The sequence below is a fragment of the Mustela lutreola genome, chromosome 15 (assembly GCF_030435805.1).
Source record: "Mustela lutreola isolate mMusLut2 chromosome 15, mMusLut2.pri, whole genome shotgun sequence".
NCBI classification, from domain to species: domain Eukaryota; kingdom Metazoa; phylum Chordata; class Mammalia; order Carnivora; family Mustelidae; genus Mustela; species Mustela lutreola.
The window spans coordinates 45,009,015-45,110,071 of record NC_081304.1 but is presented as its reverse complement, the minus strand read 5'-3'; the positions used below and the strand labels follow the sequence as shown (position 1 = coordinate 45,110,071).

At 51.5% G+C, this 101,057-nt stretch overlaps 3 protein-coding genes, 2 long non-coding RNA genes and 1 other non-coding gene across 17 annotated transcripts; 3 read left to right on the top strand and 3 right to left on the bottom strand.

Annotated features, from left to right (window-relative positions):
* The first annotated feature begins 10,462 nt into the window (after positions 1 to 10,462).
* PITPNA (phosphatidylinositol transfer protein alpha) lies at positions 10,463 to 49,871 on the top strand. Of its 3 annotated transcripts, XM_059148399.1 has the most exons (12): positions 10,466 to 10,731; positions 14,632 to 14,662; positions 20,148 to 20,293; positions 23,081 to 23,172; positions 27,952 to 27,983; positions 29,223 to 29,297; positions 30,963 to 31,046; positions 33,810 to 33,887; positions 34,024 to 34,134; positions 34,977 to 35,099; positions 46,132 to 46,200; positions 47,229 to 49,871. In XM_059148399.1, exons 1-11 carry the CDS (start codon positions 10,712 to 10,714, stop codon positions 46,174 to 46,176), a joined length of 837 nt encoding a protein of 278 aa, XP_059004382.1. In that variant the 5' UTR covers positions 10,466 to 10,711; the 3' UTR covers positions 46,177 to 46,200; positions 47,229 to 49,871. The 3 variants fall into 3 exon arrangements, with proteins under 3 accessions (XP_059004381.1, XP_059004380.1, XP_059004382.1); XM_059148398.1 differs by lacking the exons at positions 46,132 to 46,200; positions 47,229 to 49,871 and adding an exon at positions 42,811 to 42,926 and having other exon boundaries at positions 10,463 to 10,731; positions 27,952 to 27,959; XM_059148397.1 differs by lacking the exons at positions 46,132 to 46,200; positions 47,229 to 49,871 and adding an exon at positions 42,811 to 42,926 and having other exon boundaries at positions 10,463 to 10,731.
* LOC131816065 (uncharacterized) lies at positions 49,562 to 50,750 on the bottom strand. Its single transcript, XR_009347937.1, has 2 exons — positions 50,572 to 50,750; positions 49,562 to 50,013 (listed from the first exon to the last, which is right to left on the bottom strand). It is a non-coding gene; the product is annotated as an uncharacterized LOC131816065 (long non-coding RNA).
* Positions 50,751 to 50,928: 178 nt separating this feature from the next.
* Positions 50,929 to 70,554, top strand: INPP5K (inositol polyphosphate-5-phosphatase K). 6 transcript variants are annotated; one of them, XR_009347927.1, is made up of 12 exons: positions 50,929 to 51,197; positions 53,203 to 53,310; positions 53,640 to 53,748; positions 57,978 to 58,094; positions 58,418 to 58,593; positions 59,161 to 59,272; positions 59,930 to 60,039; positions 67,283 to 67,469; positions 68,340 to 68,477; positions 68,748 to 68,856; positions 69,003 to 69,107; positions 69,286 to 70,554. XR_009347927.1 is itself a non-coding variant. In XM_059148382.1 (12 exons), the coding sequence occupies exons 1-12, from the start codon at positions 51,145 to 51,147 to the stop codon at positions 69,343 to 69,345; spliced, it is 1,359 nt and encodes a 452-aa protein (XP_059004365.1). In that variant the 5' UTR covers positions 50,929 to 51,144; the 3' UTR covers positions 69,346 to 70,554. The 6 variants fall into 6 exon arrangements, 5 of the variants coding, with proteins under 5 accessions (XP_059004365.1, XP_059004366.1, XP_059004369.1 ...); XM_059148382.1 differs by having other exon boundaries at positions 68,748 to 68,831; XM_059148383.1 differs by lacking the exon at positions 57,978 to 58,094 and having other exon boundaries at positions 68,748 to 68,831.
* LOC131816062 (uncharacterized) lies at positions 57,512 to 72,225 on the bottom strand. Of its 3 annotated transcripts, XR_009347934.1 has the most exons (7): positions 71,333 to 72,220; positions 71,051 to 71,252; positions 66,677 to 66,827; positions 65,543 to 65,662; positions 62,814 to 63,086; positions 59,122 to 59,578; positions 57,512 to 57,934 (listed from the first exon to the last, which is right to left on the bottom strand). It is a non-coding gene; the product is annotated as an uncharacterized LOC131816062 (long non-coding RNA). The 3 variants fall into 3 exon arrangements; XR_009347933.1 differs by having other exon boundaries at positions 65,543 to 66,827; positions 71,333 to 72,225; XR_009347935.1 differs by having other exon boundaries at positions 62,814 to 63,048; positions 65,543 to 66,827; positions 71,333 to 72,225.
* TRNAE-CUC (transfer RNA glutamic acid (anticodon CUC)) lies at positions 63,611 to 63,683 on the bottom strand. The gene has a single exon. It is a non-coding gene; the product is annotated as a tRNA-Glu (tRNA).
* A 378-nt stretch (positions 72,226 to 72,603) lies between the features above and the next one.
* On the top strand, positions 72,604 to 96,136 carry MYO1C (myosin IC). Of its 3 annotated transcripts, none has more exons than XM_059148379.1 (32): positions 72,604 to 72,839; positions 79,913 to 80,068; positions 80,202 to 80,317; positions 80,902 to 81,100; positions 81,177 to 81,257; positions 82,926 to 83,105; positions 83,193 to 83,291; positions 83,468 to 83,581; positions 83,669 to 83,740; positions 84,015 to 84,134; positions 84,226 to 84,308; positions 84,478 to 84,583; positions 84,701 to 84,781; positions 85,069 to 85,160; positions 87,112 to 87,206; positions 87,287 to 87,333; positions 87,454 to 87,534; positions 90,168 to 90,273; positions 90,379 to 90,496; positions 91,248 to 91,361; positions 91,440 to 91,516; positions 91,831 to 91,899; positions 92,001 to 92,085; positions 92,185 to 92,344; positions 92,639 to 92,722; positions 93,439 to 93,532; positions 93,630 to 93,685; positions 93,819 to 93,954; positions 94,039 to 94,109; positions 94,201 to 94,298; positions 94,373 to 94,472; positions 94,921 to 96,136. In XM_059148379.1, exons 1-32 carry the CDS (start codon positions 72,765 to 72,767, stop codon positions 94,945 to 94,947), a joined length of 3,192 nt encoding a protein of 1,063 aa, XP_059004362.1. In that variant the 5' UTR covers positions 72,604 to 72,764; the 3' UTR covers positions 94,948 to 96,136. The 3 variants fall into 3 exon arrangements, with proteins under 3 accessions (XP_059004362.1, XP_059004364.1, XP_059004363.1); XM_059148381.1 differs by lacking the exon at positions 72,604 to 72,839 and adding an exon at positions 73,706 to 73,855; XM_059148380.1 differs by lacking the exon at positions 72,604 to 72,839 and adding an exon at positions 78,400 to 78,547.
* Positions 96,137 to 101,057: the final 4,921 nt, after the last annotated feature.

The following is a 101,057-nucleotide window of genomic DNA, read 5'->3' as shown; positions in this document are numbered from 1 at the left end:
CTCTCTTCCAGGCTGGCCTGGCTCTCCAGCCACCCGCCTGACTGCCCCCAGAAATGGGTCTGAGACTTCCTGGGAGTGCTCAGCAGGGTGGGTTGATTTTTAGGTTTATACGTTTGGGTCTTTTAAGTTTTACCAGACTCCTTTTTATAAAGCAATAAATCCCATTTTTCCTCCTGGGAAGGGATGACCCTGCTAGCATTTTCAGTTAATGGCTACACGTGCCTGTTTTGAGCTTGAGAAGAAAAGGCAAGACAAAATTTTCTGCCGCTGACCAGCCCCAGTCCTACCCAGTCACTGCCCATCTGTGATGGGTGACTGCCATCTTAAGAGCTGCACTAGTCAAGAAAAGACCTCACTGCCCCACCTCACCCCCAAACTGGCCTTGTGCAGAGATCTTAAAAGTGGGGACCACCCCTCCTCTGCTGTCCAGCCCAGCCACACCACGAATCCTGACCCCTTGTATCCCCTACTCAGGTTTCCCACCCCTGGCTCAACCACCCTGAGGGTTCCTCCTGAGCTCAGGTCACAGGGTGACACCAAGAAAATCTCAGGTTCAAAGAGACAGAGGCAGAACGCAGTGAGGGGAACTTGTGGAGAACAGGAAGGGGCAGACCCAGGGCCAAGTCTGAGCTCTGCCTGAACCGTGGAGCACCTCCTGCACACTTCCATTTTCCTGGGCTTCCGTCCAGTCCACTCAAACACTAAAAAGCAAAAGAACATATGTTTAAAATAAATATTTTTTAAAAAGAGGGAACTAGATCAACATTTCCCAAACCATTCCTCAGAACACTAGCTCTGTAAGATGCTAATTATTCTAATTTAAGAAATCACGGTCAGGGGCACCTGGCTGGGTCAGTCAGTAGAACATGTGACTCTGGATCTTGGAGTTGTGAGTTCAAGCCCACATTGGGCACAGGACTTGAGAGAAAAAGAAAATGGTCAAATTCGGGAAAGGCAGAGTTAAAGTCAAGCACGTTTTCTTAGCAACAGGCACTTGTTGCCCTTCTGTCATGTTCATGGACATGTTGCTCCCCGGGACCAGGTGCGGCGTGCTGCAGAGGGAGCACTGGTTTTAGCAGTCAGAGCCGTCCTCCACGTGCAGCCCAGTGACCACTTGTTAGAGATGTGAACTCTAGGTGTTGCCTCTGCCCTAGATGGAACGGGCAGTCCACGTTTGGCTGAGCCCCACCTGGTGATTCTGGTGCCCCCCAAACGTTTGAGACCTCATTCTGCCCTGACCGTAGGGATTTGGTGGGTTACATATTTCCCTACCATCATCCTTGAATCATGATAACAACCCAGGAACCAGATACTATCCCTATTTTATAACTGGAAAATTTGAGGCCCAGGGGCTGTTTGCGGAGATGCTAACTAGCAAGAATTAGCAAAGGCCCTTTCCACTGAGAAAACGAAGGAAGGTTGTACAGTCAGGGCTTGTGCTGTCCCCAGGTGCGCCCAGGCCCAGCCAAAGGGAGCTGCTGCCTGTCTCTCCCACCCACCCGCTTGCAGCACATGAGCACTCTGTGGGAAGAAACAGGCCTTGAGAAACTAAAGTCCAGTGGGGGAGATATTCTAGGGCCAACAGCATGTGGAGCCATGCTGATGGGCCAGGTACCTGTTCCCTCACTTCGTTGTCAGGGGCCAGTCATTCTGCTCTGCCCGTAGGGAGTTAGTGGGTTACATATTTTTCTATCATCATCCTTGAATCATGATAACAACCCAACGAGTTAGATACTATCCCTTTTTTGTAGCTGGAAAACTCGAGGCCCAGAGGGTATAGTCACTTGCTCAGGGTTAGACCTGGTACTTTTATGCTCCTAAAGTCATCAGAGAATCCAAGGCCCTCCAGACCAGGACATTCCATTCGGAGCTTCAGCTCCAGGGCCCACTGGGCCTCCGGAGCAGGGCAGCAACCGCCTGGGGAAGGGAAGTAAAAAGCCAGGCATGGTCTCCATTTTCCAGAGCCAAGAGCTTCCTCAGAGAGGGAGTTGAGCTCTACTTAATAAGAGTCATGTTGGCTGATGGGTACTTGACCAAGGGAGCAAATCTCCGGTCACCCCGACCCTGAGAGGAGTGCCGTGGGAGGGGAAGGGACCATGAGCTATTCAGAGGCAATGGGCATCAAGGAGCCACAGACCTCTGTCTCCACCTCCCCTCTCCCCATTCTTCAGGCTCCTGGCGGGAAGGAACAGGAAGTGATACCTGGCCATGCGCTTTTGGTCAGAGTGAGGATGGGGACTGATTCTCCCTCAGGAACATTGCCGGGGGTCCCTTTGTTTCTAGTCTTCCTGGACTCTTGCCTAGGAATCTAGTCATTCCTTGGTGGTTGCCTCCCTCCAAACCCTTCTGGGGAAAGGCTCCTACCCTCCTAAAGGCCATGGGTATGGTTGCAGGCCCCTGTGGTTTCCCCTCCATTTTGTTCTTTCTCCTTTCCCACTTGTACCTGGAATCGGCCTGGTGAAAAGAATGTCTGCTCCAGCCTTCCTTGTCCTGGCCGTGGGCTCTGTAGTCTGGGCGGGAGTCATACTGCCCCGGGGCCCAAGGATGCTGAGATGGGGACCCACCTGGTATTGGGGGTACATAGGCAGCAGCACGAATACGTCCAGCCCAGTGGAGTTTCTGATGAGCTTGCATGTCAGCCTACATGAGTTTGAATACGTAACGGGGCGGAGGGGATGCTGGTGCAGACAAACAGTGGGCACTCTAGGGTGAGGTGCTCCTGTCACAGAACTCTGAGAGGTCCTCTCCACAGGATTGGGCTTCGGGGGCCATTTAAGCACTGGCTCCCCTCCCTCTGAAGGAGTATATAATGGCTTCTCACGGGCTCTTGCGGTGGTGAGATGCTTTATCTGTACCAATTACCAGGGCCCAACCCAAGGGACATAGCCCGTTTTCCCCAATACGGATGGTGACATTGTGAGGATTTGGAACCCAGGACCCCCAAAGTGAAGGAGTTGGCTTTCCCCAGGGTTGGGGGTTGGTCAGGGTGAATAGGTGAGCTCTGTGAGCCTGTTTCCACCCGTGCCCTAACTCCCTGGGATGAGGGTCCTGGGGTAGGGGTACAGCCTCGTCCACGGCCGGCCTGCCACGGGGAGGAGCTCTGTCAACAGGGAGCCACTACCTATGCCCCTGAGTCTCCGCAGATAGCACGCCCACCTTCGAAGTTAGTCATCCTCTGCCTCTTGGAGCGGATCTGAGACCGACCAGGGTCCCTGGCAGCTCCCAGCCTCATCCCAGCATGAGGCTCCATCTCCCCGTGTGCCAAGGAGGCAGTGAGAGAAGCAGAGCTTAGAGGCCCCACCACGAATACCATCTCAGTGCTGTTAGGCACATCTTGAGCCTCAGTTTCCTTATCCGTAAAATGGAGGTCATACCTTCACTGTGAGGTAGGGGAACACGGACACAAAGCCCCCACACAGTGGTCTACTTGGCACTTAGAAGGTACTTACCAAGCGACAGCATTATGTTTATGATTCAGGAGGCGTCCAGAGAGCCCAGGGAACAAAGACTACCCCACCCCCCAAAACCCCATCCTATAATCGACATCTATTCTGGGCACCTCGGACCAGAACAGGCCTGTGTTCACCTCTCTCTCTCTCTCTCCGAAACCCTCTCTATGCAAAAACCTTAAGAAGTTGTCCCCTTGTCCGTTTTTCTTTTATGGCCCACATTTTAGTAAAGGATTTGGCCCCAAAGCCCCTCAAGGTAAGTGTTGAGATGCCCTGACAGCTTATGCAAAGCAGGGTGACAGGTCACGGTGTGTAGGCAGCACCGCTGTACTTCCTCCTATACAAGCACTTGGCTGTGCACAATGTGTTCACATGTTTGGGGCCCATCAGGTGTGAACACGTTTTGAGGAGTGTGTAGGAGCTCGTCCGTGTGCTGCTTCCCCAGCTGGAGAAGAGGGAGGGGATCTTGCCTCTCTGAATCCCCACCCATTGCTGGAAAGTCCTGGGTCCCGGGTGGTACCTGAAGGGTTCATCAGTTTCCTGTGTTAACCAGGGTCAGTGGTGTCACCAGAGCTCAGTAACAGACCCTGCCTTCCTGCTTCATTGCTGTCTCTGGCCCCCAACGTACTTCCTGGCCCACAAGTAAGCACTCAATAAATGTACGCAGAGAATGACTAAGAACCTCTTCTTCCTCCTCTGCTTCCGGTGTCTCTTCTTAAGTCACACATATTTCTGCCCCTTGCCTTTTGCTCAGATTCTCTGTCACTTGTCTGACCCATGCTCCCTGACCCCTGCCACTCCCTCCTGCAGCACTCGCTATCCCCCAGCTTTACTGGCTTAGCCTTCACCTCTGCCATTTGAAGAAGTGGGCAAGGGACAGAGTGAGGGGCATCTTGTGTGGAAAGACCAAGGCTCCTGGTGAATTCTGGTTCTAAAGGGAGCTCACTCTTGTCCCTTTTCTTTTTCCTAACATGGTGGTCATGGACATGACCTGTAGATTGCCCAGCAAGCCAGCCATCCTCCTCCCGAGCCCTGGGCAGTGGCAGCGACAGTGAGAGAGAGAGAGAGAGCGAGCAAGAGCGCCACTGGGTGTCTCCAGAGAATCCCCAAGGGGATCCCTACCCCAGGGAAGGCAGGGGCAGCCTGGCTCCTGACCCTGCCAGGGTGGAGAGGGCTTGAGGCCCAGGGGAGAGATGTGGATGGCCTTGGGGGCCAGGGGCGGGTTGAGCAGGAAGGAGAGAGAATACTACATGGAATGTGACAGAGCTCCTGCTTGTCAGGATTGCAAACTCAAAACTGCCACATTCCTGCCACATTTCCTTTTCCATGGCCATGTGGGATTGAGCCTAGTGTTGTCAGATCTTCTGAGATTTTCCAAGAGAAGCTGAAAATCCAGGGTGCCTGGGTGCCTAGGCAGATGCCTAATGGACTGGCTCAGTCTGTTAGGCATCTGTTTTCAGCTCAGGTCATGGTCTTGGGGTCCTGGGATTGAGTCCCACATCGGGCTCCCTTTTCAGCAGGGAGTCTGCTTCTCCCTCTGCTGCTCACACGCCACTCGTGCCTGCGTGCACGTGTGCACGCTCTCTCCCAAATAAATAAATAAAATCTTTGTTTAAAAAGTTAAAAATGGGGCACCTGGGTGGCTCAGGTGGGTTAAGCCTCTGCCTTCGGCTCAGGTCATGGTCTCAGAATCCTCGGATCGAGCCTCACATCGGGCTCTCTGCTCAGCGGGGAGCCTGTTCACCCCACCTCTCTGCCTGCCTCTCTGCCTACTTGTGATCTCTGTCGAATAAATAAATTAAATCTTTAAAAAAAAATAAAAAGTTAAAAAAGAGAGAGAAGCTGAAAATCCTAAATTTTATTATTTTTTAAAAATCCCCATTTTCAGGGGCACCTGGGTGGCTCAGTTGATTAAGTTTCTCCCTTCGGCTCAGCTCATGATCCCCAGATCCTGGGATCCAGCCCTGCATCAGGCTCCTTGCTCAGCGGGGAGCCTGCTTCTCTCTCTCTCTCTTCTTCTCAGTCTTGCTCTCTCTCCCTCTCTGTCACTGTCTCCCTCTCTCTCTCTCTCTCTCTCACAAATAAATAAATAAAATCTTTTAAACAACAACAACAACAACAACAACAAACCTTCCATGCCTGCTCAAATAGCTTTCAACTGTGTGCAGGGCAAACACCGTCAGAGGCAGGGTGAGGGAAGAGGACTAAATTGAAGGCCTCACTGCTTCTTTTGAGTGCCCAAAGCAACTCCTTGTCTGTTTCTTTGACTCCAGCAGGTGACACATTCATCTTCCATCAGACTGTGGCCCTACCGACACGGCGACCTTTTTTTCTTTACCGTTGTTACCCCCCGAGCCTGGGACCTAATGAATGCTGTTGAGTAAGCAAGTGGGCTAAACACTCCAGTTTGGTTTCTAGACTGGCCTGGAGTCTCTATTTAGGGTCAGGTAATTGTCAGGCAAGGTGCCCGGTGGAAGCAGCAATGCACAGGGGCACTTACTGGCAGAGAGCCTGCCCTTGGCCTTGACCTGCAGACAAGCTCCTGGGCCCCACGGCCCCTCCCAGCAGCCAGGGTCACAGGTTTGTCTGTTTGTTTGTTTGTTTGTTTGTTTTTGGGTCTGGTGTCTGTCTCTCCACCAGAATGAATGTTCCCTGAAAGCTGGCACATTCTTTGCTTTGGTCACTATGATGCTTCCAGTGCCTGGCAAGGAACAGCTGCTCAATCAATATTTGGAACATGAAACTTGAAAAGGGAGAGAGAGAGAGACAAAAATAAACAGAAAAGAGGCTGAACCTCGCTGAGAAGCTGGGGGAAGAGCATGCTCTTGCCCGCCAGAAGGGACAGAGCAGAAGATGGAAACAGTGAAACACAGTCTCCCCGAGATACCCAGAGATGGGTTACAGGTGCGGCTGTGGCTGAGGCAGCAACAGGGCCTGCCAGCCAGGAGAACTTCGAGATGCATAGACATGAAGATGAAGGCAAGAGGAAGACCGAGACAGAGCTAAGAGTGCACAGAGTGGGGAAGGAGACCGGTTTGAAGAGAAGAAGAAGAAACACTGGGCTGGAAGTCATCGCCCAGACAGAGCAGTGGGACAGAGACAGAGACTACAGGGACGGGCAGAGAGGCAGGGAGGGGTCCGGAGAGAATAGGAGGGAGGAGAGATGAACAGAGACTGAGAGAGGAAAGACAGAGACAGAGAGAACAGAAATACAGCTAGAGAGGGAGACAAAGGCACAGAGAGGTATGGAGGAGAGATGGAGAAAGAGTTGGAGAGGGAACTAGGCATGGAGAGAAGACAGAAAGGTGCAGCTAGAGATGGAGAGAGGGCAAGAAACAAAGAAAGAGACAGGAGAGGCAGAAGGTCACTGGGACACTCGAGATTTTAAGCCTGGAGCATGGAGAAGTGGTTTTGAGGGGGCAGCGGTGTCCGTCCCTCCTTCGTCACAGCACCCCTTCCCCAGGAACAGGGATGTGAAGACATCTGCCCCTCCCTCTGCTCATCCCCCAACCCCAGCTTGTGTGCTCTCTCTCAAATAAATAAAATAGATATTTTTTAAAAATTTTATTTATTTATTTGACAGACAGAGATCCCAAGTAGGCAGAGAGAGAAGCGGAGATAGAGAGGGGGAAGCAGGCTTGCCACGGAGCAGAGAGCCTGGGCAGGCGGGGCTCGATCCCAGGATCCTGGGATCACAACCTGAGCTGAAGGCAGAGGCTTTAACCCACTGAGCCACCCAGGCACCCCAAATAAAATATTGAAAAAAAAAAGAAAGAAATTGTTAATCCTGTGAAGTACAATAACGGCATTGTGGGTTTTTGAGAAAATATTCCTATTTCTAGAACGCACGCTGAAACACAGAGTGTGGTGATACGATGTCTGGGATCTTCTTTAAAATGCTTCAGAATGGGATGCCTGGGTGGCTCAGTTGGTTAAGCAGCAGCCTTCGGCTCAGGTCATGATCCCAGCGTCCTGGGATCGAGTCCCACATCAGGCTCCTTGCTCGGCGGGGAGCCTGCTTCTCCCTCTGCCTCTGCCTGCCATTCTGCCTGTGCTCGCTCTCTCCCCTCTCTCTCTCTGATAAATAAATAAAATCTAAAATAAATAAATAAAATAAAATGCTTCAGAAAAGACATGTCACAAGAGTGGCACCATCTTGCCAACAGCTGAATCTGGGTGACGAGGACTAGGCCCTCAGGGGCTGCCCCCTGCCCCTGGAACAGAGGTACAGTTCCCTAGCTTGGCACCAGTCCCACCTGCGTGGCCACACGTGAAGCGCTCGCGTGCTAACCAGAGGCCCTTGTTGAATCCTGCCTCCAGGCCTTTGAGAGTAAGAAAGAGTCCCCCTCTGGAGATGCCAGCTCCTCTTCCAACCTGGCTCAGGTACCATTGTCCTGGCATGCTCCCCACACCGATGCAGCCCAGGAGGTCTCTGCTGGGACCTGCCTCAGCACTGTTTCAGTCCTGTAAAAGTGCAAGGGCTCCTCTCTCTGAGGGACTCGAGAGCAGAGTCTGTTTCCCATCTTTTTACTTTCCCCATTGCCCAGCACAGCCTCCAAGCTCCCTTGTCTCAGCTCTCATTAACTAAGAGTCACTTCAGCAATAATTCCTCTCATCAGGCAGGGCTCAGACAAAACATCACCTCTTTGAAGAGCCTTCCCTGACCACCCAGCTAACGTTGCCCTGTCCTGCCTCTCCATAACGTTTACCACTACTCGAGACCATTTCTGTATTTGTTTATATTCTGCTCCCTGCCCCACCCTGCCACTGAACAAGGGAAAGACCTGGTTTTTCTAGGTCACCCCTGTATCCTGAGTGCCGAGAAAAAGGCCCAGGACGAGGCCAGGAGCTTAATCAATATTTATTGAGTGAATGAGTAAATGTAGTTGTCCCAACTAGACTGCAGGCTCCCAGGGGGCAGGGTTTGGTTACCTTCTGGAGAGAGCCAGCACATGGCAATTGTTAAATAACCGTTCATTGATACTATGTAGGGGTAACAGTTCCAGGGGTAATCATGGACTTTGGATCATAATACCTCTTCTCGGGGCGCTTGGGTGGCTCAGTAGGTTAAGTGTCTGCCGTCAGCTCAGGTCATGATCCCCAGGGTCCTGGGATCGAGCCCCGCGTGGGGTGGGGCTCCCTACTTAAGCCAGGAGCCTGCTTCTCCCTCTTCTCCATGCTCATGTTCTTTTTCTCTTTCAAATAAATAAATAAATAAATAAAATCTTAAGAAAAATACCTCTTCTCTTGGCCTTCCTTCAAGGGACTTGGACTTGGATTTCTGAGGCAATCCATGCACCTACTTTAGGATTTGATAAATGAGAGGCCAACATGTGCAATACTCAGGGTTCCACTGAGGTACCCATCATGTATGGCTTGCCAGCAATATGTCACCTGCTCCATCCTCCCTTCCCAAATCCCCATCTTGGGCAGTCCACTCGCCCTCACCTAGCTGTCCCTCAGATCCAACACTGGAGTCATTATTTTTCTCTGTGTACATCTATCTTTCCAGTATTCTCCTGAAGGCAGGACAGCCCATTTAGGCTCCCAGGTCAGAAATCTGGGTGGTGTTCTCCCTTTCTCCCTCTCAGCCAATTAGTCAACAAACCTTATGGATATTAACCTCTTGAGTTGCTTCCCTCCCCTGCCCTTTCCTATCACTGTCCTAGTCCCTCTTCTCCACACTTCTGCAGAAGCCTCCTAACTGGCTCCCTGCTTCTGGTCTGGCCCCTCCATGCCCTCTCCACCTACCCCTTAGAGTGAGCCTTCATACACCAAACTTGCTTAACCTTCTTTTTAAAAAGATTTATTTATTTGAGAGAGTGCATGCCCATGGGTGGGGGGTGGAGTGGGGGGAAGGGAGAGAATCTTAAGCAAACTCCCTGCTGAGTATGGAGCCCATGCTAGGGGCTTGATGTCAAGACCCATGAGATCAAGACCTGGGCCGAAATGGACTAGGTTTTAAGCACCTGAAGTGCTTAAAAACTTTAAAGGGCCCCAGCCCTCTTAGGATGGACTCCAAACACCTTATCATTGCCAGGAACTATATTATCTGCGTCCAACCCTCTCCCCACTCTATCTAGTTAACTCTGCCCTCCTAGCCCCCTGCAGATCTCAATTTAGAACCTCGTCTTGGGTGGGGTGGAGGATGGCACCTGGCTGGTTCAGTGGGTAGAGTATCATGCACTCGCCATCTCTGATGATGAGTTCAAGCTCCACGTTTGATCTCTGAGACAGGAATCTAAGCCCCATGTTGAGTGTGTAGATTACTTTAAAAAAACAAAAACAAAAACAAAACTTAAGAACAGAAAAGCCCCCCCAAAACCCACAAAAACAAAATAAAAACCTCCCACCCCAAAACCTACCCCTCTTCTTCCAGGAAGCTTTTGCTGACCAGTATAATTCCACCAAGTATAATTCCTCCAGTATAATTCCACCAAGCCTGTGTTCCACCACTCACGGGCCTTTTCTCTAACCTGTCTTGTGTACTCTGTCAACGAAAGCACAGGTTTTGGGGACACGGCGCGTACTTTGCAAATACATATTGGATGAATGACATCACACTAAGACTGCTGGGTGAAAATCTCCAGCACATGCTCATTAAGGACTTGAGCAAGTCTTTTAACTTCTGCCTCCTCCTCACCCGTAAAGGTGCACAGCAATGGTAATTTTTTCTGGTAGAGATGTCTTGAGGAGTCAAGCACTTAAAAGAGCATTTGCACGTAAATTTGGTTATCGTTAATATTTTCTTGGCACAGCCCTTTCCTGGATCTCAACCCACCACACCGAAGGGACCGTGCGTACAGGTACAGAACACTCACACCTAGGTCCCTACCCGACACTTTGCTGTCTGCCCGGCTAACTGGCCGAGTCTCGAGCGTGCCGGAGTCCACCTCGGACCCGCAGGCCGAAGCCACGGCCCATTTAAGGACGAGGAAGGGGCGGGCCCGAGAAGGCTCCTCCTTCGCGCTGAGGTCAGCGCGCAGCGCAGCGTGTGACGCTCTGGTTGCCGCAGAGACGCCCCGCCCCCGCGCGGCGCTGCGGAACCGGAGCTCCGGGCGGCGTCGGCAGCGGCGCGGGAGGCGGCAAGGCCAGGACAGCAGGAGCCGGCGCGGCGACCGCAGCGAGAGCGGCGGGGACGGAGCAGACCACGACGAAGGCGCACAGGCAGCCGGGCCGGGCCGGGCCACGGGGAGAGCGGCCGCCGGGAAGCGGGCAGGAGGCCGGGCGGGCAGCGGGCAGCTGCCGAGCTGCGGAGCGACATGGTGCTGCTCAAGGAGTAGTGAGTGTCCGGCGGGCCGTGCGGAAGCGAGGAGGAAGGGAGAGTCGGGGATGACGACCAGGGAGCTTGATGGCCTGGCGGAGGGGATGCAGTGTCCGTACGGGACGCGAGGGGATGGAGAGCAATGGATGGGCTGTTGGGCGGCCCAGCAGGGGCTGAGGGCACTGCGAGGGCCGGACAGGGCCTGAGGGGATAGAGAGATACGGACAGCTCCTGCGGTGGGGCCTGAGGAACCGTGAAGGCCGAATAGGCCTGAGAGGAGAGGCCAAGGGGACAATGAGGGCTGCACAAGGCCTGAGATGGGGTCAAGGGGACAGTGAGAGCCAATAGGGCATGAAGAGGGGCTGAGGGGATGGAGATGTGGGGCGGCCCTACGGTGGGGCTGAGGGACTGGGGGCCCGCCAGAACTGCTGGAGTGGCTGAGGGGACTGGCGGGAGAAGGAGGAGTAGGCTTCAGGGACCAAGGAGCAGTTAGACAGCTTCAGGAATGGGGCTGAGATGATGGGGAGGAGTGTGAGGGGAACCTGGAGTATGAGGAGTGGCTGCCTTAGGCATCGGGGGAAGGATTGGATTTAGTGCACCTAGGAAAAGGAGCAGGGAGTTAGGGCCAGGATTGGGTGACAGAGGAAGGGTCTAAAAAGATAGCAGAGGGGACTGGTGGCATGACGTGGTGCCCAGGTGGTAGGTGCAGAGGAGGAGGTACTTGGAAAGAAGCTTAGGATGTTTGCTTGGGACTTGGGGACACTTGGGTGAGGAATCCAGAAAATATCGGGGAGGAGCTGATTTGTGGGAGTTAGAGTGATGGAGAGGGCTGGGTTGTTAATAGGGTAGAGAGAATATGTTTGTGAATATATATAATAAATATATATATAGGAATAGGGTGTGGGGGACAAGGGCAGCCTGCCTCTAGAGCATTGTTAGTCTTGGTGCAAAGAGATAGAGAAATTGCTTTGAGAATTGAGAAGGTTCCCATAAAACCATTAATTGACGAAAGACAGTGAAGGGTGAGGGAGTTTTTGAGTAGTGACTGGGCTGGGAAACTAGTGACTTCTGGTAGGTGTTGCAGGGAGATAGGCTTGCTCCTGAAATCTAGGGGATTAGATGACAGGGTGGGATGTTTAAATTGCTAAATCTTTCAAACACTAGCTGACGGATCACTGAAGCTCATGATTCCAATTAAACATTTCAAGACTTTTTTCCCCCCCAAAGAGGAGAGATTGAGTGTGTATGTGCAGAATTTACAGTGAAGCTGCTTTGCTAAAGGGGAGGGCATGTGGGCAGTATTGGGTCAGAAGCCCAGAAGTCCAGAAGTAGGAGATGTCCCGGTAGAGAGCAGCTGGTTGAACTCATTTGGTACCCAGGCAGGTGTGCAGAGGGCACATTGGTGTCCATTTCGTTGCTGAAGGCACTTTGCCCCATTCCATCTGGCTTGCTCCTTGGAGGTGTTTAGGACATTTAGGACACAGTGTGGAACTTTGGATAACAAAGGGAGCAGAGATCCAGGTGTCATCCGAGCTTGAGACGTCATCTGAACAGCATTATTTTGAAGCCCCTCCACTTCTAGTTCTTGACATCCAGGAGGATGTTGATGCAGAGCTTGGAGCTTTATATGGTGAGGAGGAAGAACCTTGGTATCCCAACAGGAGGAGGGAGTGGTACACTTTGGATTTTATTATTTATTTTTAAAGTATTTTTTATAAAAACATATTTATTTATTTGAGAGAGAGAGAGAGAGAAATAGTGGCAGGGGTTGGGGGAGAGAGAGAGAGAGAGAGAGAAAATCTCAAGCAGACTCTGTGCTGAGCACAGAGCCTGATGTGGGGCTCAATCTCAGGACTCCAAGATTATGACCTGAGCCGATATCAAGAGTTGGATGCTCAACTGACTGAGCTACCCAGCTGCCTCAGCACTTTGGGTTTTAGTTTTGACCATCCAGACGACAGGCTTTTCCCATTCTCCTGATCTTTTGTTTCCTGTTCCCAAATGGATCCTAGAGTCTATAGAAACCTGTAGTTCTATGAAGAAAGTCAGTCAGGAAAGGGACCATCAGAAGAGATCTGAGTGAGTCTTGAAGAAAGGTCCTTCCTTCCCATTCTTTGTTCTTCTACCCTTGAAGCCTGCCAGGGAACGGTCCAAGGTGCTGGGGATGCAGAGCCTGCTCGGCATCTGCGTTTCCTTCCTGCCTGACTTGTGCTCTGTGTGTGCATCCTGGGGCAGGGGATGGGGAGGGGGGCATCCAAGCCACTTAGCCATGGCTGCAGCGCTGCAGCTCTGAGAAGGGTGGAAGTGAAGGTCACAGTGCAGTGAGCACAGCTCCAGTCTCAGCCCAGCACTGCCCCTGTGGCCCTATCCTTTGGAATTGCACTCTATTGCTGCTGAAGTGGTTTTGCTCCTAAGGAGCCAGGGACAAATGTCTGGGTGTGCGGCTGTCTTGTAAGCAACCTCAGAGCATCCTCTCAGGAATTGGCTGATGCTTGTCTCTTTGCAGGGGCCTGGGGGGGGGGGGGGGACTTGGTGCCCACCAAGGGCCTAAAGTTTTCCCTGTTGGTTTTTCTGACACTTCCTCTAACAGGATTCTCCTTGATTTGATTTCTGCAAATTCTTGGATGTGATCCTTACTGCTATTCTTGAAGATAAAAGGCGTATTGTTTTCTAGGAAGTTTCTTCTGAGGGTGCAGAAATGGTGGCCTCCCAGTTGAAAGTGTTTTTCTGCACTGTTGGCTTTTTCTAATGGGAGGAGGGCCTTCGTGGCAGCATCCAATAACCTGCAGGATTGTGTTATTGGAATCATTCTGGTGGGGGGCGGTTAGCAGGCAGTAAGGACTCAAAGCCCATTTTGTTTTCCCTGTTACTTTTCTGCTCTGTGCCTTGCCTTTAGTGCGGTATTTTTCTCAGACCCCTGTGTGCTTCTTGCTACCTGGGGGAGCTTCGTGGATTTAGAAAATACTGAGCGGAGTGTTTACCAGCCTGGAACATGGATCCGAGTTGTCGGAACCACTGCATGGGAAGGACAACATAGCAGCTCATGCTTCACCAAGCGTGCAAGGTGCAGAAGGCTCCAGTGGGGCTAAGGTTTGGAAACTGAGAAGCTAAGCTCGGGAGCTGGCATGATGTGTATGAATATGACCAAGTGGTTTTGACTCAACTTGGACTTCATGGCTTTGAACTGGGGCTTGACTTGCTCTGCCACCAGCCCTCATATGTCTGTGGAATTCCAGCTGGTGTGGGACCTTGCTGGCCATGGCTTTTCTGTTGGGTTCCTGGTGGTACCTCCACCAATGGGTGTTCATTGAAGTGGAGAAGAAAAAGAAAGCAGTCAATTGGGGAGCCTTTGGACAGCCTCTGGAGGTCAGGACACAAGTTGAGTGTCCGCTCTTTGTGGCTTTGTCACAATAGCTTGTATTGCAATGCACTGGCCCAGAGCAGAGACAGTTGGTGCATGCTCTTAGTGTGATTAAGCTTCGAAGGAGCATGACCCTGTCCTAGCCTTCCACCTCGAGGGCTATTGTTAGGAGATGGGGCCCATAGAGATGAAATCCCCAGGGCCTGATTCTTCAGGTCTCTCTGACTCCTCATTGTGGCTTCAGAGTTTGCAGGGACAGGCCCTTGTTTTGCTGGGAAGGATTTTAGTGGGGGAGAGGGAGAAAAGGACAGCTCCAAATGTGAGTCAGAGGCCCAGGAAGTAGCTGGTAGAGGGACAGGTTTGCACTGAATCATAGGGACCTGAAGGGCATAGATGATCCTGCCTCAGAGCACTCAGGGGGCCATTCTCTGCTGGGTTTTTGACAGTGAGTGTATGTCACGTGTAACAAAACATTTAATAGTGTTCTAAGATGATGCTGTAAGAACCTTGGGCTACATACAGAGCCTAAAGTTGATACTGTTTTCCCTCTCTTGTAGTCGAGTCATCCTGCCTGTGTCTGTAGATGAGGTAAGTTCTTTTTCTTCCTTTTTATTCATAGTTGTATGTAATTGTTTGTGACCGTTGGCTAAGTTGGGTTCCAAGTGGCGCACACTCTTCGATTGGTTTTCGTGGTTGTTCTAACTTAAAGATAATCAGTACTTGATGAGAATTTTCCTGGTGCCACTTTCTGTCGAAGGAAGGCACTTATTTATTTATTTTTTTATATCTGCAGCCTACCTTAAGCTGTTGGCCCTTGGGGACTTTGACCAGAGACCAAAGGAGCCCCTTTTACCTGCTAGGACTGTGCCCATTTGGGGACATTTTATTGAGGGCATTGGGTGTGTGAGGGGATTTCTGGGACCTCCATGACACAGCTGGGAAGTGTGCATGGCTCTCTCTGTTGTGCAACAAACTAGTAGGGCAGGAAATCTCCGAGGCCCTCCCTAGCCACATTCTAGGTGACTGCTGGGAAGACCAAGGCCCAGAATCCTTTTACAAAGGGCAGGGAATAGCAAATGGGCTTGGCTTGCCCTCTGTCCTTTTATAGTGTTAGGCCCCATGTTCCTGTGTATGGGGACCTGGCAGCATTTGCCACCAGAAGGTTCATAGGCCACACTGACTCAGAATAGTCTCTTGGACAGCAGAAAACTGTCATAGAGCCTCCCTCATCCCACCCTTTCTTTGAACTTCCTCCACTCTCTTCTCCTGGTGCAGCCTGTTCTTTGCACACACACACACACACACACACACACACCCCAGCTTCCAGCCAGGCTCCAGTTTGGGTGAAGTTTTTCAGCCAGTGTGGTGACCTCAGTCATCCTCTTTCCTGTGGTGTCAGCATGAAGCTCCTGTGATAACTTACACTCTGTTCCAAATATGAATTGGACCTTTGAAAAATGAAATTAGGCCAACAGATCCTGTAGCACACCTTAGATGAGACAAATATTTGAGCTTTCTAACCCCAAAAGGGGTGGGCAGGCACTGGATACCTGGAGGATTGCCTCTTGTGATGGGCTACACATCTGGTAAGAGCTGTGAAGATCTGGGGGAAGGAGCCTGAGGAAGGCCTTGAACACGCTCTGAGAGTTTTGGGTGAGGGTCATAAGGCAAATGAAACTGGGAATCTTGGGAAAGGGCCTGGAAAGGAGAGGTGTTGCTGTCCCTGGAGACATCTGACATGGACCTGGGCCCTGGGAACCGTGTGCTTAGGCTGACGGGTGTTGGTGGTGGGGGTGGGGTTTCCTGTTAACCCACTTCCTTTGGAGGGGGCCTTGCTCTCTTTGGGAAAAATAAGAAGTGGTGATTTTCCAAACCATAGGAAGTGGTTTGGAAGCAGGAAGGCCCAGCATGGCCCTTGCCCTAAAACTCCCCTCTTGGGGGTCCAATAACTCTCTGTCTGCTGTACGGGGTAATCCCACCCCCCAGGTCAGGTAGATGTCTCCCAAAACTCAGGAGTACCTCAGTGTGCATTTTGGGGTGAAATGGACATTTCACAGGGAGTATCTTGAGAGAACAAGGATGGAAGTGCTTCTGCGATGTGGGGCCAATCCAGGAGAGCCAGCAGTGTTCGGGAGCAGTATTGGCTGCTCTGCAGGAAGCCTGGAGATTACTTATGATGGGGCCAGGCATGGAGGAAAAGAAGAACTCACCTTGAGAGCATCTGCAGTTGGCAGTTTGTTTGCAGTATTGAGGAAGTGATGGGGAGGGGTGAACAGAGCCTACAGGGTAAGCAGAAGCTTGGGAAGTAAGTGCTGGTTAGGATTCATTTTTCTGCCTGGGAATGGTCTACCTGTTCTCAACCAGAAGTCACTGATGAGAAAGCAAGTGCATGTCCTGGGTAGGGGGAAGTAGGGGCTGCTTTTCCAAGACTTTTTTTTTTTTTTAAAGACTTTATTTATTTATTTGACAGAGAGAGATCACAAGTAGGCAGAGAGGCAGGCAGAGAGAGAGAGAGGAGGAAGCAGGCTCCCTGCCGAGCAGAGAGCCCGATGCGGGACTCGATCCCAGGACCCTGAGACCATGACCTGAGCCGAAGGCAGCGGCTTAACCCACTGAGCCACCCAGGTGCCCCAGGACTTTTTATTTTTAAGTAATCTCTACACCCACCTTGGGGCTTGAACTTAAAACCCTGAGATCAAGAATTGCACGCTCCACTGATTGAGCCAGTTGGCACCCCGGAGCTGCTTTTCTGGTGGCTTGAACCTTAGTTCCAGAAGATCAGAAAACCTTGAGTGGGAAATCCAAAGAAGAAACAAGTAATGTTTCTTTTTTTTTCAGTCTTTATCAATAGCCCCTTCCTGACTCGTGGTTCCCATGGGAACAGCCCAGCATCAGTGTCTGTGGGATTCACTTCCTAATCGAAGGCCTTGATTTGAGGCCCTCAGGGCTGGCTTTCTTGCTTGCTTTCCTTCCTTCCTTCCTTCCTTTTAACATCTATCTATTTATTTATTTATTTAACCTCACACCTAATTGTGGGTTTCAAAATCGTGACCTTGAGATCAAGAGTTGCATGCTTTTCCCACTGAGCCAGCCCAGTTCCCCTCTCAGGGCTTTCTGAGGTAGGCTGGGAAGGAGAAGAAAGAGAAAAGAGAAGGCCATGGCTTTATAACCATCCTGATGGTCTGAGTCAATATTTTGGGGTGGAATTAGTTTCTGTTTGGCAGAAGCCTTTGGCCTAATAGGGCATAGGGCTTCTAGGCATTTGGCTGCAGAGCGAGAAAGTCGGGCTGTTTGTCAAGGGTGTGTCCACCAGTGGTTCCTGGCTTACATAGGCCCACCCTCTTCCATGTGCTCAGAGCTGATTTACTTCCCATTTCCAGAGACGTGTGGTACCATCCCCCTGTGTACCCTGTCCCGACAGGGTCACTTGGGTGGGACCAAGAGCTATGCTGTTTTTCGTGAGGATGGTTTTTTTTTTTTTTTTTTCTCGTGATGATGTTTTTTGCCAGGGTCTCAGGCCCACCTGCTGCATCTTCTGGGCTCCCAATCCTAGTGATAGGGTCTCTTTTTTTCTTAGCTGAGTGTCTTAGTTCTTTGGGCAAGGGCAGGCATCATTGTCCTAGGCCTGAGGAGGGTTCAATCCCCATCTTGTCTCCTTAGGGCTCTTTATCTGATGTAATGATCTGACCCCCAGCCCCATCTCAGTGTGGCTGCTTTCTGCTTTCCCAGGGTATGGAGCCCCAGTGCCAAAAGTGTCCCTCACTTGGAGCTTAGGGAGGCCAGCCTTACTTAACCCCTTTGGATTAACAAAACTGCCTTCACTTGTCTCATTGGGATTAAAGGATCAGAATATCAAGAGAGATTAAAGGGGGAAGATGCCAGCCCAGCAGACTGATCCTCTTAGAGTTTGCCCTCTGATTCCTGCATCTGATGAGGAACCAAATGAAAGGGATTAGTCTCTGCCTGGGCACACACACACACACCCCACCCCACCCCAACTAAACAGCAGCACCAGCCGACAACCCAGTCCCCTCCATTGAGCCCTTTCTTCAGCCTGCCCTCTAGGATTGCTGAGTGAGTGGTTAGATGTTCTTATGACTCTTCTTTAAAACACAACTAACATTCCTTCTTAGGATGCCCTTGCTTATCCAGACCCTGACCCACTTGTTAGGGGTTTTCGTCTCGCCTCAGCGCCAAGGGCTGGACTTGGAAAGGCATTGAAACAGTTTGGTGTTCCCTGGGGATATCAAGGCAGCACTGATGTTGCTTAGAATTAGCAAGGTCAAGGTGACAGGCTCCCGCCCAGATGTTCCTCTCTATGGGATTAAGTGAGCCAGGATCCTTTGCCTGGGCCTTTCCTTGGCATTTTTTTTTTTTTAAAGCTAAGGTCAAGCAAAGCTTTATTCCACGCCAAGCATCAAGAATCAGACCAAACGTTCAGGGGGCCGCACCTCTTACAAGAGAGGGAGACCTTTCCTTGACATTTTGTGCCGGGTGTTTACTTTGGAAGTTAGGGCTCCTTCAGTTTTATGGTGAAGAGTGAATTGTCCTGGCGAGTGCTGCGTCCCATTTTGGACTTTGCCCAGAAACTTCCCTGCAGTGCTTGTGAAGCTGCCCAGGAAAGCAGGCGTCCGAGTTTGAGGTGCAGCAGCCCCGGAAGCCGCCATGCCCTTTGCTCTTGCAGACAGTGGTGTCAGCGGTGCTGCCAGAGATGCAGCCTCTCCGGTTCCATCGCAAAAGGAGAAAAACCCTTGTCTGTCCCTCCCAGGAGTCCCAGGAATTTGGGGAGGGGAATGTGGAGGGTGAGGAAAAACCTTTACACTCCCAATGTCATCCCGTCCCTTTTTTTCTCATACTCTCTAAACTTGTTCCTGGTGGCACTGGCGGTGACAGGGAAAATGCATCTTTTGGTGTAGTTGTAGCTTCCTGCATTAACTGTCGCTGTTCATTCTTTTTGTTTTGTTTTCTCCACCGAACAGCTTCCCTCCAAGAGCAGGGACTAGAAGGACCTGCGCAGAGCTCAGGTCATGGGTCCTAAGGCTGAGTTGTCCTGAGGGGCTTAGAGGAGGCCAGTAATCTTTTTTTTTTTTAAAGATTTTATTTATTTATTTGTCAGAGAGAGAGTGAATGAGAGCGAGCACAGGCAGACAGAGTGGAAGGAAGAGTCAGAGGGAGAAGCAGGCTCCCTGCGGAGCAAGGAGCCCGATGCGGGACTTGATCCCAGGATGCTGGGATCATGACCTGAGCCGAAGGCAGCCGCTTAACCAACTGAGCCACCCAGGCGTCCCGAGGCCAGTAATCTTGACCGGTGACTTGCCAGAGTGGCCTATGACCCAAATAAAAGAAAACTAGATTCTTGCCATCTAGTAAGTGCCAACGCAGAGGGTGTGCTTGTCAAATTGGGATTAAAGGTACATACTGTGGGGTAGGAATCTGTGTTATCCATAATGGGAAATAGGGCACTTGCTTCAGCCCTGCCAGGATTCTGGAAAGCATCTGGAGGTTTGGTTGCCTGCAAGAATGTTTTTGGAGCTGCTGGCAGGGGGATGATCTGCACACACTGGAGAAAGAATAAGTCGATGAGCCAGTTTACAGCAGAGATTGTGGATTTCACAGAGCAACTTTCTTTAACAAGAAGTCATGTGTTAGGATCTGTTTAAATGAATGGGATAAAGAGAATTCTAGCAGGCAACCCAGATCTGGTTTTAGGGTCTTAATACCAGAGGCAGATTCAGGGGAAAAGCTACTTTGGACCCTATAATGTGTTCTCTGGATAGTGGTGTGAGGTTCAATATACTCACCTGCCTCCTTAAGCCTTGATGGAGGATGTAAACATGGGAGGGAGGAAATTAAATGCATCTGATAGCTAAGGAGAGGCCAGGGAGCCGTGTTCATAGTTGCTTTGGGTAGATCTGGGCAAGGTCCCACGTTGGAACTGCAGAACAAGGGGGGCGCGTGGTGGTGGGAGGGTGGATCCCAGAGTGGTCCCATTGAACAGTTACTGGCAACTGGATTGGTGCGCCTGGTGAGAATTCTGCCCTGACAGTAACTCCTGTGTCTCTGTGTCTTTTAGTATCAAGTAGGGCAGCTGTATTCTGTGGCTGAGGCCAGCAAAAATGAAACAGGGGGTGGAGAAGGCGTGGAGGTCCTGGTGAACGAGCCCTATGAGAAGGACGGTGAGAAAGGCCAGTACACACACAAGATCTACCACTTACAGAGGTATGTAGCTGAGCAGCCAAGCCAGAAGGCAGCCAGGTATTGAAGTGGAGATCATGGATAATGGGCGGTGTTTCCGGGTTATTAGCTGATTGCTCAGGTTGCTGTGAGGGTGGGTGTGCATGACACTTCTTTGCTCACTTAAAGGGTTTTTATTTTTTACTTTGTTATTATTATTTTTTAAGATTTTTTTATTTATTTGACAGATAAAGATCACAAGTAGGCAGAGAGGCAGGCAGAGGGAGAGAGAGGGGGAAGCGCCCCCCCCCCACTTTTTTTTTTAACACCATTTTTAAGTTCAGCGACTGTAAGTACATTCACAATGCTGTGAAACGTAAACCAGGATCTTAATTTCTAGTCACTGAACTGACTAGAAATGAAACCAATTTCGTCTTCATTTGGGAAAATCCCTGATTTAGTGTCGTCTAGTGCCCCGGAGCTGTAGAAGTGCTCTGTGTAGAGGTCGCGGATTTTGTGAGAGCTGGAACCAGGGAGAGGGCAGCACCATGAAGTGGGGCATGTCTCACCATGATCCCATTTCCTTGCCATCGTGCTCTTTGCCCTCCGCGTCTCCTCTGCGTCCTCCTCCATTCCTCCTCTGCATTGACTGCCAGCCAGCCAGTCCTTACTGAGCCATTAGCCGCTGATTCGAATAAGGCTCAGGACATGCCTATCCCATAGTGCATTTGGGGTTGTTGTTTTTTTTTTAAAGATTTTATTTATTTATTTGACAGAGAGAAATCACAAGTAGACGGAGAGGCAGGCAGAGAGAGAGAGAGGGAAGTAGGCTCCCCGCTGAGCAGAGAGCCCGATGCGGGACTCGATCCCAGGACCCTGAGATCATGACCTGAGCCGAAGGCAGCGGCTTAACCCACTGAGCCACCCAGGCGCCCCAACATTTGGGGTTTTTTTAAAGAGCACTTTGCAAACAGATAGTGAGGTTGGTAGAAGGGGCCAGTTGGTTCCTTACAAGTCAGGTGGTCCAACCAAAGTGTCCAAGAGGAGGTCTGTACATGTAGAGGGTGGGACTTGTCTTACCCTCTTCCTTTATTTTATTTAATTTCTTAGAAATATTTTATTTATTTGACGGAGAGCACAAGCAGGCAGAGAGGCAGGCAGAGAGAGAGAGGAGAAGCAGACTCTTTGCTGAGCAGGGAGCCTGATGCAGGGCTCGATTCCAGGACCCAAGATCATGACCCGAGCCGAAGGCAGAGGCCCAACCCACTGAGCCACCCAGGCACCCCTACCCTCTTCCTTTAAAGAGCTGCCACCACCTCTCTTTACTTAAACCCAAAACCCTCAACTGCAAAAACCAAATCAAAACCAGCAGTGCCGAATGCCTTGAGCACCTCTCCTCAAGGCATTCGGATCAAGGCCTTCCTGTCAGTCATCTAGCTGCTGCAGTCAGAAACATGGGTTCCCTAGCCCCCCTTCCTCATCCCTCATATCAAGCCCTTTTGACTCCAACTCTTTTGGTACCTCCAGCGCTTCCATTTCCTTCCATCATCTCTTGCATGGATTACTACAGCAGCCTCCTGACTGCTCTCCCTGCTTTTCATTTCTCTGCACAACTTCGAGTGTTCTGTCCAAAGATAGATGTGGATGGTTTTCCTTGGGATCCTTGGGATCAAGTACAGACTCCTTCACTTAACTTACAAGATCGTTTATGACCTAGCCTATTTGTATTCTCTTATATTCCCTGCCTCATAGCTTACACCAACTACTCCAGATTTATCTCCATTTCTCCCAGCTTTTCCCACCCCACTGCCATCCTTTTATTTAGCTCAGTCCTACTCATTCTCTACTCTGTGTGTTCATTTAATTCTTACTCTCCCTAAGGAGCCTCCCCATGTATCATACCGCCCACACCACGTTCTCCCCGTGCTTTGGCCCCCAGAGCCCAGTGCTCACACACTTAAAATGGTGCTGGCCTCTGCCTGGCTGGTTAGACTCCCCACTAGAACGTAAGCTTCAGGAAGTCAGGAGCTATGTCTGTGTGATTTCTGTAGATCTCCTCATGCCTGGCACACAGGAAGACTTATTTTGAATGAGTGCGGCAATGAGTGAATGAATCTCAGAGGGTTGCCCTGAGTCTCTGGATTGGCTCTCTGCGGGGGCTTAGCTCTTTCATCTTAGGCCTCAGGTGCTTAAGCTGATGAGCTTGTTGGAGCCTACTAAAGACTGTATAGATTATCAGTTAAGAACTAAGGAAGAGGAATAAATGCATCTTAAAAAAAAAAAAAAAAAGGCTCATACTGTACGTGCTGTTCTGTAACCCCAGACAAAAAGAACTGAATGGAAGAAATATTTTGTCCTGGGAGGCAGACAGCCCTGAGACCCTCCTGCAGATCAGATCATCTTGGTTCCATATTCTCTGTCCAATAGCCAATCACTGTGGCCCATAAATCTAGCCAGGTCCACTCAAAGATATCCCATCCTTAGTAGCATGTAGTAGAAGGCCCTGGGCCCGGTGAGCTTGGGAAAAATGGGTCATGATAATGTAAGGACTGATAAACCACTGCAGGTAACCAAGGGTCCCAGCTGCTGTCCTGTTCCCAGTGGGGTGGTGAGATGCTGGGGTGAGTTGTGGGTGGATGTTAGTAGGCAGCTGAGCTGGGGTATCAGGCTCCAACAGGTAGCTTCTCACACAGGGGGGTAACCTGCTTATCTCATGGAGACTTGCTTGCCAACCCCGCTGAAGAAGTGGGAGCTATGGCCTGAAGACTGTGATGTACCAGCTCATCGTCTTTGTTTTCCATTTCTCTTTGTAACCGCCTTTTCTTACCACAGCAAAGTGCCCACGTTCGTTCGAATGCTAGCCCCAGAGGGAGCCCTGAATATACATGAAAAGGCGTGGAATGCCTACCCTTACTGCAGAACTGGTAAGTGCAGACCGGGTCGGAAGCTGGAGTAGGGGCTCCAAGCTAGATGGAGGGTGTGGTCAAGTAGGTCAAGTAGGGGTGGACGTGAATTAGGGTTTTGTGTTCCACCTCCATTTTCCAGAGTAAGTCAATGAAAGGATGAGCCTGGGGACACCCTCCCCCACTTCAGGCTGGTGGTGAGTGTCACTGTCGTCCAGTCAAGTGTGGCAGCCATCTGGGGGGGAACCGCCAAGTAGTCACAGCCTGAGATGGCACAGAACTAGCCCCTCTTGGTTGGGTCAGTATAATAATGATGACTGTTTTCACTGTTTACAGAAGCAGTGTTCTCTGTTTAAATTGTGGAAAATACATACAAACAGAAGAAAATAATCACCCAGTGTGCTCCCAGTCAGTGTTGACATTTTGGTGTCTTTTTATCTAATCCTTTTTTTAATGCTTATGCGTTTATCTCCAGGCACATTTTGAAGGCAAATTTTAGATCAAATCATACTAATTCTTCAATTGCTCATTTTTTATTTAGAATCTTTTCCCTGTCACCATAGAGTCTGCTATTTTTTTAAGTTTGTAATGTCTGCATAGTGTTCCACCCTGTGAGAGCACTGTGATCTTTCTAAACCACTTACTTATTGTTAAATATTGAAATTTCCAGTTTAATGTACTATATCCGGGTTTGGCTTAGAAACCAGCTTTGAGACCAAGGAACTCTTTTTTTTTTTTTTTTTTAAAGATTTTATTTATTTATTTGACAGACAGAGATCACAAGTAGGCAGAGAGGCAGGCAGAGAGATAGAGAAGAGGAATCCCTGCGGAGCAGACAGCCCGATGTGGGGCTCGATCCCAGGACCCTGGGATCATGACCTGAGCCGAAGGCAGAGGCTTTAAAACCCACTGAGCCACCCAGGCGCCCCGAGACCAAGGAACTCTTGAAAGAGGCAGTCATAGGAAAGGACCTATAGGGTGATTTTCTTGCCCTGGGAGAGGGCCAGGCCTGACACCAAGAAAACATAGCAACGAAATCCTGATTTTTTTTTTTTTAAGATGTTACTTATTTATTTGACAGACAGAGATCACAAGGAGGCACAGATGCAGCCGGGGGCAGCAGGGGTGCAGGGTGCGTGGGAAGCAGGCTCCCTGCTGAGCAGAGAGCCTGATGCGGGGCTCCATTCCAGGACTTGATCATGACCTGAGCAGAAGGCAGAGGCTTTAACCCACTGAGCCACGCAGGCATCCCCAAAATCTGATTTTGTTGGGAAAAAGTTGGAATAAGCCCAATTTTTTTATTACAAAGGATTTAGAAACAGCTATCCCCTAAATATATAACACACAGAATATACATGCCAGATTTGTGGGGTAGGAGACAAAGAGGAGGAAGTTCACTGCTAAGAGCCCTGAAATGATGGCTTATAAAAACCAGCATATTCTATAATTTAAGGTGGGAGTAGAGGTGGAATTATTGTCTTAATCTTGGCTAGTCTTCTAACTAGAATTTCTGGAAAGGGAAGACTTGAAGGCAGAGAACTTTCTATTCTAGACCTTCTGGGATTCCCTTTGAGTAGTTCAGACTCTTAGCTTTTTAGGATTCCTAGGTCTTGAGGGCTAATACCGATCTATAACCTCAGAGGTCCCCTAGAACTTGACTGTGAGTTGAGTGACCTTTCCCCTAGACAGCCCACATTTGTCGGCATAGACAGTCTGGCACTGAGGCCCTCCTGGCAGCCTCTACCTCCGTGTACTGTTACACTTGCCTTACTTGTCGGACTCCCCAGACTGTACCCGACGAGGGTGCTCCACCCACGTAGTCCTTATCCCGTGGACTTTGGGAACGACTAACGTCTAGAGCAGTAATCTCTCTCTCTAGTCCTCAGTGGCCTGGTGAAGCACCTGGTGTCAGGAGATGTACAATCATGGATGGAACCTGGGATGTGTAACACTTAGAGTTTCACTGACGTAGCTGAAAACGCAAATGTCACTACTTCCTGGACATTGAGCAGGAAGTTGTTAAATTCTTGGAAAAGAGGCACATGCTTTCTTAAGACAGTGTGCACTGTGGCTGGGTGTGTCTTGTCTAGGGCCAAAGGTGAATTTTCTTTATGTCCAGGAGAGTTGCCATGGAACATGCGTCATAAGAACCTTTAGCAACTTGGCATAAGGGAGGCAAACCGACAGCTGGACTCCTCCATGCCTGGATCAGTGTTCTGCATAAAGAGCTTTTGCCGACGGAGAGATGCTGGCACGCCTCTGTCCTCTGTGTAATTCTGGGGAGAGCGTGCTACAGCCAACATGGGCATTTTTCTAGATGCCCAGTATTCCTTCACATATCGTCTTGATCCTTGGCCGAAAGAAAAAAAAGAAAAAGAAAAATATAATTTCTAAATATTCAGTGGAGAGGAGAGGAGGGAGTAGGGGAGGGAAGGTTGGTTTCCTCAAGTGGGTGCTGACCTCGCAGTGAGAACCCTCCATCATACAGAACGAGTATGTTAACTCTTAGATCTGCTTAGTTAGACATCGATCGCTCTTTCAAAGTCAGAGATAGGAATAAGAAGGCTACTTTCCAGTTCCCTCTGGGGATTGGTGGGAGAAAGATCAGTAGTTCCGACCCCTTTGCATGGCAGAAGTAGATTAAAGTTTGAGGTGGGAATGGGTTAAAGAGCATAGGGTAAAAGTCCATGTGCCTTTTAGAAGGCTCTGCCCTCACTCTGAGTAGGACAAAAACAGATTTGTGATACTTTGTGCGCTATCTGCTTTTTCTGTCCTCTTATTTCTTTCTGTTTCTTTCCTCCTGATGCTGATAGGTTAGAACAGGACAGAGGTGGTTAAGAGGAGGCAGGGCCTGTGAATGAAAGTAAGAAGAGGGAAATAAATGTTTCTCCTCCTGCCTCTCCCTCTAACCTTAACCCTGACCTGAGTACAGTCTCACTAAACATGTTTTTTTTTTTTAAATAAAGATTTTTATTTATTTGACAGAGAGAGATCACAAGTAGGCAGAGAGGCAGGCAGAGAGAGAGAAAGGGAAGCAGGCTCCCTACTGAGCAGAGAGCCCGATGCGGGACTCGATCCCAGGACTCTGGGATCATGACCCGAGCCGAAGGCAGAGGCTTAAACCACTGAGCCACCCAGGAGCCCCAACATGGTTTTAAAGTACCTTATTAGTCTTATTTGGAGAGCCCTATTTCCCAACTACAAAGGATTTCCTGAGACACCCCCCACCCCACCCCAGTGTACCTAGGCTTGCAGTTTAAAGAAAAGAAAATGGTCTGAATGGTGAGGTGTTGGGAGGGACAGCAGGCAGGACTAAAGAAGACTGAGGGAGATTGGTCACCCAGGTTGGCATTAAAGGCCAGGGAGGGTCAGCACCCTCATAGGTTCAGAAACCTAGTTCATCAGAACTGAGTGGATCTTTTTCTCAAGGTCCAGGAAAGACTGATGTACAAAAACCCCAAATGCCAATAAGTTAATTTATATTGAAATACAGAATTACCAATGACACTGGGTAATCCTGTTTGACGATTAAGGATTAAGGTGTTCTTCCCTTGTGAGCTCCGGGAAACCGGAGTAGAGTCAGAATGCCAACATGCAGTGGACATGCCTGTTGGCTTAAATGATCAGGCTCTCGTGTCCGTTGATGAGCATATTGCATCCCTACAGAGGCCAGACTAGAAGATTGCTTGGAAACATAGGTTCAGAGTCTGGTGGTTAGTTGGGGGACCCTTAATGGCTCGTGTCATCAAGCCGCATCCAGCTGACCTCACAGTCTTCGTTCTAGAGATGGAGCTATTGCTAGATGAGCCACATAGGCAGCCTGAGGCTCCAGCCATCAGTGCAGCACAGGAGAGTTGCTGCCAACCTGGCCTCTGTGCCCTTCTACTCAATGAATATCATGCCCACCGTTTACTTTTTTTGTTAACTGATTTTCTCCAAGCTGATAATGGGGTGATTACTTGAGTAGGCCATATGGTTATAATCCTAACCCGATGCTTTCTTGCAAGTACCTTCCACTGGATACAGGGAAATGACTAGTAGTTTCTTGGATTGTTTCTCCACAAGGTGGACCTTATCCCTTATATTTCACTCTTCCCTCCTCTTCGTCTCAGAGGTAACCATAGTTTCAGCTTTGGAGTTACAGAGTTTGACCGTTAGCCCCATAAACTGTCCCATATGGCCGTGTGACATCTGTCAGAGACTGAGATAACTCCTAAATTCAGAGGGTACAGAGTGATCTAGGCTGTTGTTAGAGGAGAGCTGAGTTGTTCCCCAGTAACATTAGAGCTGTAGTCATTTTCTCTGATAAATAATTGAACCGTGGTTTCCGAGGGGTCTCATTACAATGAGCTGGAGCACAGAGGGCGCGAGGTTTGGTTACAGTGAGAGGAAGCGTGCAGCAGGCAGACGGATAGTGCCTGGCCGAAAGTGCCCTCTCTGGGCCCCGGGAGGTGGCGGGACCGCAGGTGATCCTCTGATGGCAGAGTTGGGGATCCCAATGCTTCAGCGTGCCAGAGCTGGTCCCCTTTCCTCACCCAGCTGTAGAGAATCTCGGGGACTGATACTGGCATCACTTTAGTGATATTCCAGATTGGGTCTCTTGGCTTCTGTAGGAGGGAAACTTGAGGGTTGGTGCATTTGAGGGACCAAATACCCCCACGGGGCTTGAGGGTGGTTGTGGACAAGCCCTAGGGTGTGGAGAACTCCTTACTGCCATGGTGCCTGGGCTCAAGGGGCAGATACTCATTCAGCCTCATTAATCTTTTTCTTTCTTTTTTCCATATCCTTTCCTTGGAGCAGTTATTACGGTAAGAATTTGGGGGAGCTGGCAGGTGGGTGTCTGTGTGTTGGGGCGGGCATTGTAAATGATCTATAAGAAGAGAAGAAATAAAAATGTCACCACACTGGAGGTTCCTGGGTATTTGTGTCTGTCAGCAGACTGGTGCTGTTGAAGCTTCATCCTCTTGTTCCTACTGAGGAATCTGTTAATTTGCAAAATGGCCTCTTGCCTTAAGCTCCATTAGCATGTGGCTTTGTAGGTCTAGCACTCAGGACTGTGGGGCTCACATGTGCAGGATGATCCGAGACCTTCCTCTGCCCTTCCTGTGCCATACCTTCTCGGGGTTTCTGAAACCAGTTCAGCTGATCCAGTTGTGGCTTCCCCACAGGTACAGTGGTGGACCCCAGGGAGCACTGTCCACTGGCAAAATAGAGAAGTCAGCAAGGTGTCTTTTCTACGTCCACCCCCATGTCATTGCCCCTTCTCTCCACCCTTCTTGGCACCCTCATCCAGGTGCCTGTCCCTGCTGCTAAACAGAGGTGGCTTCTGCCAGCCTGATTCCGGCTGAGGAGTTCGGAGGTTCATGTGTGCCCCTTCGAGGAGCACCACATTTTAAAAAGAACTAAGGGAGGAAGCACTGGGGATTCAGTAACAAGAAGAGAACTTCAGGCCTCGGCCAAATGCTGGCTTGTGGATGGGGTGCTGGTGAACCATTCCTCCTCAGGTTAATCACTAGCTCTCTGGGAGAAAGGCAGGATGGTCGAGTGGTTAAACCCATGGATTTCAAAGTCAGACAAATCTGGTTTTGAGGCCCAGCTCTGTCATTGTCTCTGCGGCCTTGAACAAGTCACCTCCCACTTTTTTTTTTTTTTTTTGAAAGATTTTATTCATTTATTTGACAGAGAGAGATCACAAGCAGGCAGAGAGAGAGAGGAGGAAGCAGGCTCCCCGCTGAGCAGAGAGCCCGATGCGGGGCTCGATCCCAGGACCCTGAGATCATGACCTGAGCCGAAGGCAGCGGCTTAACCCGCTGAGCCACCCAGGCGCCCCCACCTCCTACTTTTGAACTTCCCTTTCCTCATCTGTAAAATGAGGATAATATTACTAGACCTGTCACAGGCTGGGATGAGAATTGAACAAGAGAATGTGCCCCTAGTGTATTGTGGGCTCCTAGTCAAGTTAGATGTTCCTGCAAGGGAGAGCCTGAAGTCTCTCAACCACCTGCCCTCAGTGATGGGAGATGGTTACTCTCCAACTTTGAGGCTGGTGACTGTGTTTTCCCCCCTTGCAGAATGAATACATGAAAGAAGATTTTCTGATTAAAATTGAAACCTGGCACAAACCAGATCTTGGCACCCAGGAGAATGTAAGTAGCGCTTCCAAGAGCCCAGGGACTTCCAGGCTGCGGAGTGGGGTCTTGAGGCTCTGCCCACGGGCTTCTTCTTCCCTATCCCGGGGCCATCTCTGTGGTCCCGTTTTAACAGCCTGTGCTTAGACCCTTCCTACCATCATGGGATTGCTCTGTCTCCAGTTTGCAAAACATGATCCCCAAAGATTGATTCTGGGGCCTTCTCGTAGAGCTAAGATTGGTCTAAAATACAACTCTTGGCACAGAGGAACCGCATTTTTTAAAACGTGAAGATTACAGCCTCTATAGAGCACAGTGAGAACTCCTCAATTCTAACATGCACCTGTCCTTTTGACCTCAGCAATTCCACACCTAGGAATTTGTCATGTAGCTGTCCTTCCACAGGTGTGAAATAACTTAGCCACTAAGAGATTCATTGCAGCATTTTCCATGTAGCCAAAGATGAAAAACCATGTAAGAACCCATCAGTAGAACACAGTTAAACTGTGGCACAGCCATACGGTGGTATAGTATGTAGCCGTTAAAAAGAACCAGTAAAGAACCACTTTATCTTGAGCCTTCAAGATAAAGTGATGCAGAACCATGTGTGTGCTACCATTTGTTCGAAGAGAAAAATCTGTATATGCATGTCTGTGCATAGAATCCAGTAGCAGTGACGTTCCTTGGGAGGGGCCGAAAAGGTTTTTTTTTTTTTTCTTTTAAAGATTTTATTTATTTATTTGACAGAGAGAGGCACAGCAAGAGAAGGAACACAAGCAGGGGGAGTGGGAGACGGAGAAGCAGGCTTCCTGCAGAGCAGGGGTCCTGATGCGGGGCTCGATTCCAGGACCATGACCTGAGCCAAAGGCAGACACTTAACGACTAAACCACCCAGGTGCCCCAAGAAAAAGTTTTTAAAAGCATCAAAGTAGGGGGTGCCTGGGTGGCTCAGTTAGTTTAAGAGTCCAACTCTTTTTTTTTTTTTTTTAAAGATTTTATTTATTTATTTGACAGAGAGAGATTACAAGTAGGCAGAGAGGCAGGCAGAAAGATTGGAAGAAGCAGGCTCCCCACCGAGCAGAGAGCCCGATGCGGGACTCGATCCCAGGACCCTGAGATCATGACCCGAGCCGAAGGCAGCGGCTCAACCCACTGAGCCACCCAGGCGCCCCAAGAGTCCAACTCTTGATTTCAGCTCAGGTCATGATCTCAGGGCCATGGGATCAAGCACTGCATTGGGCTCCAGGCTGAGCACAGAGTCTGCTTGAGATTCTCTTTCCCTCTCCCTCTCCCCCACCCCAGGCTCACATGTATGCATGTGCGCACACCCTCTTTCTGTCTTTCTAAATAAATAATAAATAAAATCTTTTTAAAAAAATCAAAGTAAGCAGTATGTCCATGAGTGCTTGTAGTCAGTCTTTACAAAGGGGGAACACAGAAATAACATAAGTGCTGTAGGCAGCCCTGCATGTTTGGGCCTGCTGAAACCAGAGCAGTAGTTCTCACACATGTATCTACTTAAAACCCTCCTTCCATTCCTTTGGATAACTTTGCATGTAATTCTTTACTGGTGGGAATCTCACGTCTATGGCTACTGGAATAGCTGTTCCTGGGTCTTCATTCTGGATAAAGGGTGCTTTGTAGCTGACAAAAACTACACCATGGTCCTGCTTGTTCCTGCAGGTGCATAAACTGGAGCCTGAGGCGTGGAAACACGTGGAAGTCATATACATAGACATTGCAGATCGAAGCCAAGTACTTAGCAAGGTAGGAACTATTTAATGAGGTTAGCGGCCTTTGAGATGCAAAATGACTTCTAAGTATCAGGGAAACCAGGGAACCATACCCAACTTGACTTAAAGGGAAGTTCTCTCTTGGCTGTTGTTGTTGTTTTTTTTATCTTTTAAATTAGAATTAAGAATTCTCTTACCTTGATTTGGGGATTCCACCAAGAAGATGCTGGCCTGTTTGGCCTCTGGAAATATCACCAGACAGTGTAGGTGCTAAGGATAATTTGCTCAGCCGAAATGACATTTAACCTGAAACTAGTTCTCAAATTCATTTTTTCCAACCCAGTCATTAAAAAAAATTCATTGCCTGCCTGTTATGTTTGGAAGACTGTGTTCTGTGGGTTCCGTTCCAGCAGAATATATGAAAAGTCAGATGCCCTCCCCTCAAAAAGTTGGTGGTGGCTTCTTGAGTAACACACATGGCAGCACACGCTTAGAAAAGGACAGTCTTTGCTAGACCATGAACTTGGAGAGAGCAGGGACCAGGTCTGTCCTGCTCGGGGCTGAATTCCTAGGAAGTATTTCTTTAGGAAAGGAAAAGTTGGGTTCCTGCTCATTTAGTACTTTTCCTATTTGACAGAGGCCTGTTGGGATCAGGGCAGAGGAATTTGGCTCTCTGCCCATTGGTGGGGAGTAAGTGTTTGCTCTCCATGTCCCAGGGGTATGATACCTCTTTCCTGGAGTCACTCTCTCTGTGCTTAAAATATCTTGATTTGTGCATTTCCAAGAAGATATGAAAACTATCTTGTGTTTTCCTTGCCTATATCCTCACTTCCACCCTCAAAAGTGAGTGGGTTTTTCAAAAAACTTTTTATTTGAAGTATAGCAAAGTGAATATATCCCAATTGTGAGGCTGGATGAATTTTCTCAAATAGAACATATCCACATAGTTCTCAAGCAGAAATGCAAATGGAGATTATGACTCTCTGTGTATTTTGTCAACTCTGGTTGTTTTGTGTGAGTAGAGAAAAGCAGAGGTGGGGAAGATCTAATTAATTTATGTTTAATTTGTTTAAGAATAGTCAACACAAAAGTTTTTTTTTTTTAAGTACACATAAATCATCTTTTTATCTTTGGGAAATACTTGATGACTTGTGTTTGTATGTATGTGATTTGTTTTCTTCACTATTTTTTTAAGTAGTTATCATATTAAGTTTACCTTCCCTGAGCCTGTATTAGCCAGTGAAGAAGAAAAACCAACGATTAAACTTTCCTTGAGGCTGATTCACATACAGCATTGGCTACATTGTACTAGGTGAAGTGAGGCTGACAGTAGTACACAAGAGGATAGGTTCTATACGTGGGACATTCCCAGTAATGATTTTATTAAACAAGTCAGTTAACTCTGACTTGTTTTATAGTCAGAGTTACATAAAACACTCTGGCCGTGTTTTATAGTCACCCGCAGAGGTTTAAAAAACAGACTATGCTTACCTGCAGATACTCATTTTTTTTTTAAATGAACATTGAAATTTTTTTTTTTAATGATTTATTTATTTATTTGACAGAGATCACAAGTAGGCAGAGAGGCAGGCAGAGAGAGAGGAAGGGAAGCAGTCTCCCCACTGAGCAGAGAGCCCGATGCGGGGCTCGATCCCAGGACCCTGGGATCATGACCTGAGCTGACGGCAGAGGCTTTACCTCACTGAGCCACCCAGGCGCCCCTGAACACTGAAATTTAATCAAATAATATCTAACACTTTTGACTACTTAAACAATTATGAGATGATTCAGTGCTTTTCAAAAGGATCTGTTGTTTCTGGTTCTCTTAACAGCAGTCTTTGTATTGCTTTTATTTATTTATTTTTTTAAAATTTTTAATAAACATATAATGTATTTTTAGCCCCAGGGGTACAGGTTTGTGAATTGCCAGGTTTACACACTTCACAGCACTCACCATAGCACATACCCTCCTCAATGTCCGTAACCCCACCACCCTCTCTCAACAACCTCCCCTCGCCCCAGCAACTGTCAGTTTGTTTTGTGAGATTAAGAGTTTCTTATGGTTTGTCTCCCTCCTGATCCCATCTTGTTTCATTTATTCTTTAACTACCCCCACAAACTCCCCATGTTGCATCTCCACTTCCTCATATCAGGGAGGTCATATGAGAATTGTCTTTCTCCGATTGACTTATTTCGCTCAGCATAATACCCTCTAGTTCCATCCACGTCATCACAAGTGGCAAGATTTCATTTGTTTTGATGGCTGCATGGTATTCCATTGTATATATGTACCACATCTTCTTTATCCATTCATCTGTTGATGGACATCTAGGTTCTTTCCATAGTTTGGCTATTGTAGACATTGCTACCTGCAGATATTCTTACTTGCTGGATTTTAGGTGGAGTGGCCCAGAAATCTGAATTTTGAAAAACTTTTCCTTAGCAATTTGGGTGCTTATCCCGGTTGGAAATCTCTGTCTTAAACAGTGGAAATATGTGCCTACTCAGGCAGTCCTGTGACATGTTAATATGGGTAACATTGAAAACAAACCTTGGCAGAGAAGATCACAGCGCTTCTCTGAGGCAAATGTAAACCATTATGTATCGTGTTTATAATATTTTCTCTACACCAGCAGCTTCGAGACTGGTATGAAGTATACTTTCATGGAAAAATCTAATCTCTGTCTCCCTCCCTTTCCCTCCCTCCCCCTCCTTTTCCTTCCCTCTCCTTCCTACCCCCTCCTTCTCCTTTCCTCTTTCCCTTCCTCCCCAACTCCAATTTTACAACTTCTCTCAGGATTACAAGGCAGAGGAAGACCCAGCAAAATTTAAATCTGTCAAAACAGGCCGAGGACCCTTGGGCCCAAATTGGAAGGTGCAGTTCACATCCTTACCACCAGGGGGCAGGGCGTTGCATGGGCAGACCTCTCCCCAGGGAGGGTGGACTGGGGGAGAATCGGAGGTCGGCCCTCTTAGTTACCTGACTGCCTGTTTGTGTGTCTCTAATACAGCAAGAACTTGTAAATCAGAAAGACTGCCCGTACATGTGTGCATACAAACTGGTTACTGTCAAGTTCAAGTGGTGGGGCCTGCAGAACAAAGTGGAAAACTTTATACATAAGGTAAATGACCAGGATGAGGCCTCCCCTGTGTGTGTATGTGTGTGTGTGTGTGTGTGTGTATGTTGGTGGGGGTGTATTTTGCCCAACAAGAGAAGATCATACAACCCACATGACTTGTGTCCAATGGTGGCTGACATCAGAATATTTCAGTTTGATTTCCGTGACCTCCACTTCCCCTTTCACGCATCTGTCCTACAGTTTAATGCCATCTATCCAGGGGCACCACATGTGACAGGGAAGGAAGCTGAAGTTAAAAAAAAAAAAAAAAAAAGGAAACAGGAAGGGGCTTGCTATGACTGAACTGCAGATAAAACTCAAGTCTTTCTCTTTTTATGAAGCCAAAAGGCAAGAGGCTCTAGGAGCCAAATTCTCCAGTGCCCTGAATTCTTGAACCAGACAGACCTAAGGCATTTTTATAGATTTTTCTCTGATGTGTTAGAGCCTCATTCTTGGGCCCCCTTTCATAGCTGCTGGCCAGTTTTAACCTGGCCTTGGGCTCTAGAGACAAGAGGGACCATTGGCACAGTTGTTTCTGCGCCTTGGTTGACCCATGAGCTCGTAGGCTGTCTATCTTGGTAGCATTTTGGGCACAGGGCCTAGCTCTGAGGTAGGTACCTGTATCTCCAGGGGGCTTCCTCCTCCTTGAAGCAATACCTGTTGTCACATGAGGACAAAAGTCACTGACCTTTGGGACCTGTGGGCTCATTTGTGTAAGCCAGCCTGGCACCTCTTCTCCTGACCTCTTCAAGAAAGTGGGCTTAGTAACACGGAGATCGTGGGATGGGAGCTGCAGCAGTGGCCTCTACCTTCTGAGTTCTAACTAGGTCCCCTCCTTTTTGTAGCAAGAAAGGCGTCTGTTTACAAACTTCCACAGGCAGCTGTTCTGTTGGCTCGATAAGTGGGTTGACCTGACTATGGACGACATCCGAAGGATGGAAGAAGAGACGAAGAGACAGCTCGATGAGGTAAGTGGGCTCCTGGAGGAGACTGGGCTCCCGGCTCCGTAAATCCATGAAGGAGGCTGCCCTGTGGGGCTGTTCCTGAGGGCACCGCCTGTGGCTCGAGGAACATATTCGTGTCCGCAGGAGTAAGGTCTGGTGCCAGGTAGTTGAGAACCGCGAGGATGAGAACAGCTAGTGCTCTTGAACTGGCAGTCTAGCCGAGGTCTTGGCATATCGAGAGAGACAAATACGGCAGTGTGTGCCGCATGCCAAGTGAGTAACTCTGCAGTGGTTCTTCAGAACTGGGGGGTTGGGGAAGTCCCGCTGGGCTGCAGTATTGGAGGTGACTGTGGGAGGAGGCAGGCTGGCCCGAGGTGTGAGGACCATCCGTGCCCCCCACGGAGGACAGCAACAGCTCAGCCACAAATAACTACTCTGTAAGGTTGTTTTGAGCTCTTTTTAGAGTTTGGACCCTTGGCTCTTTGTGGTGGGGGGGAAGGGAGGGCTTGGCATGGAGCCAAGGAGGAGGGCTGTCTGCTCCATGGGAGCTGAAGGCCTAATGCTCCTGCCTCATTTGGGGATGCGTCTCTGCGAGGCTCACTCTGAGATCGTCAGTAAGGAAGGTTCATGTCCTTCCTGTGTGTGAGGGCACCGTTCTAGGGCTTTTACCCACACCATCTCCTATGATCCTCGCCATGCCTGTGAGGAGACACCACTGTTCTTGCCATCCTCCGATGAGGTTGTTAGAGGCTCTGAGAGTACAGCTCCGTGCCCAAGGTCATACAGCCTGCAGGTGACACAGTCAGGGTAAGAGCCATAGCTCTCAATCACTTGGCTTTTCTTCCTCCCTTAAATGCCATCTGGGGCCCTCCTGCTCTCTTGGGGCTAAAAATAAGGCAGGAAGCTCTGTTTCATAATTGTCATCCATTTCTCCCTTCTTGCCCTGGGTGGGTTGGCCTGTAGCCAGAGGTCAGCAGGCATCGCTCTGCCCAGCCTTGCCCAGCTCCCCAGCATTGCCTTGGACAAGACCCAGGCCTGACTGCCCGCGGCGCCCCCGTTTCATGGGGCTGGACTTGGGTGCAGACTTGGCCCAGCAGTTCTTTCTTTCTTAGCTCCTGTTGAAGGCAGATGTTCTGGTTATTCATCCAGCTACATTTGGCAGGGAAGTGGCAGGATTTGGGACACGAGTCCTGATTCTTCGGCTAAGGATCTTCAGGAAGTGGTAGGTGTTAATATCCAGGATGCTGAGGAGTCTGGCTATGTAAAAGAGGCCTGAGTGCTTTTGGTTACCTGAGTCCTGACCAAAAAAAGGAAAAAAGTTACCAAACAGAGCTGTGTGGAGACTTTGGGGTTTAGCCTGGAGCCTTAGGCAACCACACCTGACAAAGGCCAGCCGAAAGTATGCAGGGGTTCGGGGAAGCATTTACGGATAGCTTTTCATTCTTTGGGTAGAATTTGAATTCCTGGAGCTGGAAGAATTCTCCAGAGGAGCTACTGGATCTGCCTCCCTCAGATCCAAAGTTTGAAAGCCCTCACCATTAGGGAAGTCTTTTTGTGTGTTCCTCCCTTCCCTCTGTGTGTTCCTCCATTCTGTGGAGAATTGTGCAAAAAACCTAGAAGACCACTATCCTCCAGGATAACTGCAAATGCAGGAAACCCATTTTAGAATTGGAATTTTATTTTAATTAATTTATTTAAAGATTTTATTATTTTGAGAGAGAGAGCAAAAACTGGGGAGAGGGACGCCTGGGTGGCTCAGTTGGTTAAGCAGCTGCCTTCGGCTCAGGTCATGATCCCAGCGTCCTGGGATCGAGTCCCACATCGGGCTTCTTGCTCCGCAGGGAGCCTGCTTCTCCCTCTGCCTCTGCCTTCCACTCTGTCTGCCTGTGCTCGCTTTCACTCTCTCTCTCTCTGACAAATAAATAAATAAAAATCTTTAAAAAAAAAAAAAAAAAAAAACTGGGGAGAGTGGCAGAGGGAGAAGCAGACTCCCTGCTGAGCAGGGAGCCCAATACAGGACCTGATCCCAGGACTCTGGGGTCATGACCCGATCCAAAGGCAGACACTTAACCTATGGAGCCTCCCCGGCGCCCCTAGAATTGGAATTTTAAATAGTTTGCAGTGGAAGAGAAAGCAAAACCAAGTCTGTGTCACTGGGGGACATCTTTTGACCCCATTAGCAACTGTACTGGACCTTTGTGTGCTAACATACTTCAGACTTTTTTTTTAATTTTAACAGAGATCACAAGTAGGCAGAGAGGTAGGCTTGGGGGTGGGGAGAGCAGGCTCCCCACCAAGCACAGAGCCTGATGCGGGGCTCGATCCCAGAACCCTGGGATCATGACCTGAGCTGAAGGCAGAGGCTTAACCCACTGAGCCACCCAGGGTCCCCTTAGACTTGGGGTTTTTTTGCTCTTTTTCCCCCCCTTCCTTCTAAAAATATTCTTATCAGCTTTATTTTTAGTTTCATTTCTTAATTTTTAAAAAAATCCCACTTTATTGGGATATGACTGATATACAGAAAACTGCACAGGGGGGCCTGGGTGGCTCAGTCAGTTAAGCGTCTGACTCTTGGTTTCAGCTCAGGTCATGATCTCTCTCTTGGGAGATGGAGCTCTGCGGGGAGTTCAGCAGACAGTTGGCTTCCCCTCTGCCTTCGCCACCCCCTTCTCCACCCTGCTCGTGCTCTCTCTTGCTCTCATAAGTAAATAAAATCTTTTAAAAAAAAAAAGTTACACTTATTTAAAGATTTTATTTATTTATTTGACAGACAGAGATCACAAGTAGGCAGAGAGGCAGTCAGAGAGAGAGGAAGGGAAGCAGGCTCCCCACTGAGCAGAGAGCCTGATTCGAGGCTCGATCCCAGGACCCTGGGATCATGACCTGAGCCGAAGGCAGAGGCTTAACCCACTGAGCCACCCAGGTGCCCCAGTTATACTTATTTAAGAGAAAGTATTTGCATGAGCAGTTCAGGGGGTAGGCAGGAGCCGGAGAGGAAGGATCTTAAGCAGGCTCACGCTCAGTGAGGAACCCGATGCAGGGTTGGATCTAACTACCCTGAGATCATGATCTGAGCCGAAACCAAGAGTTGGATGCTTAACTGATGGAACCACCCAGACGCTCTGTGCACATATTTAATCTATCCATCTTGTTGAGTTTCAGATAAGTATACACCTGGGAAACCACCACGACAACCATTGCCATAAACAAAAACATCACCTCCAGAAGTATTTTCATGATTTTCAAACTCAGACAGTATCCCAGGTATAGAAGGGAGAAGCTGTCCTCCTCTGCCCTGCACCTCAAATCCTGCTGCCGCCCCCACCCACCCCTGCTCAAGAAGCAGGCTCTTGCTGTTCTTTTGGTTGTTTCTCTTGTTAATTACCCATGTATTTCCAAAGAATATACTTAGGCGCTTAATTCTTCATTTCTCAACTTTAGATATTAGTGGTTGCCTTTTCCTATGGAAGATTTAATTCCTATACCCCACCCACCATTCACACCCTCTTTTCCTTCCTCTAGTGTCACAATTTGGAGTGAATTCATTATTCAGGGTTTATATTGTGATAACTTTGTCATTCTTCTCCCCAACTGAACACTTTAGTCTGCTCCTGATATTTGTTCCTTTCTTGGAAAGCTCTTGTTTTTTTGTTTTTAAGAAGTTAGCCTGAAACTAATATTACAATGTATGTTAACTGGAATTAAAATAAAAACCTGAAAAAAGTAAGATAAGAAGTTAGTAATTGCTTCCCTCCCTTTTGCTAGCTTAGTTTTGAGTCCTTACAGGGTTGGTCTGGTCTGATTGGTATGTGATGCACACTGCGTAATAATTTGGATGATGTCAGTCCATCCTTACTGATTTTCCTCCCCCTCAGTTTTCAGTTTTTTTTTTTTTTAAAGATTTTATTTATGAGAGAGAGAATGCATACGTGAGCGCGGAGGGGAGGAACAGAGAGGGAGGGACAAGCAGACTGTGTGCATTGAGCACAGAGCCTAATTCAGAATCCCTGAGATCATGACCTGAGCCAAATCCAGAGCCAGCCACTCAACTGACCGAGCAACCCAGTTGCTCCAAGGTCTCTCCTCAGTTCTAGATGTTTTTATATTGTAATTTCTCTCTCTTTGTATCACAGTTTTCTCCCCTCTGTTTTCTTCCTGGAATGTTTATTGCAAGGTAGAAGTCATGGGGCGCCTGGGTGGCTCAGTGGGTTTAAGCCTCTGCCTTCCGCTCAGGTCATGATCCCAGGGTCCTGGGATGGAGCCCCGCATTGGGCTCTCTGCTCAGCAGGGAGCCTGCTTCTTCCAATCTCTCTCTCTGCCTGCCTCTCTGCCTACTTGTGATCTCTGTCTGTCAAATAAATAAATAAAAATCTTAAAAAAAAAAAAAAAGAAAGAAAAAAGTTAGAAGTCAGACCTCATGAATTGACCTAATTTTCTTACATTTTTCTCTCCCTTTTTGTTTGCTTTCTGGAAGATATTTTCCAATGTTAACGTCTCACCTGTTGAATTTAAAAACATTATATTTTTAAAATAATTTTGTTTTTTGAGTGTGTTTTTTTTTTAAAGATTTCATTTATTTATTTGAGAGAAGGACCATGAGTGGGGGGAAGGGCAGAGGGAGAGGGAGAAGCAGGCTCCCTGCTAAGTGTGGAACCCGACCTAGGGCTCCATCTAGGGACTCCAGGATCATGACCTGAGCCAAAGGCAGATGCTATAACCAATTGAGCCACCCAGGCACCACTTAAAACATTATAAAGCACTTCTTGTGCTGTGTTCTTTTTCTTTCTTTCTTTTTTTTTTTTTCACAATTTTTTTTTTAAGATTTTATTTATTTATTTGACAGAGAGAGAGATCACAGGTAGGCAGAGAGGCAGGCAGAGACAGAAAAGGGGGGAAGCAGGCTCCCTGCTGAGCCAAGAGCCCCATGTGGGTCTCCATCCCAAGACCCTGAGATCATGACCTGAGCCAAAGGCGGAGGCTTTAACCCACTGAGCCACCCAGGTGCCCCATGTGTTTTTTTTCTTAAGTACTTTTTCCGTTTTTCTTTGTGCATTATCTTCCTTTTCTAAAGCAAGTTTTTGTGTTTGGTTTTCAAGGTTTCTCTGTATGTTCCTCCCTGTATGTTCTTTGTTTCCTCTGAGAATTCAGGGAGGGAACACCAGGGCACACCAGAGCCAAATTGTTTGGTTTTTTTTTTTTCCCTCACTTAGAAATAAGTCACCCGTTTTCAGCCCTACTTGCACTCCCACCCTGGAAGGTACTTGTGCTTCCAGTTCCTGAGCCTTTGGAGAACCTGCAGCACAAATAGGTCTGTCCTTCTTAGGCACTTGGGTGTTAGTCGTGCTGCTCTGCGAATTAGTGCTATTCATCCATCCATATTTCATCTTCCAGAATGTTGCTGCCATCTCTTATCTGCTGTTCTTGTTGCCTTCATGGTTTTAAATCTTTCGTTTACTCCTTTACTCTCATTGTAGTAGGGCTTGGGGAAGGAATAGCAATAAATGCATGTTTACAATCTGCCATGATTAAATATAAATTTGCAATAGGATTTATGACCCTTATTCTTTGATTAATACCCAGCAGCCTAGGATGGGTGGATTTTTTTTGTGAATTATGAGAGGTCACTATAAGGCCACAGTCACCATTACTGTGACTCTAGTCCCTGTGGGAGGGTGGACTCACCATTCTTGGATGAAACTCAAGGATTTGAGAAGCAAGGGATGAAGAGATTAGTCCTTTGCCCTAAAAAGAAAAATGTCAGGAAACATGTGCCTATAGGAGAGCAGTGTCTGTCCATCTGTCTGTCTCCCTCCTTTCCTCTTTACCTCCCTTCTTCCCTCTCTTTTTCTCCCTCTCCCTTGCTTTTGCTCTCTTAAGAGACTCATAATCTCAAAATTGGAAGAAGTCACCTTAAAGGTCACTTAGTCCAATTACCTGTCCAGTGCTTGAGTCCTCTCTGCAGCTTCCCCACTGGCCTGAACTTGAGTCCTCTCTGCAGCTTCCCCACTAGCCTTCTATATTGGGGAACTCACTATCTCTTGAACATGGTGGTAATAAAAATATTTTTATTACTAATAGAAGCTAATGTTTTGTTGGGGTCGTACTATATGCCTGTCGTGTGTGATTAGCATTCTCCATGAACGATGTCATCAAGTCATCATGTCAGCCTGTGCCAGAGTATTATTTTCCTTTTAGAGATAAGAGAAACTGAGGCTCAGAGAAGTTGAGGATACCTTCTCATTCAGTGAACAAGTGCCCCCTGGGGCTTTGGCCACTAATTCTGTAGATAATGAACCTGGGAGGAGAGAACTTTGAAAAATTTTAAGAAAACTTATTTCCTGATTGACCTCTATAACATTTGCTTAAAGCTGGCAGAGATACAGTGTGCCAGTTAGAGTGCCTGATTAAGAGTCTGCAGCATTTTCTTTCCCAGCCTTCCGGGTGGGGCTTCCTTCCAAGTCCCTGTAGGCTCCATGATTCCTCTGGTCCCTCCAAAGCACATCTGTTTATGAATCTCGGAGCCTCCTTGTAGTCAGTCTCCCTGTCCACACACTTGCGTGTCAGTGTGCCTGTCCTTTCTAATCTCTTGCATCTTGATATAGAGATCCCTTGTTCTACCCTGTGGCTTTCTGACATGGATGATGGATCACCATCATTTTTAGATTTTAAGTCTTAATCTCTGAACTGGTTACCCAGGGACCGTGTAAGTGTCCCTGTGCAGTGAAATGCGTGGCAGGACACTATACCCCCCGAGTTTCCAGTTTGTGATTGGGGTAGATAGAAGCTTGGAGAGTGAAGCTGATGGAGAGAAACCACTCAGTGCTGGGCCTCGGCTGAGTGGGGAGTGAGATTCCAGTAGCATGTGCACAGGGCAGAGCTAGCTCAGTGTCTTGAGGGTGAACGATCCCTGTATGTGGAGGATGTTACTGTTCTGTGGCTGCTTAATTCTCTCTCACCTGCCCAACAATGATTGACCCCAGAGCAGGCCACCTGGAACACCGGCCAGCATCTTAAAATATGGAAATAGTCTTTTCTTTTTAGGTACAGTCTCATTTTTCAATATTAAACTTTCATTAAACTTTTTTTTGGAAATAGTGAAAAGCAGAAAGAAATCACGTGTACTCTATTTAAAGACAACCTCTAGGGGCACCTGGGTGGCTCAGTCGGTTGAGCATCTACTCTTGGTTTTGGCTCAGGTCATGATGTCAAGGTCATGGGAATGAGGGTCATGGGATTGAGTCCAGCTCCTTGCTCAACACAGAGTCTGCTTGAGATTCTCTCTCCTTCCTTCTGCTGCCCCCTCCCCACTTGCTGGCACGCATGTGCTCTCTTTCTCTCAAAATAAATAAAATCTTTAAAGACAGCCTCTAAAACATTGACAGAGAGAAATTACAAGTACACTGAGAGGCAGGCAGAGAGAGAGAGAAGGAAGCAGGCTCCCTGCTGAGCAGAGAGCCCGATGCGGGACTCGATCCCAGGACCCTGAGATCATGACCTGAGCCGAAGGCAGCGGCTTAACCCACTGAGCCACCCAGGCACCCCAAACATTTTAAGTCTTTCTACACACTTATTTAGGTATGATTCATATTGCATGGGCCAAATGAGTATCCTCTTTTTTTCTGGGAACACTGTAACAAGTATATATCATTATAACGAATACAAAGTTTCCCACTAAAAGAGTCTCTTCACATACATGTTTCTGACTGACCTCTGTTGGATTTTCATTTGTTTCCAGGTTCTCACTGCTACAAATAATGCCGTGATGAAAATTTTTGTGCACTCGGTTATTTGGATTACTGTTTGGATCTGGATTATTTCCTTAGAATAAATCCTACAAATAGAATTAGAGAATTTAAGGCTTTTATTATTTATTACCAAATTTCTTTTCCAAAGGGCTTTCTCAAGAGTTTCTAAAAACAATTCTACATGTGCCTCGCATGCAGAAGGAATGCCTGAAGCATTCCTTCAGGAATGCTTGGTCTGTGGTTGTTTTTCAGTGTCTTAAATGGATTTTTTTTGTTGTTTGCTAGTTTTATTTTTTTATTAAACTTTTTATTTTGAAATGATTATAAGATTCATATGCAGTTATAAGAACTAATACACAGAGATCTCTTTCTCCCAATGGCAACATGTTGCAAAACTATACCACAGGCATCACAACCAGGATATTGACATTGATACTTCTACTAGTTTTTTGTGGGATGGTTTTTGTTTTTTGTTTTTTGTTTTTTGTGGGTTTTTTTGTAATCAAAGGAATATTTCATACTTCATAGTAAAAACAATTTTCAAAAGCTGTAGAAAAATAGAAGCATCTGGCTGGCTTATTCAGAAGAGCATGCAACTCTTTGAGCTCTGGATTCTGAGTTTGAGTTCCATGTTGGGTACAGAGATTTATCTATGTATCTCTCTATTTATTTATTTACTTGATTTTAGTGATTTCCTTTAAAAAAGTAGTAAGATCTTCAAAAAGTAAAATCTTCCCCTAAAATCTAGAAAAATAAAAAATGAAGTCCCTGTAAATGAATAAAATAAATAGGTGAATAAAAGTTCCTTTGTTCCAACCCCTGGCCTTATTCCCTAGAGAAGATCAGTTAAAAACAAGCAAATCAAGATTGGAGTTTCTATTTTCATATTCCCTGACTGTATGTGTATACATAGCCTGCAACAGCTTAGTCTGAGGAACAAACACCAGATAAAATCTCACGGTGTCTTATAGGCCCCAGGAAACAGGAAAGAAGCGTTCTTAGAGCATTTTATTGTAAGAATGAAATAATGTGTTTTTATTTCAGTGGCACCCCGTGAGGTGACCTTATCTCTGAGAGTTAGGGAAGCTATCATGTTCCCTGATAGGAAGTTACATCTTAAGCAGTAGGAAAATCGGACATGGCTTTGCATTAGTAAATTAAAGCAAGGCAGTAAACTTTTAGGGTATACATGGATCTGGTTGAGGCCCAAGGAGCTTTGCTCCTCTATATTAAATCTCAGCTTCTCTGAAATTGAAAATTTCTGTGGTCATTAGTAAGCATTTAATGAGCACATTTTTGTGTTTTTTTTTTTTTTTTAAAGATTTATTTATTTATTTGACAGAGATTACAAGTAGGCAGAGAGGCAGGCAGAGAGAGAGAGAGGAGGAAGCAGGCTCCCTGCTGAGCAGAGAGCCCGATGCGGGACTCGATCCCAGGACCCTGAGATCATGACCTGAGCCGAAGGCAGCGGCTTAACCCACTGAGCCACCCAGGCGCCCATTTTTGTGTTTTTTTTTAAAAATTATTTTGACCTGAGTTATGAAAATAATCTAAGTGTGCATGGATAGATGAATGGATAAAGAAGATGTGGGGGAGGTGTTTATAAATAGAATGGATGGAATATCAGCCCTAAAAAGGAATGAAATCTTGCATTGTGACAGTATAGATAATGTCATACTAAAGAGTATGACATTAGTGAAAAGAGTCAGACAGAAAAAGACAAATACCATATAATCTCACTTAGATGTGGAATCTAAAAAACAAAGCAAATGAACAAACAAGAAACAGAAGACTCATAAATACGAAGAAGAAACTGGTGGCTCCCAGAGGGGAGGGGGGAAACTAGGTGAAGGGGATTACAATGTACAGACTTCCAGTTATAAAACGAGTGAGTCATGGGATGAAAAGTACAGCACAGGGGCGTCTGGGTGGCTCAATGGGTTAAAGCCTCTGCCTTTGGCTCAGGTCATGATCCCAGGTCCTGGGATCAAGTCCCCATAGACTCACAGATGATAATAGAAGCAGGGAGTGTGAACAATGAACAGGAGTCTGAAATGTGGTGGGAAGACTATTTTGAAAACATGTCCTAGTGGAGAACTACTGCTTCTGAGACAGAGTTTCTCCAAAATGCAGCCGTATTAAAGTTCTAGCGAATAAAACAGACCTCTGAGGGGGAAGGTAGTGTAGAAGTCCAAGTTCTTCAGAGCATGTGGATGCACATTCGCTTTACTGCAGCATCCTTGCAGAAATAACATGGCTAACGTGGCCCGAATGCATACCCCTGCTAGGTATTCTCCAAGGATATCTTCATTTAATTCTCAACAACCACCTGATATGGGTGCTTTTATCATCTCTATTTTATTAGAGAGACTGAGTCTTAGAACGCAGTGAAGTTACTCGCTCAGGGTCACTCAGTAGGTCCTGGCGCAGAATACAATCCAGGGAGTTTGATTCCAGAAGTCATTCTCTGAGGTGCTCAAAATTTGTTGAACGAAGAAAGAATGAAAGTCGAGCAGAAAACTCAAGGACAGTGAAGAAATATCTAATGGGAAGTTAAAATATGCATGTGCTATAGGTATTCTGCAAATAGAATGGAACTTTCAAGTTGGAAAGGATTTGAGAGAGATCACCTCCACATTGTCCCCAGGAGAAGTTGTGTCCACTTCTGGGCTGTTCCTTCTGCCTGGACCACTCCCCCAACATGTCCCCTCCAGGGAGCCATAGGACTTTCCCCTAAGTGGACATAGGACTTTCCCCCTCACTTCCTCCAGGTCTCTACTCAATGTCACTTACCAGAGAGGTCTTCCATGGCCCATTTCCCTATAGGCCTTCTCCATCCCAGCAGCTCCCCCAGCCCCAACATATATTAGTTTGTTCATTCTCCCCTACTTTGCCTCAGAATGTAAGCACTGGGAGGAGAGACTTGGTCTGTTTTGGTTCCCTGCCAAATCTTTAGGCCTGGGGCAGTTTTGTGCAGTTCCTAGCACAAAAGAGTTGCTTCATAGATATTGTTGAATGAATGAAGAAAGAGAGGAGCTTAAGAGTTCCAGCACTAGGATGCAGGGAGACGAACAGGAATCATGGATGATGGGACCAGTGACATGGAGCTATAAATGGTGTGGCTTCAGCCGTAGGTATGCAGAATTCTACTCTGTTGATCTGCTTTGTGCACAAAAAAATGCTCCACCCTCTTCACTGGCAGGACTAAAGAGAAGGCGGAACATATTTGTATTGGAGTTTCATCAGCTGCAAGAGCCTTCAGTTTTTCCTGTTGTTGTTGTTGTTTTTGTTTTTGTTTTTTTCTGTTCCAGATGAGACAAAAGGACCCAGTGAAAGGAATGACCGCGGATGACTAAAGGCACCCCTCTCCCTTCTGCACTGTATGTACTGAATCTCTCCCTTTGCATCTCATCCACAGGAAAGTCAGTTTGGGTCCTCAGGGCCTCCTCAGCAGCTCACTAAGGAGGCAGGAGATTTGCTCATTCCTCGTCCTGTCCTCCATTAATAATGATGACTGCCATGCTCAGCAGCTCTCAGCCTTCCATTGACAGATGTTGTAGCTATTAGACCCTTTCAGGGACATGTGATCTTACAACGAACTGCCCACACAGACACATGAACCCACCCGGTAGTGAGAAGTGGGGCTGGGTTGGGGCGGTAGACACAGAACAAAGCTTATCTGCAGCTAATTCCTCTTCCTCTCATAGCAAGAGCCATTTCAAGTTGAAGCCAGCATGCAGGGTGTCCCCGGTACCCCTATGTCAGAGCCGTTCCTGGCTCCCCACTGCCGGCCTTCCCTGCCCCGCCCTTGGAAAATCTGCTGGCCAGACAGCTTTTCCTGGGGCTCATCATTTGTCTGGTACTTCATTTCCTTCCTCTTTAAAGCCTCTGATTGCATACTCAGTAGCTGTTCTCATCAGAGGCAGCCTCTTTCAGACGCTTGGAGAGTCCTAGGAGCAGGGTGAGATGTCCCTGTTTCATGCTGCCCCTCTTTCCCAAGCCCCATCCTTCTCTTAGCTCCCAGTACTTTGCACACCTCCAGATGTGTTGATGTTCCAGCAGCTCTCAGTGGGCTTGATCATGAAATTAAAAACCTGACCCTGCTTCCCATTGGTCTCTGAGAGAAAGGTATTTTATCAAGTAAAATCTGGTTGTCCTCTAAGGCTAAGGAGCTGAGGAGGCCTAGGGGCTCACCAGCAGTAATGCGAACCTTGGCTCCCTCTCCCTGCCCATCGTGCTGGAGAACTTCTGGCAGATAAAACAGTGGGACTAAGTGGATCGTTGCCAGGCCAGCTGCTTGGACCCCCCAACTGGCATATTTGCTCCTTTTGAAATTCTGCCATCCATGATTTACAGTGTATTTCTGTTTTCCTCTGTTGCTTCCTTAACAATTGTATTTCTCTTCTAGTTTTGCAAGACAGTGGTCAACAGGAAGGCCCAGCAGCTCCACCCTCCCGAGGGACAGGCCATCTTCGGACGCAGCCTTTCTGTGCCCATTCTTCAGGCAACTTACGATCCCTTACTGTAGCTAATTCTAGATGCCCTTTAATATTGTGAACAAATAGACCGTCTGGTATTATGAAGCCCATGTGTGCGGGAGCCTGCTCCTCTGAGATACATGGCGTGTAGGTTGCTGAATTTACAGCTCCTCCCTGTCCAGCCATTTTGTTCTCAACCCACTTCTGTGTGTTCCCTGCCCGCCCTGCCCCCCGCCCTTAATTTCCAAGTGACATTTTTAGTCTTTCAAAATAGCTGCCTTTTGTGATGTGGTGATTTAAATGATTTAAGTTTGTTTGTTTCCAATCTTGGGATAAACTGAGGTGTTTTGCTTCCTGGGCAGATCTTGGCAATTTTGAGTGCTCACCTGGGGAGAGATGAGTTAGAAATACAGTTTTTTCCCTCCAGTTCCACAGAACAGCAGTGTGGCTTCATAACTCTGATCTCTGCTCTCAGTAACCCATTGTTAATGTGCTGTAGGCACCAGGGAAGTACCCAGGGCCCAGCCAGTCTCTGTTTTAAAAACGTAACAAATACAGATAGCCCCGACCCCAGAATTGCATCTCTGGTCACTAGTCTTAGAGACACCTGCGGCTTCTTGGCCCTCCTGTCGCTTACTCTGTCTGAACCTTGCAGTGCCCACAACATGCCCGAGTCGGTTCTCCACCTGGAGGGACCTGTCCAGTGTGGCCCTTAGAATTGATTCCGCCCCATATGTACTAATTAGTCTGTCCCCTGCCCCCCCATCCTCACCCCTGAGGAGCTCTGTACGTCCATGCTCCTCTTCCCTTTTGGGCTGGTGCTGCCACTCAGCAATAATCCTCTTTTCTCTGTGCTTTCTTAGATTCCTGTCCTCTGCCTCTGAGGCTGGTCAGGGCACAAGGGTCCTGACCTTTTCATGCTGCACAAAACGAGCATGCAAAAAGCTTTTCCCCAGCAGAACATGTTCCCTCTTGTCTCCAGTTACTGGAAAGGAATTTGGGGATCAGGAACTCAGCTCATCCCGCCCCAATGCTGAGTTCTGTCCTGGACAATCAAACGCAAAAAGCAAGTAGTGATCGTAGTATAGAACTCTACCAAAGGAGGCCGGTGAACAAGTCCAGACTCCAGGGGAGGTAGAAGCCGCCAAGTGCTCCATGATTGTGTACAGCTTGGCGGAACCCAAGTAGGCCTTCCCAGTGGGAGAGTCTGAGATAGCCGTGGTGTCACCCGACATTTCCCAAGCCTCGTGATGTATGTTGGCCAGGTGGGCTGTGATCTAAGCCCATGGTAGTCTGGGTGCAGTGGCTGATTAAGAGACCAAATCTGTGTTGGGGGAGCGAGAAGTAGGATGGGATCATTCAACCTTCTGTTGTTGTCAGTTTGTTTTGCCTTACTGATTTCTAAGTGCAATAAGGGAGTGTTTCACAGGACTGCACCTGGGATATCCTGGTGGCTGCTTCCCTGTGACCCTCTTAGGGCAACAGTGGACAGACTCAGACCCCTCAGTGTGGTTATCTCCCACCTTCATTGAGGCCTCTTTGGGACCAGGAAATGTCCTGTTACACCTTCCTTTCAGGCTCCTCACCTTGCGGGGTCTGTAGTAATGGATCTGGGGGAGTTGAGTTGGTTATGAGGATTCCCAACTGCTGGTAGCATCTATTTGGGAAAGTGAAGCATTCCTACTGGAGAAAAATGTAAATGTTTTCCTATAAGCTCTGTATTAGCTATAATGATATTTGCGCTTAAAGTTTTCTCTTCATTCATCAGCTAAATCCAGATGTGAGTTATCCTAGGAGAAACGAACCATGATATTCTAAGTAGACAGTACCATGGTTTGAGGGTCATCAGTTGTTAGTCTCCTTGCCTCAGCTCTCCTCTGAGATCCACACTACTCCAACTCTGGTGGGCCTTGCTCTGTATCTGGCTTTTCTCTGGCTCTTCCCATCTCCACCTGTTGCCCCAGTTTGAAAGCATCCACATGAACTGAGCTAGAATTTCCTGAGGTCAGCTGGATCTGGGGCTCTAGCCCACAGAAATATAAGGAGGGGTGTCCCTGGTCTATTCTATCCCCACGGATAGTGCTGCTGCTGGGCAACAGTGTTGGCTTTTAAGTGTCCCCCTTACTTTCTCACCCACCTCCTGACTAGCACTGACTAGCACTCAGAGGGGTTTATGACGAAAGGCTCAGCTTCAGGGGTAGTACCTGAGGGTGTGCCGTGCCCCTTCAGACCAGCTGCTTCCATCAGATCTACAGGCTTGGAGTCCAGGTTTAAAGCAGCAGGGCCTCCATAAGGGGGTGGTGCTGGACTCTGGCCTTCTCACAGAGAGAGGTCAGGGACAGGGTCAGTATTGTGGGCATGTGTATATCTCCTCAAGTTCTCTTACAGTCCCTGCTGGGACTCCCTGACTTATTTTGTTTGGTTCCTAGTGCTACTTCTTTTACAAAATACACTTTGTAGAACTGATTAGATTACCTTGTTTATTTAATGTGAGTTTGTGCCTTTTTGTCTCAATCTTCCAAAACAGGTATATTGGGGTGGGGGGAAGCAGTCTAATAAAATCCTAGACAGAGCTTTCTGGAGTCCAGCTTATTGGTGATGTCCTTATGTCCATTTTACAATGTAGATGTCCTCAAACTCTTGCTGTTGTCCTCCATGTTACCAGGACTAGGAAAATGTACAATATAGCTCCAGATTCTTGTTGCAGGTCGATTTCTGTAAATTAGAACATGTCCTTGTCATTTTACCTACATCACTTTACAGACGACACATATCTGAAAGTAATTCAGCCATTTTCTGGCGGGATTTCCTTTTTACGTTTATGTCCCCTCCTCTTCATATCTCCCTCTTTTTTACTATCTTAGGAAGCATGACATTTACTTAAAGTAGGAGTTCTTAACCTGGCTTCCCAGGTCTGTGGACCTCATAAAACTCGTTTGTCAAAGTGTGTCCATTTTTCTGGGGAGAGTCATGGCTCTCATCAGATCCCCAAAGGAATCCCACGCACTGCCCCTCCCACCCACCCCCCAAAAGATGAAGAACCAGTTATTTGAAGAACATCTTAATCTTGGGCAGATTTTTTCATTTTTATCACATAGAGGTAGTGATTTATTTTTCATTTTTAGGCGGCTAATTTTCTAAGAGTCCAGGCACCCCCAACGTCTAATGTGTAACAGGTAACCTAATGAGTGTGAAAAGCGAGAAAACACTTGAAGTGGCAGTGGAGGAGAACTACGGATGGAGGAGCTCCACGACCAATACGAGAGCGATCACCTGTAGATGAGGGGCAAAGACACTGGTTCACAGGCAGGACAGTGGCTGGGCTGCCACCCCACCCTCACCCTTGCCCTTTGGACTTGTGGACGTTGGGGAGGTGGAAGGGCACAGCGCACAGTTGGAGACGTCCTCTCCAAGCCTTGGCGAAGCCCTGCGGGCCGCGGACGCCGCTGCGGCCGGGCGGCGGCTTCAGCCGGAACACCGCCCCTCCCGGCCGGCCTCGCGCGGGGCACTTTGGGAGCCGCGGGTTTGACAGTCGCGCGCGGTGGGGCGGGGCAGTGTTGCGTCGGCTTCTGCTGGCGCCGAGACGCGCCTCTCTTGACGTCCCGGATACCCTGAGCCTCTTTCCTCCCAGCCTTTCACCGTTTCGCGCTCTTTGGCGAGTCCCGCCTGTTCCCCAGGCCGCACCATCCAGAGCCCTCCGTGCCCTCAAGCCCCGCCCCGTACGGAAGCCGAGGCGGAGGGTCAGAATCCGGAAGGAAAACAATCCGGGGAGAGTAAGGTAGCCGGGACCTGCTGCCAGAGGGAGGTGGTTCGGGCCAGGAGCGGCCGGGGCGCGGCGTGGGGACGATGGCCGCCGAGAGCCCACGGAAGACGACTGAACCGAGAAGCAAGACGCTCAGGTGAGGAAGGCGGCTGCGGGCAAGCCGACCTTTTCCGGGCGGAATCACCCTCTCCTACCCTTTCGGGGCTGCTGATCTGAGGTACAGCCAGACTGGGAGAGAAGGGACCGGGCCTGCAGTGCTGATTCTAGTTCAGAGACCCTCCCTGATTCTCCCAAGGCAATATTGAGGGGGTTGCTTTGGGCGGAAGCCCCGCGCTCCTTCCAAACTCCGGCTGCCGAGCTCGTTCCTATTTAGGCTCCCCTCGCAGGTGTCTCGGTTGGCACCTGGCGGAGGCAGCAGTATGGGGCTGTTTGGGGTAAAGACATAACAAGGCATTCTCCTCTCAGCTCTAGAATAGAAATCTTGTTCTTTTGATCAACATATACATCACGGGGTCTGCTGATCCCTTTGTGACCTCCCGAAATCCGAAATCAGGTTTAGGTAAGATCCGTTAGCGCTGTGATAGAGCCCGGTCCCATGTTTGCTCTTTAACGAAGAACAAAGCTAATCACCAACTTAGTGCAAGTCACGATGCAAGGATTTGCGGCTAATCGTCGAATCTGAGATTGAGGGCGAGAAATCCCTACTTCTGCGCTCCATCCACTTAGAGCAGGTCCCTCGGAAAACAAAGAGCCTGGGACTGAAAGGGATGCTTTCCTTAATCCTCTGTTGGACGGCAGGGGGAGATCGTAAACAAACGAAGTGCAGAATCTCTGGCCTAATGCCTGGGAAGGTGGTTTGTGTATTGTTTTGTTGATGTTCGTAGGGAGGGGCAGGAAGTTGTTTTAAGTCGGCCAAGAATTTCAAGTTGTGGTTTTAGAACCTGAACCTCTAAGAACAGGATCTGGTGGAGAAGAGATGTTTTGGGACATCCAGCCCTTTTCTCCCTCCTCTCTCAACCTGGTTTCTGCGCTCATTCTAGTTTTCCTCTGCTGCAGGTCCTCCTCCTCATGGTGTACCTAGGGCTCACCTAAGGCCTGGTGGCTGGACCTTGGTCTCTGCAGGTGTTGTAGCCCCTGACTGCTCTGTACTCAGCTGAGTCTGGGGCTTTCTTGGGAGTGTTGCTGTAACTATTCAGTTGAAGTGTCTCCTTCCCCTGAGCCTCTGATGGGATCCATTGTTATTGAGAGCTGCTGATCTAGTTCTCTTGCTTCCCTAAGGTGAATATGAAGCCAAGGTTGAGGATGTTATCCAGCTGATGAGTTTTCCCAAAAGAGGGTAGACTCTTTAAGATTTTATTTATTTGACAGACAGCAAGAGAGTAAGCACAAGGAGGAGGGGGAGAGGGAGGAGCATACTTCCAACTGAGCAGGGAGCCTGATGCGGGACTCAATCCCAGGACCCCAGGATCCTGACCCGAGCTGAGCTGAAAATTGTCGCCTAATGACTGAGCCACCCAGGCTCCCAAGAGGTTAGACTCTTGAGAGAGATGTTGAGAACTCTGTTATCTTCTGCTTTAGGCTCCCTGAAATGCTTGGCAGAATTGGTTATGCTCCAGGGACCTGCTAGGAAGAAGGAAGGAAGGGAATGTGGTGGTGTTATCTTTGTTATTTTAGAAATGCTCCTATCGTATAGTGCTGAGTCCTCTTACAAGGTAAAAACTGAATCTCCAGACTCTTTCTGGTGGTCTTAGGAGCCCTGAGGTGTGAATGGCTGGTGAAATGATTAAATTCCTAACTACACACCCCATCCCCATCCCTCCCCTCGCCTGACCCTGAAACCTTTGCGCCCACTTTGGCAGCCTTTCTTAATGTCAGCAGCACGAGTGCTGCCAGCTGTGGGCAGCTGTGGGCCTGCATGGAGGAGCCAAAACAGGGTGGAAATTTCCTGCTTCAGGAACAAAGTGAAGATGAAAGGCTTTTGTAGTTCAATGCCCCTGTTACCAGGTACAGAAACTCCGGTTTCCCATTCTGGTTGCAGCAGATTGTGGTGTAGCCATTAGCAGGCCCAGACCCCTGTCCGTCACCTGGAAACAGGTCTTATCCTCCTCCCTCCACGACTTCCCTTTGCATCCCTTCCACAGCATACATGTTGTGACATGGAATGTGGCCTCTGCAGCACCTCCTCTGGACCTCAGTGATCTCTTGCAGCTGAACAAAGACAACCTGAATCTGGACATGTATGTCATTGGGTAGGTGTCTGCAGTGCCCCTTCCCCCATTCCATTGCGGAGACAGATAAGCCCAACCAGCCCAAAGTGGTCCCCACGGGGTACTACTATAATCTGTCCTCCCTCGCTGTGGAGTCTGAAGGCTAGGAGCTTTCAGCCTGCATCAGGACCAGTCAGTGTTTCTTGTCCTGCGTCAGTAATGGCAAGGGGTTGGTAGTCAATGGCCACGGGAGGGCGAGATCATGGTCATGAGTACCCAAGATTTGAAAGTGCCAAGGGCAGTACTGAATGTCTGTGTCAGAAGTACTACCCTCCAGGCCAGGGGGACAGCCTCTGACCTGGGATGGGCAGTTTGCAGGAAATGAACTGTGGGATCATGAGCCTCCTTTCTGACACTGCCTTTGAAGACCCATGGAGCAGTTTCTTCATGGATGTGCTTTCCCCTCTGAGCTTCGTCAAGGTAACTTACAAGTTCATGGGCAGTTGGGAAGTGTGTCTCACCTCCCCTCACTAACCCCCAGTCCTGTGGTCTCCCACATAGGCTTTCATGCTGTTTCCATTTATTTAAAGGCCTAAGCCTCAGCTGCACCTGGCTTTCTGGGATTCCTGCCTGCTTCGTGTCTTTCCAGTATAGGTGGAGCTGAGCTGGGACCCCAGGGGCTGGTTTAAAACCTGGACATTTTTCAGGTCGGGAGAATCCTGGGGGGAAGCTCAGCAGGGCTTATTAACACCTCACTGCCTTTCCACCTGTCAGCCTTCAGTCCCAGCTCACATGCCAGGCCTGAAGTCCCTGAGTATAATAGTAACTGCTAACACTTACCGAATGCTTACTTGGTAGTAAGCATTATAAGTAAACTTTATATATGTTATTGAGAGCTCTTAACTCCCTTGAAATGCGGGTATTTTACAGGTAAAACCAAGACTCAAAGGTCACAGGCTGTCTGGGATTTAAATCTAGATCTTTCAGGGACACCTGGGTGGCTCAGTTGGTTAAGCAGCTGCCTTCGGCTCGGGTCATGATCCCGGCGTCCTGGGATCGAGTCCCACATCTGGCTCCTTGCTCTGCAGGGAGCCTGCTTCTCCCTCTGACTCTGCCTGCCACTCTGCCTGTGCTTGCTCTTGCTCTCTCTCTCTCTCTGACAAATAAATAAAATCTTTAAAAAAAAAAAATAAAAAAAAAAATAAATCTAGATCTTTCAAATTTCATAATCCATGTTCTATTTTTTTTTCTTTATTGTACTTAGCATGGAATTTATTTTTATTTTTTTATATATTTATATATTTATTTATTTATAGAGATTTTCCATTTATTCATTTGAGAGTGATAGAGCAGGGGGAAGGGACAGAAGGAGAGAGAGAAGCAGACTCCTTCCTGAACAGGGCACCTGTGTGGAGCTCAATTCCAGGACCCCGGGACCATGACCTGAGCGGAAGGCAGATGCTTAACTGACTGAGCCACCCAGGAGCCCCATAACCCATGTTCTTTGCTTGATCTTAGTCAAAAGGCCAAGAAGCAATAATAACCCATGTTCTTAACTAGTACATTTTATTGCTGTGCTGGTGATCTGAGGCTGACAGGTATGCCATAGCTAACTGGTATCAGAGGGTGTCCTCTGATCGTGGGAGACATGTACCTCATATTCTCAGGGGCCCAGAGGTTTGGAGAGGGGAGAAAAATGGAGGGAAAATAGTTCTCAGTCTGAAGGGCCAGTATTCTTTGGGGAAAGCAGACCGTAGGAGAATCCACAGGAAGGCTCTAGACTGCTGGGTCTTCACCTTTATGTCCTGCACAGCTGAGGCATGAAGCATAGTCCCATTCAAAGCACCCTATGCAGTGCTTCTTGGAAATATCAGAATTCCTCTAGCCCCTTCCTCGGTGACTAATTTATTCAGAATTCATTCTTTTACCCCAGTTTGCTTAATGGTGCTGAGGCAAGAGCTGTGAGTCCTCTTAAGGGCTGAGCCAGGAGGAGGGAATACAAGCTTTGTCCTGCTGCTGAGGCTGGAAAAGGCCAGTTCCCAAGCCCTTGGCTTTCTCCAGTTGAAGCTCAGACCTCTTACTTTAGATGTACAGTTAGAGCCTCCGAGAAGACAGAAACACCTCTCTCCCCACACACTCTCTTCCCAAGACTGGAGTCTTTCCTGCACCCTGGCTAACTGGCAAGGGATTGGTAGAATGGAATCAAGCCAAAGAAATTAGCTCAGCTTGTAGCAGGGACACAAGCCCCTCTACCCATTTGGCCTCCTGCATTTGGGAGGCCTGCCTGAAGGCCTGGCACCCAAAGCAGATGGGTGACTCTCCTTCCCCTAGCCAAGAACTAGGTGAAGGGGTAAAGGAGTGAGCCCTGCTTTTGCAGCCTCTTCCTCTGATGGGAGTTTGGCATTTAGAGGTTGAGAAGCCTGGACATGACTCCTTCTGTTGGCTCTAGGGCCCCAGCTCCCTCCCTTTAGCCCCTTCCTTAGCTCCTCCTACTTCACTTCCTCCAACAGAACTTCCCCTACAAGCCTCCCGCCTTTCCCCACAGCCCCACCCTTTCTCCCAGTCCCAGCCTTTCCTGCCTCCCACGCTCCTCCCCGTCCTTGCTCCTTCACAAAGCGAATTGGTGCTTTCTTTTGGGGTCCCATTGGTCCAGACCTGCTGTGTGGGTCAGGATTAAGCCTGAAAGCTCTTCCTGGATCTTTATCAGTTCCTTAGGAGTCAGTTGCATGGCGTGAATGGGAAGCCAAGACCGGGGCTAGAGGGTGCTGTTAGGGACACATTTGTAGTAACCTCTCTCCAACACTAGGTTTTCACACCTCCTTCACTCAGTCTTGGGTTTGGGGTTCCCCCTGCTTTGACTCCTCTGCTGTGGCAGATCTCCTGGCCTGCGGGATCAAGTTTCATAATTCCTGGAAGGCCCCAGTACATGTTCCCCACCCGGGGATTTCCTCCTTGGCCTCTGCAACCTCAAACTCCGGAAACAGCTACTCGGGTGGTAGGTGTAGACAGGCTGAGGCTGAGAGAGAGGGTCACTGGTTACGGCCCTGTCCCACCCTGTCTCACAGAGAGCAGGAATTATATGGATCCCGGACCTCTAACATTGTTATCCTAGTAGTCGTCCTGGTTCCTTAATCTCCTTGAGCCTCAGCCTTCCATCTGCAGAACAGGGACAGCTGTTCCTTCCAAGGTTGGGGTGAAGATTAAATGCAGTATGAAGGATCTCTGGAGATGGTGGCTGTTCTTCCCAGCCTGTAAACGCACGTCCACCATGCTTGCTCTCATTGCCCCTGCATCGCCTTCATGGAGATCTAGCTACCCACAGCGTATAATTATTTGGGGGAGCATTTTCTTAATTTTTTTCCCACTGAGCATTATAATGTATACAGAAATTAGGTGTATTTTTGGTAGATTTTTATGTGTCTATGCTTCATTGTTACCGCCAGTCAAGACAAGGTACAGAATCTTTCTTTCTTTTTTTTTTTTTAAAGATTTTATTTATTTATCTGACAGACAGAGATCACAAGTAGGCAGAGAGAGTGGGGGAAGCAGGCTCCCCACTGAGCAGAGAGCATGATGCAGGGCTCGATCCCAGGATCCCAGGATTACAACTTGAGCTGAAGGCAGGGGCTTTAATTCACTGAGCCACCCAGGAGACCCCAGAATATTTCTAGCACCCTAGAAGCCTCTCATATTCTCTTCCTGAATTTACTTTTTTATTTTTTTAAGTAGTCTCCACATCCAACATGGGGCTTGAACTCTTGACCCTGAGATCAAGAATTGCAAGCCAGCCAGGTGCCCCTCCCTGCATTTACTTTTTAAAAATCTTTAAACCAGGGGTGTCTAGCTGGCTCAGAAGAGCATTAGACTCTTGATCTTGGAGTCATGAGTTTGAACCCCACATTGGTAATAGAGATTACTTAAAAAAAAATTTTTTTTAATCCTTAAACCAGCAAAGAATAGCTGCCAGTTAATCCTTCTGGCATCTATGAGATAGATGAGGTAGAGTCCTGGTTTTTTTTTTTTTTTTTTTTTTTTTTTTTTTTTTTTTTAAAGATTTTTTATTTATTATTTATTTGACAGAGAGAGAAATCACAAGTAGGCGGAGAGTCAGGCAGAGAGAGAGAGAAGCAGGCTTCCGCTGAGCAAAGAGCCCGATGCGGGGCTCGATCCCAGGAAACTGAGATCATGACCTGAGCCGAAGGCAGTGGCTTAATCCACTGAGCCACCCAGGCGCCCTGAGTCCTGGTTTTTCAATGAGCAAATAGACTGAGACTGGGCCCAACAGCAAATGCTAGGAGCCCAAGTGGGATCTGAACCCAGATCTGGCTAACTTCCAACAAAGCCAGTGCCCTTAGCCACTATCCTACATCGTGCCATCCCTCTCTGAGCCCCTGGTGCATAGGGATGGCAGCCTGGAGTGCCCTACGAACCCATAGAGCATGGTGAGAGGAGTCCCTAGGCTGCATGGTGCTAGGACTGGAAGGTCGATGCCTTCCTGATAGCAGAGTGCCCTGGCAGCCTTGTCTTCTCGGCCTCCCTTCCGCACCCCAAGCCCAGGAAGAGGCAGTGCGCTCGGTAGAACGCATCACTCGGCAGCTCGGGAGTAAATGCTGAGCCTGGAGCTGAGACACCGTCGACCTCAGGGCTAGGCAGGGACTTCCTTGGCCTGTGCAGGGGAATGAATGACCATTGTCCCCCCTCTGCTGTAGGTTTCCAGTGTCCGCATGCAGGGGCTCCTCTTACTGTTCTTTGCCAAGCATCAGCATTTGCCCTTTGTCCAGATCCTCTCTACTAAATCCACCCCCACTGGCCTCTTCGGGTACTGGGTAAGGATGGAGTTGTTGTCTGAGTCGCGAACTGGGAGGCTTTCACCACTGGGCTGGGGAGGGCTGGATGCTTTAGGGGCGAGCAGACGGAAAAGGGGGTGATGCATATCTGCTCTCCTACTTCTGGGAGCTCAGCACCCTTGAGACCTCAGGCTGGGTGAGCTGGGCTCTTGGATGGGGAGGTCACTCTGGGGAGCTGAGCGTCTGGCCCTTGGGAGATCTGGCAGCAGGCCAGATGATCTCCCCTCAGGCTGGAGATGGGAAAGGGGAGGTGGGTCTTACCCAGAGCCACTTCCCACCCTTGTGCCCACTTATACTGTCAGGGGAACAAAGGGGGCGTCAACATCTGCCTGAAGCTCTATGGCTACTACATCAGCATCGTCAACTGCCACCTGCCCCCTCACATGGCCAACAATGACCAGCGGCTGGAGCACTTTGATCGGATCCTGGAGATGCAAAATTTTGAGGGACAGGATATCCCCAACATCCTGGACCATGAGTGAGTGTGCATTCATGGACTGCTGCCCCCTGTCCTCGCCCCCACACCAGCCCAGGCTAGCATTACCCTCAGGCAGCCTCTGTTCCACTCCAGCCCTTTCCCAGCCTCCTCCCTGATGCCCTGGCTCTCTTGTCCAATTTTACCTGCCTGGGGCCTAGAACCCCTTCCCTTCCCCTGCTACCCTCCCCTCTGTGTCCTGCTTTAGAACTCTGGACACTTCTGAAGATCCCAGATCGATTACCCCAGGGTTCCTGAGTTCACCCATGGGGAATTGGTTCTCAGCCTTGCCTGGTGGCCCATTGAGGGAGGGGGAGGGAGGGCAAGAGCCTGCTCTATTTGCTGCTTGCCCCTGGGTGCTGGTGTCTTTGGCTAAAACAGCTGGGAAGCAGCCACGAGAACAATTAATCGGCTCATGCCAAATCATCCCTGGCATTGGCTCCTCCCAGCTTCCAGTGTCTCACCTGCCCCTCAGGCTTGCCGCTGGAGGAGTGAGCAGACCTGAGGCCTGTTGCTCCTCCCTTCTCTTACCTTGTCACAACCCTAAGCTGCCTTCTTTTCTCTCTGCAGCCTCATTCTGTGGTTTGGAGACATGAACTTCCGGATTGATGACTTTGGGCTACATTTTGTCCGGGAATCCATAAAAAATCGGCGTTACAGTGACCTGTGGGAGAAGGATCAGGTATCAAGTGAGGGAAAGCTCCCGAGGGGTGATCTGAGCCTATTGTGGAAGTCCAGCATCAAAGGTGGGGGGCACCACTCAGGTCCCTCAGCCGCCTGTTCTCCATTTCCAGGCCTCTGAAGTCTTTGTTCCCAGGTGGGGATGAGTTTAACAGGGCTTTGCACCCGGGGCCTGGTCTTCCCCTGGAGGAGCTGCTGGGTGTCCATTAAGATAGGGAGCAAGGCCTTCGACTTACCATGGTCCTGCACTGGGCACCAGCTCTCTTCGATCCCTGTTGTCTTTTCCATCCCCAGGCTTGCTTGCCTCCTGGAGGATGAGATACCAGTCCTTTGGGGGGCTCTGATACAAGTTTATTAGTGACTCCCAGAGAGATGGAATTCAAAGCCAGTTTCTCATAGTCCCAGGACTGGAAAATGGCAGGCAGCGGCCTCCCCTCGGACTGTGGAATAATGTTTACTAAAGGATTCCGCTTTCCTGGGGGTGGAGGTGGAGTGGGGACGGGCCGTTGAGGCTGTCACTAAGGCAGTGAGGAAGGGAAGTGGTGTTGCTTGACTGCTGTCCTACCTCAGCGGTGGCATGTGTGATCCGTCAAATGGAGTGTATGCCAGGCTGCTGGGTCAGGACTACTAGGAGGTGGGACTCTGCCTTTCTCTCCAGCTCAGCATCGCCAAGAGACACGATCCACTGCTCCGGGAGTTCCAGGAGGGCCCCCTGCTCTTCCCACCCACCTACAAGTTTGATAAGAACTCCAACAACTATGACACCAGGTGAGGAGACTCCCCCAGGAGAGGATCAGCCTGCCACTGATTTGGAATTAGCCTGGGAGCAGAAAATGAGGGGCCAGGAGGCCTCGGAAGTCAGGTTGTGTTGGGCTCTGGTGGCAGAGGGAGCTGCCTCAGAATAGAAGTGTTAGGAAAGCAGGAATAGATCTAGCCATCACCTCAGGAGTGGCACCTCCCAGCCGCCTCACGAGGCGCTGACTGTGGTGTCCTCAGAGAGCAGGAAGGTGCTGGCAAGGATGGGGGTGGGAGGAGATGGGGGGAAGTGGCTGATTCCTCACTTGGGAGAGACTGCATTTCAACATTGCTTCCACTCCCCCAGGTTTTCTGGTCCTTCCCAGACAGGGGAACAGAAATCTTGGCTCAGCCAGTTACTGGCTCAGGTACCCCTGTCCCAGCTGGGAGTGGATCAGGTACTACATAGGAAGGTGAAGTCATTGTTGTCAGTGGAGGAGTTTATGGGGAACAATGTAGGAACAGTGCATCTAGTAGTTAAAAATACAGTTCTGCCACCGATCAGCTGCGTGTCCTCGGATAAGATATTTAAACGTCAATTTGATCATCTATAAAATGGGGATGATATTAGTATCCAGCTCATGGGGTTGAGGATTAAATGAGACCTCACATGTGCTCAGCCCCAGTGCCTGGCACCTGGTAAGCACCGTGACAACTGCTGTGGTCAGATTCATGTCTTTGGGTAGTAGATGTACTAAATACCTTTTTAAGAAGCTGAGAAGGGGCCAGGTAACCATCCAGACTTGCAGCTTAGGCAGAGGGTCAAGAGCAGCTCTGGCCTGAAGTTCCCGGCCCAATTTGGCAAGGATTCCCATCTCTTTGAAGACAGAGAAGAGCCCCGTCTGTGTCACAGCATTTTTGTCTCACCTTCCTCTACTCCTCTTAGCAAGACTGTCCTATGAGGGAGGCGGGAAGTGCCTCCAGGGCAGAGCCTCTAGAATGTGGGGAATGAACACGTGTCTCCCCAGCTGGGCCAGGCTGAGAAGTAGGACGGCCCTGTGCTGGCAATGGTACGGCCAAGCCACGGCGTCCCCTCCAAGGAAGGGGTGGGGTGGGGGGGGAGGCGTTTTGGGAGCATGGAGCAAGATGTGCTGGGGTCATGGCCTGGGCAGCACACACAAGAAGAGGCCATGAACCCTGGAAACAGAGCCTAGCCTAGCCTAGCCAGAAACGAGGGAAGAGGGCAGGTTCCGGCTGGCCAGCTGGCCTGGGGCCACAGCTGCAGGGAGACTGCCAGTCTCCCCAGCCTTCCATTGGAGATGAGAACTATCATGGACGTTGTGAGGCCTCGGTGGGATGGCCTGGACCTTGGCAGCTGGGACCTTCTACTGACGGACTTTCAATCTCCTCTTGCTAGCAGGGAGAGAGCTGCTGGCAGGCCATGTGGCCAGGGGTCCCTTTGCTCCCACCCCCAGGTATGGTAGGGAAACCACCAGGAGACTGGAAGTCTTCACAAACAGCTGAGTGTTGGCTAGGCTGGGATCAGCAGGTACTGAAATTGGGTACAGAGGCTCCGAGATATTAAAGGACTTCCCCAGGAGACTCAACTAGTAATGGCGGAGCTGGAGCTGAGATCCGACTCTACTCTGTGGCCTCCAGTGCTTCAGTCTAGCCCACCTCCAGATTCACAGCCAGTCTTGCCAACAGCAGCAAAAGGGCGGGCAGGATGGGGACAGCGAAGTCTTGCAAAGAAGGAGGCAGGTACTTATTTCCACACAGTGGATACAGCCCACATTGTTATTGACATTGCTGGAGCACTAACCATGTGCCTGTGTAACCAGACTGTTCTTCATCCTTGAAAACTCAGCTTCGACATCATCGCTGTTAGAAAGCCTTCCCTCACCCTTCCCCATCTCACTGAGAGTTTTCTCCTGCCCATACGCTGCCCAAAAGCATTACATACACCATGCTTCCACTGCTGCTTTCAAGATACAATGGGCTTTTCTTGTTGTACTACAAATGCCCGGAGAGACTGGATCTAATTTATGACCAACTCTGGTATGTAGCATAGCACCTGGCATTTGTTTGAATCAGGAGCCCAGGAGGACAGAAGGAGAAGATAAGGTCTTGAAGGGGCAACCCCTCTATTAGAGGGATCCACCCATAGCAAGAAATCCAAGTAAGCACTATCAAGTCCAGGAGTTGGTCAGTAGAAGGTTCTAGAACTCTGGAAGTGTCGAAGGAGGCTGAGCAAATGGTAAAGAGGCAGGCAGCTGAAGCCAGGAGTCAATCAGAGCTGCTGTCAAGGAAACAGTGGAGTCCGGCAGAGAGAAGGGCAGGCATTCCAGTCAGTCAGCAGCACTGATGAGCGGCACCTCGAGAAGAGCCTGACCGGTTATACAAAGTGACCAAGAGTGACTTGTGTCACTTCAGCTTTGCTCAGCAACATCCCTGAGCCAAGATATCATCAGAAACGAGGTCAGCTCCATTACAGGGGAGGCTGAACAGGCTAAGAGCGGGAAATCCTGTTAAAGTCAGGGATTGCCGTAGGGTTTTGTTACGGTTGACATGAGCCTGGTCAGCCTCTCCACCAGGCAATGAGCAGAGGATCTTATGATCAATCTAGTCAAGACTCCTGTCCAGAGTTTAGTAAGACTTTTCCAAAGGGAAAAGTTCATTTCAGACTATTTCAGACCCAGAAATGGAACACATTTCTAGGGGCTCAATAAATCGGCTCAATGTTCTAGGCTCTTAAAAGAAATATTTGCAGAGCTAGTTGGTTTTGCCTAAAGTAAGGACATACTAACCTCCAGAAACAATTGTTGTACTCAGTCACAACCATTCAGCCAAAAATCCTAAGTGAAGTCTGGTTCTGGTAAGGCATTTGAAGAGACAGTTCACTGCTGGGAATTGGCCACGTTGGAGTGCAGTGGAAGGAGCATGGACTTCATAGACCTAGGAAAGCATCTGACTTCTGCCTGGACAGAGTGACCTCTGAACTTCAGTGTCTTGTAGTGGAGGGAGAATGTGACCTGTAACAGTCTTGCAGGGCCGAGAGGATCAGGACAGTCCATGTGACACTATCACAGGGTCGAATGAACAGAAGGATCCCATGTTTCACAATTATTATTAGAAATGGAGAACTGGATGGGGGAGGGCCCATGGGGAGGATGTAGTTGGATAAGCATCCAACTCTTGGTTTTGGTTCAGGCCATGATCTCAGGGTTCTGGGATCAAGCCCCAAATCGGGGCTTGAGTATGCTTGAATTTCTTTCTCCCTCTGACCCCTCCCCGCTGCACTCTCTCCCTCTCTCTAAAATAAATAAATAAAATTTTTAAAAGATTTTTATTTATTTATTTGACAGAGAGATACAGAGAGAGCACAAATAGAGCAGCAGGCCCTCCACTGAGCAGGGAGCCCAATGTGGGGCTGGAGCCCAATTCGGGGCTCAATCCCAGGACCCTGAGATCATGACCCAAGCCGAAAGCAGACCCATAACTGACTAAACCACCCCTTTTAAGAAAGAAGTGAAGAACTGGGGGAATATATGTAGTATTTAATTCGTACATACACATTTATTTATTTATTTTTAAGTAGGTTCCACGCCCAGCATGAGGCCTGAACTCATGTCCCTGAGATTGAGAGGCACAGGCTCTACCAACTGAGCCAGCCAGGCAGCTCAATTTGTACACATTGTACTTGTTTCTTGTCTTTTTTTTTTTTTTTTTTTTTTTTAATTTTTGCCAGACAAGCTCCTCAAGGACCTTGTCAGTCCCGTTTTTCAGATCCCCAGTTGCCCAGCATATAATAAGGGCACGGTAAATCTTCATTGAAAGACTGAAGTGTACAGGTATTGTATAGTGTACAGGCAGGCCCTGGAAAAGGAGGAAAGGAGGACAGGCTGAGAGGTACTGAGGAAGAAGGAGAGACAGGCTGTGGTCAGGACTTGTGGAGGATCCTGAAGTGACAGCTAGTCACCGTAATAGGGAAGTTAGGGAGGGAGAATGCTTTGAAAGGGAAAGTGGTCCATTTGTGTGAATCATTCCCAAGTTTAAGCATGGGTAGGTACTGAATGTCCAAGGTGGGTTCGGAGATTCCATGTCTGTCATCTCTGGAGTGGAAATAGCATATTCTGATGTGCTCTGAGCACTCCTCAGAAGAGTAGAAGGTTGAGACAACCCCGGGAGCCCTATACAGATGTGGCCGAGCCGGTTAGCACCTCTTAACCCCTCCCTTAACACACCTTAACTTGTTTAATCCTCACTACGACTCTTTGAAGCAAAGTACTACCGTCACCCCCATCTGAGAGCTGAAGCTGAGGCTGGGAGAAGTGAAGTCACTTGCCCAGGGGCACATAGCTTTCTCTCTCTCTCTCTCTATCAAACTAGATTACCAGTTAATTATAAAATGATATAATTCAGGAACAGGCAGAGGGAAGAGAGGCCTAGGGCCAGGTGTGGAGAGAGGGCAAGGAGCCTCTCTCCAAGTCACATGTTCACCAGCCAGAACCACAGAGCTCTTCGTTAACAGGGCAGGACCTCCCCCCAAATCCTGGTGTCTGATCGTGGAATCAGACTTCACCATCGAGACAGCATTCTGCCTCTCTGTTGCTAGAAGAATATATTGCTGTTGAATTGACAACAGTATGTCAGAAATGTTAATTTAAAATAGTAAGTGGGGGTGCCTGGGTGGCTCAGTGGGTTAAGCCGCTGCCTTCGGCTCAGGTCATGATCTCGGGGTCCTGGGATCGAGCCCCACATCGGGTTCTCTGCTCAGCAGGGAGCCTGCTTCCCTCTCTCTCTCTCTCTCTCTCTGCCTGCCTCTCTGCCTCTCTGTCTACTTGTGATCTACTTGTGATCTCTCTCTGTGAAATAAATAAATAAAATCTTTAAAATAGTAAGTGGAGGGCGCCTGGGTGGCTCAGTGGGTTGGGCCGCTGCCTTCGGCTCAGGTCATGATCTCAGGGTCCTGGGATCGAGCCTCGCATCGGGCTCTCTGCTCAGCAGGGAGCCTGCTTCCTCCTCTCTCTCTCTGCCTGCCTCTCTGCCTACTTGTGATCTCTCTCTGTCAAATAAATAAATAAAATCTTTAAAAAAAAAATAGTAAGTGGAGGGACATCTGGGTGGCTCAGTGAGTTAAAGCCTCTGCCTTCAGCTCAGATCATGATCTCAGGGTCCTGGGATTGAGCCCCACATTGGGCTCTCTGCTCAGCAGGAAGCCTGCTTCCCCCTGTCCCTCTGCCTGCTGCTCTGCCCACTTGTGATCTCTCTCCTTCTGTCAAATAAATAAAATATTTTTAAAAAATAAAATAGTAGGCGCACCTGGGTAGCACAGTGGGTTAAAGCCTCTGCCTCCAGTTCAGGTCACGATCCCGGGAGCCTAAGATCAAGCCCCGAGTTAGGCTCTCTGCTCGGCAGGGAGCCTGCTTACCTCTCTCTCTGCCTATCTATCTGCCTACTTGTGATCTCTGTCAAATAAATAAAATCTTTAAGAAAATAAAAAATTAAAATAAAATAAAATAGTAAGTGGAGGCACCTGCATGGCTCAGGTCATGATCCCAGGGTCCTCAGATTCAGCCCTGCATCAGACTCCCTGTTCAGCGGGGAGACTGCTTCTCCCTCTCCCTCCGCTGCTCCCCCTGCTTGCACGCGCCGTCTGTCAAATAAATAAGATCTTTAAATAAAATAAAATAGTAAGTGAATCAAACAGAAGACAAAAGTAGACTTGCAACCTGGTTATCAGCATCTTAAAGTGTGTATGTTAGGATTAGATGGGCATTTCTGAGGAGAGAGGTTGAGTTTGGGGTTTTCCTGAGTTTAGGTTCCATGAGCAGTCAGGCTGGCTAAGCGCCGGCTCTGTACTAAGGCTGAGGCTGCGCAGGACATCTCGAGAGCCAGTGCTTGCCTTCCAGGCTCACACACAGACCAGTATGCCAACTGAAAACGACAGCACTGCATAACATAGGGAAAACACTGGTGCAAAATGCTTTGGAAGCAGAAAGTAGAGCTCAAAGACGGCTTTCTGACAAAGGCAGCATTGCCACTGGGCCTCTCTCTGTGAAGATGGGTGTTCCAGGCAGCACAGACTGCAAGAGTAAAGGTCCGGAGGCCAGAGAGTCCCTGGTAGGCGGGTGTAGGACAGTGGTGTCAGGCTCCTGGAAAACCGTGCTTGGGGACTAGAACTTTATTCTGGAGGCAGTGAAGACTCCTGAAGGGTTTTAGAGCAGGAACCATATGCCTAGGCTTTACTGTTCTGGGTTCTTTTAAAATCAAGGGGGAAGAACCCGGAACAGCAACTGCCCACACCCCCATTCCAGGACTTGGGCCCCGCCCCATCCTTGGAGGGCAAGGCCTGGTCTTAGAGAACTGCCGATCTTTGAGAACAGCCCTGTAGCTCCCTGGGCGCGGCTCGCCTGTCTTGAGACAACCGTAGTTACCTAGGGAAGGAAATCACTCCTATCTCCCAGGGCTGTACAGCCTCAGGGCTCCGCAGAGAAGCCAGTAAGCAAAGAACTGGCCAGAGGGGTCTCAGTTAACTCTAGAGAACAAAGAGTCACAATAGCCAGTGATTACAGAGAGCTTATTTTGTACCAGGCACGGTGCTAAAGATTTTGTGTGTGCTTTATCTTACTTAATCGTGTCAGCAGACCTGTGAGGTAACTATTATTACCTTCATTTTACGGATAAGGAGAGGGGGTGGCCTGGTCATGAAGAGTTTGTGCCATCTGGTCACGCTGCCTGGCCTTGAATCCTGACTTCACCACTCAGTCATTCTGTGACTTCGGGAAAGTTCCTTCCCTACTGAGTCTCGACTTCTCCACCTGAGAGAGGGAACAGGCAATATTGACGGTGGACACACAGGGAGCATCCCCAAGTACTTCCCTTTCCTTTTCTGAGGTTCCACCAGTAGTGAGAGGGAAGCCAAATTCCAGCTTACCTCTAACTCCACAAAATCCAAACCTTAGCTTCTCTCTGGTCTGCTGTTTCTGTTCTAGAAGTCAGAAAAGCTTTGGAGTGGAATGTTTCTGAATCACAGTTGGATTCATAAAAATATAAACTAGACTGAAGGTCCTTGGCAGAGTCTGACAAAGACCAGTCGGCTTCTGGTTCTCTCAGGCCCCTCCTGCCGGCTGCCATGCCACACTCCCGCTGTGGCCCAGAGGTCTCATGGCCACTGAGAGGCCCTGGTGTTGGGGGCTCCAGCAGGCCTGCTGGGGTACCTTCTTGCTCTCCTGCCAACCCTTCTTTCCGCATTCTTTTTCCCCTCCACCCTCAGTGAGAAAAAACGCAAGCCTGCTTGGACCGACCGTATCCTGTGGAGGTTGAAGCGGCAGCCCCAGGCCAACCCCCAAACCCAGAGGCCGCCAGCCCCCAACTTCTTCCTGTCTCTGAGGAGCTATGTCAGCCACATGATATACTGTGTCAGTGACCATAAGCCTGTGACCAGCACCTTTGACTTGGAGGTGAATTTCTAAGCTGCCCGGCCCTTGACAGAGCACACGCTGGGCCGCCTCTCAAACCCCCCAGCCTTGGATTCTAATGTCAGCATGTCTCCCAGGGGAGGCCTCTAGGTAGGAGGACACCACTGCCACTCCTCCCAGGTCAGGTATCCCAGCTCTTAGAAGCTGTTGAGGGCTCTGTCAAAAACAGGCTCAGACCCTTTGTGAATGGGTTTCCATTTCCTCTTGGTACTGTCCCTTGGGGTTAGTGGGTTCCATTATGCTTATTACCTCCCGTGTGAAGTAGGACTTCCTTCTATTTGTCCTAAATCTACCTGGATCAGGTTGCAAAGGGAGCTACCTCCATCCTTGGATCTTGCCATCACATGACCACGGCACTGTTGACCTCCTCTGAGACCTGCAGGGTGTTGGGTGTTGTCCTCCCAACACCACAGCCCTCACTTTCTCATATGGCTGGTTTGTCTGTATACCATTGTGGCCCTCCACATGCCTACATGCTCTCCCCAGAACTACCGCCCTACTTTGGGTCAGGAACCCTGGAGGCCTCACTTCCTTTTTAAACCTGTCAGCAACTCCCCCCCTTCTCCCCTACCCTTTCCCCTCAGTACTTGGCTCTCTGCTTGGTTACCCACTGGGCCCCTAGCCCCATCCTCCCTGGCAGGGCCAGCCTCCCCCGGCAAGCCTTTGGCCCTTTCTCCTCCCAGTGGGCCAAAGTCTAATACTTTCTTTGGGCTGCCTAGTGGAGTTCTGTGCCCATCCCCATGTGTGCCCCTCTTCCCCCTCACTGCAAGTTCACAGTTCACAGCCAGAACATTAGCCTCAGAGGAAAGAGTGATGCTGTGGGATTTCAACCCCTTTCCCTCCTCTATGTAGCTGAAGCCTTTGGTGTCTACCCCACCGATCACCCTGATGCCTGAGGGGCTGTGGACCATGGAGAACGTCATGTTGATCAGCTACTCCTTGACCCCAGACTTTCCCAGCAGCCCCTGGGACTGGATTGGACTATACAAGGTGACGTAGTGGGCAAGATATGCTATCAGCCATTCCCCCCTGGTTTATCCCTCCTGGGGGCTCACGGGAGCTGAAGAGCTCAGTCTCACGGAGACTGAAGAGTTCATGCCCATCTCCTGCTGGGGTCCTTGCCCACCTAGAGGCTGGTGGTGAAGGGGGGTGGTGGGGCATGTACAGTACAATTGCCAGGCTGAAGCATCTTCTCCTTGACACTTGTCACAGATGCTGTGTCCTCCCAGACCACTGACTGCCCAATCCCCTCTCCCACAGGTGGGGCTGCGCCACATTAATGACTATGTGTCCTATGTCTGGGTCAGGGACAACCAGGTCTCCTTCAGCAACGGGCTGAGCCAGGTACCTGCCTGCTTCCCTGAGATAGGTATACCACGTCTCCCAACATGAGGGCTTGCCTGGGCACTTCTCTGTCTTTTGGAAGGAACGGAGGGTGGGATAACTTGTAAGTGAGAGCTGGGTGGGGGCCCGGGCCAGGGAGCTGACCCCATTCCTCTCCGTCCTCCCCACCAGGTTTACTTCAATATCAGCGACATCCCTGAGACCGAGGGCCAGTTTCTCCTCTGTTACTATAGCAACAATCTGCATTCTGTGGTGGGAATAAGCAAACCCTTCAAGGTATGTTGTTGATGTTGTTGAGCCCCTGCTCGGTTCTTCATTGCCATGGGCCTGGGAATCCACTTGGGCCGTGGAGCTGCCTGTACTGGAGAAGGGGAGTGATGGAAAGACACAGAGCAAAATCTGCTCTTCTCCCCCGCCTCTCCCCATTCTGCTCACTGCTGTTTTCTCTCTGCAGATCCAGCCTGGCTCCTCCTTGGCAGAGGACCCACTGGGTGAATCCCAACCACACATCTGAGCCTGGATAAGAGTGGTTCCAGGGCGGAGGCCAGAGCTGGCAGCCAGCTCTGCCCATCACTGCCAGGAGCACCAGGGGCCAGGCCCAGCCCCCAGAGGAGGTAGCAGGTATCCTCCACCTCCCAGGGGGAGCTCTAGCCACACTCCTTGGCTCTCTCTGGTCCAGATCTCTAGAACTGGCCCCTTAAATACAGGTTTTTGTTGCTGAGATATGAGTGAAACCAACTAGTTTATCAACACGGAAGACCTGGGACAGACCCCTGGATGTGGGAAGGACCCTCCAGCCTATATCTCGTTTCTCGATTTTCCCCACACACACTTCCAGTCCTGCCCAAGCAGGCCTGCCAGGCACATGCCCCATCTGGCACAGGCCTGCATTCTTGTCACGGCATCCTGGGCCTCAGGCTGCCTAGGAGGAGGAGATGCTCACATTTGCACAGGCCCCATAGACTGCTTGGCACAAGCAGCCTGGGTTCCGGGAGTCTTGGCATCTCATTGCCCATCCCCCTGGGGGATGGGCAGAGGGTGTGGGATCCCTGCTTTTGGCAAAAGCAATTAGACTAAGTGGGCAGGATGAAGGGCCCCTCCACCCAAGCTCTTAGTGTTGTGGGTAGGAGCCTGACCCATGGAGTCTGATGTAGAAGTTCACTTGGCCCCAGATTGGCTTGTGCTGGTGGGTCAGGTTCCATGCCCTAACCTGCCCTCCTGTGAAAGGGTTGGCAGGTGATAGAGGAGCTGTGGCCACACTTTTCCAGGGGCTTTCTTGCCCAGTCGAGCTCATCTGCTCCTTCCCACCCTCACCTGCAATGACTGGCCAGGAACCCGCCCTCTCTCTAGACTGCCCTAGCACCTGAAGCGGAGGCAGGCAGAGAAGGGAGCCAGGATCCAGTCATTTTGAAGAATCCGGCCTTGAGGGTCTTCTGAGAGCATTCTCTGGGTGCTGTGTGGGCACACAGTCCTACTCCCGCCACTTGCCTCCAGCCACTGGTGATTCAATGGCCCTTCTCCCAGGAGAAGACACCTCAGGGAACCTGCTCTGTGACGGTCACATCCATCCTCTGACCTGAGACTGAGGGACACTCCAGTCACTCTGTGATCCATACTCCACCCTGGGATCCGTGTGTACCATCAAGAACTGTCCCCCTGGCTTCTAGTGGCCCATGGCTGTGTTCTGTGTTGTATTGGGGGATCATTAGAAACATGACTTTTACACTTGTGTGTGGCTCCGTGATTGCGGGGGAGTGGTGATGGTTTGACTCCATACCCTTGCTAAGCTCTAGGACGAGGGCCCTGTAGATCTAGACTAGAGTTCTGTGTCTGAGAGTGACAGATGTTGCCTGGATGGGAATGGGTTGGGGTCCCAGGATGACGGCCCTCTGGGTCCCTGGCACAGTTGGAGCAAGCCTCCTATGCTATCAGGCACTTCATTTACCTTGCTGTGAACTAGAATGGGTTTCTGGGAACTTCTGACTTTCAGAAAAGGCACTCAGTGTTCACTGGTTCATCCCTCCTCATTGACGTTCCTTCACCTTAGCCTTGAGCCTTGGTCCCAGCTAGAGCTATTTAAAAATGTCACCATCTTTTTTTTCCCCTTGAGCCTCCTACCTCAAGGTCTCCACCAATAATCTCTGTCCCCACCCCAACACACACACACACACACACACACCAGAAAGACCCGTGACCGCTCACACTTGCCCGCCTCTCACCTCACATGCAGAAGCCTCGTGGCCGCTGCCACGCGGCACCTGTCATTTGGCAGACGGCAGCCACAGCTCAGAGTGGTGGTGTGGTCCATCCCAAGTTACACAGGCAGCTGTGGTGTCATGCAGGACCAGAAACACAGGGATGAGATCAAGACCTGGACTTGAATCCAAGCTACACTTCTCCCCACGTAGGAATCCTGGTTGTCTGTAAAATACAAATAGTGTATACATTTCCAAGATCGTTGTGAGAGAATGGTTGGAAGAACAACAGAAGCAAGAACATACCTATCTCCTTATTCTGATCCATGTAGCCCCGGCGCTCCATCTCAGGGACCACTGCCTCCACCTGCTGCTCGTGGAACATCCTTGTCTGTGTGCCCATCTCTGCCCTTCCTCCTTAAGTCTTCACACACCCCTATCCCTGCCTCCTGTCGGGGGGCCCCTCTGGGCCTGGGAGGAGTGAGTCCAGCAGTGATTGAGAGGCTGGGAAGGGGAAGGGGGAGTGTTTTGCCTCCTCTTGGCCCCAGTCAGGATATGGCCCCTCTGGGCCCAGCCCTGACCCGCTGGGTGGAAACAGGAAATGTGTGAGACTTGGTGTGCACTGGGTCTCTGCGCCTGACTCCACAGCTGATAAGGGCCATTGTGTGGCCACCGGGGATGAGCCTGCCCTAGATAGAAGTGCTTCTTAGAGGAAGGAAGGAAGCTTTGCTGGCCTTTCCTGGGCGGGGGGACGCTGTGGGGAGGGAAGGAAGGGGTGCCCCAGGGGAAGGTGCTTGACCGGGGGCTGTCAGGACTGGCACTGGCCCACTGCACCCCACCTCCACCCCCCGCAGGCCAGTGTCTCCCTCTGGAGAGGTCACTTTTCCTTATCCTCTTCCCCTTTTTACTTCCTGTAAGGAATGGCTGAAGATCTGAGGCCTCAGTCCCAGGCCAGGAAAATGTCAGCCGTGATTTAGCAACAGTAAGGATAGGAAACAGGAACGTTCAGGATGAGGGACCCCTGAGGGTACTGGAAAAAGTAAGAAGCCAACAGGGCTTAAGGCCGCCTAGAGCCGGGGAGTCCAGTCCTCCTGAGTGTTAAAGGCTCCCGGTGGGGGGGGGACCTGGGACAGGGACCTCCCCACAGTGCCTTCCTGCCTCTCCAGCTAAACTCTGTCCAACATAGCCAACCCCAGCAGCTCTGTGGGGCTTACCTGCTGCTGTGGGAGGAAGGAGGCCAACTGGGGAGACAGGCCTGAAGGACAGTGGCTACTGACGGATCTTGTTGGCTTTCGGGTAGGATGTGCCTTTTGGTTGGTGGATCACTGGGCTCCACCTGACACCAGTGAGTGAGCAGCAGGAGAGGCCTGGCCACAGAGCTGTTGGGCAGAAAGACCTCCCACCCTTTGACCTGGAGGCCAGGGTCCCTCAGGAGTGGCTGTATCAGCCTCTCTGGTTACCTGGGACAACAGGCATTTCCTCAGTCCCTCAGCCCCTCCTCTTCCTGCTCCAATCCGCTGGGCCAAGAGGCCTCCCAATCAGACCTGGGCTGCTCCAGCTGTGTCCTGAGGAGCTGGACCAGACACCTCCCCTGGGGCTGGAGTTGAAGCTGAACCAAGTGGCCATCCCAGTGTGAGACCAGATTCCTGGCTCAGGGAGCAGCCCGAGCCAGTGGGCGGGCAGGTCGTTGCTCCGTGGCCCCATCGCTCAGCGCACACCGTGGCTTTCCACCGGCAGGATGGCACTGCAAGTGGAGCTGATCCCCACTGGGGAGATCATCCGCGTGGTTCACCCCCACAGGCCCTGCAAGCTTGTAAGCTGGGATGCTCTGGGCGGGGAGAAAGGGTGGCAATATCTTCCCAGGGCCCAGCAGCTCCCTCAAGCAGACCCCTCAGGAAAGCGGTGAGCAGTGGGGAGGGGTTCTGATCCTAGGGACAGGAACAGACTGGACAAGAAGGGATAAATGGAAGAAGGAAGGGGTAAGAGTTTAAGTGCCTCGAAGAGCAGGATTTTTCAAAGGAGGGATCTGGGTTTGAATCCTTCCTCCTCCATCTCCCCGGTCCTCCCAACGCTGGGCTGTGAACTGTGCATAACACCTAGGTGACAGGACTGCTCTGAGGCCAAAGGACTGGTGGTGTATGTAATGCTCCAGCCGCATAGTACACGCTCGGTGCCTGCCTCCAGTCTCTTCTGGCCCGAAGAGCTAGGACTGGCCAGCTCAGAGCGGTAGCTTGAGCAGGGAAGGAGAGGCGAGGGAGACAGTCACAAATGGGGAAGAACTGACCTAGCCTGGCAAAAGTGGGGCGAGTTAGCGGGGGCGGGGAGAGCGTTCGGTTTGCTCTGAGGCTTCAAAGGGGCCCTAAGATGAGGAGACGCACCCTTCCACCCAGCGCTGCAGCTACGGGGGCCGGGTGTGGAGGAGGGAGGAAGGGAGGAAGGAAGGGAGTGTGTGTGTGTGTGTGTGTGTGTGTGTGTGTGTGTGTGTGTGTTTCTGTGCGTGTAGGAAGGAGGGAGTGTGTGTGTGCGTGTCTGCGAATGTCTGCGTGTGTGTGACCGTGACGCTCCCCGTCCGGGGAGCTGGTTGCACAGTGAGCGGCACCAAGTCTCGGCGGACTCGGGCGGAGGGCCGCGGCCAGGGTTGGCCGGGGCGGGGCCGGGGTGTTCGCGCGCGCGCGCGCGCCCGGGTCTGGGCCCTCCTGGGGATGACGAAAGGCAGCGGCCCGGCCCCGGGCGGGCCCTGGGCGGGGAGAGCGTGCCGGGGCCGCGGACTCAGGCGCCGGCCACGCCGCCCAACCTGGCCCCCGCCTGCGCACCCGAAGAGCCGAGCCGGTGGGTACGCGGGGCGCCGGCGCTGGGCGGGCAGAAGCCGCGTGGTCCCGGGAGGGCTCCGCTGGCGGGTGGGAAGGGGAAAAGGGCAGGCGGCCGGGCGCCAAGCCAGGCCGGAGCTGCCGTGCGGGAGGCGGGGGTCGCCGGTCCGGAGATCGCTGGGGCCGAGGCTCGACCCCGGCTTAGCTTATGCGGGGTCCCAGAATTCGGCCTCGTGAAGGCTTAGATTACTTGTGGATAACCTGAGTGGGGGAGGGGCGGCTGGGGTCGCAGGACCCAGGCACTCTGGGAGCCCTTCGGGCCCCTCCAAGAGCCAGGCTCTGCCTCTGGGTTCCGGAGAGGCCGCCTGCGCCCCGCCCCTTCCCGTACTCCGCCCTCCCACCCCCCATCCCGGGCCCGGCAGCGCCAGTTTCCCCGCGCGTCTGGGAGCCTGTGAGTGCGGCGGCCAGGGTCTCCGAGATGAATGAGAGAATGAATGGTTGGCCCACGGCCTTGTTCAACTCCTGGCACGCTCTGGGCTCTGTGATTCATTCATTCGTACGGGCATCCACGAGGGATTCCCGAGCCCCTACTGTGTGCCGGGCTGGGTGTACGCCCTGGCGGGAGCTGTCTCCTGGGAGAAACTGATGAGAAAACCGGCAATTAGAGCGTGATGCGATAAGGAGGGGGCTATGCATTGGGGGAGGCAGGAAGGGGTTCTGGAGGAGGTGAAACCTGAGCTGCGTGTTCAAGTATGACTAAGAGTCAGTCAAGTGAGGAGAGAAGGTTGCGCAGGACCAAGAAAGGTGCAGGTGCAAAGAAGCTTAGGGAGAGAGCCACGTGTGACAGGGGCGGGAGCAGACCCTTCTTGCTGTGCGTGGTGCTGAGAGACTCTTGGGGAGAGAAGGGACTGGAGAGGGCCACACCTGGGGTCACACAAGAACACAGGCACACTGGGGTAAACTGAGGACACGGGATTGCTGGAGTCTATATGCAGGCACCTGGCAAGAAGCATTGGGTGTGAAGAACGGGCTTGGCACACGGAAGGGTGCCCTATAAACTTACACTCTATTAACATAAGATGTTAATTGATCGGATATGCATTTGTAAATACTATACGCTGTCGTGGGAAAACGGATTGGAGGAAAGAAAGCAGGGAGGGCAGTTTGGAGGTTGCTGCCTGATCCAGGAGCAGAAGTTGAAGGAGGGGAGCAGAGGGAAGGTTCTAGCAGGTGGTGACTCCTTGGTGTGAGTAATGGTGAGAGGGGAAGAGGCTTTTTGATGTCAGATGGTGATGACTATCTGGAGGTGCCCCCCTCCTTTCTACGTATAGGATATTGAATGAAGAGGAGAGGTCAGGTGCCCTGTTTACTTCTGCTGGACCCCCAGGCCGAAGTGTCTGGCAGCCCAAAGGCTCATGGTTCTAGAGCTAGAGTGGATAGCCCTTGACTAGGGCCCTGTGAACAATCAGGTAGAGAGCAGGGAAGGTCTCCACCTTTAGTCCCCACCTTTCACCTCCACTGCCCCTCGCAACAGTTCCCTAGAGTCTGAAACAGCCCCTATTGGGGCAGCCTGGGCCCAGACCTAAGAAAAGATATTTTTGGTAAATATAAATTGAGCACCTGTTCTGTGCCCAGTACTATGCTGCGGGGGAGATAGGCTCTGGTTCTTTCTGCTTCTCCAATAGGCTATGAAGCTGCCTCAGTAGAGATCAGCTTTTAGAAAAATCTGATGATCCTCAGAATGCTTCAGACCCGCATGGTGCTTTGAGGACCTTTGGACATTTGAGGCTGCCCACTGCCTTCCCGACTCCTCCAGATGTCAGGCCAGAGGGCACCTGGCTCACACTAGGTAAAGGGCACTGGACGACCAGGTCAGCTGGTCCTGCCTTTACAGGAAACAAGGGTGGGAGGAGACCCAGAGGTACTCTTGGGAAATAAGTCCTGGTTCACTCACGTGGCCATGGCTTCTCCCCAGCCTGCCGCCAGCCCGTAGGTGCAGAGCCATGCTGGGAGCCCAAAAACAGTGCCCACTTCCTAGCTGCTACTCCCAAGGCCTACATGTCAACAGTCACACAACACCGACAGGGTTTAATACTGGGCACTGCAGTCACGGGGTTACTGAGGAAGGTCCCAGCCTGGCAGGGTAGCGACTTAACCTTTACCGAGAAGCAGAAGCCTAGAAATCCACCAGCCTCTTTCTCCGGTGGGGCAGCTCTACGGAAGCCGTGAGTGCTGGCGTTCGCGGTTCCAATCCCACCCCTCCTTCTACTAGTCCTGGGATCATGAGCAAGTCATGCCCTCGCCCAGCCTCAGTCTCCCCATCTGTAGGAGGAGGGTAATAGCACAGAGCTCGTGGTTTGGCTTCAGGGCATTGAAGGGAATACCGTAAAACAGCGCAGAGAATGCAGGAAGCGCCTGGCGCTGCCGCCTGGGTCGCAGCGTCTCTCACACCCGCGACTCCCCGCCCCCGGCCCCCCTCCCCGGGGCTGGCGCTCCGGACCAGAGAGGCGGAGCGGGCGGCGGCCGGAGCCGGGGCTAGGGCCGCCCCTCCGGCCCGCCCTGCTGCAGAGACGCCCCCTCCTTCCGCCGCTGGGCGGCGGCTGTGGAGGAGCCAGCGGGCATCCCGGGAATGCGGCGGCGCGGCTCGGGGTGTGTGGGGGGGTGGCCGGCAGGACCCCTCCGCACGCGGATTCCCTTCATTCCAGCCGCTTGACGAGGCAGCGGGCGGGGCGGCCTCTGCGGTCGCGAAGCCCCGCCCACTCTCAGCTCCTCCTCTCCCGCCCGCTAGCGGCCGCAGTGCCATCCCGGTGCCCCCTCCTCACTGCTGTGGTGGGGGCTCGCTCGACCTCGTTTCCCCCAGCCCCCTAAGGCACTCCCCGCCCTGGGTGGGCTGCAGGCAGAGTCCCCCTCTCCGCTCCCTTCTATATTTTAAAACCGGGGGCACAGCGGAGGGCGTCCCCTTCCTCCCTGAGCCCGCCTCCGTGGGTGGCGTTCAATACCACTGCCTTCCGCTCCCACCCATCTCCCAGCTGCGCACCCAGTCCCCTCGCCCCTGCAGAAGGCCCCATCTCCCAGCTGGTGCCTTTCCCACCCCCCACCCCACCCCCCGCGGAGTCCCCCGAGCCCTGGCTCCGGCAGGGCTGTTGCTCTCGAGGTAATGAGCCTCCCCACGAGGCTGCAGCCCGCACCTGCCGCAGCCTCACTCCCCTCTCGGGGGAGGCCTGGGTAGGAGGGAGGGGCGCGCTGGAGCTTTGGGTCCGGACTCTGCCTCCCCGCACCCTCCACCCCGCGCTAGGACAAGTCAGTGTCCGCCGTACTGCGCCTCAGGTTCCTTTTCTGTCGGGTGGGGCAACAGGTGAAGTTCTCTAGAGCTCCTCGTAACTGGCAGACACGCCTGAGGGGCTTTCCCCACTACATAAGAAGTGTGTCCGGTCTGGCCCGGGGCCTGGCTCTTAGTAGGTCTGTCCCAAACGCGTGTGGGATGAGTATCAGGCCAAGAGAGGGAAGTGCTTACTGAGAGACGGGGAAGTGCCTTAGCGCTTTTATCTCAGCCTTCTCAACCATCCTTTTAGGTAGATATTAGCCACATTTTAAGGATGAAGAGGAGGTTCTAAGAAGTCAAAGGACTTGCTCCCAGTCATACTGCTTGTAAGAAATAGCCCAGTCTTTTGCAAGCATCAAAGGCTTTTAGCCATCACCACCTCCACTAGAGGTGGGATCTAAGCTGGAGTTCGCTCCTTAAGCGCCTCCAAGATCCCAGTGAGGGTGCGGCTGCTCGGGGCTGGTATGGGAGAAGGAGGGTGTCCTGGGGGATCCAGAAGGACCAGAGAGGGAGGCTCCCTCCAGAGGAGAAAGAGAGTTGAGGAGCCCCTGAGGCACAGAGGCCTTAGTTGGGGTGTCTGGGATAGGGGAGAAGGGTATAGGCCCCAAATGCTGGAATTCGGACGTACATTTTCCAGATGGAAATGAGACTTCCATAGGGGCAGGACACAGACCGCGTTCGGCGGACTCCCTGTGGCCGTCCCTGTCTCTTGGGTGTTCGCTCCGTACTGATTGGGAAACCTAGAGAGATTTTCTTGGGGATTAAAGACACAGGGCCACCCCCCAGAGAGTATATAGGGGTGGACAGTGTCCCGCACCGAGGCTCCGCCCGCCTGGGCGCGCCTGCCGTATTTGGACATTTCGATCTATTTTTAACTTTCCCGGGACTCGAGATTGGGGTGAGGGGGGAGGGAAATCCTGCTTCCTCCAGGATCCACTGGACTCAACCCTCGTCGCGCGCCTGGCCTGATGCGTAGTGTAGACACGGCCCGGAAGTGAGTTCCGGGTCCGTATAGACGCGGCCGCCGTGCGGGTTCCGGGCCCCACCCTGGAACCAACGACGTCCCTCCTGGAAAACCTGACTCAGGCGGAGCCCCTGCCTGGAGGGGAGCCCCGCCCCCCTCCGCCCCCGCTCCGAGATCCCCCCCCTAGTTCCTGTCCCACCCCCACCAGCTGGACTGGGACCCTCAAGTCCGAGTCCGAACTCCGAGGGAGGCGGGGTCCGCTGGGGAGTCCCGCGCTCCTGAGGCTCGCCGAGGGGGCGGCGCGGGGGGCGGGCCGGCCCCTCCCTCGCTGACGCCGCCGCCGCCGCCGCCGCGGAGCCCGGGACGAAGAGCACGGGCAGCCTAGCAGGGCGCCAGGCCGGCGTGGCAGGATGCGCTACCGGGCGTCGGTGAGCGGAGGTGGCGGGCAGGGCGGGGGGTCCCGGGCGTCCCTCTGTGCCTCGCCGCGCCGCCTGGGCCCCGCCAGGAAGCGGGCGCGGCCCAGGAATTTCGGGTGGAAAAACGTCCCGGAAAGTTGCAGGGGAAAGAGGCAGGAGCAGGGAGGGCCGCGGGGCGCTCGGACCCAGGGCCGGGCCAGGAGCCCTCGGGGAGGGCTGAGAGCACGGAGACCCGTCACTCAGAGGGCAAGGGGGCGGGAGCTTCGGCCAGATTTGGCAGCAGCTTCGGAACAGGATGGGGGGGGGGGAGGCGGGGAGGGATAAGCCTGGGAGAGGCAGGCCAGACCCAGAGGGGTGCCCCAAACCGGAGATCTGGGTGCTCTGTGGTTGGAGGAGAATTGGTGGCCTCTGTGGGATCTTCACCCCTTCCCACCACCGCCACCTTGTTTTTCTCCAAGGTGACACTTTTCTCTCAAGGGACACTCTTCATGTCGATTTCCTAGAGTCCCCCCTTCCCCCACCACCCCCGTTTGAAGAGTGTGGCGTGGTTCGAGGGCCTCCTTGAGCCTGTATGCTCTGGAGGCAGATGGGCTTTCCGTGGTAAAACCCCACCCCCTTGAGGCTTCTGGGGCTCTCAGGAGGAAAGTGTCTGGGGAGTCTGGCAGCTGGAGGAGAGGGTGTGGCCCAGCTATGAGAAGGAGCCCCCGCCACCCAGCTTCTGGGGTGAGTGCCCATCCCAACTGGGATGGGAGGCCCCCTGGGGGGGAATCCCCCTCATGTGGTCTGGGGGTGGCCTCTTGCTTGGTTCCTAAACTCTCTGCCCCTGGAGATTTTGCTGGGCGCGGGTGGCAGAGGCGGCCCCACCCTGCCTGCAGAATTTACTCTGAGCCATTTGTCCACCAGAGCACCTGTCACACGTGGTCCAGAGCTAAGGGACCTGAGGTCACCTGGTCTAACTCAACTCCTCCTTCTTGAGGAGGAAGCAAGCCAGAGGGAGAAGGGGATTTGTCCAAGGTCAACAGAGCATTCTTCTGATTATTCCAGGGATTTCTCCTCATGACCCCTTTTTCTCTGCACAAAAGCAGAGCCTGCCTGGATTCGGTGGCCTTACTTCACATGTCCTCTGAATCTTCTGTGCCCCAGGGTCCTTTGTCCGGGTCCCATGTGTCCCACCTGGTCTCTGTTCTGTGTGACCCATGTCTTCAGCATTCCATGTGCCTTCCACAGAGTTCCACAGCTTGCTGTGACCCAGCCCCACTGTACCCAGCACGGTCTGTCTCTTGGGTGTTCTCTGCGTCCCACAGGCTGAGGTGGAGGAGAAGCAGCCGTGCCTTACCCTGCTGGCTCTGACCCTCTCCCGTGGTGTGTTCCCTATAGGCCCTGGGCAGTGACGGGGTGCGGGTAACCATGGAGAGTGCCCTGACGGCCCGCGACCGGGTGGGTGTACAGGATTTCGTGCTTCTGGAGAACTTCACCAGTGAGGCTGCCTTCATCGAGAACCTGCGGCGACGGTTCCGGGAGAATCTCATTTATGTGAGGCCCGCATGGGAAGAGGCGGGGCCGGGGGTAGTGGTACTGGGGGGTGGGCACAGACACAGGGTGGAGGGGGAAAGAGGTCTCAGGAGCCTCTTGGAGAGACTTCTGACCCTCCTTCTCCAACCCCCAGACCTATATTGGCCCCGTCCTGGTCTCTGTCAACCCCTACCGGGACCTACAGATCTATAGCCGACAGCACATGGAGCGTTACCGAGGTGTCAGCTTCTACGAGGTGCCGCCCCACCTGTGAGTGACCCCCAACCTCTCCAGGAGTGACCGCTCATCTCCACTTAAGATGACCCCACACAACCCTCGCTCTAGAATACCCCTGACCTCCCACATGTCCCTCGCTCTAGAATATCTCTAACCTCCCATGTGGGATGAACCATTATTTACATGTGTGACGGGTCCCATAATCCCTCACCCTAGAGTGACCCTGATCCCCACTTAAGATCAGTTTCTCAACACCATTGGGGTGGGACCTCCCCAGCCCCCACCCCAGTTCCCACCCCTAACTCCTTCCTCACCCAGCTCTACCTGGGCATGGCCCCCCAACCTTAATGACTCTCTGACCCCCACCTCTGAGGAACCTCCCAACCCCAACCTCTACCTAAATGACCTTTAGGACCCCCACCCCTAAGTGATCTCCGTCCTCCATCTGAGAGTGCTAGTGATCCCCATCTTCAACTGGGAAGGACCTCCCTTGACCCATGCCCTTGAGGGTCCCCCCCAAACCCCACCTATAGGTGACTCCAATCAGATACGGGAATCCACCTCCCCTTCCTATCTTGTCTCCCCACCGGAGCTCCTGTAACAAGCCTCTGCCCCAGGTTCGCGGTGGCTGACACTGTGTACCGGGCACTGCGCACAGAGCGCCGGGACCAGGCGGTGATGATCTCCGGGGAGAGCGGGGCAGGCAAGACAGAGGCCACCAAGCGGCTGCTACAGTTCTACGCCGAGACCTGCCCAGCCCCGGAGAGGGGTGGTGCTGTGCGTGACCGGCTGCTGCAGAGCAACCCTGTGCTGGAGGTGAGGGGACAGCAAGGGTCTGCGGGGCGGGAGGGGCAATGCCAAACATCCCTCATACCTGCTCCTCCGCTCCTAGGCCTTTGGAAATGCCAAGACCCTCCGGAACGATAACTCCAGCAGGTTTGGGAAGTACATGGATGTGCAGTTTGACTTCAAGGTACCCGTGGATGTGTCAGGGCAGGGGGCATGGGGAGTGGGAGTCCCATTTGGTAGGCGCCCACTTGCCAGGCTTTTGGTACCAGCAAATCTTTATTGAGTGCCTACTGTGTGCTAGGTGCTATTCCAAGTGCTGGTGGTACAGCAGTGAAACAAAACAGACAAAAATCCTGCCTCCAGAGACGTAGGCATTAAACAGAAAAATGTAATTTAGGACAAGTGCCATGGCAAAAAATAAAATGAGATAAGGGGTGGGGGCAGTTGCTATTTTTAAATAAGGCAGGTAGGGGAGACCTCATTGAGACTCACTGAGAAGGTGGTAGTTTGGGAAAAGCCTGATTGGGGGGAGGGGCGGGAAGCCTGATGGAGGCAGGGGAGCGAGCTGGCAGATAACCTGGGAGAGAGAGTTCAGTCAGAGGGACTTGTCAGCACAAGTTGGGGTTGGGGGTGTTTGGTGTGTTAAAGGACAGCAGGGAGGCCAGTGAGCAAGGCACCAAGGAACAGGAGAGAAGGCCGGATGGTACAGGCACTTCTGGATCTTTATGAGAACTTGTTTTAGAAGCTCTGAGTAGAGGCCACTTGGCTGGCTTATTTAAGCGCTGACTCTTGATTTCAGCTCAGGTCATGATCTCAGGGTAATGAGAGTGAGCCCCGCAACGGGCTCCAAGTTCAGTGGGGCGCCTGCTTGAGATTTTCTCTTTCCCTTTCCCTCTCTCTCAAAAAAGCCAACCGGCCAAACAACAACCACCACCACCCCACAAAAACAAAACTCTGAGTAGATGTTAATGAACTTGAATTTAAATAAAAACTTGAAATTAGGGGCGCCTGGGTGGCTCAGTGGGTTAAGCCGCTGCCTTCAGCTCAGGTCATGATCTCAGGGTCCTGGGATCGAGTCCCGTATCGGGCTCTCTGCTCAGCAGGGAGCCTGCTTCCCTCTCTCTCTCTCTGCCTGCCTCTCCGTCTACTTGTGATTTCTCTCTGTCAAATAAATAAATAAAATCTTAAAAAAAAAAAAAAACTTGAAATTAAGAAATAAACAAAAAACTCTGAGTAGGAGGGAAACCACTGGAGGGTTTGGAACAGAAGCGTGTTATGATGTGGCTTTTCTCTCAGAGAGATCCCTATGGTGCTTTGTTGAGAGTAGATGGTATAGGAGAAGCAGGCCAAGCAGGGAAACCAGCTAGGAAGCTGACGATTATTACGTCAAGGTGACAGGACTGAGACTGAGTGTGGCAGCATTGTAGGCTCTGGGTGTTTTGAGGGTGACGGCAACAGGATGAGCTGTGTGACTAGACATGAGGTTAGTGAGAACTGAGAACTTCCTAGAGGACAGCAAACTTCTTGGCCCACAGACCTAGAAGGGCAGAGTGGCCAGCAGGCAAGAGGGGAAGCGAGGAGCTAGTCTGAGGAGGGGGACACCAGGAGTTCAGTTGCAGGCCCGTCGGTGTGAGCTGCCCATCGGACAGCCAAGGGGAGAGGTCTGGTCAGTGGGGCTACCTGCCCCCACTTCTTAGATGAGAACACTGTGAGGCCAGAGGGGGGTGACTCACCTGAGTCCATGCAGCCAGGGGCTGCGCTGGAATCAGAGGCCAGTAGTGCCGAGGCAGGAGGGGAAGCTGAGGGGAAGTTCAGGTGCCCTGAACAGTCGCCACATCCTGCCTGCCCACAGGGTGCGCCTGTGGGCGGCCATATCCTTAGTTACCTCCTGGAGAAGTCCCGGGTGGTGCACCAGAACCACGGCGAGAGGAACTTCCACGTCTTCTACCAGCTGCTGGAAGGCGGCGAGGAGGACATGCTGCGCAGGCTGGGCTTGGACCGGAACCCCCAGAGCTACCTGTACCTAGTGAAGGTGCGGAGCAGGCAGGCAGGGCGGACGGCCCCCTAGGTGCACGGCTCCACAGCCGCTAACTCGGCTCCGCCCTCCCTGCCCCCACAGGGCCAGTGTGCCAAAGTCTCCTCCATCAATGACAAGAGTGACTGGAAGGTGGTCAGGAAGGCTCTGACAGTCATTGACTTCACTGAGGAGGAGGTTGAGGTGAGACCAGTGCTGGGGACCTTCCCTTTCCTTCCTCTACGCCCTGAAAATCTTCTGTAGCCCACTGCTTCTCTCAGGCACTGGACCCCCCTGCCCACAGTCCATCAGTGGCCTTCATGGGCTCTCTGCCCCTCCTGTGACTCCCCCGGCACGTGCCCCCCACCCTCTTCACCCAGGACCTGCTCAGTATTGTGGCCAGTGTCCTACATTTGGGCAACATCCACTTTGCCGCGGATGAGGAGAGCAATGCCCAGGTCACCACCGAGAACCAGCTCAAGTACCTGACCCGGGTGAGCGAGCGGGCTGAGGAAAGGGGGGGGCAGGGCAGTGGGGGCCAGGAGGCGTGTACGCTCACTGTGTCCACCCCCTCCCCGCAGCTGCTCGGCGTGGACGGCCCCACATTGCGGGAATCCCTGACGCACAGAAAGATTATTGCCAAGGGAGAGGAGGTGAGGCCGGGCCTCTGTTTCAGGGCTGCAGGGTGGTGGGTGCTCCCAGGTCTCTCTAAGACTCCTGCCTCCGGGAATGAGGCCTCTGGTCCCTAAAACCTCTTCCCTCTGATGGGGCCACCATGGCCTCCCCTGGTGTCCCCCACCCGTAAGGCTCACCAGGGGCGGGGAGGACAGAGTGGTTGCGGGTTTCTGGTGTTGAGGCTGAGTGCGTAGAAGAGAGGGATGGAAAGGGGTCCACAGCATTCCTCTCCCGTCTCCCCTTGGCCGGCAGCTCCTGAGCCCACTGAACCTGGAACAGGCTGCATATGCGCGAGACGCCCTTGCCAAGGCTGTGTACAGTCGCACTTTCACCTGGCTGGTCAGGAAGATCAACAGGTCGCTGGCCTCCAAGGTGAGGGCTTGGCCTGGGGTGGCTTCCGAAACAGCAGGGAGGCCTGGGGCTGGGAGCCGTCAAATACGGGGACCCACGCTCTTGGCCCTAGGATGCTGAGAGCCCCAGCTGGCGGAGCACCACAGTCCTTGGGCTCCTGGACATTTATGGCTTTGAAGTGTTTCAGCACAACAGGTCAGTACCCCCTTTCCCCTGCCTCTCTCTCCTCCCCTCTTCCCCACCTCATGTTCCCTAGCCACCTCGGGTCCTCCCTTAGCTGCTCAGAGACCTCGTCCAGTCTGCCTGCTGCTCCTGGTCCTGTGTCCCCGTCAACCTACCATGAGCTCTTCTGTTTCCCTCGCAGCTTTGAGCAGTTCTGCATCAATTACTGCAACGAGAAGCTGCAGCAGCTGTTCATTGAGCTCACCCTCAAGTCGGAGCAGGAGGAATATGAGGCAGAGGGCATCGCGGTGGGTGCGAGCCTGCAGCTGTCCCTGGGGACACCCCGTAGGAAGCCAGGCACTGGGGTCTCCTGGAAGAGGTCCTAGGACCCCAGGATGATGCCTTCCTTCCCTTTTGCCCCTCAGTGGGAGCCTGTCCAATATTTCAACAATAAGATCATCTGTGACCTGGTGGAGGAGAAGTTCAAGGGCATCATCTCCATTTTGGTGAGTCCTCTGCTCCTCCAAGGCCTCATGTCGAAGGCTAGGTGGGAGGGTGCTGCTCCTTGCCCCATTCTCTTAGGCATGTCCACAGCGGGCCCAAGCTCAGTGTTGAGCCGGGACAGGGCAGGGCTGTGCGTGGAGGGTGAAGTGAGGGGCCAGCCTGGTCTATAAGCCTCTGCACGAGCTGCCCAGGGCCCCTGCATCCATGCTTCCTGGCTCGTTGCTCCTGAGCCTCCTGTGCTCTCCAGCTCCTTCCCTGATATATCCCTCGCCCTCTGCCACACCCCCAGGATGAGGAATGTCTGCGCCCAGGGGAGGCCACAGATCTGACCTTCCTGGAGAAGCTGGAGGACACAATCAAGCACCATCCACACTTCCTGACGTAAGCATAAGCAGGGTGGTAAAGCAGCTTAGGGACAAGGGCCCCCTGGGGGCAGAGCCTGTGAAGTGTGAGACCCCCACACAGGGTCCTAAACCACTGGCCACAAGGAGATGACTAGGGGAGGTGTAAGTTGAGGACGGACATGCAAAGCCACAGCCAGGGCATCCACAATGTGAGAAGCTAAGAGGAGCGTGGCTCCCTCTTGATTCCTGTTTAAGAAGGAAACTTGCTACAGATTTTTTAGTTTCCTTATTTGGAAGTTGGTTTTTTCTTTAAGGAATCCCCTCAAGTCGAAAGGGGAAGAAGAGAAGCAAGCACACCTGTGTCCCAGCTCTGTCCCGCCGCTTGTCTTCCGCTCACCTCCTCTAACCCCACGCAACCCTGGAAGGGCTGACTTGGGGTGCTCTCTCCACTTTCCTGAGGCTCCAAGAGGTGAAGCCGTTTGCCCAAGGTTATCCCGTGCTCAGTAAGCCACAAAGCTCGGACTCAGGCCTGGAGCGGTGGACTGCCAAAGCCCAGAGCATTTTTTGCTTAATTGTATCTGAAAAACCTTTTCAGATTGCAAACATAATGTTGCTCATTAGAGAAAAGTTGGAATGTGTGTGAAAGCCGCTAGTTATCCTGTCACCCAGAGGTCATCACTCTTAACAATTTGAGGCATTTCCTTCCTGCCTTTTTCTATATGGCATTTTTTTTCTTTATAGCTGAGAACTTATTGTGTCTTAGGTTCAGGATCATGTTATATCCTGACTATCTTCCCGTATAATCAAACCGAAAAATTTCCTCAAAACACTTCCTCCAGTGGCCCTAACTCACGGATCCCCCAGCCTCCAGGTTTCTGCTGGGTAGCAAAGCTGCCACAGACATCTTTGTGCCTTAAATCTCTGCCTATATCTCTCTGGTTAGTTGCTTGGAATAGTCCTTAAAAGTAGACAATGGGGGGGGGGGCGCCTGGTTGGCTCAGTGGGTTAAAGTCTCTGCCTTCGGTGGCTCAGGTCGTGATCCCAGGGTCCTGGGATTGAGCCCTGCTCAGCGGGGAGCCTGCTTCCTCCTCTTTCTCTCTCTGCCTGCCTCTCTGCCTACTTGTGATCTCTGTCAAATAAATAAATAAAATCTTTTGGGGCGCCTGGGTGGCTCAGTGGGTTAAAGCCTCTGCCTTCGGCTCGGGTCATGATCTCAGGATCCTGGGATCGAGCCCCGCATCGGGCTCTCTGCTCAGCAGGGAGCCTGCTTCCTCCTCACTCTCTCTGCCTGCCTCTCAGCCTACTTGTGATCTCTATCTGTCAGGTGGATAAATAAAATCTTAAAAAAATAAATAAATAAAATAAAATCTTAAAAAAAAAAAGTAGACAGTGGGGGGCGCCTGGTGGCTCAGTGGGTTAAAGCCTCTGCCTTCGGCTCAGGTCATGATCCCAGGGTCCTGGGATTGAGCCCTGCATCTGGCTCTCTGCTCAGCAGGGAGCCTGCTTCCTCCTCTTTCTCTGCCTGCCCCTCTACCTACTTGCGATCTCTGTCTAATTAAAAAAAAAAAAAAAAAGTAGACAATGGGTTAAAGGATAGAAACATGCTTAAGGTTTAAGTGATCTTTGGGGGTGGATTTCATTCTTAAAATGTAATGGGCAGCGCTCAACCCTCTGAGCAGAGTCATGCAACAGCCCTAGGCAATGAACGCAGCCCTCTGGCCAGCGAGCACCAGGAGTGTGGAGGCTTAGGGCCTGGTCCTGGCACTGTGGGACCCTGGGTAAGGGTATAGGCCTCCCCAAGCCTCCGGGACAGTCAGTCTCTGTGCCGGGAGGCTAATGGCTCACCCTGTCTCCCGCCTGGTGGTGAGGGCTATGGCTTGGCCCCAGGCATACCTGCTCCTTCCCGGATGCCTCATTCCTCTCAAGCCTCTTCAGCAGATGGGGGCATGGCTCAGGCCAGCAGTCTGTAGCTTCCTCTCCTTCCCCAGGCACAAGCTGGCTGATCAGCGGACCCGGAAATCTCTGGAACGTGGGGAGTTCCGCCTTCTGCACTATGCTGGAGAGGTGACCTACAGCGTGACTGGTGAGGATTCTTGAGCTGGGTCCCTCCAGTGGGCAGGGAGAGAAGCTCTCCCTCATTTTGCGTCTGCTCCCCTGTCCCAGGGTTTCTGGATAAAAACAATGACCTTCTCTTCCGGAACCTGAAGGAGGTGAGGAAGACTGGGGAGAGGGATTAGGGTCCGGGCACGACTGACCCCACTCCAGGAATCTGTCCTGCCTGCCCCACGCCCTGACGACCGCCCCCCCACCCCCATGCTCTGCCCTCACAGACCATGTGCAGCTCTGAAAATCCCATCATGAGCCAATGCTTCGACCGGAGTGAGCTCAGCGACAAGAAGCGGCCAGAGACGGTGTGGAGGCTGTGGGACCTGAGGGGCATGTGTGTGTGTATGCACGTGTGTTTGGGGATGTGTGGATGTGTGCCTGCGTGAGCCAGGAGCTGGCGGTGTGCACGGGCACTGTGTGTTCACTGGTACACCTCTGTCTGCGTCTTGGCAGCTGCCCGGGGGCACGTCTATGTGTGCTGCTTTGAGCGTGCCTGGCCCTAACCGTAGACCCACGTGGGCACACCTGAGTCCTTGCGGGAACTTGTCTGTGCGTGGGCACTGGTGTCCATCCACCCACTCAGCAGACGTTTGGATCAGATGTTATGAGGCACTTAGGATGCCAAGATGAATAGGTGCTTTCATAGCAATACACACAGGGTGCTTTGGAAACAGAATAGGGAACAGCAAATTGCCTGGTGGTGGGGGGTTGTGGATTGGTGGTCAGGGAAGGCTTCCTAGAAAAGGACGCATCTGAGATAACTTGGGACAGAGTAGGTGCTTGACAGAGGGACCTGTGGGAGGGCACTGTAGGCATCGAGGGGCCCAGCACGGACCAACAGAGCCCCGAAAAGACTAGGAGACAGGGGAGTGACATCATCGAGGAAAGCAGCTGGGAAGGGCAGGTGTGGCCCATGGTGCGTGATGCTGGGAGAGCTGCAGTGAGCCTGGGGCAGAGGTGTGGCTGTGGGGTATGGCAGGAGGAGGGCCCAGATGCTGTGTCAGAGGTGGAAGCCGTGGAAGCTTGCAGGCCCAGACAAGCCAGCAGGGAAGGTGTGGAGACCGTGGGTGGCCAGCGTCTGACCCCCAGGCTTCTGCTCTTTGCTGTGTACCCCACATCCTCCCGCGGTGGGAGGACACAGGCAGCACTGTCCGGGCCTCTCCAGCGGCTGCGGGTTCGTGTTATGTCCTGATCGCCAGCAGCTCCCTGGCAAGCTGGACTCCACTGGTCTAAAATGGGCCCTTGATGGCACAGTGCCATGGGCCTGTTCTTTCTGTGTCCCTAACTCAAGACAAGGATCACCCTCCACCCAGTGCCACATGCCAGATACCTGGGCAACCTCTGTGACTTCTTCAGTCACCTCCATCTCCCTCATCTAGATCGCTGCTGGCTCTTGGCAGTTTCTGCTGCCTGAGTACTCCTCAACTCCTTCTCGGCCCCTCCCCTTAACCCCTGAGCCAGCTACCATCCTCCCTGCCCTCCTGGCTTCCTAGCTGCCCTTGCCACCCACACTTCACAGATGCCCTTAGAGATAGTCCAGAATGCAGATCTGTGCCTGCTCTTCCCTCACTACAGATTCCTCACTGGCTCCCTTTTTTCCCTCAGGATAAGTCAGTCTCCCTAATGTGACTTTCCAGCCCTGTCATGATACTGGCCTCTGCCTGCCTCTCTAATCCTATCTGGTTGACTCCCCACCTGGGTCCTTGCACTGCTTTTAGCTCCCTGGGTTCATAGAACATTTGCAGAGGTTGTCCCTCTGCCCGAATACCTTTTTGTCCTCTCTTCCTTCTGGCTATTTCTTACTTATCCTTTAAATCTCAGGGCGCCTGGGTGGCTCAGTGGGTTAAGCCGCTGCCTTCGGCTCAGGTCATGATCTCAGGGTCCTGGGATCGAGTCCCGCGTCGGGCTCTCTGCTCAGCGGGGAGCCTGCTTCCCTCTCTCTCTCTCTCTCTGCCTGCCTCTCCATCTACTTGTGATTTCTCTCTGTCAAATAAATAAATAAAATCTTTAAAAAAAAAAATAAATAAATAAATCTCAGCCCAAGGGTCATGTCTAGACAGGCCTTTCTGATGTCCCCTGCACCACAGACTAGATTAGTTGCCCCTTCTCGATGCTTCTGGTACCCCGAGACATACACCTCTGTCATTAGTGGGATTGCAGATCTCTTGACAGGTCTGCTGCTCTCACAGTTCTGAGACCCTTGGAGGTCCTGGCGAGCAGTGTGCAGAGATAAAGGTTGGCTGCCTAGGAGCAAGGTGCTTTGTTAAGGAATGTGGCCTTGAAATTCTAGAAAGAGCAAGAGCAGGCATCAAAGGGAAATGTAGAATTAGGGTTGTGGGGAGATCTGAGCAGGGTTTTTAATGATTTTTTTTTTAAGATTTTTTTTTTTTTAAGTAATCTCTACACCCAACGTGGGGCTCGAACCCGCAACCCTGAGATCAAGAGTCCTGTGCTCCACCAAGTGAGCCAGCCAGGTGCCCCCGAGTAAGGTTTTATTTTTATTTTTTTTAAAGATTCTATTTATTTATTTGACAGACAGAGATCACAAGTAGGCAGAGAGGTAGGCAGGAAGAGGAGGAAGCAGGCTCCCCGCAGAGCGGAGAGCCCAGTGCGGGGCTCGATTCCAGGACCCTGGGATCACGACCTGAGCCAGAGGCAGAGGCTTTAACCCATTGAGCCACCCAGGCGCCCCATGAGCAGGGCTTTTAGATGGGAGTGAGGTTCCCAAGTTGAAGTGCTTAGTCCAGTCTGGCCCCTTTCTCTACTGGGATGGAGGGCCGGCAGAAGGAAGAAAGAAGCAGGGCGCAGGGAGGCTGTGGGAATTGGCACTGCTATGCTCCAGGAAGGGTCCTCTGCACGGTTCAGCAGTTCGCCCAGTGAGGGGCAGCTGCAGGGATCCAAGGCCTTAGCCAACCTCTCCTTCACCTTGGCGGGCCAGGTTGCCACCCAGTTCAAGATGAGCCTCCTGCAGCTGGTGGAGATCCTCAAGTCCAAGGAGCCCGCCTATGTCCGCTGCATCAAGCCCAACGACGCCAAACAGCCCGGTAGGCCCCGCCCACCCCGGAGACCAAGAGCCGGGTCTCCCCTGCAGAGGCGATGGGCCGTCCATCTGTGAGGGTCCGCTGACCACCCTGTCACCCCTCCCCCAGGCCGCTTTGACGAAGTGCTGATCCGGCACCAGGTGAAGTACTTAGGGTTGATGGAGAACCTGCGCGTGCGCAGAGCCGGCTTTGCCTATCGCCGCAAATATGAAGCTTTCCTGCAGAGGTAGGGGTACGGCCTGGCTCAGCGTGTGGGAAAGGGAGTAGGAGGCTAGGAGCTTTCTAGATCCTGAGAGTGGGACAGGGATTGTCAGCCCCATTTCGGAGACTAGGACACTCAGCTTCTGAACCGCTGTGGGACGCATGCCAGGGGCCTCTCCCTTCTGTAAGCCTGCTATCAAACTAGGTGGACAGAACATCAGGTCCCTTCCCCCAGCCCCGACTCCTTCCAGCCCTGCTCTCACAGAGCACCTGGTTGGGGATCCACAGGCAGGCATCCACATGCTTGTCACCAGAGGAGATGGGGAAGCCTATGAAGAGGACAGGGTTTCTTTTTTTTTTTTTCTTTTTTGTTTATTTGACAGAGAGGCAGGCAGAGAGAGAGAGAGAGGAAAGCAGGCTCCCTGCTGAGCAGAGAGCCTGATGCGGGACTCGATCCCAGAACCCTGAGATCATGACCTGAGCCAAAGGCAGCGACTTAACCCACTGAGCCACCCAGGCGCCCGAGGACAGGGTTTCATATTAGCTCAGAAAGGATACAGGAGCATTGTGGTTCGTCTGAGCTAGGGACTGGGGAGTCAGTCAGGTGTGAATTCCATCGCTGACACTTTCTAGCCCTGTGGCCTCAGTTTCGTCCTCTTTTAAATGGGTGTGGTGACAGAGCGAACTCCCTGGCTTTCCATGGCTGCGGTGGGAGTACCCAGCAGGTGCGCATTGATTGGAAGGGGGGTGTATCTCTCTGCCCCTCCTGTCCCCAGATACAAGTCTCTGTGCCCGGAGACATGGCCCACATGGGCAGGACGGCCCCAGGACGGGGTGGCTGTGCTGGTCAGGCACCTGGGCTACAAGCCAGAGGAGTACAAGATGGGCAGGTGAGTGGTGCCTGCCTGTCCCCAGTGTTTGGGGGACCCGGGGGTGGCAGGCAGGGGCTGATCTCTACTGCCTTTCAGGACCAAGATCTTCATCCGCTTCCCCAAGACCCTGTTTGCCACAGAGGATGCCCTGGAAGTCCGGCGGCAGAGCCTGGGTAAGAGAGAGGCCCCACCATTCCTGTCCCAGTGGGGTCTGTTCTGGGGAACAGGAGAGTATTCTCTGCATTGAGGCCCTGCCTCATCCACATTCAGCTTCCCTCCACCTCACCAGCTCCAGCCCCGCCCCAGCGGTACTCATTTCTTTGCCCCCTCCTTCTCTCCTTCACATGCTCTCTTTGCTTAATATCCTTTTGATCAGTCGCTCTTTGGGCCACTCCCTCATTCATGCCCCTCGGTGAGCTGGGGCAACCCAAGACCCCCAGCTGATGCCCTAGGGCTCTGGCCAATGGACTTTCTTTCCCAACCACAGCCACGAAGATCCAGGCCACCTGGAGGGGCTTTCACTGGCGACAGAAATTCCTGAGGGTGAAGCGATCAGGTTCGGGGGGACCCAAGGGTCTGCAGGAGGGGCAGGGTCTGGGGCTAGGGTGGGCCACTGAGGTGAGGAGGTCAGGGTCAGCCATCCTGTGGTCTCCACAGCCATCTGCATCCAGTCCTGGTGGCGGGGAACGCTGGGCCGGAGGAAGGCAGCCAAGAGAAAGTGGGCTGCACAGACGATCAGGCGGTGAGCTTGGGGGCAGGCCCAGGGGGTGGTGCAGAGCAGGGAGAGGGGCGGAGGTCTCCAGGCTTCTCACCACTGCCCCTTTGGGGCCCCCACCCCCAGGCTCATCCGCGGGTTCATCCTGCGCCATGCACCCCGTTGCCCAGAGAATGCCTTCTTCTTGGACCACGTGCGCACCTCTTTTTTGCTCAACCTGCGGCGGCAACTGCCCCGGAATGTCTTGGACACTTCCTGGCCTACGCCACCGGCTGCCCTGCGTGAGGTTGGTGGCCTTCCCTGCTGACCTTGGGACCACAAAGGCGCTCACCGTGGGGCGGAGGCACCCCAATAGTCTTGTGGCCAGAGAAGGATCTGGAGGACTCCCCAGGGGAGGGGAACTGGAGCTGGGCCATGGAGAACGAGCTCTTTCGAGAGAAAGAACTCAGGAATGAGAGGGTTGTCCAGGTGGCGGGGGTGTCGCTTCAGCAGTGGCCCCCATTGCAGGCATCTGCCAGGTATCTTCAGAGGGAAGGAAGCCAGGGCGTCCAGTTGCCCTGACCTCATTTGTGCCCCTCAGGCCTCGGAGCTCCTACGGGAGCTGTGCATGAAGAACATGGTGTGGAAGTACTGCCGGAGTATCAGCCCCGAGTGGAAACATCAGGTGCGCAGAGCAGGGAGCGGGGCGTGGACCGGCCAGGGGGTCAGGGAGGCTGTGGGCACCCCTCGGAGAGTGCTGGCCAGGAAGGAGCACTTTAGTCCCGGGGGGCAGCATGGCCTCAGATGGGTCCTGGGCCCTGTTTGTCCTCATGTATGAAACCAAGGTTGGAATGGATTTTGGGTGGCAGATAAGACTGGTTTCTCCGCCAGTGCCACTGGACTGGTAGGGGCTCCCCAGAGCCCTGGGTTGAAAAGACCGCAGGTTCAGTCTGATCAGGGTAATGCCTGCTATGATACCAGAGGTGGGCATCGGTGACCGCTGTGCCTGTATTTGGCAATTCAGTGTGGGGTCTTATTAAAGGACCCGTCAGCCTAGATGATCTGTGCTAGTTTTGCAATCGGCCAGCTTCAAGATGCTAAGCTAGGGCTGAATACTGGGGGCCTAGGAGCCTGGTATGATGGACACTTAGCCCCAAAGTTGAGCCTGGCCCCTGACAGTGCTGTCATGCCCTTCTGGGAAGCCCTCTGCCTTGTCATTGGGGATGGGGGCAAAGCACACGAGGGGTCAACAGGAGAGTGGGCGGCAGGGCTTGGCCTCTGGTGCTGGGGCCCGAGAGAGAGCAAGAGGCTTGCTCAGTTCCTGAGGCTGGCCTGCCCCTTCTGGCCCCCATGAGGGTTCCCATCCCTTCTCATACCTCCCCCTGCCTCTCACCTTCTCAGCTGCAGCAGAAAGCCGTGGCTAGTGAGATCTTCAGGGGCAAGAAGGACAATTACCCCCAGAGTGTCCCCAGGCTCTTCATCAGCACACGGCTTGGTGAGCCCCTGACTTCCAGTGCTCTGACCCTCCAGCACCATCCGGCTTGGTCCCCTCTCCCCTCCTCTTACTTCCTGCCCCCCTGTCCGGGTTGCAGGTGCGGACGAGATCAGCCCCAAAGTGCTACAGGCCCTCGGCTCTGAGCCCATCCAGGTGAGACTCCGGTTCTGCAGCCTGAGGCCTGTGGTGAGGAGGTGGGGATGCTTAGGCCCTGGAAAGAGAACAGCGGGTGGCCCTGGAGCCCCCCTCAGCCCCTCCCCTGACCCCCCTTTCCCACTGCCCACAGTATGCCGTCCCAGTGGTGAAGTACGACCGCAAGGGCTACAAAGCCCGCTCCCGGCAGCTACTGCTGACACCCAGTGCCGTGGTCATTGTTGAGGATGCCAAAGTCAAGCAGAGGATCGACTATGCCAACCTGACCGGTGAGTTGGAGCCCGGGGTGGCTCAGGGAGGGCCTGAGCTCCGACCCTTGACCCTTAACCCCTAACCTCTGCCCTCCCCCTCAGGGATCTCCGTCAGTAGCCTGAGTGACAGTCTCTTTGTGCTGCACGTGCAGCGGGAGGACAACAAGCAGAAGGTACATCTTTGGGGCCTGGGAGGCAGGGCAGCGGTGTGCGCCTTAACTCTGGGCGGCCCAATTCCTCTTCTGACCCCCCCTGACCTCCCAGGGGGATGTGGTGCTGCAGAGTGACCACGTGATTGAGACACTGACCAAGACCGCGATCAGCGCTGACCGCGTGAACAACATTAACATCAACCAGGGCAGGTGAGGCAGTTGGGGGTGGGGAGGGGCCCACGCATGCACCTGCAGGTGGCCCTCACACATTCCCTTTCTTCCAGCATCACCTTCGCTGGGGGCCCCGGCAGGGATGGCACCATCGACTTCACGCCTGGCTCAGAACTACTCATCACCAAGGCCAAGAACGGACACCTGGCTGTGGTGAGTGGCACCAGCAGGTGACAGCCTGCCTCCCAACTAGTAGTCTCAGGGCTAGGGTGAGCTTCGAGTGTCCACGCTTCCTTGTCAGCTTGGCAGAGCCTGGGCACCCCATCCATGGGTCTTTGTCCCTGGGGCGGGGGGCACCAAACTACCTCTTTCAACCTATTACACATTGAGACTCAGAGAACAGGGCCCTTTGAGCCCCTACAGTGCTGATGGTTACAAAGATGGCAGCATGGGGATGTGGGGAAGACCTAAGGGTGTTCAGGGGTTGCTGGAGTCAAGGCCCACTTGGGCAAGACGGGGAGTCCTATGTGAGTATAGGATCAGTCTCCAAGACTGAGGTCACCAGGCACCCACCCCTCACACCACCACTGTACGTTATGTACCCAGAGCTCCTCTGTCCGCTTCCTGCTCACTACTTGAGTATCTCTTCCTGCGCTCACAGGTGGCCCCACGGCTGAACTCTCGGTGATGAAGGCGCCATTGGACCCCTTTCCACTTCCCAACGCTTTGCTTCTCCCCCCTCCCCTTCCCACTTACCAAAGACTCGAGCTTCTAGACAGGGACCCAGAGACACCTTGAAGCCCACCTACAAACTCCTGCCTTTTGCTCAGCCCTCTCTTGAGGGAGCAGCGGGGGCCAGGGAGCTGCCCCAGATGTGGGCCAGGCCGGGCCACAGCAATAGGAAAGCCGGGGCCAGAGGCAGCCATGCCAGCCCCAAGGCTGATGCCAAATATTTGAGAGAAGGGAACTTTTGCTGAGGTTTTCTCTGAGATTTTTTGATGCTTTATAAGAAACTATTTTTTAGAAAAGCCATTTGCCCATCCCCAAGGCACACTGGATGTGTTTTCCCTGACTCTAGCAGGGCAGGGAATGTAGCCAAGAGGTTGGGCGGTCTGGGCCCTGGTGCCCTCTTTCCTGCCCAGGCCACCCTCTTCTCATTCCCTTGGCACCTTTCTGTCTGTCCACCTGTCTGCCCACCTATACCCTTCGCCACCCACTCCGACATCCCGCTGGGGGCTGAGACCACCTTTGCCTGCGCCCCCCTTCTTCCTGCCTTAAAATACCCTTCCAGAATCCTCACCCCAGCCTGAGGATGTCCTGGAGTGGAGGAAAGAGTTTAGACCACAGAATTTGCCAAACACAGAAATCATGCAATCTAGCTTCCTGGTGGGACAGAGCAGGAGACAGAGGCCCACAAAAAGAAGTGACTTGCCCCTCATCTAGCAGGTTGGGGCAAAACGGGACTGCAACCCGGTCTTCAGCACACCTCACTGCCTCTCCCAGGGATAGGCTCGTATTTTAAGGGTGCATGGGGCTCCCTAACCAGCAATCACCCTTGGGGGCCAACAGGTGGGAGAAGCACTCCTGCCCCAGTCTATGCCTTAGAATGACAAACACCTTGTCTATATACTTTGGCCCTAGTTCAAGGATATCGGGCCTTTCCTGGCCCAGACCCCCTCCCCATCCTGGGAGCCCGGGGAGGAGGCTGGCTTCGGGAGGAGCTGCGGAGGCATCACCTCTTTCTGCTGCTTCCCCCCACCTCCCCAGAGGGCCTGGGAGCTGCCCAACTGCCTCTGCCCTCCTGGGGCAGGTCTCAGCCCACTGCTGACACTTCTGCAATCCAGAGAAACACTAAATAAAGCAATATGTGTTTGCCAGTGCTGATCTGCTCATGAATGTTAGGAGACGGAGAGGACCCCTGAAAGGTAGCCAGTGGTCCTATATTAGAATTAGGATGGATTAGAATGTTTGCCTTGTCCACAGAAGGAAGAAGGCAGGGCTTCTTCTCTGAGGGAAAGCAGAAGTATCCAGTAGCTACAACATGGACTTTCTTAATTACTTTTTTAAAAAAAGATTTTATTTATTTATTGGAGGAGAACAAGCATGTGTGGGGTGAGGGGCAGGGGGGGGGGAGAGAGCATAAAATGGGGGAGGGGGAGAGGGAGAGGGAGAAGCAGACTCCCCACTGAGCAGGAAGCCCCATGTGGGACTCAATCCCAGGATCCTGAGATCATGACTTGAGCTGAAGGCAGATGCTTAACGACTGAGCCTCCCCTGGTCTTGCTCTCCCATTGATGATCTCCAGCAGGCTGCTCAGCCTGGCCAGGGCTGTGGGCCAGGGGAAGACATCCAGTTGCTGCCTGGCCTGCCATGGGGCACGCCAACTAGTGACTGGCTCAAGTCAGGGAGAAGGGTCACAAACCCTTCACATAGAAGATGACTTGGGGCACGGGTCCCAAAGGACAGGCTCCAAATGCTGTTGCAAGTGGCAACTATCTCCTAAATTGGCTTGGGCAGAAAAGACTTCATTAATATCAGTGACCTAACAACAGTCCCAGGGTAGGGCTGCTTCTAGGCACATGAATGACACTGTCAGGAAACGTGTCCAGAGCCATCTCTTGGCTCAGCCTTGCTCGGAGGGCTCCACTGTCAGGCAATCTCTCTGCTCGTGGCAAGGCAGCCACGGCCACCAGCGGTTGTGACCATTCATTCTGCTGCATTGGTGTAGGAGGCAGAGAAAAAGCATCTTTTCTAGTCAGCCAAAAGTCTCAGCACCAACTCACAGTGGACCAGCTTGAAGGAAGTGCTCTCCTCTGACCCAATCATTGTAGTTAGAAGAACATCTGACATGTGCCTGCCAGGCCCAGGTCCTGTGCCTGAGCCCTGACCCCACCCCCAGGGCAGAAACAGCACGAACCACACCTGCCTCGTGGCCTAAGAGTGGGGAGCCGAGGGTTCCCTGAAAGATCAGCAGTGTTGCCTCCGGAAGAAAGGGAATGAATGTTGCAGGCTGCCTCCAAGGAACCCCTCAGCAGATGGCTAAGAGATTTCCCAAGTGGGAGAGGCGTTGTGAGCAGAAGGAATGGCAAGTGAAGGCTTTATTTTTATTTCATTTTAGTGGTTTTTTTTTAAAAGATTATTTATTTATTTATGTGTGAGAGAGAGAGCATGAGAGGGGAGAAGGTCAGAGGGAGAAGCAGACTCCCCATGGAGCTGGGAGCCTGATGTGGGACTCGATCCCGGGACTCCGGGATCATGACCTGAGCCAAAGGCAGTCGCTTAACCAACGGAGCCACCCAGGCGCCCCTATTTCATTTTAGTTTTTAAAGATTATTTATTTATTTATTTGACAGAGAGAGCACAAGCAGGCAAAGGGTCCGGCAGGAAGAAGCAGGCTCCCTTCTAAGCAGGGAACCTGATGCGGGGACTCGATCCCAGGACCCTGAAATCATAACCTGAGCTGAAGGCAGCCGCTCAACCAACGGAGCCACCCAGGTGCCCCTCTGTGAAGGCGTTAAAGTCCAGAAGAAATTTAATTTGAGGTCAGGATACCTGCAGAGGCATTTAGATTCAGCATCTGGGGCAGAAGTTTCTGATGAATGTGTGATTCTCTTGGTCTTGACGCAGTCCTGTGCACACAACTAGACTTGACACTCCCCCAACCCCCCCCCCCCCCGCCCCAGGCAACCAATTACAGAAAAATAAAAGCATCACGATAATTTGTACTCTCTATCGGTAGCAACAGTGGCTACAAGAAGCCGACAGATAAGATAAGCATTGTGCTGAGTGCAATTACTAGCTCTACGACTGCCCCACACTCCTTTCTCTGGCCAATTAGAATGTGTTGCCAGTAACATCACAGACATAACCCACATGGACTTGCGGACCCTTGTCCTTCGAGAGGTAATGGAGAATGGTTTGCACCCCCAGCTCACATCTTACAGGAAGTCCAGGGCCCCCTGGGGAGATAGATACCTGCCAATCATAGGAGGCTAATTCAGGCTCTGGAGGAGAGCATCCTGGCCCCACCCCTCCCCATACTCTCCATTCTTTCGTTCCACTGGGATTTCCTTACTGTCTATCATGTGCCAGGCTCTCTGCCAGGCACTTGGGATACTGCAAGAAAAAAACCCATCAAATCCCTGCTTTTATGGAGCTTATGTTCTAGAGGTGATGGGAGGAAAATAAAGCAGAGAAGGGGGTGGCAGGGGTGGGGGTGTGCAGTTTACAGTTCCAAAGGCACAGGCAAGGGAAGGTTTCCCTGAGGGGCCACAGGGGCAGAGATATAAAGTAGGTGGGGGAGTGACCATGGGGAGCCCGCAGGGGGAAGGGCAAGTGCAAAGTGTGGAGGCTTGTCAGAGGATGAGGAAGAATAAACAGCGGAGCCAGAGAGGGGTGAGCTGGGGGAGGTGGGGGCACACATGCATCTTAACCTTCCTCAGATGCTCTTGACTTTCTCAGTTCTGAGAGGACAGAGGTGAGGAAGCTGACACCTTCTCTTGGGTGCCTTCCCGCAAGGGTGTCTGTGTGAGCAGTGTTCCTAAAGGATGAGGTAGTGAGCGGCATATACCTCACAGCAAAGCAGACAACCCATTCTTAGCAGTCCTATAGCATGTCATCCCTGGGAACATCTTGCTGACTTTTCTGGGAAGGTCCAGCCTCCTGCCTTGGTTCCTAGCATACTCTCCTCCCCAAGACCCTTCTTGGAGTCAGAGTCATTTCACATTTCTCCAGAGCTTTCCCCTAGTGTCTGCCTCTGCACAGTTTTTGTTTTGTTTTAAAGTAGGCTCTATGTCGGGTGCCTGGGTGGCTCAGTTGTTAAGCATCTGCCTTCAGCTCAGGTCTTGATCCCAGGGTCCTATAATTGAGCCCTGCATGGGGCTCTCCTGCTCCCACTGCTTGTGTTCCCCATCTCGCTGTCAAATACATAAGTAAAATCTTAAAAAAGAAAGAAAGAAAAAGAAAAAAGAAAGTAGGGGGAGCCTGAATGACTCAGTGGGTTAAGTCTCTGCCTTTGGCTCAGGTCATGATCTCAGGGTCCTGGGATCAAGCCCCACATGGGGCTCTCTGCTCAGCAGGGAGCCTGCTTCCCCTTCTCTCTCTGCCTGTCTCTCTGCCTACTTATGATCTCTGTCTGTGACAAATAAAGAAATAAAATGTTTAAAAAAGAAAAAAAGGAAAAAAAAGGTAGGCTCCACTCCCAGTGTGGAGCCCAATTCAGGACTTGAATTCACGACCCTGAGATCATCAAGACCTGAGCTGAGATCAAGAGTCAGAGGCTTGGGGCACCCAGGTGGCTCAGTCAGTTAAGCATCTGCCTTCAGGTAGGGTCATGATCTCAGGGCCCTACAATCAAGTCCCACGTTTGGCCCCCCACTCAGCAGGGAGCCTGCTTCCTCCTGTCTCTCTGTCAGTCCCCCGCTTGTGCTCTCTGGCTCTCTCTCTCTCTCTCTGTCAAATAAATAAATAAATAAATAAATAAAATTTAAAAAAAGAAAAAGACTATGAACTAGCTGAGCCATCCAGGCACCCCAGGAAGGTCACATTCTTTGTAGGGTTGATCACAAGTTTATCAGGGGGCAAAAGCCACCATTATAGCTGCAAATCCTGAATGTATGAAGGGGAGAAGAGAAGACAAAGGAGGGAGGGGCAGGGCAGGTTTGTCTTCTCTTCGCCCCTAGGCCACTCCTGTTCCTACCATGTTGTTCTCTCTATGCTCCAAGAAACAACACCTGTGAATATCCCTTGGGTCTAGATCTCCCCTCCTTGCCAATCTCCTTCTTATTATCCAGCTTATTTATGATGTTTCCTCCCTCCCTTCTTCTCCTTCTTTCCCTTTTCTTCTTTTAAAGTACGTTTTCTATCAGAACCCACAAGCAGTCTCTGAGTGAGGCCCTACCTCAAAGCTCCTCCAACCTGGAGAAGGGAGGAACAGGAACTTCTCTTACCCAAAAGGCCAGAATTCACACTGGGGTGGCTTCTGCTGCTGGCTTGTGGTAACACACTGTGACTAAGCCAGGGTCACAATGAGTCACAGCGGGGAAGGTGCCTTTGCTCCCCTTCCCTTCACAGAGCAGGCCCAGGGGTGTGTGAAGTAGATCCAAAAGAGGCATATTATTGATGTAAGATCAAAACCCAGGGCTGACTGATACATATTTTTTCTTGATGTCTATTTCTACCATCTTTCCCCATCCTCCTGTCCCCCTCCATGCCTATTCCAGAAGTCTGAGGATATAATGCAGTGACCACAGCATTCTGTTCCTTCCAGGATTTGAATGCCAGCCCCCCACTCAGCAGCTGTCTGTCTCTGGATCAATAACTTAACCTCTCTGAGCTTCACCTGTAAAACGGGGATAGCTATAAAATACAACCTATAAGGTTGTTAAGAGGATTCAATGAGATAATCCATATAAAGGCAGCTAGTGCTATGCCTAGCAGGTAGTATTCCCTGAATAAATGTTAGCCATCCTCATAAAAGATTTATGTAGTGCCTCCTACACTGGATCCTTGGCCTTTGAGAAGCTCTATCGTGGAACACAGACCTGTAAAATGAAAGATTATAGGACAATGGGTAGGAACTGTGATGGAAATAATATGGACACAGTCCTGTGGATGCAGAGAGGAAGATGGTTGGTTCAAAAGGGGAGACATTTGAATCTGAGATCCGGAAAAGTTTTCCATAAAGAAGAGACACACAGTTTATGTAGGAGCAGCTAAGAGGAGACTGTGGCCCCATTTTATGCTGTGAGCTAAACTGGGAATTTTAACATCTGGAGACTGTTAAAAGTTGTGCACAGG

Excerpts from the sequence above, each read along its gene's own strand:
- PITPNA (XM_059148397.1), top strand. The coding sequence starts at position 10,712 with ATGGTGCTGCTCAAGGAGTA. Across the intron at positions 27,984-29,222 it reads GAATTTGGGGGAGCTGGCAG|AATGAATACATGAAAGAAGA; the intron begins GTGGGTGTCTGT and ends CCCCCCTTGCAG. Across the intron at positions 31,047-33,809 it reads GAAGCCAAGTACTTAGCAAG|GATTACAAGGCAGAGGAAGA; the intron begins GTAGGAACTATT and ends AACTTCTCTCAG.
- INPP5K (XM_059148382.1), top strand. The coding sequence starts at position 51,145 with ATGGCCGCCGAGAGCCCACGGAAGACGACTGAACCGAGAAGCAAGACG. Across the intron at positions 53,749-57,977 it reads CCCCTCTGAGCTTCGTCAAG|GTTTCCAGTGTCCGCATGCA; the intron begins GTAACTTACAAG and ends CCTCTGCTGTAG. Across the intron at positions 69,108-69,285 it reads GAATAAGCAAACCCTTCAAG|ATCCAGCCTGGCTCCTCCTT; the intron begins GTATGTTGTTGA and ends TTCTCTCTGCAG.
- MYO1C (XM_059148379.1), top strand. The coding sequence starts at position 72,765 with ATGGCACTGCAAGTGGAGCTGATCCCCACTGGGGAGATCATCCGCGTG. Across the intron at positions 72,840-79,912 it reads CCCACAGGCCCTGCAAGCTT|GCCCTGGGCAGTGACGGGGT; the intron begins GTAAGCTGGGAT and ends TGTTCCCTATAG. Across the intron at positions 94,299-94,372 it reads ATTAACATCAACCAGGGCAG|CATCACCTTCGCTGGGGGCC; the intron begins GTGAGGCAGTTG and ends CCTTTCTTCCAG.